Source organism: Delphinus delphis, chromosome 5 (genome assembly GCF_949987515.2).
Source record: "Delphinus delphis chromosome 5, mDelDel1.2, whole genome shotgun sequence".
NCBI lineage: Eukaryota > Metazoa > Chordata > Mammalia > Artiodactyla > Delphinidae > Delphinus > Delphinus delphis.
The window spans coordinates 111,206,969-111,336,933 of NC_082687.1; the positions used below are offsets into that span (position 1 = coordinate 111,206,969).

A 129,965-nucleotide genomic window follows, 5' to 3' on the forward strand; every position below is an offset into this window, starting at 1 on the left:
AAAGAATGGATGTAAAGATAAAGAAGATGCAAAAAATGTTTTAAAAAGACCTAGAAGAATTAAAGAACAAACAAACAGAAATGCACAATACAATAACTGAAATGAAAACTAGACTACAAGGAATCAATAGCAGAATAACTGAGGCAGAAGAACGGATAAGTGACCTGGAAGACAGAATGGTGGAATTCACTGCTGTGGAACAGAATAAAAAAGAATGAAAAGAAATGAAGACAGCCTAAGAGACCTCTGGGACAACATTAAACGCAACAACATTCACATTATAGGGGGTCTCAGAAGGAGAAGAGAGAGAAAGGACCCAAGAAAATATTTGAAGAGATTATAGTCAAAAATTTCCCTAACATGGGAAAGGAAATAGCTATGCAAGTCCAGGAAGTGCAGAGAGTCCCATACAGGATAAACCCAAGGAGAAACACGCCAAGAAACACAATAATCAAACTGGCAAAAATTAAAGACAAAGAAAAATTATTGAAAGCAGCAAGGGAAAAACGACAAATAACAAACAATGGAACTCCCATAAGGTTAACAGCTGATTTCTCAGCAGAAACTCTACAAACCAGAAAGGAGTGGCATGATATACTTAAAGTGATAAAAGGGAAAAACCTACAACCAAGATTACTCTACCTGGCAAGGATCTCATTCAGATTCGATGGAGAAATCAAAAGCTTTACACACAAGCAAAAGCTAACGGAATTCAGCAACAGCAAACCAGCTCTACAACAAATGCTAAAGGAACTTCTCTATGTGGGAAACACAAGAGAAGAAAAGGACCTACAAAAACAAAAACAAAACAATTAAGAAAATGGTCATAGGAACATACATATCGATAATTACCTTAAACGTGAATGGATTAAATGCTCCAACCAAAAGACACAGACTTGCTGAATGGATACAAAAACAAGACCCATCTATATGCTGTCTACAAGAGACCCACTTCAGACCTAGGGACACATACAGACTGAAAGTGAGGGAATGGAAAAAGATATTCCATGCAAATGGAAATCAAAAGAAAGCTGGAGTAGCAATACTCATATCAGATAAAATGGGCTTTAAAATAAAGAATCTTACAAGAGACAAGGAAGGACACTACATAATGATGAGGGGATCAATCCAAGAAGAAGATATAACAATTAAAATTTTTATGCACCCAACATAGGAGCACCTCAATACATAAGGCAACGGCTAACAGCTATAAAAGAGGAAATTGACAGTAATACAGTAATAGTGGGGGACTTTAACACCTCACTTACACCAGTGGACAGATCATCCAAAATGAAAATAAATAAGGAAACTGAAGCTTTAAATGACACAATAGACCAGGTAGATTGAATTGATAATTATAGGATGTTCCATCCAAAAACAGCAGATTACACTTTCTTCTCAAGTGCGCATGGAACATTCTCCAGGATAGATCACATCTTGGGTTACAAATCAAGCTTCAGTAAATTTAAGAAAACTGAAATCATATCAAGCATCTTTTCTGACCACAATTCTATGAGATTAGAAATTAATCACAGGGAAAACAAAAGTAAAAAACACAAACACATGGAGGCTAAACAATACATTACTAAATAACCAAGAGATCACTGAAGAAATCAAAGAGGAAATCAAAAAATACCTAGAGACAAGTGACAATGAAAACATGACGATCCATAACCTATGGGACGCAGCAAAAGCAGTTCTAAGAGGGAAGTTTATAGCTATACAATCCTACCACAAGAAAGAAGAAAAATCTCAAATAAAAAATCTAACCTTACACCTAAAGGAACTAGAGAAAGAAGAACAAACAAAATCCAAAGTTAGCAGAAGGAAAGAAATCATAAAGATGAGAGCAGAAATAAATGAAATAGAAACAAAGAAAACAATAGCAAAGATCAATAAAACTAAAACCTGGTTCTTTGAGAAGATAAACAAAATTGCTAAACCATTAGCCAGACTTATCAAGAAAAAGAGGGAGAGGACTCAAATCAATAAAATTAGAAATGAAAAAGGAGAAGCTACAACGGACACCGCAGAAATACAAAGCATCCTAAGAGACTACTACAAGCAACTCTATGCCAATAAAATGGACAACCTGGAAGAAATGGACAAATTCTTAAAAAGGTATAACCTTCCAAGACTGAACCAAGAAGAAATAGAAAATATGAACAGACCAATTACAAGTAATGAAATTGAAACTGTGATTAAAAATCTTCCAACAAACAAAAGCCCAGAATTTGATGGGTTCACAGGTGAATTCTATCAAACATTTAGAGAAGAGTTAACACCCATCCTTCTCAAACTCTTCCAAAAATTGCAGAGGAAGGAACACTCTCAAACTCATTCTATGAGGCCACATCACCCTGATACCAAAACCAGACAAAGATATTACAAAAAAAGAATATTACAGACCAATATCACTGATGAATATAGATGCAAAAATCCTCAACAAAATACTAGCAAACAGAATCCAACAGCACATTAAAAGGATCATACACCATGATCAAGTGAGATTTATCCCCGTGATGCAAGGATTCTTCATATGTGTAAATCAATCAATGTGATACACCATATTAACAAATTGAAAAATAAAAACCATATGATCATCTCAATAGATGCAGAAAAAGCTTCTGACAAAATTCAACACCCATTTATGATAAAAACTCTCCAGGGCTTCCCTGGTGGCACAGTGGTTGAGAGTCCGCCTGCTGATGCAGGGGACACAGGTTTGTGCCCCGGCCTGGGAGGATCCCACATGCCGCGGAGCGGCTGGGCCCATGAGACATGGCTGCTGAGCCTGCACGTCTGGAGCCTGTGCTCCACAACAGGAGAGACCACAGCAGTGAGAGGCCCGCGTACAGCAGAAAGAAAAGAATAAAAAACCTCTCCAGAAAGTGGGCATAGAGGGAACCTACCTCAACATAATGAAGGCCATATATGACAAACCCACAGCAAACATCATTCTCAATGTTGAAAAACTGAAAGCATTTCCTCTAAGATCAGGAACAAGACAAGGATGTCCACTCTCACCACTATTATTCAACATAGTTTTGGAAGTCCTAGCCATGGCACACAGAGAAGAAAAAGAAATAAAAGGAATACAAATTGGAAAAGAAGAAGTAAAACTGTCACTGTTTGCAGATGACGTGAGACTATACATAGAGAATCCTAAACATGCCACCAGAAAACTACTACAGCTAATCAATGAATTTGGTAAAGTTGCAGGATACAAAATTAATGCACAGAAATCTCTTACATTCCTATACACTAATGATGAAAAATCTGAAAGTGAAATTAAGGAAAAACTCCCATTTACCATTGCAACAAAAAGAATTAAATACATAGGAAAAAACCTACCTAGGGAGACAAAAGACCTGTATGTAGAAAACTATAAGACACTGATGAAAGAAATTAAAGATGACACCAACAGATGGAGTGATATACCATGTTCTTGGATGGGAAGAATCAATATTGTGAAAATGACTCTACTACACCAAGCAATCTACAGATTCAGTGTAGTCCCTATCAAATTACCAATGGCATTTTTTATGGAACTAGAACAGAAAATCTTAAAATTTGTATGGGGACACAAAAGACCCCGAATAGCCAAAGCAGTCTTGAGGAAGAAAAACGGAGCTGGAGGAATCAGACTCTCTGACTTCAGTCTATACTACAAAGCTACAGTAATCAAGACAATATGGTACTGGCACAAAAACAGAAACATAGATCAATGGAACAAGATAGAAAGCCCAGAGATAAACCCACACACCTATGGTCAACTAATCTATGACAAAGGAGGCAAGGATAGACAATGGAGAAAAGACAGTCTCTTCAATAAGTGGTGCTGGGAAAACTGGACAGCTACATGTAAAAGAATGAAATTAGAACACTCCCTAACACCATACACAAAAATAAACTCAAAATGGATTAGAGATCTAAATGTAAGACTGGACACTATAAAATTCTTAGAGGAAAACATAGGAAGAACACTCTTTGACATACATCACAGCAAGATCTTTTTTGATCCACCTCCTAGAGTAATGGAAATAAAAACAGAAATAAACAAATGGGACCTAGTGAATCTTCAAAGCTTTTGCACAGCAAAGGAAACCATAAACAAGTCCAAAAGACAACCCTCAGAATGGTAGAAAACATTTGCAAACGAATCAATGGATAAAGGATTAATCTCCAAAGTATATAAACAGTTCATGCAGCTCAAAATTAAAGAAACAAACAACCCAATCCAAACATGGGCAGAAGACCTAAATAGACATTTCTCCAAAGAAGACATACAGATGGCCAAGAAGCACATGAAAAGCTGCACAACATCACTAATTATTAGAGAAATGCAAAGCAAAACTACAATGAGGTATCACCTCACACCAGTTAGAATGGGCATCATCAGAATATCTACAAACAACAAATGCTGGAGAGGGTGTGGAGAAAAGGGAACCCTCTTGCACTGTTGGTGGGTATGTAAATTGATACAGCCACTATGGAGAACAGTATGGAGGTTCCTTAAAAAACTAAAAATAGAATTACCATATGATCCAGCAATCCCACTACTGGGCATATACCCAGAGAAAACCATAATGCAAAAAGACACATGAACCCCAATATTCGTTGCAGCACTCTTTACAATAGCCAGGTCATGGAAGCAACCTAATTGCCCATCGACAGATGAATGGATAAAGAAGATGTGGTACATATATACAATGGAATATTACTCAGCCATAAAAGGAACGAAATTGGGTCATTTGTTGAGATGTGAATGGATCTAGAGACTGTCATACAGTGTGAAGTAAGTCAGAAAGAGAAAAACAAATATCGTATATTAATACATGTATGTAGAACCTAGAAAAATGGTACAGATGAACCAGTTTGCAGGGCAGAAGTTGAGACACAGATGTAGAGAACAAATGTATGGACACCAAGGGGGGAAAGCTGTGGAGGGGTGGGGGTGGGGGTGTGATGAATTGGGCTATTGGGATTGACATGTATACACTGGTGTGCATAACATTGATGATTAATAAGAACCTGCTGTATCAAAAAATAAATTAAATAAAATTCAAAAATTAAAAAAGAAAGTAAAGGCAACCCAAATACCCCTCAAAGGATGAATGGGTAAACAAAATGTGATGCATCTATACAATGGAATATTGTTCAGCCATAAAAAGGAATGAAGTGCTGATTCATGCTACAACATCGATGAACCTCAAAAACATTATGCTAAGTGAAAGAAGCCCGACTATAAGGGCCAAGTATTATATGATTCCACTCATATGAATTATCCAGGATAGGCAAATCCCTAGAGACAAAAGCTAATTGGTTGTTGCCAGAAGCTGAGGGGGAGCAGGGGGAAGAAAGAGTGACTGCTTAATGGGTACAGGGTTTCCTTTTGGGATAACAAAAATGTTTTGGAACTAGAGATGGGTGGTGGTTGCACAACATGTGAATGTACTAAATTCTACTGAATTGTAAAAAAGAATTAAAAAAAATAAATAAATAAAAATAAAAGGGAGAAAGCATGTGTAGAGAGAGAAAAAAAGGATTGGCTTAGGAATTGGGAAACCAATTCTCTGCCTCTGTCTCCCTATTCACTGTGAGAAATAAATGTGAATTTCTTGAAGCTTATTTCTTCCACTGAAATCATCTAATTTTCAAATTATTGTCCACTAAAGCAATTAATGGGCTATTCCTAGAAGGAAACTTTGAAAAAAGTTTTATATATCTACACATATTTTGAAGTTCCTTTCACTAATCAAGCACCTATGAAACAAATGTTAATTTGACCTATTGACTTGTTTTAAAATAAGATACTATGTAACAGATCATGCATCCATGGTGACCTTCATTCCTGAATATAACTACTTTAATATGCTACAGAAAAAGTTTTCTTTAGCAGCCCAACTTCAAGTACACATTGAAACTAGGGACTTCAATACCATTTAATTTCTCTGATGAAAAGATGATGAATGTGGTGTAAAAATATGATAATAGAGTGTCTATTTCTAGTTGGAAATTTTAACAATCTATTAGTAATTAATTTTCCATGGATTTTCCATTTTTCTTTTTCCTAGAAGATACGCTTTCATTTTTTTTTCCCAAGTAAGTTTCAAAGTGTGTCTTTTTCAATACTTTTATATTCTTATAATGCATCTTCCAACAAACTGTGTCTGCCTTGGATTTGTCTAAAATAAAGGATAAAAAATCAAAAACTAACACTTTAAAAAAATTTTATTATGAGTTTACCAAAATGAAACTCCCATCAAAGAAAACTGTATCCCTCTCCCTCTCTTATTATTTTTTTCTTTTGTGAATATTAAGTAATAGACTGGCTGGTACTCCAATAGTTCTACCACAGAATAAATTTAAGTTAAATTCCTGAGGTAGGTTTCATCTGGTACTCCTATTTCTAAAGACACCACCATGTGGAAAGATGTTCTAAACTAATAAATGTAAACCTGAAGGAAAATACATAGCTGGTCTTTAGACAAAGAGTTCAGTTGTGCTTTATGAAAGTAATGCCACTAAGCAAAAAAGAGAGAGCCCTTTTTAAAGTCCTCATAAGTAACTGTGTTAAGTCTCATATCCAGAGGACTGATATTTACTGAGATTTCCAAATGACATTTAGCAACAATGCTGACTATAAGAAAAGAGACATACCTCAGCAAAATATTTAGGTTGTAAACGTTTAGGGAATTAAAGAGCTTATAAGTGGTCATTAACACAAAGGGATGCATAGCTAAAGAAATAGAAAATGAAGCAGGAACTGTTAATGTTTTTCATAGTCAGCATATAAACCAAAGAATGTGGTTTGTAATTATCATGTATGCATAGATTTGTCTTTAAAGACACTGTGGTAAAGCCAATGTCAAAGTAAGCTCAGCGTGCTGGAACAAACACTTCTGTACACCACTGACCTACTAACAAAGGTATCGACCTCAATTTGCCTTGAAACTCTTAGCCTGTGCCAAATGAGAGTCATCTTTGAAGATTAAAACTAGGCAGCATTCACCAGTCCAGCTGATGCTCAAAACTAATATTGAGCATGGTGGTTCCTCAAAATATTAAACATAGAATTATCATATGGTTTCAGTAATTCTACTTCTGGAATTGGGTTTATACCCAAAAGAATTGAAAACAAGGACGCAAACAGATATTTGTACACCAAAGTTCATGGCAGCATAATTCACAGCAACCAAAAGGTAGAAAGAACCCAAATGTCCATTAAATGGATAAACAGAAAAACGTGGTATACACATACAATGGAATATCATTCAGCCTTAAAGGGGAAGGAAATTCTGACACATGCTACAACATGGGTGAAACTTAGACATTATGCTAAGTGAAATAAGAAGCCAGTCACAAAAGGACAGATACTACATGATTTCATTTTTATGAGGTACATAGAGCAGGCAAATTCATACAAACAGAAAGTGGAATGGTAGATGCTAGGGACTGAGAGAAAGGAATGGGAGTTGTTGTTTAATGGGTACAGAGTTTCAGTTTGGGAAGATGAAAAAGTTCTGAAGATGGACAGTGGTGGTGGATGCCAACGATATGAGTGTACTGAAATGTGACTGAATAGTACACTTAAAGATTATTAAAATGGTAAATTTTATGTTATGGATATTTTACTATTGTTTTAATCTCATATAAGAAATAGCCATATAAAATTTAGAAAATACTGATAAGCAAAAAGTTCTCATAATTTTACAAGCCTCATGTAACTACTGTTAACTGTTATTGTAGGAGGAAAAAACCCTAAAACCAATGATTATGCTAAATTGACACACCTATTCACATCCCTCAAGGAAAAACAAAAAGTGGAATAGTTTAAGCAACAGTTTTAAACCAAGTTTAAATGATCTTAAAACTCATCTTTTACATATGGAAAAAAAGAAATAAAAAAGAGTTCCAGAGGGGTTAAGGAACCTCCTCAACTTCATAAAACTGAAAATATATCTTGACTCTTATCTAGTACTCATTAACAAAATATCTGTTTTATAAATATTTTATCCTACCTGGGAAAAAGCTAACTGAGTCCTAAACAAATTAAGTCTATCCATGTAGCCAATGTGTTTCACATTTAAAGCCTTGCTGAATAGATATAAATAGTCCAAGGCTGTAGCACTTTAATAATTAGCAGATAGAAAGGAGGTGGAGAGGACCATTTAGATGACAGCAGATCTTCTATTAGGTATACAAGTACCGGAAATGATGTAAATTTGAGTCAAACATTATTGTTACTGCTTTGTGTTTTCATCTCTTTTTTCCCCGTATATATAGATTACTCATTGTCATATGGTTTCTTGAAAGCCTGAAAGTTAATCTTTAATGTGGAAAGGAAAATTGGTTAACACACTGAGAGCTTGTGCCGTGGCTCTTAATACTTCACGTGCTCTCACTGCAGTAAGAGGGAAAGAATCCACTTGATCTGGAATATGGCCCCTGGAAATTGAACTTGACTTGAGTTTTAAACAAATATACACACTTTATGTGCACTGTTCAAAATTGAGGTTTATCAAGAGTATATGATTATTAACCACGTGCTAAAAAGAAGAGTTGGGAGGTCTTTAAAGTACATATATCTGCATTTATCACACAAACTCGATCCAACTTATTTTTGTCTGTGTGGATTCTTCCATTCACACTTCATATCCCAGAGAAAGGCTAAGTAATTTGTTACTTAAAAACAAAACAAAACAACAAATCTTGATGACACTTCTTGGTTAGGTCCCAACATTATTAAGGTATGAGAGGACAGCGTAGTAACTGATTCAGGAAGGGAATGTGCTCTCTTCTCAGTGACCCTTGGCCTCATTTGTGACCATGTTTCCTCCTCCCCTGAGTGCTTATCATTCCCGTGACCCGAGAGGAGAAATGATTCATCTCCTCAAAGATGAACTTTCCAGGGTGTTTATTATTTGGCATTTGGCTGACTCACACACACAGCAGAATTTTTTATTACTCTTCCTTTGATTTCTGTTTAATGCTTAGGTTCCCGAGCATGACCTTTTTCGCCTCCCATGACTTGTACATGCATTTCCTTAGGAAGAAATGCCCTTCCTCAAACACTACTCTCCTGGTGAGCACCCTCAAGTCCAGCTTAGTAAGGAACCTCCTCTGGGAAGCTTTCCAGGCACCTCCCTCCTATCTCTCATTGGATTGATCACACACAGCCCTGTGTTACAAGGGTGTCCTGACACAGACGTCTATTGTTCCATTTATTCCACTACATTGCAATGTTCTTACACTCATAAAAGAAGAAATATGGGCTAATTTTTGTCTCTGTATTACCTGCACCTAAAACAGTGTGAAGTACTAACAGATCCCAATTAATTTTTGTTAAATGTTGATTATTTGAACTCTAAAAAGTAGTCTATTACTTTACCAGAGAAGCTGAGATTTAAATCTAGGTGTGTGTCCAAAGCCAATATTTCCTCTCCAGCATGCTACTATCTGTGTATCTGTTCACTAAACCCCATTTCTTCTGCCTTCTGACCACACAGCTAGATTTCATTTCCCAGCCTTATATAAGTAGAAGTGACATATGCCCCTTCAGGGTCTGGCCCCTCAAAATAAGTTCCTGCCAATCTTCTACCACTATTTCACCTCTTGTTTGCTGGCTAGATTCAGTAGATCCAATAGAGGGATCTAAGACCCTAGAAAATGGCAGAGCCACCCGATAGAGAAAGCCTAGGATCCCAAGTCACCATGTGAAGGAGACCAGGAACATCCAAGTAGAACTATTATGTGAGCAACAAATAATTTCATCTGGCTGTAAGCTCCTAAAATTTTTGAGGCTTTTTTCAGCAGTTTGCCTATCCTGATTAATACAATTCCAGAATTGTAATTTTCATACCTTTTTTGTTTTCATTTTTTAAAGCTATATGTACACTGTGGAAATTTAAAGATATAAAAAGAATAAAGAAGAAAAATAGTTCTCATCACTCAGAGATAAACCCTGTTTTATTTTTCTTATATATCTTCCCAGTCTTCTTTCGGGGAGTGGGGGAGTGGGCCAGTGGGAGGTATAGATATAATAAAGAGAACAAAGAGATGTTATTTAAAAGATGGAAGCAGAGGTTTTCTTGAAGAGAACTTTTCATTTTGTTCCTTAATGGATTCTTTTATTGTGAAGTGATGGGCCCCAGGGCATAGTATGGAAAGCAGAAAAATGACTAAATTAGATCCCTTTGCATAATAAGTAAAAGGATTTTGAGATTCCCTGGGCCGTGCAGGAGCTTAAGAGAAGAGTGAAGGAGCCAAGAGGAGGAGAAAGGAAAGGAGGCTGGTGAGGAAGAGAAAGGTTCCATCAGGACAGGAGAAGGCTAGGACCTGGACCTGGGAGAGCAATACCAATGAGAACTTCCCAGCACCGGGAATTCCCAAAACACATTTAAGAATAAGAGTGTCTATTATTTGGTCCTAACATTGTTGCCATGGTGTGTCCTGCTGGCCCATGATGCAAACCCCTTGCCATTTATACCCCTGAGTGTTTAATAAAGTCTCATCTCTATGAATGTTTATATGAGTTGTGTTTTAAGAAAGAAAATCAAGGGAAATGGCAAGAAGTGAGACGTAATAGAAATTACAATCTCAGAGGGGGCAGGATGTCAGAGAAAGAGATGACAAGGAAAAACTTAGCACTGGGGACTTCCCTGGTGGCGCAGTGGTTAAGAAGCCACCTGACAATGCAGGGGACACAGGTTTGAACCCTGGTCCGGAAAGATACCACATGCCAGAACAACTAAGCCCGTGCGCCACAACTACTGAGCCTGTGGTCTAGAGCCTGCGAACCACAACTACTGAGCCCTCGTGCCACAACTACTGAAGCCCACGGGCCTAGAGCCCATGCTCTGCAACGAGAGAAGCCACCGCAATGAGAAGCCCACGCACCGCAACGAAGACTGCCCCCGTTCGCCACAACTAGAGAAAGCCTGAGCACAGCAACAAAGACCCAAAGCAGCCAAAATTAATTAATTAATTAATTAGCTAGTTAAAAAAAAACTTGAGACTGCTTCATCAAATAACATGTCATGTACATTTGCCCAATCTTTAATGTCTCTGAAAATATGCTTTTTAATGGCTGCCTGCCATTCCAGTGTATGAACGCACCATCACTTACTTAACCTTTCCCTATTTGGTGCATTTAGATCATTTCCAGTTTTCCACTGTTAAACATACTTCCTCACGAAACACACGCATGTATAAAACCTGGGTCCAGATTTTCTGGTTTAGCCAAGGTTTTGTTTGTTGTAATGAACAAAAAGTCACTCATACCTGCTTAAGTAGAGAAGTGCAACTTAATATAAGGATCCAGCATTACTGCACAAAACCCACAAGCTCATGTATTCAGTCTCATGAGGAACCGGTACAGGAGGTACTGCAAAATCATCAGAAATTGCCATCTCATTGCTTCTTTCAGAGGATACCCATTTTCTCTGCCTCTACTCATGTGTATGAGAGAGAGAATTTACAATTGATGTTCATATTAAATAATGTATAAAAGATACACAGTAAGTTCTAATAGCAATCTCCAATTCCTTCTAAGAAACTTCTAGATGTCATATAACTAATGTGACTAGGCTACTTTCCTTACCTGTCCTGTATCCTATACTTATGTCTCTTTTTCTCATGTGTATTCTTATTCCATGTGTTTGCAATGGGAGTCCTGTTTCTCACTTCAGGCCCAAGAGGCCCCGAAGTCTTATTCATTCACTGTTTCTCAGCTCCAGAAATGGCTACTTAATAATTCCAACCCCTCTGTCTCTCTCACTTGAGGGCTCTGTCCCTGTGGAATGATTGCTACATTCTCTCTGCAGAAGGAGCCTTCTTCAGTATGAGTGGTGGGGGCCGTGACAGTGGTCTGTGTCTCCTCCATAACCTCAGTCAACTGCTGTCTTTGTGTCCACATTGGCATCTAATGTCTGGCAGGCTCTTGACTTCACCCCTGTTCACTACTATGGTTTTCCATTTGTGGTCCATGGAGGTGTTTACCTTGTTTTTGAGTTGGCAAGGTCCTCACAGATAGCTCCTTATAAAGATTATCTATCATTGCTCTTTGAAGCAGAGAGGATGTGTTCTTAGCCTGGAAGTCCTCTTTGCTTAATTCTTCTCATCCTTGTACGTATTGACTTTCCTCAAGCACTATGACATGGGGTCTTCCCCCAGTGTCCAGAGAAGGAGGGCATGGGCTGGGCAGATACCACAAAAGATGTTTATACACATCCTTAGGATAAATTCTTAGAAGTGGGATTTTTGTTTGAAAGGTATGACACTTATAGCTTTTGATATGTACTGTAGTATCACCCTTTAGAATGGTTAAATCAAGTTATGCTTCTACTAGCAGTATGAGAGAGCAGCCAGCCCTAGGCATTCTCAGGAGCGGTAATTGAAATCGGCATTTATTCAACATTACTTCTGATGAGGTCAAAATCATGCATCACTTTTCCCTTTCATCAGGTCATACTTCAGGGAAAGCCACACTGAGATTAGTTTGGCACTTCCTGGATGGGGATCACAGAGTTCTCTTCCTGTCACTTTGCATCTTTGGACTACCTTCACATTCTTGCATAAACGCAACTGGGCACATGGGATGTATAATATTGTGTTTTATAATAAGAAATATGTATTTGACCTTTGTTTCTGGCATAGAACTCCTAAAACTCTTGGAATTTCCTAAATGATAAAAGTCATAAAAAGTGTTTTGATATTCACAACAAACCCCTTTTAACCACACCTGAATTTATGTTAATGAGGTGACTTTTGGAAAGCACCTAAGGATGGGGGCCCGTTGTCAGGAGAACCAACCATGTGATCAGAGGGTTGGAACTTTCAGCCCCACCCCCTGACCTTAAAGGGGAGAAGGGCTGGAGGTTGGATCAACTGCCAACACCAATGATTTCATCAATCGTGCCTATGTAATGAAGACTCCATAAAAACACAAGCGGACTGGGTTCAGAGAGATTCTGGGTTGGTAAGCATGTAGAGATTTGGGGAGAATGGCAAACCCACAGAGCCCCTTCCCACATACCTTGCCCTATACATCTCTTCTATCTGGCTCTCCCTGAGTTATGTCCTATTATAATAAACTGGTAATATAGTCGTAAAAGGTTTCTCTGAGTTCTGTGAGCCACTCTAGCCTATTACTAGAACTCAAGGAGTGTGTCATGGGAAGTTCAGATCTATAGCCGGTCGATCAGAAGCACAGGTGAAAACTTGAACTTGCGATTGGCATCTGAAGTGGAAGCAGCGGGCAGTCTTGTGAGACTGAGCCCTTAACCTGTGGGATTGGATGCTATCTCCAGGTAGGTGGTGTCAGAGTTGAATTAATTACTTGGTGGTGTTGGAAAAAACATATATCAAAGAATGCATAGTTATTATTACATAGAATCTGTGGACTAAGCATTAGTAGTTTAGTACAAATTTTACCAGAATATATGATGCTAGATCCAGGTCACATAACATTCTAAAGGCATATAGGCATATGCTTATAAATTTTTATTATTCATAATTTCTAGACTAAGCTTTCTAAAGGCTATGTTTACAACCATCCAAAGCAATTATGCTGGAATTTTAGGAGATTTTATTGAGTATAAGACACTGCCTCTGGCATTTCCTCCAACCTGGCTGGGTCTCCTCCTGGAGGGCATGGCCACATAACCCCACATTTGACCCTAAGAAGCTGGGAAGTTAGGCTCACTAAGCATACCCAGCTGATAACTCCTGTTTTGTTTTCGTTTGGTTTTGGTTTGTTGGTTTTTCTTTTTTTCTGAGCATGTGTTCTTTGCATTTTTCTCAATAAATCATAATTTTATACGACTTAGGGTCAAAGGGCTCCCTTCCACCGAGCCCCCATGGGACCACCATAGTGCTTTTACACACATTGTCTCACCAAATCCTCATAATAACCCTTGAATAGATATTGTTATTCTTCCCATTTCACAAATGAGAAAGCTCAGGGTGCTCACCTTATAGAAACAACCAACATAAATTATGTAGTGGGAGTTTGTTGTTTCTGCCTCAGGCTCAGGTTCCCCGTTTGTGGTATTTGCATCCGGAATTTCTTTTGCAGCAAGTTCTTGTCAGTCCGTGGAATGCAAGTGTGTAGACTCCACATTACCTTTGGGGGTGTCCACGTGACTCAGACAGGCCACTCCACTGTCTTCTGGACGCAGAGAATGGTTCAGGGATGGACACCATTAGGAAGGAGTAACTTCTTCCTCACTCTTGATAGTTCCCTTGTGTCTTAAGGACATTCAAATATTGTAACCAGCCCTCTTTTCCCCCTTTCCTCACTCCACCCAAGGAGAGGTGAAGAGACTTACCTGATTGTTACAGTTGGGAAGAGAACACTGGACATGTTCATCTCCACAACTCCAGGTATTCTCTTAAGAGCCAGGTCTGTGAAAACAAGGGGTCTGCTTTGCCTCCCAAGGGACAGGCTGAGCCCTTACAGGGGGAAAAAAGGCTGCAAGAAAGGCTTGGGCCAATTTACTATTGTCATGGCCTGGTGGCTAATCTGCAATAGTCTCGGGTTCAGTTGTTAAACCCATTTTGTTCTCACACTAAGATAAATTTTAAGGTTTTTGGAGAAGACCTATAGTTTAATAAATCAATAAGGTGCTGAGGGCTTCGCTGGTGGTGCAGTGGTTAACAATCCACCTGCCAATGCAGGGGACTTGGGTTCGATCCCTGGCCTGGAAGGATCCTACATGCTGCGGAGCAGCTGGGCCCGCACCGCAGCTGCTGAGCCTACACTCTAGAGCCCATGCTCTAACACAAGAGAAGCCACGACAATGAGAAGCCCACGCACCGCAATGAAGAGTAGCCCCCGCTTGGCTTGCCTCAGCTAGAGAAAGTCCGTGCACAGCAACGAAGACCCAACACAGCCAAAAATTAAAACAAATAAATTAATTAATTTAAAGTAAAATATGCTGCTCACAAGCATATCTTCTTTTATCTCACTTTTTTTTTTTATCAGGAGGCCTGATTAAAAGCAAATCAGGGCTTCCCTGGTGGTGCAGTGGTTGAGAGTCCGCCTGACGATGCAGCGGACACGGGTTCGTGCCCCGGTCCGGGAAGATCCCACATGCCGTGGAGCAGCTGGGCCCGTGAGCCATGGCTGCTGAGCCTTCGGGTTTGGAGCCTATGCTCCGCAACGGGAGAGGCAACAACAGTGAGAGACCCGCGTACCGCAAAAAAAAAAAAAAAAAAAAAGCAAATCAATATAGGGGGGAAAAAGGGAAGCACCTGTACCACCACCATTAACTGCAACACTGATCACTGAAGCCAAACCCTCAGCCTTGCTGCCAATAAAGCTCTGAGTGCTCCTGACCTCCTGGCATATGTCTTGTCGATTAATGCAGTTCATGGATGGATTGCCACTTCAGCTGATGTCTTGAGTTTCTGCAGCTGATAAGAGCAGTGGTTCTCAAACTTTAATGGATACAAGATACTCAGCTGTACTATTTGTTTTACTGGTTGCAGACTGTACCCCCAGAGATTCTGAGTCAATAAATCTGGGGTAGGAACCTTTCATTGATCACACACCCTAGATGATTCTGAGGCAGGAGGAGCTCCATGTACCTTGTTTTAAAAATAACTTGCTAGGGCTTCCCTGGTGGTGCAGTGGTTGAGACTCTGCCTGTTATTGCAGGGGACGCAGGTTTGAGCCCTGGTCTGGGAAGATGCCACATGCCATGGAGCAACTAGGCCCGTGAGCCACAACTACTGAGCCTGCGCGTCTGGAGCCTGTGCTCCACAGCAAGAGAGGCCCGCGCACCGTGATGAAGAGTGGCCCCTGCTCGCCACAACTGGAGAAAGCCCTCGCACAGAAACAAAGACCCAACACAGCCAAAAATAAATAAATAAATTTATTATAAAAATAACTTGCTATCTTACTATGTTGTAAATATCTGGTTCAGGCTGTGAATCTGACAATGTGATATGGGCTCTAATTGGGGAATAGTGGCACAGATGAGAGACTAATTTTGCTCAGTGAAAAGGAAAGGCAAGAGGAGGGTAAGAGAGACTCTCAAATATTTGACCTCTTACTTAAAAGATGAGAAGAAATTTTACATCTAGGAAGGGGCAAGAAGAGAAAGAAGGAGGAGGGAGGAAAGTGCATACAGAAGAATGACAAGTACGATAGCAAAATACGAGACTATCCTGTGGGCTTGTGGTTCCCAAATACAACAGCTGCACCAGAAATCTCCTAAGATATTTATCAAAATGCACATTCCCAGAGCCTCCAACAGACTGACTCAATCGAATCTCTCAGGCAAAGACCTGGGTATCTGGACTTGTAACAAAGGTCACCAGACATTCCGATAAGCAGACAGTATGGGAACTATTGGTAGACCAAGAACTGGTCCAACCTGAGACTCTAGGTCCTTAAGAGGATACAGCATCTGAGAGTTAATGTCAGGAAATATCCAGCCAGGGGATAAAAATATAGCCAAGAAGAAATTCCAAAGCCAGTAATAGGTCAGTCAGAAATTTTCCACAGAGAAAGGGATAGATTACAAAAATGGGAGTTAGGTAAATGAGCTGAACTTCAAAAACCAGAAGATGTAGACAAAGAAGGCAGTTTCTAGAAATAAAGACAAAGTGAGACTGAAAATCACCCTGTGAGAGATCAGGCAGAGGTAGACTTCCTGAACTCTACAAGGTACTGTGCAAGGAGATGGCTTAACAGCAGCCTTAATGTAACTGACCACTTCCACCTGGAGTTGAAAAGACATCCAGTTCAATTAGCTGCTGAAAAGACAAATCTGAGGAAAAATCAGGATTTTCAGAGATTAGAGATTACGGAGTTCCGAGATTATGGTTCAGTAGAAACCTGACTTTTAAAAGACAGAGTGAAGAGACACTGAATCATCAAGAGGAGAAAAGGGTAGTGTGAGCTGTCTCTCTTCATTTTATAAATTACCAGAGCCACAGGATTCAACTCCTAGTTCCCCTTAATCTCTGCATATAGAACTGTTCTTTAAACTACCAGTAGGTGGCACTGTGGTTTTGGTTTAAAAAAAAGCGTATTGCCAATGATAGTAAATTTAGTACCCTGTTTTAAAAAAAAAGAACAAGACAAACTTGTGTTAAGGAAAGACTAAAACCAAATTAAAATAACAGATCAATATCTGAAGGCTTATGTACTGTCCTTACTCAGAATTCTACACACTACGCTAGTTTTAATTTATGACAAATAAATTGCATAATTTAGCCAGAAATGGAACAGATCATCAAATCGACAAACATAAAAATCTGAAGGATGTCAAATATGGTTGTAAGTTAAGAGATATTTATTTGCAGTAAAGCAGCTAGCAAATTTCCGTGTGTATTCTGATTTTTGTGAACTTTAGGTTCTATTGCCTTCATGGGCTCTTTCCTCCAGAAAACATATAAATTATAAAATATTTTATGATTGCTTTGATATAAAGACACATATACTCCAGGCTAGATTAATCATTAAATATTTTCTTTTTTTTTTTTTTTTAACTGAACTTAAAACAGAGTTAAAATATTTTTGTGGGCCCCTAACCGTGCCATGGGCCCTATACCCTGTGTCTACTATGTCCAATGAATAAGTCCACCCTGGCTCCTTTAAGTTATCCTAAGAAATGAAACCTAGAGAATAAAACTAGAAGGAGATAATGAGGGTGAGCATGAACATAGCCTAAGTTGTCCACAGCAAAAGTGAAATTTCTTTGAAGCTTTGTGCATTAGCTTAAAGTTATATTCAAATATTGCAAGAAGTATGTTTAAAGTTACTTCCCATCAGGGAAAACTAAGGAAAACAAAACTTCTTACCTGAGTCACTGGTCAGTGGATAAGATGCAATTGCAATGAGTTGATTCTTCTCTGAGAGTTGTTACTCAGGAATTCCCTGCTGAGGGAAGCAGAATTAAGTGTACACACAAGACATTGATCAAGGGCAGTTGCCACAGGAAAGTAGAACCAATTTATGAGAAAGAATATTTTCATTCTGAGAGTTCTAGGTTTCTATTTTGTCAAGGGGGGAAGAATGAAAGCAGAAAGGAGCTGCTGTTATTTTTCTCAGGATCTAATTCTGAAAAAGAAAGTATATGAATTTGAGAGTCTACAGTTTTAAGTAAGGGTCTACACAGTATAATAATAGCAACTTTAAATAGAATCCAGGGAATTTCCTGGTGGTCCAGTGGTTAGGACTCGGTGCTCTTACTGCCAAGGGCCCAGGTTCAATCCCTGGTCAGAGAACTAAGATCCTACAAGCCGCACGCAGTGCAGAATGAATAAATAAATAAAATCCAAAATCCAAGAGTCAGAAACCCCGAGAATAGGAGGGGCTGATAACAGATTCTTGGGGAAGCAAAGAGAGCCATTCTAGGGCATTCTGAGAGACAATAAAATAAGGTGAAGCAGTGTTGGGTGTCTGGAGCCAGGGATCCCAATCAGGGATCAAGGGTCAGGAGTGTGGAGCAACTCTCCTAGGGCAGTGATAACTTTGAACACCATCCTTGAGGTGGAGATTACTTCAACTGAACCTAACTCATGATATTTTGCTAGACTTTGGGTACAAGTATTTGATGGATAATGTTTTAGTTTTTCATTTGTGCTTAATATTTTACATATTAAAATAATAATTCATCAAAAACTTTCCATATTGTCAAACAAAAAAGTCCTTCATTCAGTTTGGAATGACATGATTTGCTTCATTTGAACTCTAATTTTCTTTCAATGTTCACATTTCACAAAGATTATGGGGGAAACACTTATATAATTAATCCTCACCATGACCATTTTCAAATATTTAGAGCTACCAAAAAAGAAAAATCTTAAGACTGGAAATAGTGGATTTCTGGATTTCCTGTTGTAATAAGAAGTTAAAGTCAAATTGGGATGTACTCAAATTCCAAAACAAATACTCAATTATTCATACTTAACTTAAAGACTGTTGGCACTGAAGCACTTGTGTAGGCAAAGACTTCCCAGAACCTGCGGCATTAATGATTCAGAGAAAAAAAAAAAAAAAAAAACTTAAAGAATGATGGTCTTCTAGTCAGGAGTAATTCTCAGGGGATTTGAGTCAATGCAAGGTCTCAAAGAGAAGATGGTGAAAGAGTAGCCTGCTGTACTCTCTATTTTTCTCAAAGAGCGTGTACCGTTCCCCCCCTCCCAAGCTTTGCCCCATGAGAGGTGGAGAAGGAGGGAAATAATAGTCAGTCTACCAGTTCCTGCTCTTTCAGATGCCTGAGGAACAAGGCGACCTAATGACTTTAGCAGCAGTCCTCCAGTTCCAAAACACAAGTCTGATCGTTGGATCTGGGGAGATTGGAGTGGCTGCAGGGTTCTTAGGGAGTACTTTGCACATGAAGAACAAGCAATATAGATTGTTTATGCCAAACATTCCTGACCTGTAGCAGTTTCACTCTCACCTGCATAAGTCTAATGTAGGTCACATAGCATTAAACATTCATCTACAATTCTAGCCATTAAGCTTGCACTACATCCATCACAGAGAGTGAATTCTCTGATGACCAGCCATTAAGCGAGGTAGTACAGGGTTTAGGATCAAACCACCTGGGTTCAGATCTTGTCTCTGTTACTTATTAGTTGTACAGCCTTAGGTAAGTGGCTTAGCTTCCTTAAGCCTCCAGTTTATATCTATAAAATGGAGATGACGATAATAATACCTACATCAGAAATATCTAATGAGGATTAAATGAAATAATCCATATCAAAGTTCTTAGCTCATAGCACCTGGCAAGAATAAGAGTTCAAAGTTGGATATTAGCCACACTGCTTGTTATTCCAGGAAACGGCACTTCAGGACACGTCTGTTATGATGGCTGAGGCCATCTGTATATTACACAGAAAGAGCAGGGACAAAGGAGAGTTCCTCCATGCCCCTGCCAAAAGCAACTTGAAAGTTCAACGTTCAGTGGCAGTGAACAAGATGTAAAGGTCAACAGCCATTTCCTCTGGAACCTGGCTAGTAATCTGACGTCTGGAAATTGGCTCAATTTGTGGGTAGAAATAAACAAATTTTCTTCCCTGTGACCTTACAAACCAAACTTCATTCTAACCCTCGTTTCTTCCTAATCCCACTTCCTCAAAATTTATAAAATAATTTCCTCACATAAGCCCATGTGGTACTTTTTGGGTATATCCTAAATTGCAAGGTTATGAATCATTGTGTGAATGCTAAATATTTCTATTCCATTATAGGATTTAATAACAATGATAAAGAAATGCTCTATATTAAAAAGAAAATTAACCTCTTGATTTCAAATTCTGGCCTTTTTTTCCTTTCACAGACCACTTCTTATTCCACAGCATGTTACTATACTATTATTTATAAAGCATTCTTAGTCAATATTTATTTGATTCAAAATCATTATAAAGGCTAGAGTTGTTGCGCCCTAATTTCAGTTCTACATGTTTTCCACCATACACAATTTGTTTCAAACAAAATAGAAAGATCCCTACCCCCACAATCACTTTGCTCTTTCTTTTTTACAATAGGTCATTTCATAAGTGTTCTTTAAGGCCTCTCAGAGATGCAGAATCAAGGAGCATAAGAAATGAAGTCTGTTTCACAAGTAGTATCCAGCTCTATTCATTGAGGCTACCTGAAGAATTTTTTTTAAATCCCTTGCCTCAAGCCTGTGCTTCTATCCTTTAATTTATGCTGCACACCACCTAAATTGAAGTTGCCCAAATATCCATTTTCTAAATTATTCATTCTCTCTCACTATTAGTAGCCTGGTCACAGAAATACTGTGAAAGTTTTAGCATAATCAAGCAAACACTTTGCTCTATTCCTATTTCAAAAAAAAATATTCATTGAATACTTTCTGTTTCAAGCGTTCTGCTAGGTGTTGCTTATATAGTGATGAATAAAACAATTATAGTCTCACCTTCATGAGGCTTATCATTTAGTTGTGAAATCAGATATGAGACAAATAAACACAAAAATAAATATATAATTACAAATTATAGTGAGCCAGAAAGAAAGAAAGACAAGACAGAGGGAACATATGTGATTATAACAAGGGGGCACCCAATTTATGCTGAGGGAGTCAGAGAAGATCTCTCTAAAAACAGAATATGTTATTTGAAAGCTAAAGGATTCACAGCGTTTAGGTAGGAGAAGATTTGGCAGGGGGGGTGGGGGGGCGGTCTTCTAAGCAGAACACATGCAAAGGCCCTAGGACAACAAAGAACTTGCCACATTAAGAAACTGAGGAAGTCTAACATGGTGGAGCTTAGTGAGCAATGGGAAAAATCCTATAATATGGACTTGACCTCATATACCTCTTCTGAAATCAATTTTTTTCTTTAATCCGGAATGTCTATTCAAAAAACCATATTGCTAGATAATTTACAGTGTGGTTTCAAATTTCAAATTCTCATCAAAATTATATTACAAATAAACATGTACTCAAACCTGCCAACTTCCACACTCCCATTCACCACTCCCCTAAGGTCTGTCCCTACTAAATGATGCTTACATTTTTAAAATTATTTATCGAATGATCTAAAATTAGTGGAGTAGAAACATGAAACAATTTTTGTTTTACTCCTTTTCACCATGCACTATAAAATCTCTCTTTCCTATATTTTAACATATTAAGCAGATTTCATAGGTTGGTGGTCACATCCAGCTGTTAATGTCTAACCTTACCTAATCCAAAATTTAAAGCATCAATCTCAGTCCAATTCTGTGTTGGTTCCTTTCCCTCCTGGCACCTGCCATATTCGGCCTGAGTGATTAGGGAAGGAGAAGGATAATTCTGATCACTCATTCATCCTATCCCACGCCTGGGTTCTTTCTTCCTCCAGTGTATTGGTGAGAGCTAGGGCTTCAAAGGTTGCCACAGGCTAGATCCTGAAGAATCTTCTATGTCAAACTAAAGAACTTGGCCTTTATTTTTAAGGAGACACAGAAAACATTAAAGGAGAATTACACAAATAGATTTTCACTTTAGAATGACCCCTTCACCACACTGTAAAGAGTAGATTAGAGGAGACAAACAAGGATTTGGATTACAAAGAGAACACGGGCCTCTTGAAATCTCTCCCAAAGCTCCCTTCATACGTTTCTTCTCACAAACTTGTCTCAAAATGCCATGTGACCTCCATTGGCTTTGAAATACTTCTGAAAAATCCTTCCTCTAAACTTGGGCAAGTCTGACCAACCATTTTTAGGACTTATTAAATCCCACTATGAGGAAAAGGGCATTCTGCTTTATTAATCTTTGTTGAAGGGTAGCAAGATATTCAAATACAACTCTTTTGTCTTGGAGTTTCACCAGTGGCCCTGAAGTCTAAGCACAATGTCCAAATTAAGGAGCAAGACCTCCGAAGCAATACATCCTAAGGACTGTGAAACTGAGTCTACCAACATTGCTTAATCTCCCACCTCCATTTCTGTAAATATTGAAACTGAAAAAGCCTATAAAGGGAGGGCCTTTGGAAATTGTTCTGGGTGCTACGGAGGGGAGGAGATGGGGAAGGAGAGGAAAAAGTACTTTCCTTCACCTTAGTCCAGGTGACAGGAGCTTCTCTGAACCTCTCAAAAAACTTGGCCTACAGCCTCTGAAGATTGGGAGACCAGAGACTGGACTCTGCCTCTGCTGCAGGAAGTCCAAAGATGCAAGGCTGTAAATATTATTAGTCTGTAAATAGCAGAGAGAGCTGCGTTAACAATATTTATGGTTCCAATGACAGTAGGCAAAGGAGCTTGTCTCCTGGGACCCAGATGTGGATCCAGGGTCAGAAAGGCAGCCTGGTGTGTGAGAGGTGAGCCTGGAGAAGCCAAAGGCCCCCAGTAGGGAGACATATTGCTGGAAGCTTATGGCTAAAGGGGGACTCAAAAAGAGCCAGATATGGGAACATTACTTGTTTAAAGGGAACTGCAGTCACAGGTCCTTTAGCAGGAGGGTCCCAGGAAAAAAAGCACCCCAAGAGAAGAAGAGCCAACAACTGTCTAGCTGTCATCTTTGATACACGACTTATCTATGCCCCCTGCCCCTAACCCTGGGTATCCTGTGACTCTCTTTTAACCAGCTGGATGTGGCAGAAATGACATTGCAGGACTTTTGAGGCTAGGTTAGAGAAGGCAATGCCGCTCCCACTTTATTGCCAGATACAACTATATCAGTCAAGTAAAACTTTTCTTACCTCTTATCTTTCTTCTCCAGAGAAATGGGAAATCATACCTAGGAGTGGAAGAGGAAGTAGAATTACGAAATTATAAAGAGGTAGAGCATGCTTCCCCCATTCCTGGTCAGGCCTAAGCTGGGGGACAGGAGAACCCTAAATTAGATAAGAATCCTAAATTTTGATACTATACTTGACAACAATTTTTATTTGCTAAAATGAGACTTTCTTGTGATTGAAGGAACCAGAAAGCCCTTCTACCTACCAAATATTTCATCCAGGGCAGGAAAGAGTAAGTCCAAAAGCAGATTTGAAAGGAAAGAATAAAAATAATTCACACACTACTGAGTCCAGTTTATTTGATAAAATGTGTACACGATTTATGATATGTTTTGAAGCAGATGTAAAACAAGAGCTATGGAGTCAACAGAGAGCTGGAATTACATAGAAAGCAAAGGCCATAGGGTGACTATATCAAGGCCAGCTAAAATCCCTGGCCTGCTCAGGGTAAGGACTTTTTATGAAATAAATAAATTAGCTAGTGTAATTGTTTGGACAAGTCATAAAAACAGAAGAAAGCAAAACTGGGTTATACTTGCTCTTCTTTATTTTATACATTTCTGTTAAAACTTTTTGGTGGTTTTTTTTTTTTTTTTTTTTTGGAGGGGGTAGGTAATTCCTGGAAGCCCTGTGGATGTTGAGTAATATGGGATTAATTTTAAGAGCATAAATTATTCTATGTTGTGGGAAGACACACATGACCAGTAGATGAAGTGGCATTTCTGCAAGCAATCTGTTTTCTATTTCTTTCCAATAGCAAGACAAAAAACTTGTTTTTCCCTTATGCGGTCTTTCACAATATGTCCTATAATTTAAATTTCCTCTAAAGAGATATGTGTTCCTTTTTTCTTTTAATGATCAGAAATTTTCATGTCAAGAAAGATATGGTGCCTATATCCCCTCCTCAAAATCTGGGTGGGCATGTGACCCATTTTTAACCAATAGAATGTGGCAGAAGTGACATTGCATGACTCCCAAGACTAGGTCAGAAAAGGCAATACAGCCCCCACTTTGTTTGCTGAGATAATGACTTTGGGACCGCTGATGCTACAGAAAGGGGATTACCCTGAGACTGCCATGCTTTGAGGAAGCCAAGGCAACAAGGAGAGTCCAAGTGGAGGTGGTCCACTTGACACCCCTGTTGATGTCACAATTGACAAATAATGTCAACCACCAGGGAACTGAGAGAAGACACCCAAGTGACTCCAGCCCCCACCCCTTGAGTCATCTCTAGCCACCAAGTCTTCTCAACTGAGGTCCCAAAGTATGAGCCTCTGCTTTCAAGCCATTGAACTATGCCTCATCCACATTTCTGAACCTCAGGATCTGTGAGCATAATAAAGTTTATTTTAAGCTGCTAATTTGGGAGTAATATGTTACACAGCAGTAGTAAGTACAACAATAGAAATTTTGCAAAATATTGACTGACCTGGTCAATTTCTAGAATTCACAAGCTCCACCAGTTGCTTTATCCTATAGTTCTAACTTTCCCTTATACATCTGTCATGCATTGAGTTCTGTCCCCCAAAATTTCATATGAAGTCCCAGTCCCAGTACATCACCTTACAGAGGATGGTCCTTTACAAATTCTCAGACAGCTGTCTGTCTCCCCTGAGTATACTCTTCAACAAAAGAAGCTTCCCCAGGCTCATGCAGACATTCCTTATATGATATGATCCCTTGTCCCTTCACCACCATGATTATTCTCCTCTGAATTTACGTCCATTTATGCCAAAACAAGAAATAAATTTCCTATAATTAAAAACTGTACAGTTGGGCTTCCGTGGTGGTGCACTGGTTGAGAGTCCGCCTGCCAATGCAGGGGACACAGGTTCGTGCCCGGTCCAGGAGTGAGCCATGGCCGCTGGGCCTGCGCGTTCGGAGCCTGTGCTCCACAACGGGAGAGGCCACAACAGTGAGAGGCCCGCGTACCGCAAAAAAAAAAAAAAAAAACAACTGTACAGTAAAACCACAGACTACCTCACAAAGCAGTGAGTTTACTGTCACTGAAAGAAGAGCTTTGAAGACCCACAGATGCTGTAGAGCAATTACTAAATCAGAGAACATATTAGACTCACTGTCCTCAAGGATACCTTTTGATATTATGATTTAATAATGTATTAGATGCCTGAGATTCTGTTTATATTCTCTCGTGAACTGAGTAATAAATGAAGTACAAAAGGGGCACACAATTAAAAATTCTGATGATAGTATATTTTAGTAAGGCTTCACAAAAGAGGAAAACTGCAGAAATAGAAATGAGGACATTCTGAACGATTAGCAGCAAGCTAGTTATTTATCATAGCATCTCATTTACCTTCCCTTTGGATAAGCTAGGTCTTTAATCCTACCACCAATGCTCATGAGAACATTTTTACAAAAGCAGGTTTATGGAATTAGATCTAATTGCTTGATTCTTTTTATTTATGTTGAAATCAGAAAGCTCAGAGGAAGATTTCTTTCACACGGTTAGCCCCGTGGCATTTTCATACAAACCTATCTATAGATCAATCTCTAAAATATGGTTCCTTTTAGTAAAACATATTTGAATAAAGCTTTTACCTTTGAACAAAAAATGAAAAGGCTGAAAGGAAGTTATTGTGTGCCTGACCCAATGCACAACTAGGTTGTGAATGGTTCTAAGCCACCCAGCTTCCTGCATTCCTTAACAATGCTGCTGAGCAAGAGAACTTGTCTACAGATAGAGAATTCCTAAGATTCTGTGTGCCTACGTTCAAACTCCTATTCTGCTCATAAAGCTAAATGAGCTTCAGCTGTGACACTTGCTATAAAATAGCAAATACAGAATATCATACCCTCAGGATACCAATATTTCTGTCATGATCCCATCTTTGCTCTGGAGATAGGGGCTTTCCCAATTCACAAGCTCTTCACTCCTTGAAAATACTCCAGAAAAGAGCAGGGTAGGGGTCAGGGGAAAGAGTTGCCTAAGGAGAGTGAAGGGGCCTTGTACCTTTGTATGATTTCTCATTCATTAGCTCAAAATAAATTTAAATTTAACGTCAAAGATTTAAACAAAACAGAAACCACAAAATATCCAGGAAAAAAAAATGAGGGATTCTTTTTTAATCTTGAAATATGACCCTTATAAACATGACCCCAAACACAAAATCCATAAAAGTAAACTGTTTAACATCATAAATTTCTAAACTCTCTGAATGACAATAAATAATCAAACAAAACCAAACCACTGGCAACAGTTTCTATATGAATAGAAACTAATATAAACAAACAAAAAATGCTTAATTTCATTCATAATTTTTAAAATGGAACTCAAAGTGAGGAAATTGCATATTTTACCTATCAGGTTAGTATTCATTTTAAAAGTAAAAGCCAGTGTTGTCATGAGTGGAAACAAATAGGCCTTTTCATACACTGTTAATGAAGCAGTAAATTGTTGCAAAAATTTCGAAGGGCAATTTGGCAACATCTATCTCTGATGCTTTTCATCAGTTTTGGAAAATATTGGCCGTTATCTATTTGAATATTGCTCCTGTCCCATTATCAATCTTCTTTTAATACTCCTATTATGTATATGCTACCTAAAATAATCTTGAAGAACAGAGCTGAACAACTTACACAACCACAGATCAAAAACTATTATAAAACTATAGTAATTAAGACTGTGATAATAATGCAAGTATAGACAAACCTACTATGGTAGGCAGAATTCTAAAGATACCAACTTCCACTTCAAGATCACTATTCACTGTTATTTAATCAAACCTAATCAAAATACTGCTGTGAAGGAACTTTGCAATATTATTATGGTTACTAACCACCTGACTTGAAAATGGAGAGATTATCCTGGATTCTCCAGGTGGGCCCAATATAATCACATGAACCCACAAAAGCAAAAGAGGAAGGCAGAAGAGCCAGTCAGAGTTGCAGCAGAAGGGGTAGTAGGAGAGATTCTAAGTGTGAGAGAACTTGACTTGCTGTTTCTGGAGGGCCACACAGAAAGCATGAAAAGGAATGCACAGCCTTGAGAAGCAAAAACTAAACCCCAGCTGACGGCCAACAAGGAATTGGGGAACTCAGTCCTACAACCACAAGGAATTTAATTCCACCAACAACCTGAATGACCTAAGAAGCAGATTCACCTCCAGAGCTTCCAGATAAGAGGCCAGCCCTGCCAACACCTTGATTTCAGCCTTGTTAGACTTTAAACAGAGGACCCAGAAGAGCCACACTGTACCTAGGCTTCTGACTCACAGAGCTGTGAAACTTAAAATAGGTGCTGTTTTGAGCCACTAAATTCATGGTAACTTTCAATGACAATGTAATATATTCTCAACATGGAATACTACACAAAAAATGAGAATGAATGATCTACTACTATATCTAATGATACAGATGAATCTCAAGAGCAATGAGTGAAAGAAGCCAAATACAAAAACAGCGTATAATGTATGATTCTCTTAAGAAAAATATAAAAGCTGATAAAACTAATGTATGATGTTTAGAAGGACAATAGTCACCTGTGGGAGGATGGTGAGGGTTTGGTTAGTGACTTTGGAACACAAGGAGAGCTTCTGCAATACCAGTAATATTCTGTGTCTTGATCTGGGTTTCATGACACGGAAGTGTTCAGTTTGTGAAAATTCATCGAGTTTTACAATTACAATATGATCACTTTTCTGTATGTTTATAATACATCCATAAAATATTTAAACAATAGTGGAAGCTAGTGTTTGCAGTCCAATTGGACATTCTCAGTAACTTTACATCATAAAAATATTTTTATATATGCAAAAAAGTGGTAGAGACATGAGTAATTTATATTTTTTAAATTAAAATTGTTTAAAATTAAAATATACAAAAATAGGCACTGTACTTTTTCTTAACAGTCTTTTTACATAATGCATCACGTTTGTTTTTGTACTCTTATCTCATTTCTTTTATAAACTGTAGTGTACTAACTAAAACATTAGTCACACCTTTAGAGCACTCAAGCTAGGTTCATCATCATGGTTTTATAAGGATATGAGAAAACTGGAGATGATTTAAGTAATGAATCATAATTTATTCTTGAAAACCTGCCAAATGTTTTAGATCTTGGTTCCTATCTTCCCTTTCAGGTTGTAGTCCCTAATATCTACAAATAATCTACAATTGCTTTTTATTTGCTTTAGTTCTAGCTTTTTATATTCCTTTCCCACACTCCATCTGATTGACTATACTTGTTACATCTTCAATCTCCCTGATACAATTCGCACCACTGGGCTGGACTGTTTTCTGCATCAATGCCTCTGGATGCCTTCTATCTGATTGCAGGCCAGACTTTCCCACAACATACCCTGAAGGATCAATATCCACTCAATATTTTCCTCATCCCCATATGCAAGTCCTCACCCTTCTCTATCTCCTAGGTTCTGCCCTTTCATGAGATAAGATTCATCTGAAAGAAGACTTTTGATAAATGAGAGCACTATAAAATGAGAGCCCAGATCAAGACACAGAATATTACCAGCATGTCTCATAGGACAGTTCACTAAAAGTTTGGATGAGAATCTATTAAAATCATTTACTCATTTAATCAGTATTTATAGTATATCTACAGTTCCAGTCAGGCTTCCAGGTGCTGGTACTACCTTAGAAAATCATGAGGCCCAATTTTTGGTCCTAGCTCTGCCACTTTCTAGCTATCTGATCTTAAATGCATTATTTAATGTTTCTGAGCCTTAATTTCTTTACATCTAAAAATGTGTTAAAACATTTCTAAGATTTCATAACTATCTAAGGAAAATCAGATAAGCCTTACTTAGAAAATACGGGTTGGTGTGGGGGTGGGGAGAGGTGTGGGGCAAAGACTTCCAGTTAAGCAGAGTTAATTGACCATGTTTTTTTAAAAAATTTATTCTCTTTTCATAAACCTCACAAAAAAAAAAAGAAGAAGAATTCAAAGGAGATAAACTATGAGAAAAAAAAAAGAATGGACAACAGCAGACAGAAAATATTTTAACAAATTTAGTGGAAAAGAAGATGGAGAAGGGATAAGTAACTTAGCAGTGTGACCTAAGTGTCTGCAGAGAGGTATACCAGTAAACCAGTCAGTTTGTAGGCTAGAGGCTCAGGGCTAAGACAGTCCAATTCACATGGAAAAGGGTGGGGGTGGGAGATTGGGAGTGGGGGGAGGGGGGTGTCAAGCTGAAGCCAGAGCCCAGCTGAAGGTCTGTATGTTTGTACATTAAGCAGTTGGCAGTCTAGATCTCCTTCCCACCTCACCCATCAAGGACTAGAAATGGACTCAGAGAAGCACTGGACTCTCATGAAACCAGAGAACAGTGTGGCGGGTGGAAGGCTGAAAACAGAGGAGAGCATTAAGAGAAAATCTGAATACCAGAAGCAGAGACTTTTTTCTATCCTACTCTCTACACTACTTTTTTCCACCCTATTTTCAACAGCAGCTGGACATGCAAGCCAACTCCCTCACATTTACCCCTCCTCCCCAGTTCATACTGCGTTTAAATATATTCAAAACGTTGTTGCCGGGCATGTGACAGAGATGTAATATTTGGAAAAATTAGCAAGGAAATCTGACAAATGAAAAGATGAGAGAATTATTAACTGCAGGGAAAAGTATTATATGAGAAAGAGGAGTGATGTCATATACAATGTGGCTTACCTTTGCACAGTCATAATGTAAACACTGAGTTGATTTAACCCAAATTTATTGTGTTACTACATTGAGCAATGTAGTAGAAGGGAAGGAGAGTGGTGGGACTTGGGAGTGTGCTAGGTATGATCGTTTGATCTTCAACATACATTCTCCTTTCAATGTACCCCCTTAATCACAGAGGCTAGGAAGATAAAAATGACCACATTTCCCAATTGGTCTTGACGCTACAGTTCTGCATATAATTTAAGCTCTGTCATAAGATGCACTTGCTTGAGATTTGGAAGGCAGAAGTGAGGCAAAGCCCATTTCCTTGTAGCTGTGGTTACTGGTAAACAAGGTTGGACAGATAAGACTGTTTGCAGTGGGCAGACTTCACATTCCAATGTCTATTCAGGACTTAATGGGTGTGCCATGCACTCTGCAAGGTACACCATTGAACCCAACAGTCCTGTGTGGTCTTTGCCTCCACTCAGTTGTTGCCTGCCCACCCCGGTAACAATTTGGTAATCACCTAATTCCCTGCTCTGAATCCCTAGCCCAAACCAAACACTGAGAAAACTTAAGTCCTAAATGACAAATTGAGAAATAGCAGTATGAGCACATTATTGAGAAATCTAGAATTTCTTTTTTTAAATTTATTTACTTATTTGTTTTTGGCTGTGTTGGGTCTTTGTTGCTGTGCGTGGGCTTTCTCTAGTTGCAGCGAACGGGGGCTACTCTTCATTGGGGTGTGTGGGCTTCTCATTGACGTGGCTTCTCTTGTTGCGGAACACAGTCTCTAGGCGCCCGGGCTTCAGTAGTTGTGGTTCATGGGCTCTAGAGCACAGGCTCAGTAGTTGTGGCGCACGGGCTTAGTTGTTCCGAGGCATGTGGGATCTTCCCTTACCAGGGTTCGAACCCATGTCCCCTGCGTTGGCAGGCAGATTCTTAACCACTGCACCACCACGGAAGTCCTGAGAAATCTAGAATTTCTTACCAGGGATATCAGTTAGCAGAGTGAGAGTGAGTAGAGTAGCATTGGAGAGCAGACCTGGGGATACACAGAAGTGAATATAATTTATAGATTATACTGCAGGTATCCTAAAAGCATAAACTATGTCTGGCTTCATTCCCCTAATATCGTTGCAAGGTTAAAGGTAATACTGAAACAAGAGGGAAGGAGGCAGGGCACAGCCTTTGAAAGAATGACATAGCCCGAGGACATGACATAAACTGATTAGAGCCAAATGGATCCAAGATGGCAGACGAGTCAACTTCCACTAGACCTTGAGCCTCAGTATACATTCACTGTGACACATCATCAACTAAATGACACACCCACAGGCGCCATGACAGTTCCAAGGTCAACCATAAGGATCAAAAAGTGGGCAGTGGCCCAATTCCTGGAAATCCCCACCCCTTCCTGAAATAGTTGGAATACTCCTCCCACTCATTAGCCTATGAAATTACCCACCCCTATAAAAACTGACAATCCCATATCCTGGTGCCTTTCTCACCTTCTGAGATGGCCCACGCTCTGTCTGTGGAGTGTGTTTCTCCCAAGGCTGCTCTTGCCTTCTGAGATGGCCCACACTCTGTCAGTGCAGTGTGCTTCTCTCTAAATAAATCCACTTCTTACCTATCACTTTCTCTCTCACTGAATTCTTTCTGCGATGTGACATCAAGAACCTGAGCTTCATTAAATTCTGAAACCAGGTGTGTGATCTCACTTGGAAGACTGTGGGTTTTGGCCGGGTTCCAGTCCCAGTACATGGGTTCAAGTCCCAATCTGAGGGTGCACGGTTTCAATATTACTATAGGGCAGTTTTAAACACCTACACAGATGTCAATTCTCTTCTCCAAAAATTTTTCTTGTGTCAGGTTTATAGTATTCATACAGCCAAAGGAGGAGGTACATCCAAGTATTTCACAATATATACGTCTCACCATACATCTCTTCATTGTCCTCTGAAAACAAAAGAAATAGTATGTGTTAATACAAACAAAATGTTTTGATGCTTTCTTTTTACCCCATTAACAAGGAGTTTTACTCTCTCCCAAATCTCTAAGAATTTTCAGGAAGCTTAAGGTCCTATGATCATTTCTGGTTCTGCATCTACTGAATTACCACTTTGCATTTGCTAATTCTTCAGCCCAAATGGGTTCACACAAGGAACTCACCTTCTGTTTTTGCTTTCTCTGTCTCATCCCTTCAACCACCCAAAACAAACATTTATGTACACACTTTCACACATGCTTTTGAGAAGAGCTGACTTTGTCAAGTTCTGGGGAATATAGAAGGAATTTACCCTGGAGAAATATAAACATCTGAAAAATAAAGTTTTAAATTCTTGTTCCTAAAAAGCCCTGTGATCATTTCTACAACTGCCTCCTGCTTTTAGCTCTTCTCTTCCTGGTACCAACCCACACAGGAAAAAAAAAATTCGTATTTTCTTATGTGGAAAAACTGAAGTCACTCCAACTCTCTATTTCAAACTCATCTCAGGGCCTCCCATTACACAGCCCAGGAGTCAGTAGAAACTTAGAAATTACCGCTGTGCGTTCAGCCACAGCACATTTTCAGAACAGAGCCAAAGCTTTTCCCTATTTTTGTCCCAAGGTAAGGTGTAGAAGGTTTTTAATTCAAATGGTGCAAAGGATGACTTTCTGTTTATCAGGACAATAAAATAACAAGAGGAATGCCAAAAGGAAATCATAATGTGCCATACTTGAAAATACTATAAAAAAGATAAATAGTAAATCTCTCCTGGATGGTTTATGTTAGGTTTTGACAGTCTTTTTGCCATTGGGTGGTAAATCTTCATTCACTGCCTCCTTCAGGAGCCCACAGAATAAGATTAGGTAAAGAAAGCCCAAGTTATCCTTGAAAATAAATCCCTTCCTCTGTGTTTGTGTGTGAGTGTTTTTATTTAATCATGTCTTCATATCGTTAACATTTTTTCTGCATGGCAAACATGTCATAGGCACTATCTCTCAGTTTTCTTATTTTGATTTCTGCATAAGTAATCATTGGATTATAACGTAACTCAAAAGTATTTTCATTCAGGAAGCCAGTTTCTGAAACTGCAAAGTGGTAAATATTTTATTCTTTAGACAAGTACACTTACTGAATGTTTCTAGACCCACTTTCCTCATTAAAGATTGAAAGAATCTGAAGACTGAAAGGTTAAATACCTTGAATACTTATTTATTACTTTCATTTATTAATGAGAAATATATAAGTGAACTTGTGATTTTCAGGCTTTTAAAACACCTTGAGTCATAATTAACATATTCTAAAATTTGCCCATTCTAAGTATACAATGATTATTAGTACATTTATAGACCTGTACAATCACCATCAAAATCTAATTTAAAAACATTTCCATCACCCCCCAAAATTCCCTGGTGCCTCTTTGCAGTCACTCCCATTCCTACTCTCAGGCCCAGGCAATAACTGATTTATTTTTTGTCTCTGTAGATTTATCATTTCTTAAGATTTCTTATAAATAAAAGGATGCAACATGTAGTCTTCTGTGTTTGGCTTCTTTCACTTAACATAGTGTTTTAAGGTTCACCCATACTGTGGCATGTATCAGTAACTATTCCCATTTATTACTGAATGTACAGGTAGATATACCACATTTTGTTTATCCATTCATCACTTGATGGACTTCTGGGTTGTTTCCACTTTTTTGGCTAATATAAATAACGCTGCCATGAACAGTCATGTGCAAATTTTTGTGTGAACACATTTCCAGTTCTCTAACAGCTGGGTCATATGGTAATTCTATGTTTAACTTTTTGAAGAACCACCAAACTGTTTCCAAAGTAGCTGCACTATTTTTGCATTCCTACCAGCAATACATAAGAATTCCAATTTTTACACATCCTCACAAAAACTTGATATTGTTAATCTTTTTTATTATAGCTATTTTAGTGGGTAAGTAGTAATATCTCATTGTGGTCTTATGTTGCGTCTTCCTAATAACTAATAATGTTGAGCATCTCTTCATGAGCTTATTAGACATTTATATATCTTCTTTGTGAAATGTCTAGGCATATCTTTTCCCCATTTTTAAGTTGGGTGGTTTGTCTTCTGGTTACTGAGTAGTTGTGTTCTTTATATAGTCCAGATGCAAATACTTTACCAGATGTATTATTTGCAAATACGTTCCCCCAATCTGTGGCTTGTCTTTTTAAGACTTTCAGGTTTTGAAATGGGGGAAAAAATGTAATGGACTCAATATTATATAAGAAAGATACTTAATCTCCTAATAATTTTATTCTTTTAAATCCTCAAATGCAAATTTTAGAGCTTCTGGGTAATAATGCAGACCAAATTTGCTAACTGGAATTAAAGTTTACCCCCTAGAGGATGAACTGTAACACAAGAAAAACCTTTTATAATATGTTTTGATATAAGACTAGTAGCATACTAGCCTCAACTGGCTAACTGTCTTGTGGAGGGTAGGGGCAGGGGGGATTGGGGGGGGCAGGGGGGGCGGGGATGGGGGGGGTGCTGGGTGGGCAGAAGGAGATCCTAAATTGTATCATTGCCAATTTCCATGGTGTAAATACCTCCCCTTGGACCTTTCAAGGTACTAATGGTTTAACAACCAGCTCACAAATTCCTGAATATTCAGCTATTGACTCCAGAGAGCCAGAAAGAGCTAGCTCTAGCACACTACTGAAAATCCATGATTAGACTGACAATAAGAAGTCTTGAAGAGAAATCCCTTTAAAATTTAAAACAAACAAACAAACAACAACAACAAAAAAAACTACTGCTCTGAAGGAATTTACAGATTACCAATAAAGAAGTCACTGATCCTTTACATAAGAATGAAAGGAAGATGAGTTTTAAAAAATCTAGGTCTACAGCTTATAAAAATATATTTTATGGCTTCCCTGGTGGCGCAGTGGTTGGGAATCCGCCTGCCGATGCAGGGGACACGGGTTCATGCCCCGGTCCGGGAGGATCCCACATGCTGCGGAGCAGCTGGGCCCGTGAGCCATGGCCGCTGAGCCTGAGAAAGTTCTACAAAGGATGAAAATGAATATAGAAATATTCTCTAAAGCAGAAAATGGAGAATATTTTATAACAATGGTATCACTCCATTAATCAGGCAAACTGACTGGAGCAAACTATGGTAGCTATGGGGAATTCATTCCATATGGTTTGGGTAGTGCTGACCTTTCCCATCTTTCTACAGCTGCAAACACACAACCCTGGCCCTCCAATCAGAATATTTCACCCCCTTATCCTCCGAGATTAGTTCAGAAAAGGCAAATGAACCAATCCAGAGACCTACCTAGAACTTTCACTGGAAGGAGGTGTACAGGTATGCCCTGCTTTTGGAAGGTTTGCTTTATGCCACTTCACTTCTACTAAAGACCTACATTAGTACCTGTTTTTACTAACCAAAAGAAATCCAAAGAGGACTTCTGCTTTTACGAAAGAAGGCAAAAAGTGAAAATAGCATTCAGGGTTTGTTTTGCCGTGAGCTGTTACAAAGGAAGTTGTGCACTCTGAGCAGTGACAGTGGCACTGCCAAGCTCCCTCCCTAGGAACTGCACTCAGTATCTCCTCTAGCCGCCAAAGCTTTGAACTGTGTATGTGAGCATCTGTGCCTTATGGAGATTTATTTCGTGCATTCACTAGCAAGAGGTGTCCTAAAATAATTGCTTCTTTGCTTTACACCACTTCAGCTCATGAAACATTTCATAGGAATGCTCTACTGTTGGATAGCAAGGGAAACCTGTATTCTGTTAGCTGAGTTCACTAGGCAGGAGGACAATGAAGCCTGGAGTTGTAGTTTCTCAAATGGTGAACCATTCTTCTCCCACTATTTAGTTATCAGATTTGAAAGGGAATTTTTTTAAAATCAATTATCCCATCCCTCTTTCTACAGTGCAAAGCGTTCCCCCAGCTACTGGTCTAGAAGTGATCCAGTCAGGGCAAAGGTTAGAACTTTCAGTCAGTGGTTAAGGAAGTTAAATGCTCTCTTTTCCAGAAAGTGACCCAGTGGCCTCTAGCAGTCATGAGAAAAGTCAAGCTGAGGATAAACCAAACACAGGGAGGATGGCAAAGCCTAGAGAATTTCAGAGAAAGATCCAGAATCCTGATGAAGGCTTTCTTGAAGAAGTTGTGTGGACAAATCTTTTTTGTTTTAGTTTTTGCTTTTCAGCCAGTTTATATTCAATTTTCTATTACTTGCAACAAAAGCAACTTATCTGGTTGAACATCTTTCTGACCTGGTTTGTTTTGTTTTGTTTTGTTTTTTAACTTTTCTGTATTATTTGACTCTGCCAGTCACTTTTTGGAATTTTGTCCTCCTGGGGCTTCAATCTTTCACTCATCTTCTGCTCTTTAAAGGCAATCAGCACATCCCTGGAAACAAGCATGGAAAGACATGTACAGCACAGCACATTGTTGTTGATCCAGGGTCATCTCTCTTTTTTCACCAGCAACCTCATTTCACACAGGTCTATGTGACCCAGTTTTGGACTGTATCCTCACTCTAACATTTACTGACCTAAAACAAATAGAGTGCCAGTTATTTCTCCAGCAAAATGAGTTCATTCAGGGTCAACAAAGAATTGCATGAGCAATCACGGTGAGCTACATTTGAGTACCCTACCCCCACCCCTCAGCAAAAAGGAAAGGAAAACTATTTTAGAGAGGGGGAAGGGAAGTTGGGAGGTCTATAGTACACAAAGAGTCTATTGGAGGAATTGAGAGTTCAAAGTATAGTGGCTTTTCATTAGCTAACTCGTGACAATCTCTCATAGGTTGAGCTCTCGCCAGGCAAGAAGAGGAAGTCTTTCTTCTTCCTGTTGGTCTCCACTATCACCCTAGGGTTTGAGCGCTCCCCCTTCTGGACTCCCAACACTATTTTAACTGAAATTTCAGTTTATTAATTTTTACTTGCCCCCCTTTTGATCAAGATTTCTCTCTCTCTCTCTCTCTCTCTCTCTCTCTGAAAGCATTGCTCATTGAGAGTTAGGTTTTCCAGTTTTTAGCAGTTTTTTGTCCCTTGATGCCAGGAAGGACCTTTTCTGGGTATAGTGTCCCATGTCAGAGGAAAAGTGCATAGACTGGAAACTTCTTGAGGTTACATGTGAGTAACAATGAGGGATAGGAGGGAGAATTTTCAGGTACTTTTTATCTAAAGTTTATATGGGATCAAGATCATAGACATTGAAGATCATCTGAAACATTATGTCATCATCAATGGTTTGGCAGGCAAACTTCCAACAGACCTGGTCTAAATAGCTTGGAAAAGCTGTATCATCAGATGCCATCTGCTTTAATTCCAGAAAATCTTTACTTTCAGGTCACCAGATGATATGCAGGTCCAGTCATCATTCAGGATTTTCTTTAGGTGTGTCACATGAATCCAAGAATCTGTTCCCTGGAGTTTGACAGCACAAGGATTGGTTTAGCAGTATCTGTTAGGGGTCTTTCCAGTGAGACTGAAGAGTCCTTCTGAAGGTATCTTTTCCAATAGACAAAATCTCCAGGTTGCAAAGTGTGATGCTTAAGGTCTTCATCTCCTGAGAGCACACCATGATAAGATTGCTCTACCAAAACATGGTTATTTTTAATAGAAGCAATTAGGCCTTCGCATTATTAAAGTATCTCTCCTTTTACCTGTTGGGGGGTTAAAAGAGGCAGGAGCCAAGAGACCGTGGGGCATCCTGTGACTGTCTCAAAGGGTAAGAGTTTATAAGTTCCAAAAGGGGTGAGTCTAAGATTTAAAAGGACCAATGGCAATGCTTTTGGCTGTGGTGTTTAGAGGGCATCTACAAATTTTGCCAGTTGAGTTTTAATAATGCCGTTAGTGTATTCAACTAAACCAGAGGATTGAGGGTGGCAAGCACAGTGAAAGTGTTGTAAAACCAGACAAACAGTACAGATGTGACAAAGTACCTGACCAGTAAAATGGGTTCCTAGATCATGAAATTCAAGAGGAGTTCCCCAGGTAGGGATAATCTTTTCCAAAAGGATTTTAGCCACAGAAAAGGTAGTAGCCTGTCTGCAAAGGAAGGCTTCAGTCCAGTGTGAAAACATACAGACATGACTAAAATATATCTATATCCATGAGACAGACGCAGTTGTATGAAATCCATCTGCCAGATCTTGAATGTTCCATTAGATAGTTTGAAATTTCGGGAGCAGTACAAACATGCTTCCCTGGGTTGTACTTCAGACAAATGGGATAAGTGAGATAGGCAGTTTTTGCAGCCTTGTTAATGGTTCCCAACCAATATTGATTTATGAATGCTACCATTTTGTCAGTAGACCAATGGTTTAATGCATGTACAATGGTTAGGAGTGGGAATGACAAGAGTCTCTGATAGGACTGGGTTGTTATTTTGTCCAAACCAGAGCTCTCTCTCTCTTTTGTTTTAACTCCATATCGCCTTCTAATTGCCACCCAGTTTTTCTGCTTGCTTTTTTTTTAAAGAGGCATTGAAAAAAAATTTTTAATTGAGATATAGTTGATGTACAATATTGTATAAATTTCAAGTGTACAACATAGTGATTCACAATTTTAAAAGGTTATGTTCCATTTATAGTTATTATAAAATATTGGCTATATTCTCTGTGTTGTACAATATAGCCTTATAGCTTATTTATTTTATATATAGTAGTATGTACCTCCTAATCTCCCACCCCTATCTTGCCGTTCCCCCTTTCCTTCTCCCCACTGGTAATGACTAGTTTCTTCTCTCTGTGAGTCTGTTTTTTTTTTGTTATATTCAATAGTTAGTTTTACTTTTTAGATTCCACATATAAGTGATATCATACAGTATTTGTCTTTCTCTGACTTATTTCACTTAGCACAATACTCTCCAAGTCCATCCATGTTGTTGTAAATGGCAAAATTTCATTCTTTTTTATGTCTGAGTAGTATTCCATTTTGTGTGTGTGTGTGTGTGTGTGTGTGTGTGTGTGTGTGTACATAGAGAGAGAGAGAGAGAGATGTGTGTGTATGTGCTGTGTATACCACATCTTTATCCATGCATCTGTTGATGGACACTTAACGTTGCTTCCATATCTTGACAATTGTAAATAATGCTGCTGAACATCGGGGTTCATGCATCTTTTCAAATTAGTGTTTTCTTTGTGTGTGTGTGTGTGTGTGAGAGAGAGAGAGAGAGAGAGAGAGAGAAAGAGAGAGAGAGAGAGAGAGTGTATGCAATAAATACCCAGGAGTGGAATTGCTGGATCATATGGTAATTCTATTTTTAGTTTTTTAAGGAACCTCCATACTGTTCTCCATAGTGGCTGTACCAATTTACATTCCCACCAACAGTGCAAGAGGGTTCCCTTTTCTCCACATCCTCACCAATATTTGTTATTTGTGCTCTTTTTGATGATAGTCATTCTGACATCTGTGAGTTGATATCTCATTGTGGTTTTAATTTGCATTTCTCTGATGATTAACAATGTTGAGCATCTTTTCATGTAGCTGTTGGCCATCTGTATGTTTTCTTTGGAAACATGTTGACAAAACTCAATATTCATTTATGATAAAAACTCTCCAGAATGTGGGCATAGAGGGAACATACCTCAACATAATAAATGCCATATAATAAACACACAACTAACATCATAATCAACAGTGAAAAGCTGAAAGCATTTCCTCTCGGATTAGGAAAAAGACAAGGATGCCCACTCTCATCACTTTTTTTCAACACAGTACTGGAAGTCCTAGCTGTCAGACAAGAAAAAGAAATAAAAGGAATCCAAATTGGAAAGGAATAAGCAAAACTGTCAACTGTTTGCAGATGACATGATATTATACACAGATAATCCTAAAGATGCCACCAAAAAACTACTAGAGCTAATCAATGAATTTGGTAAAGTTACAGGATAAAAAATTAATATACAGAAATCTGTTGGATTTCTATACACTAACAATGAACTATCAGAGTGAAAATGAAGGAAACAATCTCATTTACAGTTACATCAAAAAGAATAAAATACCTAGGAATACACCTAACTAAGGAGGTAAAGAAATTGTACTCAGAAAACTATAAGACACTGATGAAAGAAACTGAAGATGATATAAACAGATGGGAAGATGTACTGTGTTCAGGGATTGGAAGAATTAATGTTGTTAAAATGACCATACTACCCAAGATGATCTACAGATTCAATGCAATCCCTATCAAAACACCAATGCCATTTTTCACAGAACTGGAACAAATAATTTTTAAATTTGTATGGAAACACAAAAGACCCCTAATAGCCAAAACAATCTTGATAAAGAAGAACAGAGCTGGAGCAATCACACTCCTTGACTTCATACTATACTACAAAGCTACACATCAAAATAGTATGGTACTGGCACAAAAAGAGACAAAGATCAATGGAATAGAATAGAGAGGCCAGAAATAAACCCACACACTTAGGGTAAATTAATCTATGACAAAGGGCGGCAAAAATACACAGTGGCGAAAAGACAGTGAGACTTATCTCTTCAATAAGTGGTGCTGGGAAAACTGAACAGCTGCATGTAAAAGAATGAAATTAGAACATTCTCTGATGCCATATACAAAAATAAAATCAAAATGGATCAAAGACCTAAATGCAAGACTGGAAACCATAAAATTCCTAGAGGAAAACATAGGCAGAACACTCTTTGCCATAAATCATGGCAATATTTTTGGATCTGTCTCGTAAAGCAAAGGAAATAAAAGCAAAAATAAACAAATGGGACCTAATTAACCTTAAAGGCTTTGGCACAGCAAAGAAAATAATCAACAAAATGAAAAGAAAACCTACTGAGTGGGAGAAAATATTTGCAAATGATATGACCAATGAGGGGTTAATATCCAAAATATATAAACAGTTCATACAACTCAACATCAAAGAAACCCCAAGCAACCCAGTTTTAAAATGGGCAGAAGACCAGAGCTTTATCTCTTTTATCAAACAATTGCTGAATTTCCAATCTTATTTTTCCCTTTCTGAGGCCAATTGTTGGGCTTCTCTAACCAGTTTTTCTAAGTTATCTTTTGGGGAAATATGCCTTTGGACCACAGCAGAAGTTTGGCTGCTGTTGGTTCCTTTATAGGCAGCATAACTTGTGGAAATGTCAGCAAGGTGATTTCCCTTAGCTTCCAGAGAATGCCTCAGAATATTAATAACAGTTAAAGTATTGCATCCAACAATTCCTGAACATAGGGGCCATTTAAAATTCTATTTCCACCGGAAGTAAGGAAGCCACATTGCTTCCACAACATTCCAAAACCATAAAATATTCCAGAAACATACCTACTATCAGTATAAATATTGGTAATTTTGCCCTTGGCTAAAGTACAAGCCTGTGTAAGAGTGTATAGTTTAGCCTGTTAAGCCACAGTAACCACAGGTAAAGATGCTGTCTCTACAATATTGAAAGAAGTTGCAATAGCATACCCAGCACAATATTTAAATGAGAACCATCAGTGAACCATGAGAAATCAGCATTACCCAAAAGAACTTCTTACAGGTCATCACAAGGAGTCAAGAGGTCATCAGTCAGTGTTAAGCTGTTAAGCAGTCATGAGGGACTTCATCACACAGAGAAGAGTATCAGGGTTAAGGTGCCAACAATTTAAAAAGTTATGTGAAGAGCAGTTAAAAAAAGGCCTTCATAGGAGTGAGCTGGCTAAGAACTGTTGCATGTGATGAGACTTCAGGAGGGCTTCTACTGCATGAGGTACAAAAATAAAGGGATCCCATAATGATTTTCTCAGTGGCCTTAACCAAAAGGGCAGTGGCAGTAATGGCTCTAAGGCAAGGGGGTTATCCCTGTGCCACAGGGGGTTATTTGCTGGCCATAATACCTTATAGTTCAATGGTAGTCCCTGTGTTTTTGAGTGAGTACCCCAAGGGCATTCCCTTCATTATCATTACAAAGAGGAAAAAGGAAATCTGGTCATTGGGATGCCAAAGGATAGGTGGGTTCATCAAACTTTGCTTTAAGGTCTTAAAGGCCATGTCATCCAGTTCTTCCCATAAAATTGGGTTGTTGTTCTTAGTAAAACAGAGATTTGGCCATAAGAGATTAAGATTTGGCCAATAGATTGGCCAATCTTACGGCCATAAGATTTGGCCTATTTCAGCAATAACTAAGTAGCCCAAGAAAACCTTGCAGTTGGCACTTAATTTGGGGTTTTGGGAAACTTAGGACACCGCGAAGTTTATCTCAGTTTAGGTGTAGCCCTTGTTCTGATATCAGATGTCCTAAATGTCAAACCCAGGTTTGGGCAAATGGCAATTTTTCCTTGGTGAACTTACGTCCCTTTAAGACTAAAAGCTTTAGCAAATGGATGCTGTCTTCTTGTGACGAGGCTTGAGAAGGAGAGCAAAGAAGAAAATCAGCCACATATTTCAACAAAGTAGAAACCCTAGGGAACTTTATATCATCCAGGTCAGCCTTCAGGATTACTGAGAAATACTCAGTAAAACCCTGAGGCATTACTGTTCCGGTGAATTTTTTTTCCCCAAGTGAGCACAAAGAGGTATTGGTTAACTTTATCAACTGGAATACTAAAGAATGCACTGCATAAGTCAGTTACAGTTAAGAATTTGCTGGGACTTCTCTGGTGGCACAGTGGTTAAGAATCTGCCTACTAATGCAGGGGACAGGGGTTCTATCCCTGGTCCGGGAAGATCCCACATGCTGTGGAGCAACTAAGCCCGTGCGCCACAACTACTGAGCCCATGTGCCACAAATACTGAAGTCCATGCGCCTAGAGCCCGTGCTCCACAAGAGAAGCCACCACAATGAGAAGCCCGTGCACCGCAGTGAAGAGTAGCCCCCCGCTCACCGCAACTAGAGAAAGCCCGCTCAGCAACAAAGACCCAATGCAGCCAAAATAAATAAATAATTTTTAAAAGCCATGCTGTCCCAAGAATTTGCTTTTGGTGGAAGTGGGTGTTAATAAGAGTGTGAGGGTTAGAAACAGCAGGGTGTGAAGGCAAACCTTCACCCTTTGCCCTTAGGTTTTCTGAGCAGTAAAACAGAAGAATTACAGGGACTAGTACAAGGGATAATGAGGCCTTCAGCTTTGCAATTTTCTATTATGGGCTTTATATATCCAAAGGCTTCTTTACTTATAGGATATTGATTATTTCTGGGGAGAGGTTCTGAGGGATCTATTTGAATCTTGATGGGAGGTGTGCCACGAATTTTGCCAGGATCAGTTGGAGATTTTGCCCATGAGGAGGGTGATAGGTGATTCAATAGGGACAAATTGATCAGTGTTTCCAAAATCAGCTATAGTACTGTAAGAGATGGAACGGATAAAAGACATCAAAGGGTCATTTAATTCCCTTGGTTGGCTGCTTTGACGACTATTGTCAAATCCTAGAATTATTTCCTCCTTTTGGGAGAAAGAAATTCTGGCATGATACTTTTCTAAGAAGTCTCGGCATCATAAATGAATGGGGTGGTGGAACTAAGGAGAAAGGGGTGTGTATTTCTCAAAGGGCCTTAATAAAAGGGAATAGGCTCAGAGACAGGAATCTTTTGAGGTTTGTTAGAGATCCCCCACTATTTGAACCCTTTTAGTACTCTGAGGCAGGGACTCTTTATAGTAGTGGGATGGAGCACCAAGAGTGTGGCTACAGTGTCAGTTAGGACTGGAAGAGATTCATCCCCAGTCCGGAGACATGTTCTTGCAAGCCAATTAAGAGAGAGGACTGGGAAGAGCCCCGGCGGTTCTTCAAGGCTCTGTCATTGAGAATTGGTAGGGCGTTGAAAAGACTGGTTCAAGGGCTGAAGGAGCTTGAAGTACTTACATTTATAGCAATCTCTTTTCCAATGTCCTGGCTCTTTGTAATAATACCAGAAACTAGGAGGACTTTGTTTTTGTTTAGGGGCCTTCATTTGCTGGAGTTGAAGAATTTTAGCGGTCTTCTTTTAGAGGACTCATCTAGGTTGTGAGAGAGCTTGTTAGCCAGATTAACTAAATCTGGAGTGGACACAGTTTTCCATTGCATTCTGGTCCTTTTTACTAGGAGGGAAAGGCCCTGGTTGAGCCCATTAATGAACAGAGTTAAAAGCTATCCAGGTGGAATGAAGGAAGGAAGACCAGAATTCTCTTTAAAAATAATTTGAAGTCTATTGTAATAATTATGAACAGTTTCATCAGATCTTTGTGTGCAAGCCTGAATTTTGCTCCAGTCAACAGGCTTTGGAGAAGTCTAGGAATTGCCCAGTGAAGTTGCCTACTGATTGCATAAGCCTGATCACATAGTAAGTTAACAGGCTGGTCTTCTGGTTATAATTCTAGAGGCTTTCAAAGTTTTTCCAGTTAGCAGTTTTCATGCAATGCTGGGCCTGGCCTTCATTAACAAGTATATGAACTAGCTGATATAAGTCAGAGAAACCAGGTTGAAGAGTTTGAATGACTATATTAAATTCCTCAGCAAATCTGTGAGGATCTTCAATTACTTTCGGAAAATCTTTGACTGTGGCTTGCAGTTCAGCTTTAGTCCAGGGCATGTAAGAAATTAAGGGTTTAGCCTCTAGATCCTCAGAAGGCTTAATTTTAAAGGGATAGGTTCTGATAGGTTGAAAGGAAAAGGTAACAGGGAGAGTTTCAGAGAAAAGGGGAGGTTTGACAAGGGAATTAGTATGGGAGAATTGAGGGTAGAGAGGAGATGTAGGTGGTATAGAATGGAAGGAGGAAGATGGCACCAGAGTTCGGGCCTGAGCACGAAGAACCAAGGGAGACGAAGAAGATGGCGCTGGAGGCAGAGCCTGAGAAAAGCAGCAGGGGATGAGGAGCATGAGGCTTCAGAAGCCACCTTACCTTTCTTTAACCGTTTGTTTGCCTCAGTTAATTTTAAAATCTTAATTTGAAGGGCTTCCCTGTGGCGCAGTGGTTGAGGGTCCGCCTGCCGATGCAGGGGACACGGGTTCGTGCCCCGGTCCGGGAAGATCCCACATGCCGCGGAGCGGCTGGGCCCGTGAGCCATGGCCGCTGAGCCTGCGCGTCCGCAGCCTATGCTCTGCAACGGGAGAGGCCACAACAGTGAGAGGCCTGCGTACCGCAAAAAAAAAAAAATCTTATTTTGCAGAGAAGTAATTTTAGGCTCCTGATAACACTTGGAAGCCTCAAAAACCAATCAAAATAAGCATTCTGTTCAGTTTTGGAAATTTTAGAGCTATAGTGTCAAATTTTGTTTTAAGAAAAGTAAGTTTGGGGGTTTCAAAAGTTCCCCATGATAGCCAACAATGTTCTAAATTGCCTTTGGTTAGGTAAGTTAGAAATTTAGTTAGAAATGCACATGAGGGAGAGTCGTGGTTTTTAAACATAAAATTGGCCAGGGTCCATGTAGGGGAGGGCACCCTCAAAATATTTAGATAATTGGGATCTCGTTTCTCAGAAGTTTTTCTCTAAAGAATAATTTTCAAACAGTCTAAACAGATCAAACAGTTCAAATAGTCTGCAGGCCTAATACAAGCCAGTCCTAAGGAACAGTCTGGTCCCAAAAAAGCCAGGCTAAAGGCTGCACAGCACAGTTCATATGAAATAGCCTAATTTCAAGGGGGTCAGGCCAAAAGCTTAACAAGCACAGTTCCAATAAAACAGCCCCTACTGCAAAGAGAATTGGGCTGAAGGCTGAAATGGCACAGTTCCAATGAAATAGCCCATGTTCCAAAAGGAATAGGCCAAAGGCTAGCCAGTTCCAGGAGGAACAGCTCCTGTTTCAAAAGGAATCAGGCTGAAGGCTAACACAGTTTTGAAACAGGAGGGAAGGGGGTCAGGGCACAACCTTGGAAAGAACGACATAGCCCAAGGACATGACATAAATTGATTAGAGCCAAATGGATCCAAGATGGCAGATGAGTCAACTTCCACTAGACCTGGAGCCTCAGTATACACTCACTGTGACACATCATCAACTAAATGACACACCCACAGGTGCCATGACAGTTCCAAGGCCAACCATAAGGATCAAAAACTGGGCAGTGGCCCAATTCCTGGAAATCCCCACCCCTTCCTGAAATAGTTGGAATACTCCTCCCACTCATTAGCCTATGAAATTACCCACCCCTATAAAAACTGACAACCCCATATCCTGGTGCCTTTCTCACCTTCTGAGATGGCCCATGCTCTGTCTGTGGAGTGTGTTTCTCCCAAGGCTGCTCTTGCCTTCTGAGATGGCCCACACTCTGTCAGTGCAGTGTGCTTCTCTCTAAATAAATCCACTTCTTACCTATCACTTTATCTCTCACTGAATTCTTTCTGCGATGTGACATCAAGAACCTGAGCTTCATTAAATCCTGAAACCAGGTGTGTGATCTCAGTTGGAAGACCGTGGGTTTTGGCTGGGTTTGAGTCCCAGCCACATGCACTCAAGTCTGTCAGGATTTAGGCTGGGTTAGAGTCCCAGCACGTGGGTTCAAGCTCCAGTCTGAGGTGCACGGTTTCAGCTTCAGTTGGAACCACCTATTGGCAAAGTGCCAAATGAGTACCTGTATACAGAATAAGGCCTTAATCAGAAAGGGTGAAGCCTTAAAATGGATTCCAAATAAAACCTGAAGAGTTTTAAAACACAAAAAAGCAGAGGCTGGAAACCAGGCTTACTCTCAAACCCCAGGGTCTTCAAGAAAAGCAGCAACAAAAATGTACTCAATGTAAGTACCATACCTGTTTGCTTACCAGCACTGAAGTCATGAAGGGTCTTCTCTGGATCCCCATATGGGCCACCAAAATGTTGACCTAAAACAAATAGACTACCAGGTATTTCTCCAACAAAAATGGGTTTAATTGGGATCAACAAGGAATTGAAATTTGGGGTCTATAACAATGGTGAGCCACATGCAAGTCTCCCCCCACCGCAACAAAGAGAGGAGAACTCTTTTAAAGAGGAGAAAAAGCAGTTGGGGGGTCTATAGTAAAAAAGACTCCATTGAGGAATTGAGAGTTCAAAGTATAGGGGCTTTTCAGTGGCTGAGTTGTGAGAGTCTCTCATTGGCTGAGCTCTTGCCAGGCAAGAATAGGAAGTCATTTTCCTTCCTGCTGAGCTCTGCTTTCCTCATAGAGTGTGAGAGCTTCCCCTTCTGGCCTCCTGACTCTATTTTAATTGAAGTTTCTGTTTATTAATTTTTACACCTTGCACACCATTGGAACACCGCATGTCGTAATTACCCACTGACTCCCTACAGAGATCTCTTGTTCCTCGTGTAAGAAACATCCTGCCTTGGAGCCCAGCCCAGGTTCCTGCGACTTGTCCAAGCTGAGCTCATAGGATACACCTGTCAAGAGAGGGAATCAGATATGTGTCAGCTCTTTCTACTGGTTCCCTTCCTGCTTTTTTGACAACTCCACTTCAATTCTTTTCAATAGCCATGCCTACTCCCTAAGCATCAGCATTTCCTCAGGTTCAAGTGCCACATAGTATTCCCAATACATATTGTTAAATAAAACTGAATCCACAGAAACTGCATAATCTGTCCATATCCATTATGACAAAATTGGGCTTGGTATTCAACTTTCTAAAGCCCAAGAGAGTGGTTTACTTTCTACAGCATATAGGGCAGTCTCGTAATTGCCTTCATGGGACAAACTCCACGAAGCACTTTATATTTGATTCTGGAGGTGACATTTTAAGCAGCATATTGATATATAAGTCATTGTAAGAGGGAAGGATCCAAAAGGCATTATCAAGTACAGAAAGTAAAGGGACTAAGAACGTTCTCTCTTGGGAAGAAAATTCTTAGGAGAGAGTAGACAGTGGTCTCAAGTATCTAAACATCTGGGCTGTATAAAGTAAACCAGATTTATTTCATGCTCCTCAGGAGGAAGACAAGGAACAATGAGCAAAAGATACAATTAGGGCTTCCCTGGTGGCGCAGTGGTTGAGAATCTGCCTGCTAGTGCAGGAGACACGGGTTCGAGCCCTGGTCTGGGAAGATCCCACATGCCACGGAGCAACTAGATCCGTGAACCACAACTATTGAGCCTGCGTGTCTGGAGCCTGTGCTCCGCAACAAGAGAGGCCGCGATAGTGAGAGGCCCGCGCACCGCGATGAAGAGTGGCCCCTGCTTGCCACAACTAGAGAAAGCCCTCGCACAGAAACGAAGACCCAACACAGCAAAAATAAATAAATAAAATTTTATATTAAAAAAAGATACAATTAATTCAATCTGGGTTAAATGCATAATATGAGAAATTTCCAATAATTAGAATTGTCCCAAAATGTTGTTACCTTGTGTGGTAGTAAGCACCCATCAGTAAAAAATTTCAAGCCAAGGTTAGATGACGCTCTATCAGGGATGTTGGAGACACAAGCCTGATTTGAATTGATCAAATGGCTCTTAAGATTCCAGATCCTTTTTAAATTCTAGAATGTGTCTCAAGTGAAATGTAATCAGTCAAATTTTAATTGGTGCTTCTCAAACTTCAGTATGTACAAGAATCACCTAGAGAGCTGGTTAAAACATATATTTGGGGCCCAATCCCCCAGAGATTCTGATTCAAGGTGGGGCCCAAGAATTTGTTTTTCTAATAAGCTCCCAAATGATGCCAGTTCTGTAGGTGCAGAGACCATGCTTTGAATAGCTCAGCACATCATAATTATTTATTAGATATTTGTGAAGAGATGAAGGAAAGTTAAAAGGCTTTGGCAAGCAAAAAGGGAAATGAAAAGTAATGTATACTTGGCATTCATATAGGAAATAAAACAGTGTAATGACTACTTCAAAGGAAAGGATCCTTCCAAAACATAGGCCACATCTACCCAACAGTATAAAAATATCTGGAGAGGAAATTAATTGGTACATGTGGCTGTGGATGTTCGTTTCTAACCATTCTAAACACTCCACCAAAGTCTTTCTTTTAAACATTTGGTTATGTAATTCTAATGAGGTGATACCATTTAAAAACCTCCTGGTAGGGTGGCGGGGGGGGAAGGGGGGGTACCCACTCAGGCCCAGGTATCTCTTCTGCACATCTCTAACACCCAGACCAGCAATAAAACCTGGGGAGCTTGTCAGTTAGGAGTAAAGGGCAGCTGTTTGAGACAAACAGTACAATTCAGTTTGTAGATGTTTTTAACCCTTGAAATGGAGATCTGAGGTGACCACCTTAAAAATACAAGCTCCCTAATGGCAAATTCAAAGGAAATACTTATCCATCCTTCAAAATTCATCTCAAATTGCACTCCCTCATTAAATCTTTCCTGATCCCATCAACAGACTGTGAGCTACAAATCCTTATCTCACATTCAGATCTCTTAAGATACTACATACTTTATTCTGACTTGCAAGCAGTATTTGTTGTATTAGTGTAGGCCAGATCACACAGTGGGTTAAACAGAGAATGCATATATAAAGAATGATCAAATTCTGATAAATGAGTGCCTAGGAACAAGTGTAAGGAAACTTCGTGGTACTCTAGGGCTGAGGGACAGTAGCCAGGGAAGAACAACATTGGAAGGGGTTCTCCTCCCCAGGATTCAGACCTCATTAAAGAAGGTACGGTTCAGGCCACTAGATATCAGAAAAGTTCACTGGTTTGTTTTAGCCAGAGCTGATTGGGGTCACTAGGAGAGCAGGAGGCATCCCTCCACAGTGCGGGCCGAGGATAGTTAACCAGCAAAGAGAAGTGGGTGTGCACACGGGATGGGAGCCCTGGGAGCAGGAAGGCCACAGGGCTTGGAAGAGGAAGTAATGGCTCAGTGAAACCTTCAAGGCTCCCAGCAATCCACACGTGGTACTGCACAGGGAATGAGGGCCCTGATATGGGCAGGAAACCTGTGAAAAACCAGCTTCTATGTCAAAGATGGGAGTGCTGTGGGAAGCTTACTGCCAGGGTAGGCTGAGGCTACAAGGTCACCTAGTGACCATACATTAAATTCAAAACCTTTCTGCTTCAAAGGACATCATCAAAGAAGTAAAAGACAGCCCACAAAATGGGAGAAAATATTTACAAATCATATATCCGATGAAGCACTTGTATCCAGAATATATAAAGAACTTTTAAAAACCAACAATTAAAAAATAATGACCCAGTATTAAAAATAGGCAAAAAAGGAACAGACATTTTTCCAAAGAACATATGCAAATGGCCAATAAGCACACAAAAAGAAGCTCAATGTCATTAGTCATTATGAAATGTGTATCAAAACCACAGTGATCTATTTACCTCACACCTACTAGGAAGGCTATAATCAAAAGGAGACTAATAAATGTTGGGGAAGATATGGAGAAATTATAACCCTCATGCATTGCTGGTGGGGATGCAAAATGGTGCTGTCACTTTGGAAGATCTGATAATTTCTCAAAATGTAAAACATAGAGTTACCATGTGATCATCAATTTCACTCCTAGGCATATACAACAAGAAAATTGAAGACATATATCCATAACAAAAACCTACACACAAATATTTTTGCATTCACGATAACCAAAAAATGGAAACAACTCAAATATCTATTAAATGATGAATGGCTAAACAAAATATACTATATCCCTGCAATGGAATACTAATACTACCATAAAAGGGAAGAAGTATTGATACATGCTACCACATGAATAAACGTTGAAAATTATTCTTAGTGAAATAAGCCACACACAAAAGGGTACGTATGATTCCATTTATATTAAATGTTCAGAATAGGAAAATGTTTAGAGATAGAGAGTAGGTTAGTGGTTTGTCAGGGGCTGTGGGAGGGGGAAGAGAATGGGAAATAACTGCTAATGGATACAGGGCTCTGTCAGGAAGTGATGAAAGCATTCTGGAATTAGATAATAGTGATGTAAGCACAATATAGTGCACAGACTAAAAACCATTGGATTGTACACTTTAGGGTGAACTTTGTGGTATGTAAATTATATCTCAATATAGCTGTTATTTATTTTGAGAACTAAGATTTTGATATTTGCCTCCATTTTCTTCTTTCCTTTCCAAATACAGAGTTACATCCAAGAAACATGTACTGAAAAATTAAAAATTCTTTCTTTTCTTGGAACAATTAAGATATATAGAGAATTGGAATGTAATAATCAGTGACTTCAATTTTCATATATTCTTATAAAATGTTTATTGTTACTGGTTGCCATGAATGTTGAAAGCTCATGAAAATAAGTGAGATAGTGGAGAGGCTATGGGGCTGAATACCCAATGGAAGAGAAGACGAGCAAGCCACCTAGTCTCTCCCTGGGCCTCCAATTTCTCAACTGTGAAATGAGAAATTTGGGCGAGATGACCTCCAGCATCTGCATGCTGTTAACATTTGCCCTAGAAAATTAGCTTTAGAATCAAATTTTCAAAGATGTTTAATATTTATGAATTAAATAAATAGTAATAAGGATTATTTCCTGACACCCGCCAAAATACTTCTTATTATATATGGGTGGAAGTATATATTATGCTTTTCTTTTTCTCCTGATGGAAACTGTGTCTCTTTATACTAAGCTAAAATATATAATTCTAACCCTCTGTGTGTGTGTGTGTGTGTGTTTGTGCGTATTATTATGCTTGAATGTTTAAGTATGCTTTGAAGGAATCTTTACCCACTTAACAACTTAGGCCTTCTAATTCTATACATACTTGTGCATACTTTGCACAGATTCTATTTTCTTCTGTGTAAAATTAAAATTCAGACAGCTAAAAAAATCATGAGCCATTTCTGCCAGCCCTCTCCTGGGACTCTGTTCCCAAGATAGGCAGTTATTTAAAATTGAGCAATTGTACTGCCTTTTTTTCTAATAGCTATCATTTCAAAAACTGAAAGCCTTTTTTTCTAACAGCTATCATTTCAAAAACTTTTTAAAAAAACAGAGGATAAAGCAAACCTTCTTCAACTGGTCAGTGTGTTCCCTTGAACACAGCAGATACTCTTCTATCCATCTATATTTGGATTTAAGTATATATTTAGACTCTTTATCCTAGGGAGCTGAGTGCTTGCACTCTAAAAGCATGTTCTCTTCTGTTCTTGGTCATGTTAAGAAATATCATTATTTTATCCTTTCCCATTTCAAGAAAAATTACGGGGGCTAATAAAAAAGAAAAAATTTGGGCTTCCCTGGTGGCGCAGTGGTTGAGGGTCCGCCTGCCAATGCAGGGGACATGGGTTCGTGCCCCGGTCCGGGAAGATGCCACATGCCGCGGAGTGTCTGGGCCCGTGAGCCATGGCCGCTGAGCCTGCGCATCCAGAGCCTGTGCTCCGCAACGGGAGAGGCCACAACAGTGAGAGGCCCGCCTACCGCAAAAAAAAAAAAAAAAAAAAAAAAAAATTTGATTAAGAGCAGGAAAAGAGGATAAGCAGTAAGAACAAAAATCACAGCTAATCAAGTTCCTTGAATCTGTTATGTCCACCCATCTGCTCTCCACAAGAGATCATTGCCTGCTCGTGAAGCCCTTCCTGATCACTAAAGTCACAATTAACCCTGCCTTTCCTCTGTGGACCCTCAGCATGTTCCTTGAGACTCCATTTGATGCTTATTTGATTTTGCTGTATATTATGTGAGTTAGTTAAATGTTTGTCTTCCCCATCAAAATTATTTTTCCTTGAGTGTTGTGTCAGAATATTCGAGTCACAGTGAATAAAAAGCCAGCCATTTCCCAATTTAAAGCTCTCCAAATTCTCCTAAAATGGGGAGGGATGTCTAAATGATACTTATATTGCTTGAACAGCTCTTTGTACAATGATTTCATAAAGTGTGTTCTCAATACAGTTCATTGAATTAAATTCACTTGTGAGATCATTCTGTTAAGTCTTATTAAATGGCCATTTCCTCAGGTTAAAAACTGGCAAGAATTCCATTTCCTGGCCCAAATGAATTTCATTTCATTTCAACGGTGGGCCCAAACCCACTGTTTGGTGTTATCTTCCTCCTTCCCTGTAAACGAGCTCTCCCATCAGGTACCTCACCTTCAAGTGATTTTTGTCAACATTTCATATGGCTCGATTTAATAATTTTCACTAAGAAGTTTTAAAGTTATAGAAGTATTTGAGTTATAAAAGCACTATTTGAAATTAATTTCCTCTTGTCTCTCACAAATTTGGTATTTAAAAAGTGAAGCAGGGCAACAACAGCCAGTAAGAATGGAACATAAGGTGGAACAATGTTTGTTAGTCTTTTGAGTTGTTGTAGAGCCTTTGAGACTCTAACAGAAAATATGGACACACTTCCCAGAAAAATGTACACACACACACACACACACACACACACACACACACACACACACACACCATTTTGCATATAATTCCAGCTATTAATAGATATTTCCATCCCTGTCAAGCTATCGTTTAATAACTTCTCTTCTAGAGGACTACACTCAGAAGATGAAGAAAGTATTGAGTAATTGTCCAGTAATTTCAACCGTTTCCCAATTTTAGATCAAGAAAAAATAGTTTATTCTGGGATCTACCCAGTCCACAAATTACCAGACGGTTGCTACTTTTTGCCTGCATAAACACTACTAAACTGGAAGAGCATATGATATATTGACCAAACTGAGACACTTTTGAGGGTGAAAGGGGCACTAATAATTACACCAGGACAATAGAACCATGGTCTATAAAAAGAAAATGTCATCATTAAATATTTGTAGAGTTTATTTTAAAAATGTATCAGACCTCTATTATCCAGGTGACCATCCTATTTCTCTTCTTTCCAAGAGGGGCTAATGTCTACCACCATAAAAGACAATGTTCAAATTTATGGTTTTTTCTTCCTTTTATATTTTAACTAGAGTAAGTCAGTTAAATTCTATAGGACTCAGCCTCCTCACTAGTAAATTAATAGGCAGAAGAGATGATCTCTTAAGTATGGCTCTACCATCCTATAAATCCAATTTTAAATAAAGTTTTTATCAGAAATGTTTCTAAGTAAAAAGGTTTTTAAGCCTTCTGCTTAGAAAAAAAAAGCATTTACAATCACAGTATATTTGTTAAAGGCAAATAAACTTGACTGAAAGTAGCTAATACCTTACAAACTTACAATCTACCATATAAATAATCAGTCTGTAATTTTGAAGTGTAATTTGTTAAAATGTCTTGTTATTGATTACCATATTAACTAACATTTACAGAGTATTTACCATGTGCCAAGCACTATGCTAAGTACATCATATATTTTCTCATATAATTATCACAATGAGGTAGGTACCTTAGTCCCACTCTAGAGACAAGGAAAACAGAAACTTGACGGAGGTTACATTGCTAGTGAATGACAGAATCAAAATTAAAACTCAGTCTGTCTACAGAGCCTCAGCTCTTCACTGACGCACTACAGCTAATGAATTCACCAAGTAATGTCCAGCTTTGAATTTAGCTGTCATTCTACTTGTAGCCCTGACATATATAAAAATGCCATATTTCCTAACTTCATAACAGATATCTCTTGCGCAATTACTTAATTGCTTATTATTACAATAAGTGATAATAGTCATGCTTTTGGTTTAGATGGGGGGGAAAGTATATTCAATATTTGTTAGTACATTTTAAAAATATCAAGTCTATTGAGACCAGTTATCTAAGGAATAGTTCATAATGGACTACGTCCTTGAATACAAAATAGCTATAGTTGTGAGGGATATTATTCCACCTGAAAGAATTTTTTAAATGACAACCCAAAAACTATACTCTTTATTTTTACATGTGGTATTTAAACCAACTTCTACAGGCAGAGTCAAGATGGCGGAGTGGGAGGATGTGGAGTTCGTGTCTCCCCACAACTACGGCACTTACCAGATGCTGGTGGGGGAACTCGACACCCCAGGGGACAGGAGGAACCCCCGAGCAACTGGGCAGGATGTGGCGGGGAGTGAGGGGAAGGAGGGGGGAGGAGGGGGGAGGAGGGGGGAGGAGAAGAGGAGGCCGGATGGGACCAGCACCCCTGAGGGGTGGCTGGGGGATGGGAGGAGTTCCCCACACCTGGAGGGACCCTCGGGGGTTCAGAGGATGGGGGGGAACGCAGCTAGTGTTTCCCCTGCCCAATCTGGCCCTGGGAAGCCTGCTGGGCTCCCCACTCCAAGGCCCCCTCTGGCTGCATTGGTCCTAGGGGCATAGGAGGGAGCGAGGAGGGGGGAAGAGGAGGAAAGGTAGACAGGGGTGGGGAACCCTCTGGGACGAGAGGATCAGAGGAAACGCAGCTATTTTCCCCTGCCCACTTGGGCCCTGGGGAGCCTGATGGGCTTCCAGGCCTGGTCCCCTGCCTTCCGGGGCAGCCTCTGGCCACCTGGGTCCTAGGGGCATAGGAGTGGGGGAGAAGAAGAGGAGAGGAGAATGGGGAGGGATCCTCTGGGATCAGAGGATGGTGGGGGGAATGTGCCTGGCATTTCTGCCACCCACTGGGGCCCAGGGAGCCTGCTGGGGTCCTGGGCCTGGTCCTCTACTCTCTGAGGCCATGCTGAACCTAAGCCCCACCCCACCCCCAGGGCCTGTTCTGGCCACATGGTCCTAAGCCTAGACCCCTCCTGCCACCTAAACCCTGCCCCTGCCTAAGCCCCATCCCCCACAGCCAAGGCCTTTTCTGGCTTTTCTTTCTTTTTTCCTCTTTTTTGCTATTGTGGTTCTGTTTTACCTTCCAGTTGTTGTTTCATCTATATTTTTATTTCTTCTAACATATCTGTTAGTTTTCTAATCTTATTTTATTTCATACTCTTTGTTATTGTTCTGCTCCCATTTTTACTTTTTTTTTTTGCAGCCAAGCTTGGCTTGCAATATCTTGGTTCATGAGCTGGGGGTCGGGCCTGAGCTCCTGTGGTGGGAGCTCCAGGTCTGAACCACTGGACTAACAAAGAATCTCAGACCCTAGGGAATGTTCATCAGAGTGAGGATTCCCAGAGGTCCTCAGCTCAGCACCAAGACCTGGCTCTACCCAACAGCCTACAAACTCCAGTGCTGGAAGCCTCAGGCCAAACAACCAGTAAGACAGGAACACAATCCCACCCATCAAAAAAAAAAAAAAAAAAAAATGAGATGACAAAACAATATGTTACAGATAAAGGACAAAGGTAAAAACCCATGACACCAAATAAATGAAGAGGAAATAGGCAACCTACCTGAAAAGGAATTCAGAGTAATGATGGTAAAGATGATCCATAATCTCAGAAATAGAATGGAGGCATGGATTGAGAAAATACAAGAAATGTTTAAAAAAGACCTAGAAAAACGAAAGAACAAACAAACAGAGATGAACAATACAATAATTGAAATGAAAAATACACTACAGGGAATCAATAACAGAATACCAGAGGCAGAAGAACCAGTAAGTGAGCTGGAAGACAGAAAAGTAGAAATAACTGCCAAGGAGCAGAATAAAGAAAAAAGAATGAAAAGAATTGAAGACAATCTCAGAGACTTCTCAGATGACAATAAGTGCACCAACATTCGAATTACAGGGGTCCCAGAAAAAGAAGAGAAAAAGAAGGGCCTGAGAAAATATTTGAAGGATTATAGCCGAAAATTCCCCTAACATGGGAAAGGAAATAGCCACCCGAGTCCAAGAAGCACAGAGAGTCCCATACAGGATGAACCTGAGGAGAAACACACCAAGACACATATTAATCAAACTAAAAAAAATTAAAGACAAAGAAAAAATATTAAAAGCAGCAAGGGAAAAGCAAAAAACAACATATAAAGGAATCCCCATAAGCTTATCAGCAGATTTTTCAGCAGAAACTTTGCAGGCCAGAAGGGAGTGACAGGATATACTTAAAGTGATGAAAGACAAAAACCTACAACCAAGATTACTCTACCCAGCAAGGATCTCATTAATATTCAACAGAGAAATCAAAAGCTTTACAGACAAGCAAAAGCTAAGAGAATTCAGCACCACCAAACAAGTTTTACAGCAAATGCTAAAGGAATTTCTCTAGCTGGGAAACACAAGAGGAGGAAAAGACTCAAAAAAAAACCCGATTAAGAAAATGGTAATAGGAACATACATATCAATAATTGCCTTAACTGTAAATGAATTAAATGCCCCAAACAAAAGACACAGACTGGCTGAATGGATACAAAAACAAGACCCATATATATGCTGTCTACAAGAGACCCACTTCAAACCTAGGGATACATACAGACTGAAAGTGAGGGGATGGAAAAAGATATTCCATGCAAATGAAAATCAAAAGAAACCTGGAGTAGCAATATTCGTATCAGATAAAATAGTCTTTGTTTTTTTACTTTTTTTATTATTATTATTATTTTTTTGCAGTACGCGGGCCTCTCACTGTTGTGGTCTCTCCCATTGCGGAGCACAGGCTCCAGACACGCAGGCTCAGCGGCCATGGCTCACGGGCCCAGCCGCTCCACGGCATGTGGGATCTTCCCGGACTGGGGCACGAACCCATGTCCCCTGCATTGGCAGGCGGACTCTCAACAGCTGCGCAACCAGGGAAGCCCGATAAAATAGTCTTTAAAATAAAGATTGTTACAAGAGACAAGGAAGGACACTACATAATGATGAAGGGATCAATACAAGAAGAAGATATAACAATTATAAATATGTATGCACCCAACATAGGAGTACCTCAATACATAAAGCAAATGCTAACAACCATAAAAGGGGAAATCGACAGTAACACAATAATAGTAGGGGACTTTAACATCCCACTTACACCAATGGACATATCATCCAAACAGAAAATAAATAAGGAAACAGAAGCTTTAAATGACACAATAGAATAGACCAGGTAGATTGAATTGATATTCATAGGCCATTCCACCTGAAAGTGGCAGAATACCCTTGCTTCTCAAGTGCACACAGATAATTCTCCAGGGTAGATCACATCTTGGGTCACAAATCAAGCCTCAGAAAATTTAAGAAAAATGAAATTACATCAAGTATCTTTTCCACCCACAACGCTATAAGATTAGAAATCAATTACAGGAAAAAAAAACTGTAAAAAACACAAATTCACTGAGGCTAAACAGTGTGCTACTAAATAACCAAGATATCACTGAAGAAATCAAAGAAGAAATTAAAAAATACTTAGAAACAAATGACAATGAAAACACGATGACCCAAAACCTATGGGATGCAGCAGAAGCAGTTCTAAGAGGGAAGTTTATAGCGATTCAATCTCACCTCAAGAAACAAGAAAAATCTCAAATAAACAATCTAACCTTACACCTAAAGCAACTAGAGAAAGAAGAACAAAGAAAATCCACAGTCAGTAGAAGGAAAGAAATCATAAAGATCAGACCAGAAATAAATAAAATAGAAACAAAAAAAACAATAGGAAAGGTCAATAAAACTAAAAGTTGGTTCTTTGAGAAGATAAACAAAATTGATAAATCTTTAGCCAGACTCATCACGATAAAAAGGGAGAGGAATGAAAAAGGAGATATCACAACTGACACCACAGAAATACAAAGGATTGTAAGAGACTACTACAAAAAACTGTATGCCAATAAAATGGATAACCTCGAAGAAATGGGCAAATTTTTGGAAAGGTACAATTTTCCAAGATTGAACCAGGAAGAATTAGAAAATATAAACAGACAAAGCACAAGTACTGAAATTGAAACTGTGATTTAAAAACTTCCGACAGGGGCTTCCCTCGTGGCGCAGTAGTTAAGAATCAGCCTACCAATGCAGGGGACACGGGTTTGAGCCCTGGTCCAGGAAGATCCCACATGCCACGGAGCAACTAAGCCCGTGCGCCACAACTACTGAGCCCACGTGCCACAACTGCTGAAGCCCACGTGCCTAGAGTCCATGCTCTGCAACAAGAGAAGCCACCACAATGAGAAGCCTGTGCACCGGAACGAAGAGTAGCCCCCGCTCGCCGCAACTAGAGAAAGCCTGCGCACAGCAACGAAGACCCAATGCAGCCAAAAATAAATAAACAAAATAAATAAATTTATTAAATAAAAACTTCCGACAAACAAAAGTACAGGACCAGATGGCTTCACAGGCAAATTCTATCAAACATTTAGACTAGAGCTAACACCTATCCTTCTCAAACTCTTTGAAAAATTGCAGAGGGAGGAACACTCCCAAATCTGTTCTATGAGGCCACGACCACGCTGATACCAAAACCAGAGAAAGATATCACAAAAAAAGAAAATTACACACCAATATCACTGATGAACACAGATGCAAAAATCCTCAACAAAATACTAGAAAACAGAATCCAACAACACATGAAAAGGATCATACACCATGATCAAGTGGGATTTATCCCAGGGATACAAGGATTCTCCAATATATGCAAATCAATCAATGTGATACACCATATTAACAAACTGAGGAATAAAGAGCATATGATCCTCTCAATAGATGCAGAAAAAGCTTTTGACAAAATTCAACATCAATTTATGATAAAAACTCTCCTGAAAATAGGCATAGAGGGAATCTACCTCAACATAATAAAGGCCATATATGACAAACCCACAGCCAACATCATTCTCAATGGTGAAAAACTGAAACCATTTCCACTAAGATCAGGAACAAGACAAGGATGTTCACTCTTACCACTCTCATTTAACATAGTTCTGGAAGTCCTAGCCACAGCAATCAGAAAGAAATAAAAGGAATACAAATGGGAAAAGAAAAAGTAAAACTGTCTCTGTTTGCAGATGACATGATACTATACATAGAGAATCCTAAAGATGCCACCAGAAAATTACTACCGCTAATCAATGAATTTGGTAAGGTTTCAGGACACAAAATTAATGCACAGAAATCTCTTGCATTCCTATACACTAACAATGAAAAATCAGAAAGAGAAATAAAGGAAACACTCCCATTTACCATCACAACAAAAAGAATAAAATACCTAGGAATAAACCTACCTAAGGAGGCAAAAGACCTGTACTCAGAAAACTGTAAAACACTGATGAAAGAAATCAAAGATGACATAAACAGATGGATAAATATACTATGTTCTTGGATTGGAAGAATCAATATTGTGAAAATGACTATACTACCCAAAACAATCTACAGATTCAATGCAATCTCTATCAAATTACCAGTGGCATTCTTCACAGAATTAGAACAAAAAAATTTACAATTTGTATGGAAACACAAAACACCCTGAATAGCCAAAGCAATCCTGAGAAAACAAAACAAAGCTGGAGGAATCAGGCTCCCCCAACTTCAAACTATACTACGAAGCTACAGTAATCAAGATAGTTTGGTATTGGCAAAAAAACAGAAATATAGATCAATGGTACAAGATAGAAAGCCCAGAGATAAACCCATGCACATATGGTCACCTAATTTATGACAAAAGAGGCAAGAACACACAATGGAGAAAAGACAGCCACTTCAATAAGTGGTGCTGGGAAAACTGGACAGCTACATGTAAAAGAATGAAATTAGAACACTGACTAACACCATACACAAAAATAAACTCAAAATGGACTAAAGACCTACATGTAAGACTGGGCACTATGAAACTCTTGGAGGGAAAAATAGGAAAAACACTCTTTTACATAAACCACACCAAGATTTTTTTTGACGCACCTCCTAGAGTAATTAATATTAAAAAAAAAGGGACCTAATTAAACTTAAAAGCTTTTGCACAGCAAAGAAACAAGATGAAAAGACAGCCCTCAGAATGGGAGAAAATATTTTCAAACAAAGCAACAGACAAAGGATTAATCTCCAAAATATACAAACAGTTCATGGAGCTCAATATCAAAAAAAAGCAAATGACCCAAGTAAAAAATGGGCGGAAGACCTAGAGATTTCACCAAAGGAGACATATAGATGGCCAAGAGGCACATGAAAAGATGCTCAACATCACTAATTATTAGAGAAATGCAAATCGAAACTACAGTGAGGTATCACCTCACACCAGTCAGAATGGCCATCATCAAAAAATCTACAGACAATAAATGCTGGAGAGGGTGTGGAGAAAAGGGAACCCTCTTGCACTGTTGGTGGGAATGTAAATTGATACAGCCACTTTGGAGAACAGTATGGAGGTTCCTTAAACAACTAAAAATAGAACTACCATATGACCCAGCAATCCCACAACTGAGCATGTACCCTGAGAAAACCATAATACAAAAGGACACATGTACACCAATGTTCATTGCAGCACTATTTACAATAGCCAGGGCATGAAATCAACCTAAATGTCCAATAACAGATGAATGGATAAAGAAGATGTGGTATATACATACAATGGAATATTACTCAGCCATAAAAAGGAATGAAATCGGGTCATTTGTAGAGATGTGGATGGACCTAGAGTCTTTCATACAGAGTGAAGTAAGCCAGGAAGAGCAAAACAAATATCATATATTAACACATATATGTGGAATGTAGAAAAATGGTACAGATGAACCTATTTGCAGGGCAGGAATAGAGACGTAGACGTAGAGAATGGACATGTGGACACAGTGGGGAAGGGGAGGGTGGGACCAATTAGGAGATCAGGATTGACATATATACACTACCATGTGTAAAATAGATAGCTAGTGGGACCATGCTATAAAGCACAGGAAGCTCACCTTAGTGCTCTGTGATGACCTAGATGGGTGGGATGCGGGGTGGGTGGGAGGGAAGTCTAAGAGGGAGGGGATATAGGTATACATATAGCTGATTCACTTCATTGTACAGCAGAAACTAACACAACATTATAAAGCAATTATACTCCAATTTAAAAAAAAAGTGCTACAGCGCTTATCTATAAAACAATGAAAGAACTGATAAAAAAATTTTTTTTAATAATAAAAACAAATAAAACTTCTATCAAGACTTTTTAACCTTAGGGACTTCCCTGGTGGTGCCTTTGTTAAGAATCTGCCTGCCAATGCAGGGGACACAGGTTCGATCCCTGGTCCGGGAAGATCCCATGCCACGGAGCAACTAAGCCCATGCACCACAACTACTGAGCCTGCACTCTAGAGCCTGCAAGCCACAACTACTGAGCCTGCGTGCTACAACTACTGAAGCCTGCGCGCCTAGAGCCCGTGCTCCGCAACAAGAGAAGCCACCACAATGAGAATCCTGCACACCACAACGAAGAGTAGCCCCCGCTCGCTGCAACTAGAGAAAAGCCCACACATGGCAACAAAGACCCAACGTAGCCTAAATAAATAAATAAAATTTATTTAAAAAAATTTTTTTAATCTTAATAAGAATTTTAATATACATATATATAACATATACATGTAAAACTGTCCATTTTTTTCAGCATTGGGAAGATACATTAGCACAGCATGTAGCTACTATTACTATCACTTTAAAAGAGACCACCTACATTACCTAAATATGTACTACCTTGGAGAAAGTCATACGCCTTTATGGATTTTTAAACCTAACTAATAATAGGTTTAAGGTTTTAACCTTGAAACCTAATATGGTAAGTTAATATGCAAGATTATAATGCAGATTTTCCTGGAGATATACAGAAAAGCCAAGCAAAATTTAATAAAGGACATTTCATTAAATAACCAAAGTGAAGCAGTTCACCAACACTTACATAAAAATTGCTGAGTACTGCGTCATTTAAATGCTCAGGACTATACAGTAACCAGTTAACAAATGTAAACAATCATATGGTTTCTAAACAATTATGGTTTCTAACCATAATTGCCCTCCTCTCCTTACATGAGTCAGCCAGTGTAGGTCTAGAACAAGGCAGAACGAAGATGTTTTTTCAGAATAGCAATCTTTGAAGACCCTAGAGATGTTCCATTAAATTGTTTTGACATTTTCTCAACTCCAAAACACTTATTCTTAGTTGTGTAAATGTTTTATAGTCCCTATTAGATTTTAAGCACCTGACAACAAGGAGGATCTGTTAAGTATGTGTTGCTAGCTAGCAAAACAACAAGAAAAATATATCAGAAGATGTAAACGTTAAGTTGGCCTATATTCTTGGTGACCCGAAAGCTATAAACTTCAGGGGGTATTTTACAAAAAACTTAAGTTTCATGCCTTTCATGCAGAATGTAACTTAAGTCCACGTAAATCATAACACAAACAAAAATTATAACCAGTTCATTCCCTCCCCCACAATTAGGGTGAGAGTAGTATAAATTTTCATTGGGAGATCATTAGATTTGCACCCAATTACATAATTAAAACTAAAAATAATAAACATGTGCATGAAATGTATCTAATGGAACACCAAAGCTGGAGATAAACAGTCTTGTAAAATACATGAAAATATAGGTCCAGAACCAAGGACAATATTGAACACAGACCTGAAATCTTACTATATCAAAGGCAAAACTTGAAGGCTGTTTTAGCACTACTGCCCAGAAACTTAAAACCAGCTGGGCACAGAGAAAGCAGAGTGAGGTTTCTTCAAAACCACCTACACAGTGGCTGTCTTCCTGCTCCCACGTCTGCCTGTGGAGACAAGCTTCCAGCTCAAGCATGAGGAGCACATGCATATGGAAAACTGTGAAGTCAGCCAAACTCCCACCCACACCAGTTCCTCTCCTCAGCAGCACCCTGACAAACCACAGAAGCCAAATGGCTCAATGTGATGGCGAGATGAAAGCAGGGCCCACTTCTCTTATAAACAGAAATGTTTAGGTACATTGCAGACACTAACCAACCCACAGAGCAGATGAATGAAGTATCAAGAGTTTTAAAAAGCAAAAGCTATAAAAAGATACACTTCATTAGAAGTGGAGACTTTAAACATGAAGGAATGGTATTTACCTAATTATAAATGGAAAAAGTAGAAAAGATATTAAGTGATCACATAAAGAAAACTAATATGAGAAATAAAATCCATTTCAAAGGAGTTAGAAAAGGAAAAAAAACTTTGAGTAATGTTATCAAAAATTAAAACCTTGTCTCTCCAGAATCACTAGTGAATGAATTATGGTGAGCAGATTTCTCAAGAGCTGGATGTTTATCCTTCAACTAACACATTTGAGAGAAGTTTAACTATCCTGAATGCAAATCTTTCTAAATCTATTATTTTATTATCTGTTATTATCTATTACTTCGACTCCTTTTTTTTTTTTGCGGTACGCGGGCCTCTCACTGTTGTGGCCTCTCCCGTTGCGGAGCACAGGCTCCGGACGCGCAGGCTCAGCGGCCATGGCTCACGGGCCCAGCCACTCCACGGCATGTGGGATCTTCCCGGCCGGGGCACGAACCCGTGTCCCCTGCCTCGGCAGGCGGACCCCCAACCACTGCGCCACCAGGGAAGCCCACTTTGACTTCCTAAATTGTTTATTCTTAAAGGCTCATGATAAGAAACATTGTGCAATGATTAACAAACTCCAGCCTGAGATCAGGTTCCAGGTTAACTCATAAGAATCACCTGAGAAAACCTCATAAAAATATGGAGAAGATATTCTGATTTACTAGGGCAGGAGTGAAGCCCAGAAATCTGTGCTTTTAAAAATCTTCCCAGGGGCTTCCCTGGTGGCGCAGTGGTTGAGAGTCTGCCTGCCGATGCAGGGGACGCGGGTTCGTGCCCCAGTCCGGGAAGATCCCACATGCTGCGGAGCGGCTGGGCCCGTGAGCCATGGCCGCTGGGCCTGCGCGTCCAGAGCCTGTGCTCCACGACGGGAGAGGCCACAGCAGTGAGAGGCCCACGTACCGCAAAAGAAAAAAAAAAATCTTCCCAGGTGATTCTGGTTCACAGCCAGTTTCACGAACCGAGAGTATGAGAGGAAGAACACTTGCCTGACCGTTAATATTCAGGTAGCTTTATTTCCAAGAACTGTGCATGCGTTCAACCACAATGATTGGACATCTGATATGTCCTAAAATTGAGCACCTAATATGGTCTTTGGTATACAAAGATGGATAAAACAAGGTCTGTCAAAGAGTTCACATTCAAACAGGGTAGCCAAATACGTAATTATAGTGTAAGTCAGTCCAATAATAGGATATAATGAAAATCCATCACTGGTTAGGGAAGACCTCCTCTACCTAAACCTGGGCTTCCTGGAGGGGATGGCATATGAACTGACTCCTAAAGGTTGAGATTTTATCCAAGTGAATTTTGAGAGAGAGTGAGGAGGAAGAGGGGGACAATGTGCCAAACCCCGCCTCCCCCCCATTATATATATAGTATAAGGAGTGGTAGAAAGCAGGGAAGGGCTGGATAGGAGTTCGAAGTTCATCTTGCAGGCAATGGGAAGCTGTTGCAATAAAGTCAGTGAATGTTACCATCAGATTTGCATTTCAGCCAGATGTCTCTGGCTGGGTAAGTGGTATATAGATTTAAGAAGGATCAGAAATAGAAGGAGAAGGATGAGTTAGGAATCCATGGAAGAATTCCAGGCAAGAGATATCAAAGGTCTGATATAAGGCAGTGAAAACTGAAATGGAAAAGGGAATATAAATTTGAGGAAAATGGAGGCAAAAAGACAAGGTGATTGCCTAGGTGGAGATGGCAGGTGGGAAGAATGGGAAAGGTGAGGGAAAGAGTAAAAAGGAGTCAAGTATGAGCCCCTCACCCCCGCTAGACTGAGGCAAGTAACTTACCCTTTCTAAATGTCATTAATAAAATGTGGAGCCTAGACAAGCTTTAAGAGAACTTCTAATTTTAAAGTCTATGAATCATTTTACAGCACTGATTATTGCATTACTCAATGATGTCCTCAAAGCCTCTAAAAGTTGACCTTACATTAAGTGGCTCCTGGATATTTTAAGTTCACATACCTGCTTTCTAGAATATTGCTAATTTACTTCTTGATGTTAACTTATCAGCTGTAATGGCAGTGGCTGACAGCATGCCTGCATATAGCAGTTCTTCCCTCTTCTAAATTTGCTATTTCAGATGTATACTGTTAAGGAAGTTTGGTAACTAAGTAATCTCCCTCTCTTCTGAACTACAAAGGACTTCGTTTGTAATTCCTTACGACACTTTCCTCATTCTACACTGCTTTACTCTTAGTTGTGTAAATGCTTTATAGCGCTTATTACGGTTAAACCACCTGAGAATAAGAAGAGTCTCAATATTCTTTGTGCCCCTTCACATAAATCATTCCATACACAACCACCTTGCATACAGAATTTAAACAATATATAGGTGTCTTTTTGCACCAAGATTGTTAGAATGTGAATAGATTGTGAATAAACAGACTCTGAGTAAGGACCCAAGCAGCATTTTTTTCTGAGTAGAGGAACTATAATGCTCAGGAGTCTTTCAGAAGGTCTTTTGTTTGGTTCTTTATTCTCAGTTGTGTTCTCGACAGATAAGGTTATTAAGAGGCAGAAATAGAAAACAGCAAGACATCATTAAAGCAAGAAAAACTGAAGATATTCAAGTACAACTTGAGAAAAGAGGTAACTATCAAAATAAATAAATATAGGCAGTCCGTACTTTTGCATATAATGGATTTCTGAAGAGCTATATGAGAGTAAGCTGTGTACATTCTCAGAAAACAAATACCGTATGCTAACACATATATATGGAATCTTAAAAAAAAATGATTCTGAAGAACCTAGGGGCAGGACAGGAATAAAGACGCAGATGTAGAGAATGGACTTCAGGACACAGGAAGGGGGAAGGGTAAGCTGGGAAGAAGTGAGAGAGTGGCATGGACTTACATATACTACCAAATGTAAAATAGATAGCTAGTGGGAAGCAGCTGCATAGCACAGGGAGATCAGCTCCGTGCTTTGTGACCACCTAGAGAGGTGGGATAGGGAGGGTGGGAGGGAGATGCAAGAGGCAGGGGATATGGGGATATATGTACATGGATAGCTGAGTCACTTTGTTATACAGCAGAAACTAACGCAACATTGTAAAGCAATTATACTCCAATAAAGATGTTAAAATAAAACAAAACTGTACATTCTCAGAAGGCTAAAGACTATAAAAAATGTAGGTACATCTAATTGGTGCAGTTTGAAAATATATGTCATGCAATTTGAAAATACATGTCTAGCAATTTGTATCAACACTTTATTTTTACCTTCCCTGATAAATGAATCTCACAGATAAACTGAACACGCTAAAGCTAGTGTACTGTCAATGCCAAAATTGTGCCATGAGGGACAAGCCGGATGATTTTTACCTTTGCCCAATTGCAACTAAGTTTATGAGGCCTATACCTCTTACATTTCAACAGAACTTTTATTTTTCTAGAACACTGCCTCATATCTATAAAAATGTTATGTCAAGATTCAACTGAATACAAACGTAAGGTAGATAGCTAGTGGGAAGCAGCCTCATAGCACAGGGAGATCAGCTCGGTGCTTTGTGACCACCTGGAGGGGTGGGATAGGGAGGGTGAGAGGAGAGGGAGACGCAAGAGGGAAGAGATATGGGAACATGTGTATATGTATGGCTGATTCGCTTTGTTATGGAGCAGAAACTAACACACCATTGTAAAGCAATTATACTCCAATAAAGATGTTAAAAAAAAAAAAGATTCAACTGAATAAATCATCACTGTTGTTCAGAAAAAGGTGACAATGGGGCCAAAACTGAGCTATTGGTCCTCTTCCTCTAATGGCTCAGAATAATCATTCTCAGCTGCTGAATATAACAGTACCCATTTTTTTTATGAGTGTCAATTAATGATGTGGAAATTAAAAGTTGGACAAAGTCTCAGAAATTATGATTTAAATACTATCTACAATTTTAATATTTAGGAAGACAAAGAATCATAGAATTTTGATTTTGTTTTTTAGTTTTTAATAGATACTGTGTCTAATGGGTTGCAGAAGTAGAAAGGAGCTGGTTAGTATGCACAGAAGGCCTACAATTTGCATCTCCAGGGTCTTCCATATCTCTATTCCCTACCTGAATTCTGTCCTACATGAACTCTGCAAAAGGGTTTAGTAATCAGGGACTTACTGCTCCCTCTCTATTCTGATTAAAGTTTGGCAAACATCTTTTTGCTCTTAGTTTACTTGCTATAAGATGGAAATTTTCCAAAGATATTTTTAATAGGAAACTAAACAAGCAGGAGGCTCCAAAATAAGCATAGAAACAGAATAAGCCTCACAGGATAAGGACTTTCAACCCAAACCTAATAAAAATTTAGATATAGCTGAATCAGCTCAAACGTTGATTATGTACCTCCTACATACCTAGCAGTTTGTAAAGCATGAAGGATAATAGTGGATCTTCCTTCTGGAAACTTATATTCCAGTTGGAGAGACAAACACATAAACAAAGGAATTACTATCAATATAATGTGGTAAATGCTAGGATAGACATACGCACATTTTACTGCTTTGCTAACAGCCTTGACGGAATACTTCATTTAAATCTGCTAAATTTTCTCTCTCCTCAGTCTTTTTTTTTTTTTAGTGAATTACCATTTTATACCCATCATATTGGCAAAACAAAATTTTTTTTAATACAGCAGGTTCTTATTAGTCATCAATTTTATACACATCAGTGTATACATGTCAATCCCAATTGCCCAATTCATCACCCCACCACCACCACCACCCCGCCACTTTCCCCCATTGGTGCCCATACGTTTGTTCTCCACATCTGTGTCTCAATTTTGCCCTGCAAACTGGTTCATCTGTACCATTTTTCTAGGTTCCACATATATGTGTTAATTTACAATATTTGTTTTTCTCTTTCTGACTTACTTCACTCTGTATGACAGTCTCTAGATCCACCCACATCTCTACAAATGACCCAATTTCATTCCTTTTTATGGCTGAGTAATATTCCATAGTATATATGTACCACATCTTCTTTATCGAGTTGTCTGTCAATGGGCATTTAGGTTGCTTCCATGACCTGGCTATTGTAAAGAGTGCTGCAATGAACATTGGGGTGAATGTGTCTTTCTGAATTGTGGTTTTCCCTGGGTATATGCCCAGTAGTGGGATTGCTGAATCATATGGCAATTTTATTTTTAGTTTTTTAAGGAACCTCCATACTGTTCTCCATAGTGGCTGTATCAATGTACATTCCCACGAAGAGTGCAAGAGGGTGTCCTTTTCTCCAAACCCTCTCCAGCATTTGTTGTTTATAGATGTTCTGATGATGCCCATTCTAACTGGTGTGAGGTGATATCTCATTGTAGTTTTGATTTGCATTCTCTAACAATTAGTGATGTTGAGGAGCTTTTCATGTGCTTATTGGCCATCTGTATGTCTTCTTTGGAGAAATGTCTATTTAGGTCTTCTGCCCGTTTTGGGATTGGGTTGTTTGTTTTTTTAATATTGAGCTGCATGAGCTGTTTATATATTTTGGAGATTAATCCTTTGTTGATTCGTTTGTAAATATTATCTCCCATTCTGAGAGTTGTCTTTTCATCTCGTTTATGGTTTCCTTTGCTACGCAAAAGCTTTGAAGTTTCATTAGTCCCATTTGTTTATTTGTTTTTATTTCCATTACTCTAGGAGGTGGATGAAAAAAGATCTTGCTGTGATTTATGTCAAAGAGTGTTCTTCCTATGTTTTCCTCTAAGACTTTTATAGTGTCCAGTCTTACATTTAGGTCTCTAATCTATTTTGAGTTTATTTTTGTGTATAGTGTTAGGGTGTGTTCTAACTTCATTCTTTTACATGTAGCTGTCCAGTTTTCTCAGTACCACTTATTGAAGAGACTGTCTTTTCTCCATTATATATCTTTGCCTCCTTTGTCATAGATCAGTTGACCATAGGTGTGTGGGTTTATCTCTGGGCTTTCTATCTTGTTCCATTGATCTATGTTTCTGTTTTTGTGCCAGTACCATATTGTCTTGATTACTGTAGCTTTGTAGTATAGTCTGAAGTCAGGGAGTCTGATTTCTCCAGCTCCGTTTTTCTCCCTCAAGACTGCTTGAGGCTATTCGGGGTCTTTTGTGTCCCCATACAAATTTTAAGATTTTCTGTTCTAGTTCCATAAAAAATGCCATTGGTAATTTGATAGGGATTGCACTGAATCTGTAGATTGCTTTGGGTGGTATAGACATTTTCACAATATTGATTCTTCCAATACAAGAACATGGTATATCTCTCCATCTGTTGGTATCACCTTTAATTTCTTTCATCATGCCTTATAGTTTTCTACATACAGGTCTTTCGTCTCCCTAGGTAGGTTTATTCCTAGGTATTTAATTATTTTTGTTGTAATGGTAAATGAGAGTGTTTCCTTAATTTCTCTTTCATATATTTCATCATTAGTGTACAGGAATGCAAGAGATTTCTGTGCATTAACTTTGTATCCTGCTACTTTACCAAATACATTGATTAGCTATAGTAGTTTTCTGGTAGCATCTTTAGGATTTTCTATGTAGAGTATCATGTCATCTGCAAAGAGTGACAGTTTTACTTCTTCTTTTCCAATTTGTATTCCTCTTATTTCTTTTTCTTCTCTGATTGCTGTGGCTAGGACTTCCAAAACTATGTTGCATAATACTGGTGAGAGTGGACATCCTTGTCTTGTTCCTGATCTTAGAGGAAATGCTTTCAGTTTTTCACCACTGAGAATGATTTTTGCTGTGGGTTTGTTGTATGACTTTATTATGTTGAGGTAGGTTCCCTCTATGCCCACTTTCTGGAGAGTTTTTATCATAAATGAGTGTTGAATTTTGTCAAAAGATTTTTCTGCATCTATTGAGATGATCATATGGTTTTTCTTCTTCAACTTGTTAATATGGTGTATCACATTGATTGATTTGCATATACTGAGGAATTCTTGCATCCCTGGGATAAATCTCACTGGACTATGGTGTATGATCCTTTTAATGTGTTGTTGGATTCTGTTTGCTAGTATTTATTGAGGATTTTTGCATCTATATTCATCAGTGATATTGGTCTGTCATTTTCTTTTTTTGTAGTATCTTTGTCTGGTTTTGGTATCAGCGTGGTGGTGGCCTCATAGAATGAGTATGGGAGTCTTCCTTCCTCTGCAATTTTTGGAAGAGTTTGAGAAGGATGGGTGTTAACTCTTCTCTAAATGTTTGATAGAATTCACATATGAAGCCATCTAATCCTGGGCTTTTGTTTGTTGGAAGATTTTTAATCACAGTCTCAATTTCAGCTTGTGATTGGTGTGTTTATATTTGCTATTTCTTCCTGGTTCAGTCTTGGAAGGCTGTGCTTTTCTAAGAATTTGTTCATTTCTTCGAGGTTGTCCATTTTATTGGCATAGAGTTGCTTGTAGTAGTCTCTTAGGATGCTTTGTATTTCTGCAGTGTCTGTTGTAATTTCTCCTTTTTCATTTCTAATTTTATTGATTTTTTTCTTGATGAGTCTGGCTAATGGTTTAGCAATTTTGTTTATCTTCTTAAAGAACTAGCTTTTAGTTTTATTGATCTTTACTATTTTTTTTGTTTGTTTGTTTCTATTTCATTTATTTCTGCTCTCATCTTTATGATTTCTTTCCTTCCTCTAACTTTGGGTTTTGTTTGTTCTTTCTCTAGTTCCTTTAGGTGTAAGGTTAGATTGTTTGTTTGAGATTTTTCTTGTTTCTTGAGGTGGGCTTTATAGGTATAAACTTCCCTCTTAGAACTGCTTTTGCTGCATCCCATCGGTTTTGGATCGTTGTGTTTTCATTGTCACTTGTCTTTAGGTATTTTTTTATTTCCTCTTTGATTTCTTCAGTGATTTCTTGGTTATTTAGTAACGTATTGTTTAGCCTCCATGTGTTTCTGTTTTTTACATGTTTCCCCCTGTAATTCATTTCTAATTTCATAGCGTTGTGGTCAGAAAAGATGCTTGATATGATTTCAATTTTCTTAAATTTACTGAGGCTTGATTTGTAACCCAAGATGTGATCTATCCTAGAGAATGTTCCATGCACACTTGAGAAGAAAGTGTAATCTGCTGTTTTTGGATGGAATGTCCTATAAATATCAATTCAATCTATCAGGTCTATTGTGTCATTTAAAGCTTGTGTTTCCTTATTAATTTTCTGTTTGGATGATCTGTCCATTGGTGTAAGTGAGGTGTTAAAGTCCCCCACTATTATGGTGTTACTGTTGATTTCCTCTTTTATAGCTGTTAGCAGTTGCCTTATGTATTGAGGTGCTCCTATGTTGGGTGCATATATATTTATAATTGTTATATCTTCTTCTTGGAATGATCCCTTGATCATTATGTAGTGTCCTTCCTTGTCTCTTGTAACATTCTTTACTTTAAAGTCTATTTGATCTGATATGAGTATTGCTACTTCAGCTTTCTTTTGATTTCCATTTGCATGGAATATCTTTTTCCATTCCCTCACTTTCAGTCTGAATGTGTCCCTAGGTCTGAAGTGGGTCTCTTGTAGACAGCATATAGATGGGTCTTGTTTTTGTATCCATTCAGCAAGTCTGTGTCTTTTGGTTGGAGCATTTAATCCATTCATGTTTAAGGTAATTATTGATATGTATGTTCCTATGACCATTTTCTTAATTGTTTTGGGTTTCTTTTTGTAGGTCCTTTTATTCTCTTGTGTTTCCCACTTAGAGAAGTTCCATTAGCATTTGTTGTAGAGCTGGTTTGGTGGTGCTGAATTCTCTTAGCTTTTGCTTGTCTGTAAAGCTTTTGATTTCTCCATCGAATCTGAATGACATCCTTGCTGGTAGAGTAATCTTGGTTGTAGGTTCTTCCCTTTCATCACTTTAAGTATATCATGCCACTCCCTTCTGGCTTGTACAGTTTCTGCTGAGAAATCAGCTGTTAACCTTACGGGAGTTCCCTTGTATGTTTTTTTTTTTTTTTTCCTTTTTAGAAATGAGCTTCATTTTCAATGCTCTTTAGTTCTAAGAGCCTGTATAATTATTTTTTCCTCCCACCAGGTTAACTGCAAGTTAGGATTTCAAAAACCACAACAAACAAATCAAACACCTATAGGATCCGGGCACTGACCACCCAAGTGTCATGTTGGCAATTAAACCAGGACTCCCTTTCAAAGAAGCTTCTATGCAAAATGCTGTATTTCCTCCAATGAGGCTTGTTTTTCAACCTTGAAATCATCCACTTGAAAAGCAGACCCCAAAACCCAAGCTTTCAGAACTGGGTCCCAATATCACCACATAAATCACTCTCATTCTAAAAACTATACAATTAATGGGCCCAAAAGTTACTTTAATAGAGGGCTTCAAGGCAAGCCAAAGTTTCTTATAAAACCCCCATCCACCCTGCCAACTGCTCTGCACCTCTGTTCCACAGGAACCCATAACACTTCACCCTTCAAGTCCTGGGGACAACCGCAGCAGCATGGAGTGGCCAAGCAGAGCCCATTGGGATAGGGAATGAATTTGGACACAGACGCAACAACAATGAACTTGTTCATTCCTCACAAATGTAGTCCAATGAGAGGCTGCATCAAACTTAAAAGCCAACTTTTCTGCTTCAGATTCCTGGATACAAAAGATTTTTAAAAATCTGTATAATTTGAACCAAAAAAATGATGGTTATTAAAAATAAACCAAGAAATACCCAGAAATGGGTTTCCTGTGAAAGTTTGGTAGAAGAGGGATTCCGATCTGATTAAACAATCTAGACACCACAGCCCCTCACATAAACACCCTTCAAACTCTTTTAAGTAGACAGCATTTCAAGGCAGAGGTCAAAATGAAAACATCTTTGAAAAGACAACAGTGACGTGGCTGGGAAACTGTGTTCATCTTGGCAAACATTTTTTCCACCCACCACAAGCTTGGACTTTCTGGGAAGGTCACTGCTTTTCTGGTCAGAAACATTCTTGAAGTCGTCAGGATGGAGGAAGAGACACTCTGTGAAGGTGTGTTTCCGGTTCTGTACCTGGAGCTCAGGAGCCAAAGAGCACAATCATGCAGAACATCATGAAGACATTCCATAGGGCAATGAAGGTTCGAAAATATCTGAGGCTCAGCAAGAACTCCTGGATGTTGTCACCTGTGCTGGGCTCCCTCGACTCCTCCTCAAAGCCTTGCATGTCCTTCTTTTTCAGCTTAAAGTTGAGCACTGCCCGGCGTTCATCAACAGCATCCCAAACAGCAGGATGTCCCCGATCATTGTTACTGCCGGAGCATCCATCAGAACAGGAAGCCCTTTGTATGTTATTTGTCATTTTTCCCTTGCTGCTTTCAAGAATTTTTCCTTGTCTTTAATTTTTGCCAGTTTGATTTCTATGTGTCTCGGCGTGTTTCTCCTTGGGTTTATCCTGTATGGGACTCTCTGTGCTTCCTGGACTTGCATAGCTATTTCCTTTCCCATGTTAGGGAAGTTTTCGACTATAATCTCTTCAAATATTTTCTCGGGTCCTTTCTCTCTCTCTTCTCCTTCTGCGACCCCTATAATGTGAATGTTGTTGTGTTTAATGTTGTCCTAGATGTCTCTTAGGCTGTCTTCATTTCTTTTCATTCTTTTTTCTTTATTCTGTTCCACAGCAGTGAATTCCACCATTCTGTCTTCCAGGTCACTTATCCATTCTTCTGCCTCAGTTATTCTGCTATTGATTCCTTCCAGTGTAGTTTTAATTTCAGTTATTGTAGTGTTCATCTCTGTTTGTTTGTACTTTAATTGTTTGTACTTTAATTCTTCTAGGTCTTTGTTAAACATTTCTTGCATCTTCTCGATCTTTGCCTCCATTCTTTGTCCAGGGTCTTGGATCATCTTCACTATCAGTATTCTGAATTATTTTTCTGGAAGGTTGCCTATCTCCATTTCATTTAGTTGTTTTTCTGGGGTTTTATCTTGTTCATTCATCTGGTACATAGCCCTCTGCTTTTTCATCTTGTCTATCTTCCTGTGAATGTGGTTTTTGTTCCAGAGGCTGCAGGATTGTAGTTCTTCTTGCTTCTGCTGTCTGCCCTCTGGTGGATGAGGCTATCTAAGATGATTGAGCACGTTTCCTGATGGAGGGACTGGTGGTGGGTGTTACTCTGGTGGGCAGAGCTCAGTAAAGCTTTAATCTGCTTGACTGCTGATGGGTGGGGCTGGGTTCCCTCCCTGTTGGTTGTTTGGCCTGAGGCAACCCAACACTGGAGCCTAGCTGGGCTCTTTGGTTGGGCTAATGGTAGACTCTGGGAGGGTTCACGCCAAGGAGTACTTCCCAGAACTTCTGCTGCCAGTGTCCTTGTCCTCACAGTGAGCCACAGCCACCACCCGCCTCTACAGGAGACCCTTCAACACTAGCAGGTAGGTCTGGTTCAGTCTCCCCTGGGGTCACTGCTCCTTCCCCTGGGCTCCTTCCCCCGCACATTACTTTGTGTGTGCCCTCCAAGAGTGGAGTCTCTGTTTCCCCCAGCCCTGTCAGAGTCCTGCAATCAATTCCCACTAGGCTTCAAAGTCTGATTCTCTAGGAATTCCTCCTCCCATTGCTGGACAACCAGGTTGGAAATCCTGGCATGGGGCTCAGAACCTTCACTCCAGTGGGTGGACTTCTGTGGTATAATTGTTCTGTGATTCACCCACTCACCAGTTATGGGATTTGATTTTACTGTGATTGCGCCCCTCCTATCTTCTCATTGTGGCTTCTCCTTTGTCTTTGGATGCGGGGTATCTTTTTTGGTGAGTTCCAGTGTCTTCCTGTGGATGATTGTTCAACACTTAGTTGTGATTCTGGTGTTCTCGCAAGAGGGACTGAGAGCACGGCCTTCTACTCCGCCACCTTGGTTCTCCTCCAGGCTCAGGGTCTTCTAATGTGGGCCCCCAATTACTCAAGTCCTTACTCTGGGTTGACCTCCATCCCTGAACAGACTGCCTTTGGAGACACAACGCAGGTCCTTGCTTGGCGTCCAAACACTGATGCTGCCCCCACACCCACAGGGAGGACAGGGTGGGAGGGCGGATGCTGCTTCTCGGAACGGGTTTCATCCTAATAATTAGGGACTGTGGCACCAAGGTGGCACCGCACCAGGAAAGTCAAGGATGCAGTAGGATGTAATCTCCGCAGACGCCCTGTGAGCTCTGGTTAAGAGTGCAAACACTCCTCTGGGTGCAAGAGGAAAAGGGACAGGCTCTGGCTGCCAGCAGCCTGGCTGGAGGGAAGCTTCCAGCTCACAGGAACGGGCAGAAAATCTCCTCAGTTTTAAATGTATTTACTAGCCAGTTGTCAAGTTCACTTCCCATCCCTGAAACTTGCCTCCTTTGTCTTTCAGACCTAGATCGGAGGGGCAAATACATGGCACTTGTGCCAGTGCTCATATCTCCCGTGCCATGGCAGTTATTCTTTCCCAAAAAGTTCTCACAAGCTATCTTATACAGTGTACCAGGCAGCCATGAAGAGTAACTGGCACATGAGATAAACCCATCTGCTACCCTTATCTAGTTTTACTTCCACTAGTACCTTGCTGGCAGATGCTATTTGAAATTTTCAGCATGGGGTCTAATTTCTTGCCCAGCCAAAAACACATATTCTTTCATTTCCGTTTCAGCGCTTTGCATTCCCTTTTGAACCAACCACAAATTTATTTCCCATGTGAGGAAACTCAAGGTCCAACGTCATTAGCAGAGCACAGATAACTATGGTTTCCCACAAGCAATGAAAAATCACAAACATCTCATGTGAGCTCTACTCACATAATAATACTAATCAATGTATTTAATATTAATACTAATTAATTAATAGGTGCCAATAATACCCATATTTCACAAATGTGAGAACTGACGATTAGAGAGAGCCAGGATTGAAATTCAGGAAAAGTGAAGACTCTGAATTGTTAGTCCCTACCCTGTACAAACTCTACTTTTCCAGATCCTTCTAAATGGTTCCAGGAATCCTCTTAGAAGTCCTTACTTTTCTTAATACATACTGTTTTAAAGACACATTAAGAATAATAGATTTATTTAGGAAAACACACACAGGAAAGCAAATACAGAAAAATATCAACAACAGGCCAATCTAGGTAAAAGCTCTGCTGGTGTTCATTGCACTATTCTTGCAATTTTTCTGAAGGTTTGAAATTTTTCAAAATGAAAAGTTAGAGACAAAAGGGTAATAGACCTAATTTTCACTGAGTAAAGGGAGTTATTTCATGACAAAGTCTTAAAATTATAGATGTCTTAGAATCATATTAGGACAATTTATATGTTCATTAAAACATTTTAAAAGATTGAGGGGTAGGGAATAGGGAAAATAATTTAAATATGAGTGATTAAAAAAAGATGCAGCATAGGAAAATTCTTTCTATCCTTTTGCTTTTGAGAGTTAACCCCTCCGAGAAGAACAACTTGACCAATTGGAATAAAAGCAAATGACAGCAGCCAAGACACTCAGGTTAGATCTAGAGGAAAAGTCATACAGAAATCATAGAAGTTTAAAGGAGGAGGAGGTTTTTCAAATTGTCCAGTTAAACTTGTTCATTTTACTGATGATGCAATTCAGTACCAGAGACTTTAAATGAACTGCCCTCATTTCTGCAGTCTGATAGTAGCAGAACTACTTCATTTCCTCTGTACCCTAGTTTAGAGCTTGTATCATTTTAACTTCTTTAGTAAGTGATAAAAAGCCAACCCAAGGGCTTCCCGGGTGGCGCAGTGGTTGAGAGTCCGCCTGCCAATGCAGGAGACACGGGTTCGTGACCCGGTCCGGGAAGATCCCACATGCCGCGGAGCGGCTGGGCCCGTGAGCCATGGCCGCTGAGCCTGCGCGTCAGGAGCCTGTGCTCCGCAACGGGAGAGGCCACAACAGTGAGAGGCCTGCGTACACAAAAAGCTCATCTCTCAGTCATGCATTCTGCGGGACAGACTTCATTCTCAGGCCCTTATAAGATGGTTCTCCTGTAGTTCCAAACTCATATCACCACACACCAATCCTGTAGACAAGACTTTGCTTTTTCTACAGTACAAACAAAAATCCCAGAATTGAGTTTCACTGGCCCTGACGGTCCTGATTTGGGCCATGTGCACATCCTCAAATCAGTCACTATAGCCATGGGAGGTAGGAAGGGTGAAATGCATTTGACTTACTCAGTAAAGGTGTTATTCTTCACTCCTGGATCCAGGAATAGAGTCATCTTCACTGAAATCACAGACAGAGTGGGAGAGAGTTGAATCAATAAAAAAAGCTGGGGTACTGTTAACATAAGAAGTAGGTACAGATAATAAATGGCAAAATCTACAAATTCTACATCTATCCATAAATAACAGCTGAAAGAATAAAGGCTAAGAGAAGACAAAAACTGCCTTTTAAAAAACATTCAAAAGACTGTCTTGAGGGAAAAAAAAAAAAAAGATTTATCAGTTCTCTTGTACTTCAGGAAAGAATTAGGACCAGTAGGCAGAGGAGACAAGGATACAGATTCAACTCAGTAGCTGTAAAGAACTTTCTAACAACTAGAGATATCCAGTAATTGAACAGGTGGCATCATGAAGTAATGAGTTTCCCATAGTTGGAAGCCTTCAAACAGAAGGAGGGTGACCGTCTGTCAGGAATGTTATAGAAGGGATCCCTATACTGGTGGGAGGTTGTTCTAAAATGCTTCTTAGATTCCTTCCAACTTAAGATTCTAAATTATTGAGAACAGCATGAATAAAAGATCCAAACCCATTCAACAACTAAATTATTCAACAAAAGGTAACAACTTTCAGCTATGAAGTTGAGGCAACCAGGCTTTGCGTGCCAGCCATCCAATTTTACAAAGAAAACAGAAACAGATCTATAAAAATGATGATTTTTAAATTACAACGTTAAAATTAATTTTACTAGGAAACACACAACCCAGAAAACATTTTAAAAATTTCTCTTCCAAATTTGATCTACATGTTCACATAATTTCACTTCTGTCAGACTTATTCCCTAAATTGAACAGAATTAAGTTCCATATTACACTTTTTATCTTCCCAGCTCCTGAGATACAGGCTAAGTGGCTCTGCTACTGTCAGGCTGCACTTTTCCACTTAACATCATATTAAATGTGTTTATCACATTGATATAAAATCTTTATCATTACTATTTCAAGGCCTTATACATTTAATTGTGTTGGAATTCCATAGTTTACTCAGACATGTCCCTACTGGAGAGCATTTAGGCTTCTTTCAACTTTTCACTATAGTTTTGCCTTGAACACCAAACAGTTTTGTTTTTTTTTTTAACCTCTTTTGAATTTTTTTCTAGGTCTGCAGTTAGTGGCCAAAGAGTATGAATATTTTTATGGTTCTGAATATGTACCACCAAAAGAATGCTATCAGTTTGCAGTGCTACTAGCAGTAGTTGAGTTTAACCATTTCTCTAAGGCTTGTCCACATTAGGTTTTGTTCAACACTTTAAAAATTGCTAACATATATTAAGTAGTACTTTATAATTGTTTACTTTTCCATTTTTTTCTCTACTAGTGAGTTTGAATAGCCTTCTCAACTCTTTTTTTTTTTTTTTTTTTCAGTGAAAACACAACTCTTAATCTACATTCCTACTATAAGGAGAGAACTCAGTAGTACATGTGGATGCAAAGAAGTCACACCACAAAAAGAGAATAAAACAGTTAAGGTAAACAGATTAGGCTCAAGATGAAGTCACTCATGCTAAACACCACATCGACAAACCAAAACTTAACTAAATTTCGAGCCTCAGAGAAGGAAGGCCTAGGTCAACTGATCAGCCCTTGCCTGCCCAGCACAAGTTACCTCACCAGGCCCCAAGACTTCCTTTGCTCCATATAAGGGGATAACCCAGCATTAACCAATCAGCCAATGCCCAGTATAACTTTCCTGTTCCTGCTCACTTTGGTCTATAAAACCCTGTTAAGTTGTACACTTCTTTGGAGTTCCTTTCTATCTGCTAGATTGGATGCTGCCTAATTCATGAATGGCTGAATAAAACCAATAAGATCTTTAAAATTTATTCAGTTGAATTTTGTTCTTTAACAAAAGAGAGAATAGAAATTAATTCCAAGAAGAAAGGTAAATTTTTCCTTCTCCCAATCAGAATGGACTCTCTGGAATGGCAAGAGAACATTGAGAAAGCATTGGTTCACCATGCTTCTGATATAGCTTCCTTAAAACAAAGGAACGATAAAGGAAGAGAGTGTTCTCCAATAAGTTCCTTTTCCTTTAAATTCACATGTTGTCCAGAAACCATAGTTTTTCCTGGGATTTTAGTTAAGATTTCAAACATCTCAAAAATTATTCTCCATACCAAAGGCTCTGCTAAACGGGAAGGAAACAGATTTTTTAAAAAAATGAGAGGCAAAAATTAAAGCACAGGAAGCATATAATAACATCATAGTATGTCAAAAATTAAACTGAAAAATGAAGTTTGGCGCAGTTTCTACAAATAACTGCATTTGTTTCTAATATTATATTACTAAATGAGTACAGATCACTCTGATTTGTTAACTTTTCTCTCTGGAAAGTTGTACACATAAGAGTGGAAGAACGTTAAAAATAAGATATTAAAGGTGTGAAAGTGAGAGAGTTCCCACAGCAACTGCACAAGACACCTTTGCACTACACAGGCCACTCCTGAGAAATGAGTCTGTTTTTTGCCACTCATTAATTCCTGGGAAAACACAAGGTAAATACACTAATAAAATCACAACTAAACTGCATACAATTTGAGACCAACACATTATAGTTGCCTAGGTAATAAGAATCTTATATTTCCCATGGGAAACGGGAAGTAATAGCTTTATATATTTACTATTCATAGTATGCAACAGAGGGAAAACAGTCCTCCCCTCTCGTAAGACACACTTGAAAGTATGTTATCTGTGATGTAACCTGAATAATGTCTTTTGTATAAAATGCTACTACTGGGTTTTTTAATAAGAGGTGATTCTCTAAATCTTCAGGAAAGACTAAAGTCTCTATAAACAAATGAATAACAGTTCAAAGAGGAAACCCAAGCACTAAATAAAATAAGAAAATGAAGAGGTTCTGACATCAGTCCTAGGCAGGAATCAGAGGATTCTGGCTACCTTTTGGTGAAAGTTCTTGGCTTTTGCCAGGGAAAGCAGACTAGAACTCAAAAGAAAATTAAATGGAAGCTACGTGAGAGGAGGGACCTAGACCTGGGCCTAATGCTTAGAGGTGTTCAATAAATATCTACTAAATAACTGAATGAATGAATACACTTCTCAAAGAATCGAGAAGCCTGACTTTCCAAAAGGCCAGACAGTATGTTCTAAAGCACTTAAGTAAGACTTGTCCCCTAAGTTGAACAAAGCTAAATTCTGTATTATTCTTTTTTTCCTGGCCAGATATATAAATTCTATGCCTTCTGAGTCCTCAAGTATAGAAGGAGTTTCTGTTCACCCTGTAACCTGATTGAAGAGTGCATAGCTGCTCGATTTACCAAGTTAACAACTACAAGCCAAAAGAGGTGAACTTCAAAATGTGCCTTAAGCTCCACAGAGTTGGCAGTAAAAAGCGGATATTCTCTGTGCCACATACATAATCCTAAAGTTTTGTTTTAAATAGATATATAAGGTCATTTTTTATAAGAAACACTACTAAGAGCCAAAGCAAAATTTCAGGAATGAAAATGTCATTAGAGGAAAGCAATGAGGTCCAACAGGGAATGCTTTTGGGTTCCCATGGTGACATTTGTTTCTGATTATATATATATATAATGTTAAATACTTTCCTCTGGGGTTTTAAAGGCTTTTAAGAAAGGAAATAAACCAAATTCATTTTCTTTCTAATTTGTGATAGCCAAAGGCATATTTTCTAGCTTCTACAATCCTGATTACCAAAACCAGGAAACAGTTCTTTAAAATAAGTCTTTACATTCCCGCCTATTTTAATTCCCTCTGGGCCTAGAGACATTTTAATAGAACATCTCAAATAATTCAGTCTTCTCCATACCTAGGCATATTTACTTTCCATTGAAAGATAGCCTGATATTTTATCTATACAATAGTCTATTATCTTTTCAAAATACAGATAAGAGATATACAAAATTTGATACATTATTTAAGTGCCCTCAACTTCCCTTTAACAAAATGGGTAGGGTAGTCTGATGTGTGTTTTTCAACACCACTAAGCAGTTAACTCAGTTCTGGCACTACCTATCTGGGGATAAGTTCACAGATCTTACAGGCCCAGGACTCAGTTCCGCAAGGCTGCCCCTCCCCCCCCCACCTCCCCCTCGCTCCAACTCCACCCACCACACACACGTCAGCTGCCAATTGCAACTCCGGGCTGTTACCTGTGCTTCTACCAGCCACCTATATATTGAAGGTTCCCACGATCCCCTCTATGGGTTCCACTAATTTGCTTAGAGCTGCTCACAGAACTCAGAGAAACGTTTACTTACTTTTAGGAGTTTATTATAAAGGATATTACAAAGAATACAGGGGCACAGTCAGATGAAAAGGTACATAGGGCGAGGTATGCAGTAAGGGGCGCAGAGCTTCCATGCCCTTTCTAAGCTGCCACTCTCCCCCCATCTCCACGTGTTCACCAACCCGGAAGTTCTCTAAAGCCCTATCCTTTGGGTTTCTATGGAGTCTTCATTACAAAGGCATGATTGACTAAACTACTGACCGTTGGTGGTCAATTCAACCTCCAGCCCCGCTCCCCTCCCAGGAGATCAGAGGGGGGACTGAAAGTTCCAATCCTCTAATCACAAGGCTGGTTCTTCTGACAACCAGGCCCCACCCTTAAGTTACCTAGGGGCTATCAAAAAGTTGCCTCATTAACATAACAAAAGACATCTTTATCCCTTTCACCACTTAGGAAACTCCAAGGTTTTAGGAGCTCTGTGCCAGGAATGGGGACAAAGGCTATATATATATATATATATGTGACTTATTATAAATTGCGATACCACAGGTAGCATGAAAAAGAATTATAAACTAAGATGTCTCCCTTACCACACACTGAGTGACATATTCTTACCCATTTATAGAAATATACACAAAGGCAGATACACCACCAAATGCTCCCAAGGCTCCAACAACCAACACACACCAGGGAAGCACTCAACAGAGAGAGACCTTCAGACCTTCAGAGAGACACAGAGAGGAAGCAAAAGGAACAAAATAGACGGAGAATGTGTATTACTTGTAAAGGATGGACAGCTACTCAGTACAGGCAGCCGGCATCACACCCAGGCACACTGCCAGTGCCAGGCAAGCACAGAGGGGCTCCGCTGGAGTGTGGAGCTCTGTGTCTGCGTGTGTTTCCCTCTCTCACACACCTACCAACACACGCTCTCCTCTCTCCCTCACAAACGCATACACCGCGTCTTTCACAGTCTCTCTCAACACAGTGCCTATCAGGCTCTCACACACACGAGCTCTCACACACACAGTCTCATGCACATACAATTTCTTATACACAATCTCTCACAGTCTTTACGTACGTAGTCTCTCATATACACACTCTCTCTCATAGTCTCCCACACACACACACACAGAGCCTCTCTCTCACAATCTCTCACACAGTCTGTAATGTACATAGTCACACACTCATATTCTCTCACAAACGCGTGCGCGCGAACACACACACACACACACACACACACACACACACACACACACACACACACACACACACACACACACACAGGCGCGCGCGCGCGCGCCCCGTTGGCCCCGCCTCTGCCCTGGCCCCTCCCTTCCCCGGGTGGGCTCCGCCCCGGCGGCCGAGGGCGGGGCGAGCCGGTGACAGGAGAGGCCGGGCCGGGCTGGTACTTGCGGCGCCCAGGCCGCCGGGGCGCGCTCCGTAGGCTCCTGTCAGCGGCGAGTGTGGCCGATCCCAGGGCGGCCCTCGGGCGGCGATCGCTGCCTCCGGCTTCGTGGCTTGGCCCCTCCGGCGGCCGTCCCGGGCGGCAGGAGTTGGCGGCGGGATGTGCTCGGCCGGGGAGCTGCTTGGCGGCGGCGGCGGCGGCGGCAGCGGCAGCGGCGGAGAGCGCGACGAGGACGGGGACGCGCTGGCGGAGCGGGCGGCGGCGGGGACCGAGCCGGATCCCGGGGCGAGCCCGCGGCGGCGCGACCGGCGGCCGCAGGAGGAGCAAGAGCAGGTGATCCAGGAGGGGCGGCGCGGTCCGGCCGGTTTCCCGAGCCCCACGCGGCGGCAGAGGGAAGTGGCCCGGAGGGCGGGCGGCGCCGGGGCTGTGCTCGGCGTGGGGCGCTGGTCGCCGCGGCGTTCTGGAAAGCGGCCCCGGAGAGCGTTTGGACGGAGCCCTCGGGGCCAGGCCGCGGGGTCGCGTGTGCGCTGCCAAGTGCCGGCCAGGAGTCGCGTGCCTGGCGGGGTCAGCGCCGCCCTTACCCACCCGTCGGGCAGAGGCTTCTCAGGCCGGAGCCCGGGGGTCTGTGGAAGTGCCCTCCATAACGGTCACTTATCTAAAAGCCTTACATGTAAACATTCTTCAACTTCGAGTTCATACCCCGGTGCTGTGTTTTAGGGGCCAGTGGCTCCCCTCTCGACTTCCATCTTGTCATTTCTGAACTCACACCTAGCGCCTCTTGTAAGGTGTGGGTGTATTTCTCTAGACATGCAATCAGTATCTGAAGACGTGTAGGAGCGAGTATTACAATAAGTGTCTTGACAGGGACTCTCCGAGAGCAAGTTTTTCACATGAACCCAAAGGGGATCTAAACTTCATTTAAAAACTGAAAAAGCTGAGTAATAATTAAGTTAAAAAAATAATGCCTAAGGCAGAAAGAAAAAAAACTGAAAAGGCAAGAAAATTGCTTTCAGTTGGTACCAAAGGGGAAAAAAGTATGAGTCCAGCCATAATAAGGGAAAAGAGAAGTTGGGTAGTTTTTGAAACTCTCAGAATTTGCTTTCACTAAGTTAAGTATGTGATAATAGGCATTATAACACATCATTTATCTTCAAGATTAGGCAAGAAGTTTAATAAAAGAAATTGAATTATATGTGGGATGAATTTTCACCAGCAAATACAGTAATTAGACCTTCAAAAATAACCAAGATAAGCTAGCCTTCAGAATCACAGTAAAGACCAAGCATTAAAATGATTATTTGCCTTTATTACAGTGTATACTGTTGAGATCAGTTGATACCTGTCTCCTCTCATTATCCTTCTGCATCTGTTCTTTTTGTCACATTTCACAAACTCCAACATCATCAGTAAATGCATTAATAGATAAAGTATAAGTTCTAGTGTCTCAGCATTGTTTAGAAAACAGAAATAATTGTGTGGCACATACAAAATATGCCTTAGCATTAGGTTTGCTCACCATGTGGAAGTGTAATTTTTCATTCTTTTGACAATGTAAGAGATGGTGACTGAAGCAAATAATTGGTAGCTAGGAGATCTTCCTGACTGCTTTCCTGGTAGTTTTACCCCATTAACTGTACCATGACTCAGTAGCTAAAGGACTGTTTCCTCTTACTTTAGTTGTTCAACTGGAAAAGTGAAGAAAACAGCAACAGGAACTCCCTGGCGGGGAGCGGGGGGCGGATGTATTTGAGCTAAAGGACCCAAAGTAATTTTCAAGTGGTTTTAAGGGAGCATGTAAAATATTTCATTTAAGCTTCTGTGGATTTTTCATCATCAGTAGCTCTGGTCTTAACAAAATTGTTTATGGTACAACGACAAGGGATGAAACGAAAAAAGAATGAAACATATAGCCTAGAAAACAGATATACTTTGCATACCTGCTTCTTTCATTGCATGTCATGTAAATTTATTTTCCTGTACTCCTTTGAAAATGTTATCATTTATTTTTATCACATGATTTATTTATGTACTCTAAGTCCACATACACAATACTTGAAAATTACACCTGAGATATGCATTTTCTCCTATATCAGCACCAAAGAAGAACTTCTTATAAAGAAGTCAAAAATGAACAAAAAATTGATACAACCCAACTCATTGGTGTAAAAAGCAAGCTTTTGTGATAAGTCATTTCTTGGTAATAAGTGTAGCTTTTTTTTCAAGTCCTGAAAATGAAATTTAAAATTTGTATGCACTGCCTTGCAATGATGGTAGAGATATAAAGATGAGGTAAATGAAATTAACAACTATAAAACATAGTCTAAGGATTTGTTTTATTTTGTTTTTCTTTAGGCAGATGGTGTGTGTTTGTTTTGTTGTTTTAAGGACACATGGACTCCAAATTACAAACAGAGTATTTTTGAAAACTTGGTTTGTAAACTTGTTGCTTAGAACTTAAAGTGAGCTTTTCCATAGAAACAGTGATATAAACAGAAACAGAACCAAAACTAATTAGCTGGAAATGAGACAGAGGCCATCTCCCTGCTGTCCTTTCTGCTTAGCACACTCACTTAATGTTCCAGAATCTGAGTAGCGTCGCGGATGTTAAGAGAGAATTGGTAGTAGTGGCAGCGGCAGCAGTAATAGCAGAGGCTCCTTTATATCTGGATCAGGGTTACAGGTGGTGTGCTCTTGAATGCAACAGCTCCAGAAGGCACCTGACTTTTGCTCCTCCAGCTCTTTCAAAGATTTTTGTCAGCCCCTAATTTGCTGTATTAAATCCCTTTCTATTTCTAGTTCCTTCACAGTTTGCCCTTAGCTGATCATTTGATGAAGGAGCTTTCTTCCTTTGGCTATTCCCCAGCCTAAAGTCTCCTCTACATATATCCTTACCTTCACTGATTTTTCTTTCTATTCCTGTCTGAAAGATTCATGCCCTTCCCTCTACCTGGAAGCCTCTTGCATCAGCTTTGACTTTACAAAACGTATCTTTGGCTCATTGTTATTATGATACCAGATCAAAATGGTATTTATTTCCTGTAATACCAAAATACCAGTATTTATATAGGTGTTTTCTTAATAACTAAGATAAGCATCATTTTTTTTTTTTTTTTTTTTACTATTTATCCTTAAGTACTACTCCATCTGAGAGAAAACTAAGGTTCCTCTGTCTTTCTGGCCTAAATCTTTCCAGGTACATGATTGACAAGGCAGCCTCTATCCTAGGAAAGGAGGACTTGATAGACTGGACCAGGTTCCCTAGATGAAAGAACTGTCAAGTCTGAAGTAGGAGTTTGGCCTCTAAGAAAGATAAGCCAGGGAGAGAGGCAAAACGCCCAAGGAACTGAAGGGACAGGGCATAGCTGTCCTACATGTGTGTTGGTAATTGTGTGCATGAGAGGTGATCCAAGTATGTTCATGACTGTGAATGCCAGGTCCCTTTAGGTAAGAGAGTCTCTGCCCTGCTGCATACCTGGAAGGTTAAATATCTCCAGTCCTTTTATTACATTTATGTATGTATGTGGCATTTTACAACCTGAATAACCTAAGATGGCCCTGCCTTAGGTGGGATAGAAAGGTCCCACCGTCCTTGGATTGACTTTAGAATCATTATTTTTAGCTTTAAGGTCTTTCTTTATGATTATAAAAGTAATGTGTACTTCGGAAAATGTAGAACTATAAAACAATCTAGGGGGCTTCCCTGGTGGTGCAGTGGTTGAGAGTCCGCCTGCCGATGCAGGAGACACGGGTTTGTGCCCCAGTCCGGGAAGATCCCACATGCCGCGGAGCGGCTAGGCCTGTGAGCCATGGCCGCTGAGCCTGCGCGTCCAGAGCCTGTACTCCGCAATGGGAGAGGCCACAACAGTGAGAGGCCCGCATACCGCAAAAAAAAGAAAAAAAAAAAAAAATCTAAAGAAGAAAACAAAAGCATTTGATATCTCACTAAGTAATACTGTGCTATAAAATATGAAACATTTGATGTTACTACATTCATATATCTCTCTGTATGTGTATATGCATATATACACACATATTTTTTAACATGTTTTAATGTAATATTTGGATTTGGTATCTTGTTTTTATCTACTTAGCATGTTGTGTCATTTTCCCATGTTATCAAAAATTCTTTGTAAAAATTATTTTTAGGGCTGCCTAATAATCATTCCCCTAATACTACATATTTAAGTTGCTTCAAACCTTCTTTTATAGATAATGCTGTAATGAAAATCTTTGCTTATAAAGTTCTACCTTTTTCTCACAGTTCCACCTTGGAATAAATTCCTAGAACTGGAAGAACTAGGTCAATAAGTCAAACTCTTTGAATCCTCTTGAAACATCCTAAAAAACTGCATTCAGAAAAGGTTGCACCATTGTGCTCTTCTGGCATTAGTATGTAAGAGTGCCAGTTGGAAACCATCCATTCCAGCAACAAACAGTATAATTTATAGTTTAATCTTTGCCAACTTAATAGGCAAAAATTATCTTATTGTTGTAAGATACTGCTGGAGAGGTTTACTAAACCATTCGTATATTTATTGAGCATTTGTATTTCTTTTTAATTGTGTTCTTTGACCATTTTTTCTTTTGGCATTATTATAAGATATTAAACTCATATTTCACAATGATTATAATTATTTTCCCTGTTTGCTGTTTACTTTATAATTTTGTTTATGATATTTTTGACTTAGAAATGCTTTAAATTTTTATTAGCCAAAGGAATTTTTTTGTTAGTTTCATACACACACATCTCACACCCTTACATGCACACACACACACCCCACACATACATACATATATCTATTATATTTGTTTAGAAAATTCTTTCTAATCCTACACTTAAACTATCCACCAATATTTTCTTTTTTTTTCTTTTTCTTTTTTTTTTGCGGTACACGGGCCTCTCACTGTTGTGGCCTCTCCCGTTGCGGAGCACAGGCTCCGGACGCGCCGGCCCAGCGGCCATGACTCACGGGCCCAGCCGCTCCACGGCATGTGGGATCCTCCCGGACCAGGGGCACGAACCCGCGTCCCCTGCATCGGCAGGCGGACTCTGAACCACTGCGCCACCAGGGAAGCCCCACCAATATTTTCTTATGTGTGTTTGTAGTTTTTCTTTTTTTTACTCTATATATTTAATCTCTTTAGAATGACTTTATGTATTGTGTGAGGTATGGAGCTGATCTTTTTTGTTTTTCCTAATCATTGAATAATCCACTTTCTCCCTGGCTTTGCAATCCTGTATAGTAGTTATAAATACTGAAGTCTATATCAAGCTTTTATGTTTCTGTTGGCATTGTGAAAGGGATTTCTTTTTCCACATCATGTTTTTGCTGCTGGTTTCTAGCTATTGGTTTTTATTTAGTTCTTTTTAAACTAGCTACCTTTCTGAATTCTTTTGTTAATTCTAATACTAATATATACTAGTATCTCTTAGACTTGATTCTTTTGCATCTTCTAGGTATATAATCATCCACTCTATAGATAAGGTTGATTTTGTTTCCTTTCAGATGGTAATGCTTCATTTCTATTTCTTGCCTTTTGCAATGCTGGAACTTTCAGATAAATGCTGGCTTATAGATATTTAAGTAAATAAATGAAGGAACCTGTATAATGGCATTTATCAAAGAATGTTCCATGAGATCATCTGTAAAAAAAAAAAAATGATACCAGAGGGAAGCCTTATACCTCCTTTTTGATCTATCATCAAAGATATGATTAGCAGTACATATTCTAGATCCAGAATACCTAGGTTTGAATCCTAACTCTGCCACTTACTAACTGTAACTTTGGGCAAGTTAATTAACCTCTTTGGCCTTCAGTTTCTTCATCTGAAGAAATAACAAGGGAATAATAGTTGTATCAACACCATAGAACTGTTATATGTATGTATGTAATATATGTAAAGTGTTAGAGCAGTACTTAGCATATAATAAGCATGTAAGGGTTAGCTTTTGGACCTAATTTTCAACTAGAACCTAAGTGAAAAGATATCTGAGAAATGTTATTTTTAAGTTTTCCAGACTCTGCAGTTAGAAAGCCACCCTAGGAGGAAGGTGGAATAGAACAGTGCTCCTCAGTTTTAATGTGTAGACAAATTATCTCTTGCAGGTTGTGATTTTGTTGTTCTGGGGTGAGGCCCAAGATTTTGCATCTCTAACAAGCTCCTAAAGTGATGCTGATGCTATGCCCAAGGACCACACTTTGAGTGGCAAGAGAATAATAAGCAAACCAATCCACAGTATTCAACAAACTTGCCCTTTGACATAGTATCAGTAATAGATATATATACATAAGGAAGTTATTTTACTATTTCCCTAGAAGGGTATATTAGAACTCTTGGTAAAGTGTAAGAAGCCAACAAGCCTTGCTTCTCCAGGCCAAGTGATTTGCCCTAGGGCTTACAATTAACTAGTACTAGAGCACACCAGAACCCAGGTCTCCAAACTCCAAAGCCGGCTTTGTTTTTGTTTCAGAAATGCAAAGAGCCCTCACCTATGATGGGAGAACAGTCTGATAAATCTGCTGCTCCCCCTTAGATTGTATAGTTCAAAAATAGATATCTGTTTATACCCACTTCCTTTCACATCTTTTAAAAGCAGTTTGCAAGCAATACTGTAGCAAGTGCTTTGAGTTTAGATGAACTCAGCCCTAAACTTAAATCTAATTTTTTTCCAATGGGCATCTAGTCACTAACTCAGGGAATAATTTTGTATATGGTAGATATCTTTTGTCCATTTTTTATCATTATTTCAAGAATGGAACTTCTAAATCAGTGGTTCTTAATTGGGGGCAGTTTTGCTCATGGGGGACATTTGGCAATGTCTGGAGACATTTTTGAATATTAAGACGAAGGGGGTACAGTACCGTCAGCATCTAATAGGATAGTCCAGGGTTACTGCTAAACATCCTATAATGTGCAGAACAGTCACCTACAGCAAAGCATTGCCTGACCCAAAATGTCAGTAGTGCTGACGTTGAGAAACTCTGCTCAAAATGTATTAGGATTATAGTGGTTTGAGTTGTCAAGAATAATTACTCTGTTGATAGATATTCCAATGGATAGGTAATAATTGTTTATTTTTTTGACACCTACATTCCAAACAGGTAGTCTCCCTACAGATCTTTTCTTGCATCTCTTCTTCTAGCAACTCCTTATATGCAACTTTCTCTATTTTGCTTTCCCTCTTTGTTGGAGAACAGAGGGAACAAAAAGTGCCCACCAAACTGAGAAGTTATCTTGAGATTGAAAAACAAGGCAGGCAGCTCCATATAATCAATGGATCAGTATATTACAGGATAACTTGCTCACAGGGTGGGATCAGGCAGATGATCTGTAAGCATTTGCAGCTGCACTCCACACTGCCAAGGGGCCACTGAGACAATTTTATAGTTAACATAGGGTATAGGGGTATGTGCTTGGAAACAGGAAATGCATTCCTAAGTCAATATTTATGAATGGGTAACTAGTCTTGTGGACCAGCAGTCCCCAACCATTTTGGCACCAGGGACCTGTTTCGAGGAAGACGGTTTTTCCACGGAGGTTGGGGGATGGTTCAGGTGGTAATGCCAGCGATGGGGAGGGATGCGGAGCGATGGGGAGTGATGGGGGGCGAAGGGGAGGGATGGGGAGCGATGGGGAGGGATGGGGAGCGATGGGGAGCGATGGGGAGCGATGGGGAGGGATGGGGAGCGATGGGGAGGGATGGGGAGCGATGGTGAGGGATGGGGAGCGATGGGGAGCGATGGGGAGGGATGGGGAGCGATGGGGAGGGATGGGGAGGGACGGGGGGCCATGGGGAGCCATGGGGAGCGGCAGATGAAGCTTCACTCGCTCATCCACAGCTCATCTCCTGCTCTGCGGCCCGGTTCCTAACAGGCCTAGGACCGGGAGTTGGGGACCCCTGTTGTGGACACAGGGAATAAGTCAGCAAAGGTTTTCATCACTGTTTGAGGATTACAGAGCAAAGAGGCCAACCTGGTCCCAACGATTATTAAACAATATCTATTAGCTACAAAGCCCTTGACAACAGAGATGTTGATTTACCTCACAATACTGTTCTGGGTGGGATCAGCGGAAGGACAAGAGGAACTGTATGGGCCCAGGATGGCATCAGTTATGCTAACGGCCATATACTCTCATATTCTTTTTCTGCTCCTCTGTCCTACTACCCATCGTTTTTTCATCTCGCCCTACTGTGTCTCATTCTCCCATTGTCTGTTATTCTTCCCCACCTCCCATCTCAGCCACTTTCTCTTTTTTTCTATACGTCTTCTCCACCCCACTGCCTCCTTCTTCTGTAGAAGCTGAGCATTATGGAGCAATGAAAAAGGTTTTGGGTAATGACAGTTCTAAGTTTGAGCCTTGTCATCCTAATAACTTAATCCCTCAGAGACTCAGTTTCCTCATTGTAATGGGTATAATGCTATCCACTTAAAGTTCTTATGAGGATTCAGTAACATTTTGTGTATGAAATGCCTAGCATACAGTAGGTCCTCAGTGAATATTAGCTCCCTATTTTTTTTTTTTTTTTTTTTTTTGCTGTACGCGGGCCTCTCACCGCTGCGGCCCCTCCCGCTGCGGAGCACAGGCTCCGGACGCGCAGGCTCAGCGGCCATGGCTCACTGGCCTAGCCGCTCCGCGGCATGTGGGATCCTCCCGGACCGGGGCACGAACGTGTGTCCCTGGATAGGCAGGCGGACTCTCAACCACTGCGCCACCAGGAAAGCCCCTAGCTCCCTATTTTGCCCTGATCTTCTCTTCCATCTTTTTTTTCTGGTTCCCTTTTTCTTCTTCTTCTTAACTAACCACATCATAGAACTATTTTTAGTACATGTAATTTTCAGATTTATAGAATAAATATTATTTATTGAACAAAGTATTAAGATTTACTCATCTAAAAATCAGGTATTTCTTTAAAAAAATTTAACCCACCAACCTAAATTATTAATATGTTGCTTTTTGTATAGATCGCCAGTTGATTTTTTTTTTCTGTTGTGGATCACTGACCCTTGATGAGAAAAATACCCACCCTCCTCTGTACAAGTTATTCTCAATTTACTATTCAAGAGAAGTGGTAAAGCAAGGTTAAAGGGTAAAACTTAAAGTAGTACCATGACATTAACCTTGCCCTAAGAGACCTAAGTAGAAACTGTATCTTTCCCAGGCCTTCTTTAAGCCCCAGCCACACTAGCTTTGGCTCCCATCGTTGTCTTCTCTGGAGTCTTGTCTTGCAGTAACAGCCACATATCTTCAAAAACCCTTAAGAGTCTCCACTAGTCATGTTTTGGTTCATTAAGTGTGTGCTGTGTTCGTGTGCATGTGCGTGTGTGTAAGGCAATTAATAAGATAATCAAAGAGTAGTTTCATCCGAGCAGAGAAACTGAATTTCTAATTAACTTAATGCAGAAGTTACTTTCTATCTGCTGATCTAATTTTTCCCGTATCCAGTGTTTTGGGTTTTTTTTTTTCCATTTAACATCATTGTCAGCTGTGCCTTATCTTGGCTAAGGAAGAGGAAACAGTTGGCTTTATTTGTTATTGCTGTTTTCTTATAGCAACAACTTGATCTTATCAGATTTCTGATCAAAGAGAAAGCATGGTGCAAATATTTTGAACTTTATGGGAAATAAAGGATAAACTAATTATTAATACTTAATATCTAAACAATATTAATACTTAATATCTAATATCTCTTAATACTTAATACCTAAATTTTTTTTAAAACAGTGTTAAGAAAATTAAATTTCCATTTGTGGTTTTTACTATATTCCATTTGATATAATTTTTTCTAACATCTGTGAAATTTTTTTTATCCCCTCTTCCAATTAATCCAATTAATTTGTCTTTTATCCTCTTGATCAAAATTTTACTGGGATGTATGCAGACCATCTACAGAGGCAGGGAATTTAAGTTTGATTTCCCATGGCTGGCAAATTTCATCAGTTTGATTGAATTCAGAATTCCTTATTCCATGGTTTTCAGAGGTAATAAAATATAACAGAAGCTATTGTCACTGTCACAAATTGAGAATTGAGAAGGAAAGTCATTTTTAAGGAAAAATGTTTGGTTTTGGCTACTTTAAATAAACAAGCGATTCCACCTGTGGTAGCAGCCAGCATACAAGGTACTCAGTAATGTCACCAGAAAACTTCATTTCTTTAAAAAATAAAAAGTAGATTTTAGAGAAAGTACAAAATGTAGAAATTTTTAATTTGCAGTTTGAATTAATCATATTCTTCACTTCATGGCCTATTATTATCTATCATTAGTTCATGCACATCAATAAATTTTAATTAATTTATATTTTCATTGCAGAACCATTCTCTTCTACTACAATAGGCAACTCTTTTAATATTTTTGGTAGGTATGCCTGAAGATGGTTCCATCTGTCTACGTTTGTAACTATGATTTAAAATATTGAATTCTATTGGTTAAAATGAAAATGAATACAAATTTTAGTATTTCTCCATTTATAATCATTTCAAAGACTTATTCAAGAACTAGCTGATGTTCTCATTGATTTGTATCCATCCCCCCAAAAGTTTTTTTCCTTTATTGGTTATATGTAGTTTAGTGGAAGATATGTGTAAATAAATGTTATAACTTTGCATTTAATTAAAAAATAACAAACAAGTTATAAATACAATACCTAGTAAAATTTTATATTTAACATATTATTTTTGTACATTTTGTAGGAAATAAAAACTGCAACTACATTTAGTATCCAATGAGGAGGAAAACATGTCCAGCCTCACTAGGAATAAAAGAAATTCAAATTAAAACTATTAGGGATAATATTTCATCTATCAAGTTGATAAAGATTAAAAAGGTGAATGGTGTGGGTTTAAAGAAACAGTGTATGAAATAAGAATACACTAAAGTTAGAAGTAAAATTGATTCAGTCTTTCTGGAGGGAAATCTGGTTTCAACCCTCATGGGTAGAGACTGCTGTTGCCCCTCACTCTAAAGGTGTACAAACTGCAGCACAGGGATGTTAAGTAACATATTGAAAGTATCACAGCTAGTAAGTTGCTGAGTTAAGATTCAAACCCATGCTTGAAGCCTGAGTTCTTAACAACCAAGCTAGTGTTGGTCCATGAAATCAATTTAGTGGATTGTGAACAGGATAGGACAGGACAGAAATTGTTAGAATGCATCACACATGGTATGAATGTCATTTCGTGGAAATTTATATGTACTGGGCCAAGAAACAAAATATTTTATTGTGGACCACAATCAAGATCACTGCACTAGCCCAGGAAGCTCAATTCTGTCTCAAGGCCTCTGCCTAGACTCTTTTCCCCAAATCTTCCCTTGGCAGATCTTCATATCATCAGCTTAACTATAACCTTTCTGAGATCTCAGCTCAGCTCTAATATATAGAAAGAACCTCCAGTCTACACCCTCTTCCTCTCTTCCATTACTCTTTTATTTTCTTCATAGCTCTCACACTATTTGAAAGTATTTTATTTATTTGTTTGCTAACATGTTTATTCTCTGCCACTTCCCACTCTCTCCTTCACAGGCTAACACTAAAACATCATCTCTATGAGAGCAGAGATTGCATAAGGCAAATGCTTCGGACATTTATTTTGTCATCTCTGAGGTAGTACAGAGTCTATAAAAATTTCAATCTAAAATGACACTGCTGGTAAAAACTCAATTGATGTTTTTGCTGAAGCAATGTGGTTTCCCAGGGGAAACTTTCATAACAAAATTTAGTTTTGAAGAGAGAAAGGACTTTGTGTGTAACAGGAACATACTCTATTGTCAGAATCAACAGAAAAGAAACGAGTGGTGTTAGTTTGTGCATTGAGCTAAAGGTCCCTGTAAAACATTTGTAAGAATTTAGGCAAGGATTGTGTTCCTTGATGTGATGTGTTTAAAAACCACCACAATATCAAGAAGGTGAAAGGCTGACAAACAGAATCTTGGAATACTAACTGGCATTAATTTATGTAATGGGTAAAAACTTGCAATTTTGTTTTTAATTTTTCTTAAACTAAACATAGGAAAGACAGTAAATGAAACCCAAAGCTAACATAGATTTAAATTCAGATCAGCCATTTCAATAATGGCAAAATGTTAAAGGATAATTTTCAAAAAGAGGTAAAATTATAGTGCTTATTAAATATAAAATGAACACATGTTAAGGAGTTTATTTAACTCGTCATTAAAGAGGGAACCAGGCAAATGTTACAACTGCTTCAAAGGAGAAATCAGTCAGAAATGTATGTGTGGAAAAGGTATGTTGAAATGAATTTACAAATGGCCACGAGACTGGCTTTTTCCATAGGCAGGGAGGAAAGACAATTGAACCTCTACTGGAACAGAATTTGTTTGCTTGTCTATAGATATGAATTATTTGCATTGCTATTGGTTATCTGTAATTTACAGACTTGTAAAATATCTCAAAAGCCATAAAGACCAAACAGTAGTATTATAAACAATACAGTTTTCCATGGAGACACCCATAATTTTTTTTTGCTTATTCTTAATTTTCTTATAGTAATAAAGAAAAAAAGTAATTTCTAAAATTTGCTACACAGAGTAGATTAATTTGTGGATAGTGAGGGTACTTGATCTCTCCCTTTACAATGTCTCATGCTGCTAGAAAAGATTAATTCTATTCTAGTCTTCTTCCATGGCAGTACTGTATACATACATTCAATGTACATGTGGAAATGTATGATTTGTATGCATGTGAAAAGCAAGGATTGAGTTATATTTGAAGTTCTTTCTGTTGAGTTATAACTAAAATTAACCTGATGGTCAGATAACTACTAAAAACAAATTTTGATAAGAACAAGATGGCTGCTCCAAGGATTCCATATTCATGTCTAGTTTTTATTCAGCACACAAATCCCAATTGCTTGTTCCTAGCATCCTAGCATACTTTCTCCACGTGTTGAATGGTTACTGGTTTCACAGACAACTTTGTCTACTAAGGAGTTTCATGGGAGTGTAGAAGCACATTTGGTTTAAGCTTTTAAATTTAAAGGAGGGCAAGAATGAAGTGATTTCTTCATAGAGAATTAACCAGTTAGTTATAACCATTTTTGATATCAATAAAAATACTCAGTGTAGAACACTTGAGAATAAATATATGAAGAAAAAATTAAATACTAAACTTCTTTCTTTATTATTCAGTATGTAAAGTTTATTTAACAGTAATATCATAAAAATGGTATAATGATTGTGCCATTTCTGGATGATAGTATTTTCCCTTTGGAGTTTAAATGACTAAGTATTTGGAAATCAGTCTTTGAGTATGCTATGTTAGGCTACTAATTTAAGACTTCAGTTGTGCTAACAACCCGGCCATATACTAAAGATATTTTCCTTATCCATTTGTGTCATATGGAACATCAATTGCTTTAACAACTGATAACAGTCATTGTATTATGGATGGTTTTCTGTATTTATTATTTGTATTCATTATTTATTATTATTTATCAGTTATTATTTGTTATTTGTTTGTTCCTTATTTTCTTGGTAGCTTTTAATTCATTCACTCAAAACATCTACTGAGCTCCTACTATTTCCTGGGCAGTGCTGTAGGCACCGGGACACAAAGAAACAAACAGAAACAGGCCAAATCTCTCCTCTCATTAATCTTGCATTGTAGTAGTGAGAGACTATGAATAAATAAACAAGTACATCAGTGGGTTATAAATGCTATGGAAAAAAAAAAATAAAGTAGGGAAGGTGGATGGGGAGTATGTGTATAGGGTAGGGGTGCTTTTTTAAATAAGATGATCATGTAAGTGCTCACTAAGGTAAATATGAGCAGAGTCTTAAGGAAGTGAGAATTACTGGTTTGCCCCCTCCTTTTGCTTTGACTCCATGGCGGGTAGAGCCAAATTTGAGGCTCAGTCGAAGTAATCATGGTAACATATCTTTCCCCAGTCTAGACTCTCAATTATCTCTCATCCATCCCCCCTTCCAGTTTTCTATATTTTATTACTATTTTATTCATTTATTCCTACTATAAGCAAATTCAAATCCCTTGTGGAAAGATGAGAGGAAAAACCAAATTAATTATGGACTTAAGTAAATTAACTAAAGACTTCATCTTTTAAAAAGTATATTTCTTGGGCTTCCCTGGTGGCGCAGTGGTTGAGAGTCCGCCTACCGATGCAGGGCACACGGGTTCGTGCCCCGGTCCAGGAAGATTCCACATGCCGCGGAGCGGCTGGGTCCGTGAGCCATGGCCGCTGAGCCGGAGCATCTGGAGCCTGTGCTCCGCAACGGAAGAGGCCACAACAGTGAGAGGCCCGCGTACCGCAAAAAAAAAAAAAAAAAAAAGGTATATTTCTTAAGGAGTATTATATAATCACACCTTATAATGAATTTGTTTAACTATTTTGCTTTCTTCTTAATACCTGGTTTAGTTCCTTTGTACTAAGGGATTTAGAGGTCTGCAGTGCAGCTTATTGGAAAGAGCTCAGAATTTATAGTCAGAAGACTCCTGTGCTCAAATTCTGGCTGGTTGTCTGATTCTGGGGAAGTCACTTGACCTCTAGAGTCTAGAAATACCCACCTTACGGTATTTTTGTGAGGAGCAAATGCTTGGAGTATGTGTGTTTAATAAGTTTATTGAACAAATGACTAGTAAGCAAATAAAATGGGGAGAGGATTCCATTTAAAAAATGGTTGGGGGGAGGGCTTCCCTGGTGGCACAGTGGTTAAGAATCTGCCTGCCAATGCAGGGGACACAGGTTCGAGCCCTGGCCTGGTAAGATCCCACATGCCACGGAGCAATGAAGCCCATGCACCACAACTACTGAGCCTGCGCTCTAGAGCCTATAAGCCACAACCACTGATGCACGCAAGCCACAACTACTGAAGCCCGCACGCCTAGAGCTGGTGTTCCGCAGTAAGAGAAGCCACCGCAATGAGAAGCCTGTGCACCACAACGAAGAGTAGCCCCCGCTCGTCACAACCAGAGAAAGCCCGAGCACAGCAACGAAGACCCAACGCAGCCAAAAATAAAAATAAATAAAATAAATAAATTTATTTTTAAAAAATGGTGAGGGGAGAATCAAAACTACAGGAATATTTTTCCTGAAGAAATTAAAAACATTTCACTAATCATTTTCTCTTGGCCTGGGTGTGATTTAAAAAGTGAGAGTCTTCAACATATAAACCATCTAAGAATTAATAAAATCATTAGAGTACATGAAAGCTCCATGAAGAGAGACTGTAGAGTAAGAAGAGAAGAAGGCCTATAGGTAAGTCCCTAAGAAGTTCCAACACAGACTCAGAGGGAGATGAGCCCGCAAAAGTCGACCAAGCAAGACAAAGGAGGTAAAGACATCTAGAATGACTAGCAGGCTTCTTGCTTGTACTTCTGGGTTGTGCCATTCACTGAGGTAAGGGACGCATGGAGGAAGACCAATTTTAAGGCAGATCATTATGAGTTGAGGGCATGTTGAGTCTGAGGTCCTCTAAGACATCTGGGAAATGTTGAACATGCAATTGAGCATACAAGTCTGGAAATCTGAAAAATTGCCTGAGCTGAGAAAGATCAGAAGGAAACTATGAATCTTTTATAAAAGTATGGGTCATTTTAATTGTTAGGGGATTTGAATATGGTGATTTGAGTACATATCTTTCCTTATATATTAAGCAGCTTAATGGCAAGGAGTATAGGTTATTTGCTTTCTGTACCTCACAGCACTTGCCTTGTTCATGGTAGGCATCCTATTATTATTTATTGAATTGAACTAAATTGCCTAAAGGATTTATTTTGCAAGCCAGACTATTCTATGAGCCAAGGGCTGTGATTATCAGAGTTGGAGTTTAGTAATCAAAGATTAGTGATACTCAGGGAGGACGTGACACACACTAAGAACCAGAGTGCGGTTTCCTGAAAGTAAGCAGCTGTCAGTCTGGCAAATCAGTCAGGTCTGTGCAGGCTTGCCACAAGTAGCACACAACACATCTTGCATAAAATGCAGGTGTAAAACATGCTGAGAGACAGGATCATAACTTCAGAACATGACTACAGACTTCATTACAGTAGGCAGAAAACTTGTCATTTTCACTATATCACTATTCACCCAAAATTTAAATAACTAATATATTCCATTATAAAATAAGGTGGCTTTATATAGATATACTGTTCGTCAAAGAATTTCTTCCATAAGAAATTTTATAAATCCACATACTTTTATTTACAAAACTAGATTCCTACAGATTCTTTAATGTCATAAATAATGAGAAGCAATTAAAATTTTTCCCCACTTAGTCCAAATGGTTGATTAATAACTCAACAGGCATTTCATTTCATAAGAATTGCACTGCAGTGGTTATTTCAGAACACAAAGAAAAATATCAGCCAAGTCACTGGATTGGACAAAAAGTGCAGTATATAAAACAAGAAGCTGTTATTGTACAGAACACAATAAACAACTCCCAAACATTGTTATGTGAGTGGCATTTTCATAGCTTTCTTAAAAATTGTCCCACTCATAAGTACTGTTAAATTTTCTTTGAGACAAAATCCCATTATGGATCTTAGTAACAAATTAATGATAAAAAGCTAACTTTAAAGGCAACTTAATTCTAACAAGGATGGATCATATTTTTGCCTAGTTCTATTAGACATACCAGCCATATTTATCTTTAATTCTTCAAATATAATACGGAAAAGATATTTAACAGCATAAGCAAGTAGAATTTTCAACTTTCATAAAGCTAAATACTTCCTTTGCAACCTTAAAACTCCTATGATAAAATTTAATTTTAAAAGAGGGCATTCACAAAGTCACAAATGTTGATGATTCTTTCAATAGATATGGTCAAGCAATTGGAACAGCAGTGACAGACCCAGTGCTTTTGAGAATCAGTCCTCACCTACTTAATGCCTCAGATTCTGACCAGTGTCTTTGATTTTGTAATATCTTTGCCTTTCTTGGTTTTGTCTTAAAAGGAAGTGTGACTTGCCTAATGCACAAATGTTCCAGTTTCAATCAGGATCTCTGTTTTGCTTCTTTTGCTTTAGGAATGAAAGTATGTTACAGTATAAAATCCATTTTTGTACTTAAATGTATGGATGTGAGAATTTGGGATTATGAATATTGGTTATACTTATAAACAAACAGCAACACCTCTAAGAAGGAGATGATAGAGTGGGAAAGATGTGGAACAATAAATATTTGGAATTGGACGGATAGTTACCGAGAGGTGACTCTCTCCACTTAAGAGTATAGAAGTAGTACCAAGAACACTGAGAGAACATGATTTTATAACGAGTCATCTCAGCACAGTTTTTACCAACAACAACACTTAGCAGCCTAGAAGAAGCAGCAGGGAAATCGGAGGCTGCTGAAAGTCAGAAAGTACGGGAGAATATGTGGCTATGAATTCGTGGTTGAAATGGTAGACTGTGGGTTCTAAACTGCAAGGAGAAAATAAAGAGCTAAATCTATAACAAATCCAGAGGCTTTTAAATTTTATAACTACTTCTTTCTTAATATCTATTTTCACAAAGTTGTTTATCACAGTATGATACTGTCTCTTGATGTTTTGCAAATGTGAGACTCCTGCCCTTTTAAAAGAAAGCAACAAGATCTTTTTCAAAACAAGTCTTTCTTTTGAGAGGTCCAGTGGACTGGTGAGATGGATTGAGAGAAACAAAATTACAGTATTTTTTTGAGGGGAAGACTTTCAGTCTAAAATCCCTCTGAAACTGATTCCCAGCTTGTTTCTATTGTGGTCCTTCATCTTTCATTTTTGTCTCTCCATAATTATATTCAATCAAAAATTATGTTATTTATAAAGGCAGCCTTTCTATGATCATTGGAGCACATTCTACTATGTTACAAGTTCATTGTTCATACCATGAAGGCAAGAAAATTTCAAAGGGAAAGAAAAGTTTATTTTATGTCCAAATAAAATATATGTTTCTCTCTTAACTGGATGTAGTTAAAAAAATGAAACCAAAAATCTGCTTCAATAGTGTTCTATGTGCTTAGTCTTTATGCCAGTTTATGTTGCTTTTCTTCTGGGGAGAAGTGGTGGAATTAAGAATTCGATGTTGGTTTGGTTTTTAGTTTTAAAGAAAGAAAAATTTTAAATCCGGTCAAACTGTATCACAATTAAACCAGTTGCTATATTGTACAGTGAGTCAAATGTAACCATCACAAAACCATTTTTAAATGACATTATTTTTACTGAATATAAATTAATCAAGACAAGTGTAACTGTTTGAACTGCTGTTAGAAACTGATATATTAAAATAAATAGAAGGAGGGACTTTCCTGGTGGTGCAGTGGTTAGGACTCCGTGCTCCCAATGCAGGGGCCCCGGGTTCAATCCCTGGCCAGGGAACTAGATTCCACATGCATGCCACAACTAAGGAGCCCGCCTGCTGCAACTAAGACCCCATGCAACCAAATAAATAAATAAATATTTTTTAAAATAAATAGAATGTGAGTGATTACAGAGTGATATTATATTTATAAGAAAGCATATAGTATAGGGTTTTAGAACATGGGTTTTAGGGCAGAATGCCTGAATATGTGTCTTCACCAGTTATTAGGTGATCTTGACTAAATTACATAATCCTTCTTCTTCAGTTTTCTTTATGTTTTGAAGGTCAAAGTACTTAAGACACCATCCAACACATAATAGATATGCAATAAGTATTAGGGCTTTTAAAATTAATATATTGTGAAATTCATTAAAAACTTCATTTTAACATTATTTATTGTATTTAAGGCTTATATATCAGAGCATCTCCACAAAGAGCCAGCCTTTGCAATGAAGAGGAATAAAAAGCAAAAAATGAGTCTTTTTAGGTAACTAAATGCTGAAGTAAAGATCGTTTTTGTTTTTGAAGTAAAGATGTTTTAACCACAGAATCAATTTGCAGTACATTAGTGCTATAAACCACTATTCTGTTATATGATAAGACAAAAGCAGTTAAACATGCCATATCATTTTTTAAAACATCATCTAAATATTTGAAAGCATTGCATTAACTTTTTTTTGCCAGCTCTCCTGATTTAATTTTTTGACTATACTGACGCTTTTTGAACTAAATGCCAAGCATTTTGCAACACATCATATTTTTGCCTTAAAATATACTTACTTTTTTATAAATGTTAACCTTTTTATTAAATTCTTAGCTTCTTGAAGTTAAGGATATAGTCTTATTTATCTAACACATTTTAGGTATCATGAAAATTTTGTTGAATTTAATTGGCTCTATAAAGCAGAAGTGTTTTTACAGTAAAATAATCTTAAATATTTTACTGAATATATATGATAGCTTAAGATAGTTTTATTTGTTCTTATATGTATTAGTATATTTATTTCTTCGTTTATTATTTTCTTTCTGGGCTGCCAGATATTTAATATGGGGAGTTAGGAAGGTGGAGATGATTTTAATGCTCACAAAGCATTCTTGATTTACTTCTGACATTTCTGCAACTCTTAGAAACTTTTCCAGAGAGTTATAAATACCGATAAAAAGTATTTTACTATGCTAAAAATTATTTTAAAATACAGACTTGGGTGTAAAATTTAATGTATTAGATGCAACTAAAGGGAAAATCAGGACTATTCTGAGACTAGAATTTCCAGTTAACTTTCCTTAGACTTAATTTTTTAAAAATGAGTTAATTACCAGCTGAAGTTCAACTTTTGAAGTTCCATTTAATCATATGGTTCTTCTACTAACCCTTTTTTGAAAAAAGTCTTTAAATATTTACTTATATTTAAAGCTTAAATGAATAAAAAACAATGGGTTTCTTTTCCTTCTTTCTCATTTCCTTTCATACCAACCATTAAAGAGGCAGTTTTCCTTCTTTGCTTAGCAGAGTCTAGCAAATATGTTAGCTGGCCACAACTACTAAAGCCTGCACGCCTAGAGCCTGTGCTCCACAACAAGAGTAGCCCCTGCTCGCCGCAACTAGAGAAAAGCCCACGCACAGCAACGAAGACCCAATGCAGCCAAAAAAAACCCTCAAATTTCACTTTGTTTAAAATAAAATAAAATAAATACTCTTCAAAGTGCTTAAGGTTCTATGGATGATTCCAGAAAACTACCTGAGTACTACCCAGGATCCCCTGGTTCATCCTTACAGGAATTATCCTTCAGTTCACCATCAGAAGTAATTAGTGTCCAGAAACAACATGGCAGGACTTCCAGAACAATGAAGTAAGGAACTCAGTAGATTTTATCCCAGAAAAACAACAATTTAACTGGTGAAAATTATTTAAAAATAAAATATCATTTAAAATCTTTGGGAATCACCCTAAGAGCATACAGCAAATGAAGGAACATTCATTAAAGAAAATCTACAAAATCTAGGTAAGAACAGTGAGTATTTGTGGCATTTGAGCCACAACCTAACCCATTACCTCCCCATCACAGTGCTGTGTTATAGAAGCTGCAACCCCAGCATGTGTAGCCAAGAAGCTGAAATTCCCCTCTCCCGCTAACTCCCAGTCTAGGGCTACAGTTTCACCTGCAAGGGTAGGCCTTCTCATCCCTTTCCTCCCTTCCCCCTCAGCTCCATGTTACAGGAAGTCTATTCCAGGCAAGCATGGCTAAAAGGACCAAGTCTCCCTCCCCCCAAGCAACCCCCACCCTAGGCACAGCAAGCTGAGAACACTGAGGCCGAATTATCCATCCCAACTCACTATAATGTAGAGATTCCACACCAAGAGAGGCAAGCCACGACCAAGAGCTGCTCCCCACCCCCAGGACCTCCTTATAGAGCCAGATTGTCACTCTAGGAAAATAGGGTCCCTGACCCCAACTCCAGTGCAGTGGTGCAGGTGTTCTGCCCAGGAGAAAAGGCAGACCACAGAAGTAAAGAGCTCTTTGGATCTGCCTGAGAAGACTGACTTCAACTGGAAGAAGGAATGGAGAACTCCATGCCTAAAGGTGTTGTTGAAAACAGTACAGATCTTGATGAAGAGCAATTAAGAGGAGGCTGGTAGCTCCATAATACATCAAAACACCAGAGCAGCCAGAGGTTTTAAAGAAAGAACCAGGGAAAGAGTCGGCCATGAAGAACCTTCTTGGGATCATAGTCACCTGTGAGGATCAGGAAGGCAAGTGTGCATGTGTTAGGCTGCACCCACTCAGGAACAATTGTAGCAGGATGTGGGGCAGACTTGAAAGCATTCCCTAAGCTGCACACAGACCCATCAACACAGGGAAGAAGCCTTACAAAGAACAAGGGGCTTAAATACAACCTGTGACCAAACACTGATTGAACAATATGCTACTCTGACCCAGGGATAACTCCTAGGAAGCAGGGCTCCAAAATATCACAATCACCTGTGACAGTCGGAAAATTGTATACATGCCCAAGGCTATACCCTCTCAGGGGTAGTAAGAGTAGGACCCTCCAAGCTACTAGTCCCTCGCTGAATGTGGGGCAAAGAAGTAAAATCTCTGAACTATGATAGCAGTTTCCAAGCTACAGATACAGCCAATGGTAAAGCATGAAAATAACTGGCTAAGGGACCGTAAGCACAACTGCTAACCAAGAAATGGCTATACTAGCCCAGGGACAACCCCTAGGTAATGAGACTAAAAGATGAAAATAAGGGGAAAAAATGTGAGTAGGAACATCAGAGGCTGCACATTGCAAAGCAATAGACTTTGCAGAATTAGTTCAGCCAAGTCACTAAACAAATAATCATGAGAATAACAACCACCGCCACCCCCAGAGTAGTGGTAGGGGATCAGTATATAGTGTTGCAAAAATATATCTAAAATGTCCAGTTACTGACGAAAAAAATGATGAAACGTGGAAAGAAACAGGAAAGTATGATCCATAAGTAGGAAAAAAATCAGACAATAGAAAATGTCTTTGATGGGGCCCAGTGATATACTTAGCAGACAAAGACTTCAAAAGAGCTCTTATAAATATATTCAAAAAACTAAAGGAAACATGCTTAAAGAGTTAAAGTATGATGACAGTGTCTCATCAAATAGAGAATATTAATTAAGAGAAATTGTTTTTCTTTTGAATTAAGTGGAAATTCTGGAGTTGAAAGTACAGTAACCCAAATGAAAATTGAGTGGGCAGAAGATAAAAATCAGTGAACTTGTAGGTAGAGCAATATAAACTATGCAATCTGAAGAACAGAGAGAAAAAAGAATGGAAAAAAATGAACAGAGCCTCAGAGAACTGTAGGACATGATTAAACACATCAGCACACAAATAATGGGACTATGAGGAGAGGAGAGAAAGGGACAGAAGAAATATTCTAAGATATATATGGCTGAAAATGTTTCAAACTTAATGAAAAGCATTAAGCTACACATACAAGAAATTTGATGAAATTCAAGGAGGATAAACAGAGTGATCCACATCTAGACACATTATGGTCAAAATGTTGAATAAGAAAGAGAAAATCTTGAAAGCAGCAAAGGAAAAACAAATCACATAAAAGGAAACCCCAGTAAGATCAATAGTTGATTTCTCATCAGAGACTTGGAGGACAGAGGCAATTGGACAACACATTCAAAGCGCTGAAAGTAAAAACCTGTCCACAGTCTTATATCCAGCAAAATTACTTTTCAAAAATAAAGGTAGCGGCTTCCCTGGTGGCGCAGTGGTTGAGAGTCCGCCTGCCGATGCAGGGGACACGGGTTCGTGCCCTAGTCCGGGAGGATCCCACATGCCGCGGAGCGGCTAGGCCCGTGGGCCATGGCTGCTGAGCCTGCGCGTCCGGAGCCTGTGCTCCACGACGGGAGAGGCCACAACAGTGAGAGGCCCACGTACCGCAAAAATAATAATAATAATAATAAACGTAAAACACATTCCCAGATAAAAACAGAATTTTTTGCCAGCACACCTGTCTTACAAGAATGATCAAAGGAAATTATAAGGATGAAAGCATCTGATATCAGACACTACTTTGAATCCACACAAAAAAACAAAAAGCACTGGTAAAGGCAATAATGTAGATAATTACAAAGGATAGTATAATCGCACCATCTTCTCTTGACTGATTTAAAAGCAGTTGCATAAAACAATATGTATATATAATTATATTGTTGGGCCTATAACATACTGAAATATAATATATTTGACAATATCAGCACAAAATACAAAGGTGGAAACAAAGTTGTATTGGAGTAAGGAAATGACACCAAATAGTGACTCACATCCACAGGAAGGAATAAAAAGAACCAGAAAGGAAGGTGTTGAGAAGACAGATTGTATACCAGACAACAAACAAGAAAGATTAGAAAACTATAAATGCCTGAGATATTTAGGATTTAAACTCAACAGAACCCACTGATAATTTGGATAATAGGAAATTAGGGAAAAGAAGGTTTTGCAGATCATTCCTGAGTTTCTTACTTGCAGAAATTAAGGATGGATTTTATTCCTGAGAATCTGTTCACTGAATGAAGACCAGTTTTGAGGAGGAAAATCATGGGTTTGGCCTTGGATGTGTCGAATATTGAAGTATATTCAAGATATCCAAGTGTAAATGTCGAGAAGGAAGTTGAATATATGGGTCTAGAGTGCAGAAGAAAGGTCTGAGCTGGCTATAATACTTAAATAACTGATTTACTGGTGGTAATTGAAACTGTAAAGTTTAGATGAGCTTATTTGGGAAGAGAATAAGGAAAGAAAAGAGATAAGGGCTGGGGACTTCCCTGGTGGCACAGTGGTTAGGAATCCACCTGCCAATGCAGGGGACACGGGTTCGAGCCTTGGTCTGGGAAGATCCCACATGCCGCAGAGCAAATAAGCCTGTGCACCACAACAACTGCTCCTGCGCTCTAGAGCCCGCGAGCCACAACTACTGAAGCCCGTGCTCCTAAAGCCCGTGCTCCTAGAGCCCGTGCTCCGCAGCAAGAGAAGCCACCGCAATGAGAAGCCCGTGCACCGCCAGGAAGAGTAGCCCCCGCTCGATGCAACTAGAGAAAGCCCGCTCACAGCAACGAAGACCCAATGCAGCCAAAAAGCAATAAGTAAATAAACAAATAAATTTATTAAAAAAAAAGAGAGAGAGAGATAAGGCCTTAAGACCAGAGGTTGAGGATCAATATTTAATAGCTAGGTTGAGGATGGTGAACCCACAAAGCAGACTGAGAAAGGCATAGCCAGAGGGATGAAAATAGAACAAGTAGAACCAGGAGAATGTAATACCATATAATTCAAAAGAAAAGAAAAAAATGGTTATTAATTCTGCTTAGGGTTTGAATAAAATTAGAACTGAAAAACTCTAATTTTTTTTTTCTTTTTTTTTTTGGCCCCGCTGCGTGGCTTGTGGGATCCTAGTTCCCCGACCAGGGATTGAACGTGGGCCCTTAGCAGTGAGAGCGTGGAGTCCTAACCACTGCACCGCCAGGGAGTGCCCCTCCCCCCTGCCACCAAAAGAAACCCTCTAATTTACTGATACGGCAGTTTACTGGTAACCTTTTCAAGAACTGTTTTGGTGGTGTAATAGGAACAGAGGCCACATTGGAGTAAGTTGAGGTCTGACTGGAAGATTGTGGGGAGCAATTCTCCATGGATCTCTTGCATTGAGAACTTTTGTTTAGGACTGTTTTTCAAGGATGTTTGTTAAATGAACAGACTTGGAAGATCAGAATATTGTCTCCTTTTGGAGCAGAGGGCAGATTGTCTGCTACCCAGTGTAATAAAAATGATGTCTCCCTCTGGGACAAACATCAGGCAGATTTGCTTATAGCCCATTGTAAAAGATGAGAGTTCCCTAAGCTCAGAGTTCTTCAGCTGAGACATAAGCCCACTGCATGCAGCATCTACCTGTGCCACTCTGTCACCCTGTGGGACTTAGGAGGTAAAGGGGACCAACATCAACATGAAACTCAGGCTGCTTCCTGTGGCATGAGGAATAAAGTCCTTTGTCTCTGACCGAGGAGGCTTGTGTCTCCTGCCAGTATCCATGAAACCAAGACAGGCTGACTTGTTAACTTGCAAGTAGGATAAAACATCAGCCCCTTCACAGTTCCTGACAAAGATGAAAATATGGAAACAAGCAGAGTGAATTGTTTCAAACAGTTTGGTTATGAAGGAGAAGAAAAGGCAAGGCAGAGCTAGTGGCATTAAGGAGGAAAAATCTAAGCATGTGTAAACACTGATGAGAAGCAGCCAACTGAAAGGGGAAGGTTGAATATATATGAGACAGAGGGATAATGGAAAAGGTATAATATAAGGTAGGAAAGGATGCGAGCCTAAGCATAGGTAAGAGAAATTGGACATAGAAAGAGGAATACGTCCTTATTTCTTTATTTGTAACAAAAGAGAATGAAGAGAAGTTGGATGTAAACTTCGGTAGTTGATACACTTAGTATCACAAAGTTAAGGAAACTCTTCTGACTGCTTCTCTTTTTCCTGAGAAATAGGAGGTCAGGTAATTTGCTGGAGGAGAGGGATAAAGAGAGGAGTAGGAGGCAGTTCAAGATTTTTAAAAGAAGAGATTTGAAACAGCCCTGTGTAGAGAGCAAAAAAAAAAACCCCAAAACAAAAAGAGTAGAGCAGAGAAATGAAGTAGGAATGTACTTGAAGATCTGTTTGGGGTTGTCATAAACTCTTGGCACCCTATGGTGTGACTTTCTCTAGCACCACAGGTACTCAGGTGCAGACATAGAAAATAGTTGTTACTCTAAGATTAGGGTTTCCCCTATTAGACAAAGGAGTTTTATTAAAGTTTTTTAAACTTTGCATCATAGAAATCAAGCTGAATGTGAAAAGTGAAGAAGAGGGCTAGTGGATTGAGAGAAGTTAGAGATGGGACTACAATCCCAGGGAAGTTGAAAAACAGTGGGAGTACAGGTATTCCCTGCTTTCGAAAATTTGCTTTCTGCCACTTCACTTTTATGAAAGACCTACATTAGTTTGTACCTGTTTTCGATAAGCAAAAGAAATCCAAAGAGGATTTTTGCTTTTAAGAAAAAAAGGTGTAAAGCAAAAATAGCATTCAGCATTTGTTTTGTAGCAAGTTAGAGAGGCAGCACACATCCCAAGTAGCTAGAGTGACAACATCAAGCTCCTTCCCCAGTAACTACACTCAGCATCTCAGCATCAGGCCACCATAGTTTTGAACTGTGTCTGTGAGCATCTGTGCTTTTTCTCATTTTGTTTTGTGTATCCATTAGCAAGACGTGCCCTAAGATAATTGCTTCTTTGCTTTACACCATTTCGGTTTACGAAAGCTTTTATAGGAACACTTTACTTTTGGATAGCAGGGGAAACCTACAGTTGAGTGAACAAGTTGAAAGGAGAAGAGGTTGCAGCAAGAAGATTTAGGAGTTGTTCATTCATTCATTTGTTTCTTCATTCATTTAATAAACCTCAGTTCACAGACTACTATGTGCTATCCAAAAATACTTTTGCTCAGTATGCACATCTTGAAATGTATACCAAAATAAATTTACCTTCCCAGTTATGATTTCCATGGGCTTGGGTTACTGAGGCTGGCTCTGCTTGATAGCTAGGGAAGGTTAACCTAAAGTGGCAAGGAGAAATCAGCATCTTAGTCTTTACTCTGTATTCGTGTTATCTGAATACAATAACCATTTATCCATGTATTCTTACGTAGTTTTTAAACACTTTTAGAAAGTTATATCTAAAAATTTCTACTTGCATAACCCCCATTATTATTTTTAATATTATTAATACATTCTTCATGTTAATTATTGCTAGTAGCAATAAGACCAAATTAATGAGGAAGTTCTTGAGCACTATAGTTAAAAACACAGGCTTCGAAATTAACTAGTAATACTTATTATAATAAATAATAATTAGATGGCATAATGAATGTAAAGTGCTTAACACAATATCTAGCAGTAGAAAACATTCAGTTAATGGTAGTTATTACTACTTTTTTTTTTTTTTTTTGGCTGCATGGCATGTGGGAACTTAGTTCCCCAACCAGGGATCGAACCCATGCCCTCTGCACTGGGAGCATGGAGTCATAACCACTGGACCACCAGGGAAGTCCCAAACCCTACTTCTGCCTCCAAGTTTCAGGCCCTTTTTTTTGCCTGCACTGTGCAGCATGTGGGACCTTAGTTCCCTGACCAGGGATTGAACCCGCATGCCCTGCATTGGAAGTGTAGAGTCTTAACCACTGGCCCGCCAGGGAAGTCCCTAATGGTAGCTATTACTACTTTTTATCATCATAATCATCATCATCTATAGTCCGAACTCTTAGTTCCAAGCAACAAAAATTCAACTTTTACTAGGTTGAATAGGAATTTACTGGCTCATGTTATTAAAAAATAGGAATTTACTGGCTCATGTTATTAAAAAAAAACAACAACAACAACAAAAAAAAAAAAACAGGTAGATGCCCTAACTGGATTCAAGTATTCAAACAACATCAACTATGTAATTTCTTGGCTTTACTTTATATTAGCTTCATTCATAGCCAGCTTTCTCCTCATTGTAATAGTGGGTTGGCCAAAAAGTTTGGTTAATGAGTATGTTGTTCAATAAAGTTCTTGGTAAAAATGAAAAATGTGTCTTTTATTTTTACTTAAAACCAAATGAACTTTTTGGCCAACCCAATAAGATGCCCTCCATTTTGCCAGCTAACCAATATCAGTGGGGGGAAAAATGTCACTTTTTCAATAGTTGCAGCAAAAGTCTCAGGTAGAGCTTTCATTGGCCTGTCTTGGGTCACATGCTCATTCCTTAACTAATCATATGCCCAAGGAAATGAAATGTTCTGATTGTTCAGGCCTGGAACTGGGGAATGGGCACACATTCAACCAAAACACATGAACCAAGAGTGGGTTGGGGAGGGTTTTCCCAAAGTTAAATCAAGGTGATACCTGCAGAAGAAAGTAGCATAAAAATCAGACAGGCAAAAACAGCAGACTTCCAATACTGCACTCGGGAAAACAGCTGAAAGTGAATCTTAAATTGTCACCCACTCAGTGAAAGCCTGTTTATAGAATGTAGCTTGTACTCTTCTTAAAGTAAATAAGAGGCTCTGCCATACTAATGTGCACAGATTGTCCCACAGGTAAGGATGTGCCGTAGAAAACATCCCACCTCAACTTCTATATAATGAAAGTGTCATAACACTTGAAGAAAAATACAACTGAATTTAATTATCACAAGAAAGGTGATCATAAGGTATTAATTGTCTCAGGCAGCATGTTACAATAGAAAGAGAATAGAAGTTAAAATCACAAGACATAAATTCTACCAAAACTGTAGTAATAATATTAGTTACCATATACTGAATGACTGTTGTATCTATTCTAAAAGCTTTTTATCTGCTTCCTCATTTTATTATCACAACCCTATGAGGTAGATATTAATATGCTCCTTTCATACCTGGGGAAACTGAGGGTCAGCGGTTAAGTAATTTGCCTTGTATAAGTGACAGAGAAAGATTTGAATCTGTCCACCTTGCTTCCAAAGCCTTTGTTTTTTGTTAATAAGCTGTGTGACTTAACCTCTTATTTCTTGTTTCTGAAGTAAGAGGCTTTGTTTAAATTATCTTTAAGGACCCTTTGCTCTTAATAATCCTATGATTATTTAAGGGTTCACCTTTAATTTCTTTTTTTAAAAATAAATTTATTTATTTATTTTTGGCTGCGTTGAGTCTTCGTTGCTGCACACGGGCTTTCTCTAGTTGCAGCGAGCAGGGGCTACTCTTCATTTCGGTGTACCAGCTTCTCATTGCGGTGGCTTCTCTTGTTGCAGAGCACAGGCTCTAGGCACGCAGGCTTCAGTGGTTGTGGCACGAGGGCTCAGTAGTTGTGGCTCGCAGGCCCTAGAGCGCAGGCTCAGTAGTTGTGGCACATGGGCTTAGTTGCTGTGTGGCCTGTGGGATCTTCCCGGACTAGGGATGGAACCCGTGTCCCCTGCCTTGGCAGGCGGATTCTTAACAACTGCACCACCAGGGAAGTCCCCACCTTTAATTTCTCATCACTAATTTTGCATATTTTTAAAGAAGGATTTTCAATCAATTATAACACCCCTATGTCATTAATTATGGACAAAAATAATATCACTATTTTGCTGAGAACACTTTTTAATGTGTATGTCATAGTCAGTACTATCATATGATCATGAAGGAAACTGTACATTTGACAAATATTCTTCCATTGGGACCTCACATACAAAGAATAAAATTTGGCAAAGACACAAAGTGACTAATGTTAGAACAGGGGGGAAATGCCATCTGCACTTTGCATTGGTTTATTTTATGTGTGAAGTGTTTGTGTGTGTGTGTTTGGTTGGTTGGTTGGATTTTTGCCTAATTGCAACTCGGCCAAGCCTATCTCCTCATTCTTGCTTGGAGTCTTTTTTTTTTTTTTCTCACATTTGAATCTGAATTCTAATCAATACTGAAAAGGCTATGAAAAATTTGCTAAACTGCTGCAAATAGCTTTACCTTGTTTAAATTTTTATATAAGATGAAAATTAAAGTTTGAGCAAGTTTTGTGCTTGATAAACTCACCTTCAAGTGTAAACTGAAAAAAGATGTAATGCAAAAAAGATACTGATGTTGATTTCACTATGTTAAGTGTACTCTTTCTATGAAAAATGAAAATGTGCTTACATAGCTTGTCTTTTTTCAGAGATCAATATTTCTCTCTGCAGCATTAGACAGCTGCTAGCTATTAATAATATAATAATAACTGGAGGGAGTATAACATAGGGATTAATGGTGTTGTCTCTGGAGTAAGAATGTCTGAGTTCATATCATAGCTCCTTCAGTTACTAAGTATAAGTCAATGGCCAGACATTTAACTCTGCTGCAAGTTAGTTGCCTTATCTGCAGATGGTGAAAATAACAGTGCCTCCCTCACAGCCTGTTGGAAAGACTAAACAAGAGAATACATGCACAACACAGTCCCTGCCATATAGTAAGCACTGAGTGTTAGCTTTTCTACTATACCGTTAACAATAGTACCACCACTACTATTACTCTGAAAATTACACACATCTGAGAGTGAGCCAAGGACTCAAGAACTCATCCGTTCATATTAGCCTCTGCTCTTAAAATGCAGTGGTTTAGGAATTGAACTGAGCATGTGAATTTTAGCTAACAGCTCCCATACCTTATAATCTAAATCTAGAACTTATTTACAAATATTTGAACAAATTCACAACTGTACTCATGGGGAAAATAAAATAATTTATGTTACATGTAAAGTTTGTTTTTATTTTTTGAGTTGTTTTTTACCTGATATGTTATTATAGAATATTTCTATTGTTTATTCAACTAATATTTATTATGAGCCTACAATGGGCCAGGCACAATGCACTATACTAAGTACTCATGTTAGTACTATATGATATGGTTTTTGCCTTGAATGACGTGACCTTTCCTAACAAAGATAGTAAGAATAGATATAAAAAGAAATAATTTTAAAATTAAATATTGTGGTGCACAGAATAACGGTTTCTCCCCACCCCCCCCAAAGATGTCCACATCTTAATCCTTAGTACCTATGAATATGATACCTTACATGGCAAAAGAGATTTTTGTAGATGTGATCAAATTTAAGGACTTTGAGATGGGGAAATGATCCTGGATTATCTAACTGGACTAGACCTAATCACATGAGTTCTTAAAAACAGAGAACCTTCCCCTGCTGTGGTCAGAGGGAAAAGTTAACTACAGAAGGATGGTCTGAGAGCTGCAACATTGCTGGCTTTGAAGACAGAGGAAGGGGACGAGGAGCCAAGCAATATGGACCTCCTCTAGCAGCTAGAAAAGGTAGAGAAATAGATCCTCTCCTAGAGCCTTCAGAAAGAAACACAATCCTGATGACATAACTTCTAACCTGCAGAACTATAAAGTGATACATTTGTGTTGTTTTAAGCCACTAAATTTGTAGTAATTTTGTATGGCACCAATAGAAAATTAATACAAATACAGTAAATTCTCTCTACCTAAGCTCTGTATGTGGAGAAATAGAATAAGGATCACTTTCCAAAGTTGTATCAGAAGAGCTAGGAAGAATTTTCCCAGAAAACCCACAAAAGTCATCATTCCAAAGTAGATCACATGGCCTTTCCAAAAGCCAGCTTCTAGTGAAGGGAAGGGGATTACTCTTAGACCCATCACCTCTGAAGCTGTAGATGGGATTTTCCTCACATAAAGAATGCAGACTGGATTAAGGTTCAAATAGGAAAGAGGAAAGAGTGAATGGATGCTTATTAATATCCACAACCAAAAAGGACTGCTAATTCCATAAAAATTGATACATTGTTTTGAGATTACTATAATAAATAATACTTTGGAAAAATGAGACCATCTTTTGTTTGGCAAAAAGTGGAGCAGGTAGAAAACCTATCAAGATATTGCTTTAATGCTTGCCAGACACATGATAAATTCTCTCCATCTATTCAACAAATATTTACTGATACAGAAAATACTGTAATGAGATTAACTGTAATGCCAGTGATTTAAGAATGCTGCCTATTTTCTTTTCCATGTTTTTAAGTGTCTTTCCTCTAGGATTATTCAAACCCCCATCCAGTTCATTGCTGGATATCTTTGATGTTTCCACAGAACTTCATTTGTGAACATATGCCGCTTTTAGGCATTCTTCTAGTGACTTTACTTTTTTCCTCTCCTTTAGATTGCCCAGATTAAGAAGTGCTTCAGTAAAGTGGCAAATTTTTAGTAATTATTTAATCTGGTTGATAGGTATTTAGGGGTTCATTGTACTATTTTCTCTAATTCTGTGTGTTTGAAATTTTTCATATTAAAAAAAGAAGCAGCAGGCTGCCACAGCACGCCTAGGCCAGTCCTTATTAGGCCTTCTACTTCCCTTCTCAGTCCCCCCAGCTGCTCCCAGGATCTGAGATGATATGATTAACTGCTGCCTCCCCACCTGGCCTCTAGGAGTTAACTAAGCATTGCAACACCTGCCTCTTCCCCTGAAAAACCCACAAGCAGTTTGTAAAAGAATTCAAAGAAATCTTCAGAAAGAACCATTTCAGATTAGGGTACTTGCTTTGTACTAAAACCACAAAAATACTGAAAAAGTCTTAAAAAGCTTCAGTAACAACAGAAAACCCCAAAGTACAATAAGTGCATAGATTAAAAGAAATTAGAGGTGGTAAAAAAGAAAAAAAAACTTTAATTAAAAAAAAGAGGCCAAAAATGATACCAGCAATGCTAGACACTGGAGTAGAAGAGAGAGTTGAGGGACCAGAAGAATTACAAACTAAATCAAGAACTGTTCAAGTTCTGTCCTAAAGAAAAGAAAGCCTTAATCTCAGGAAAGAACAAGATTTTTGTTTTTCTTTTTTAATATAGTATATTATCATGGAACACATAGAAAAGTATGAGAAGCTGAGAAACATAAAATTGATTATAGCACATCAGTGAAGGAAAAGATAACTTAGAAGTTAAAATACAAAAAATAAGGAAAGGTTAACAAATTATAATTCAAGAGGGTATTATCAGTATCAAAAGGGGTTCATATAAATCCCATTTTATGGATTAGAAAACTGAAGCTCAGGAAAATGAAGTAACTTGGTCAAGGTCATTCACTTGAAGTGTTGGGAGACTAAATCTGAACTCTCCAGATATCTCTACAACATTTGGTTTTTCTCTTTTTTTGGTGGAAATGGAAATCCGAAAGTGATTTATTAAATTATATGTACTTGTTAACTCAAAAATAATTCTGGCTTAAACTTATAATATAGACTTAACAGTGATGCCCCTTTGAGTCTCATTTTTCCACAACACCAATGACACTGTGTGCTACACAAATTACTGTTATATGGGAAAACACCACCTTAAAATCATATTGAAAATCATTTTTTCTGACTATGGCGAATAAAGTTAGATTTTTTCACTCTCTTTCCTTAAACTGTATATGTAGAACAGAAAATAAGGCATTTTTTTAAACGAAAAAATATTTTTAGTTATTTACGTACTGATTACTGAAATGGTTAAGCTTTGGTTTCTACTAAAGGAATCTAAGTTTGATTCATGTGTTTGAAGAGTGCCTCAAGTTAAGATAATTAACTATGTTTGGCATAGACAGCAAAATTAATGGCATTTAATACTTACCTGTTATTATGTGAAACCCTATACCTGAAGTCTTCTTTTTACACATGAGTAATTTTCTACCTTGCACCTACTATGAGCAAGTATATGTTCAATAAATAATTACTGATTTGAATCATCACTCCTAAAAGAAATTAGGTTTAATAAATTATAATTACAACTATGTCATCTACATGACAGTTTTTCTTTTGTGACTGCATTAGGGGCTAGTGAAGAGAGGGAAACTATACCAATTATTTTAACAAAGATAATCTAATATAAAGAATTGTTGGAAACAACCTAAGTGTCCATCATCGGATGAATGGATAAAGAAGATGTGGCACATATGTACAACGGAATATTACTCAGCCATAAAAAGAAACGAAATTGAGCTATTTGTAATGAGGTGGATGGACGTAGAGTCTGTCATACAGAGTGAAGTAAGTCAGAAAGAGAAAGACAAATGCCGTATGCTAACACATATATACGGAATTTAAGAGAAAAAAATGTCATGAAGAACCTAGGGGTAAGACAGGAATAAAGACACAGACCTACTAGAGAATGGACTTGAGGATATGGGGAGGGGGAAGGGTAAGCTGTGACAAAGCGAGAGAGTGGAATGGACATACATACAGTACCAAACGTAAAATAGATAGCTAGTGGGAAGCAGCCGCATAGCACAGGGAGATCAGCTCAGTGCTTTGTGACCGCCTAGAGGGGTGGGATAGGGAGGGTGGGAGGGAGGGAGACGCAAGAGGGAAGAGATATGGGAACATATGTATAACTGATTCACTTTGTTATAAAGCAGAAACTAACACACCATTGTAAACCAATTATACTCCAATAAAAATGTAAAAAAGAATTGTTAAGTAGGCATTGAAGAATAGAAAAGGCAAAAACATTAAGGCAGTGATATTCAAAAGATGGTAAAAAGACAGCATCATAAGCATCCCCTGGAACTTGCTAGAAGTACAAATTCTCAGACTCCAAACCCCACTCATGGCTTACTAAATCAGAAACCCTGGCAGTGGGCCAGCAGTCCATGCTTTAAAAGCCCTCCAAGGGATCGTAACTTATACTAAATTTTAAAAACCACTGCACTAAAGTAGGCTAGAGGGCCACAGACAGTAACAGCAGGAAGCAGCAACCACTCCTTCATCCCATGCAGCTGAAACTCAGACCTCCAAGAACTGATCACTGCTCACCTGGTGCTGGTGTTTCTGAGCTCAAAGGAGAGACACCATAGGCCTTGGGAACCAGATATCTGAGGAAAAGGAACCCACAAGTTTGATCTGGTGTCTCAAGAAGGCACATTGAGATTGGTTCTGCAAGTGTTGGGAAGCCACTAAATTGAGATCAGTGGCTGCTACCGGAAGGACCTACTACTGCCAGAGTGAACTATGACTAGAGACTGACAGGATCAAGAAACCCATGAGAGGCAAACAAGGAAAGAGCAAATCCCTTCCTCCTCCAGCTGTGCAGTGTCTCTCTAGTTCCTCTATTGGCAGAGCCTAACAGGGAGACAGATTGTTTCCAGAATTCCAAAGGGTGGGATTGAAGCTGAGAGATAGTAACTTAATTAACTGACATAAAGACCATAATTGTAGTAAGACTGAGAGGTAATAGAAATAGTACTTAATTTTTGGTATCTATAATTGGGTACAGATGGATATTTTCTAGGCGACTGATATCTAGGTAGATTTTTGGGCTTATATTACAAAATGATTCCTATTTGGAGACTATATGTTTCTCCTGATGAGATTAATAAGAAACATTTAGGACATCTATAGAATCTGGACAGGAAACTACGCAAGGACCTACACTGAAGTGTTCTTAGCTCCCCAGCTAAAACTGAAAGATCACAGCTGTAATAGCTGAGGATGGCTCAATAGTAGCAGCAAGCCCTGCTCCAGTCAGCTGAGGCTGGGTTCCTTAAAGTCTTAGTGTCAAAGGAATGGACTAAAAAAGAGGCTTATTTACCAGGACAGAGCAATCAGAGCCTGCCTCTGTTTTTGATGACAATCAAAAGGAACATCCCCAAGTGTTATTGAATAATTATCAGAAGTGTGCCCAGTACATACTTTGGAAGATAAAGAAGAACTGTGAGATAGTCATTATTCTTAAAGACCTTCACCTATTTCTCATTTTATGTTTATGTTTTGTTTTGTCTTGTTCTGTTTTTTTAAGGATATTGAAGAATCACAAAACCCCACTGGCGAGCCTGTTGGAGATGACTACAAAAAGATGGGAACACTTTTTGGTGAACTGAACAAAAACCTCATCAACATGGGCTTTACAAGGATGTATTTTGGAGACCAAATTGTAGAACCAGTAATAGTCATTTTCTTTTGGCTTATGCTGTGGTTCCTTGGCCTACCAGCCCTTGGACTAGTTGCTATTCTTTGCCTTGTCATTATTTATGTGCAACAGTAAAATATGGCCGAATGAACTACTGACATTTGGCAGCCATATATATAATTAGTGAAGTTATGTATTTCACCACATAAAGGCTGAAAATTTTGCCTTGTTTCAAATTGTGTGCTGTTTTGTAATTAAATTTATAAGTTGATGTTGTTATAAAATTAAACTCAACTCGATTATAACAGGGTTGAATATATATTTTGTAGCTTATTCATAACTCTTGTTTAACTACTGTGATCTGTGCCCACTTTTAAACACTCCTATTCCCATGCCAAATCTTGAATAACACCAAAAAGTGAGCAGGGAATGTTCCCCTGTTCACTCTTCTAAATGTTCTAAAACATTTTAGAAGAAAAAGGATGAAACAAGCAGCTAAAAATAAGTTGTAATTGGAGAACTGCTCCCCACCTACCCCCACCAAATAAACCCATATTATCTGGGAAATAATTTGAACTTCCATTGTCCCTGCTTAGCCCAAACCAATATAAATGATAACTTCTATATACTAACTTAATATTTTGATGAAAATCAGTAAAGCTAGCACATTTTCTAAAGATTGAAAAGAAATATATTTATTATTGCTGAGGAAACTTCCCAAGTTAAATGTAACTTTTTTAGAATGTAATATTTGGGCTTAGAATCACTTCAGTATGTCATTTGGAGTTTTAGACAGTTTTGGTGCTAATTACTTTTTGTGAATTTTTAAAGTCTCATAAGCCAGGTTCATAGTTGGCTGTACCCCATGGTAATGAATATTTTCTTGTATCTAACCAGTTGTGTATTTTTTTCCTAGAGAGGCATTTTCAGTGTATTTTTTTCAGAAATTTATATTTTTTAGTTCTTTTATAGCAATTATTCTAAGATTTTAAAAATCTATTTCCTATCTTGACATGGATATTTTTCCCCCCAAAACTGATTTGTATTATGGCTGAAATTATTTACTATTTCTTTAAAAAAAAAAATCATCTCATTTTCTTTGATATCTGTATTAGAAAGTACAGTATTACAGTATAAAACCAAATGCTTAAATTTGGAACTCAGCAGCCAATTGTATAATATTCCTCTAAGGCTAAAGCCAAGATAGTAATTGGCCAGGCATGTTATTAGTGTGTCTTAATTCAGCACTTTGGGGTTTTATATTGAAATAAGCATTTCTTTCAATATACTTAGAAAATGAAAATGGCTTACTGATATTTTGGATTTTGTTAGAGAATCTAAAATCTTTACACTTTCATCTGAAAGACTTTCTATGTAGACAAACGATAGGTAGTTAAGATAATTATCTAGACATTTAAGTTAAATAGAGGAAAAATGGAACAATGGAGCATTTTTATCTTTGGCAGGGCAATAACTAAAGTGTGTAATGTGTTTACTATTCTACTTTATAAAGTTTTTATCCAATCCTAGTTTTAAAATTTATTCTATAAGTTCTCAGTGTCTTCCATTCCGAAGCAGAAAAATGATGAAAATGTTCAATTTAGATTTCTAAAATTAGATCATCCTGAACCAACAATACCAGTCAGAGGGCACTAAAAAGTATTGTGCATTTGTATAAATACAGAACTTTTAAAGTTTGACTTAAAAAAAAGACTTTGTACCATATTATTGTGTTTTTATTGGATTTGTAATATTTTTATAGAATATTTTATAGAACCTGGCATAAGTGCGAGTTATTTGAAAAGATGTCTTTATTTGTGTCCAGTAGAATTGAGAGGTTTTTAATAGAAGTCATGAGATTTTGTATATCTGCATTCAATATTAAAAAGTGTATTCTTTTCTAATACTACTAAGAATTTTAATTTCCTTTTGGAATGTAAAAAGATATAGTATGCATAATAAAAGCTCTGGTTCCACCAGTGCCTAATATTGAAAATATTTTAAAAGTAAGTTTTAATTGTAATTATTTAGTATACGGTCAAATACTATGCATCTACACACTGCTGTTAATAGAATATATATTAAATTCTATAAAGAAATGAGATATTTTGCTGCTATTCTTTTGGCATATATTATTAGAGCAGTATACCATCAAATTATTTGCTTTTATAGGGAAAAAACAAACTTTGCTCATTTGATGGAAATAAAATATTTTCTCTTATGAAATATAATAGAATGCAAATTATACTGATATCTTGAAATGAGAAGAAACTGGTCATTTCTTTGCTTCATGATATAAGGCAGGGGTCCCCAACCCATGGGCCACAGACCGGTACAGTCGGGGGCCTGTTAGGAACAGCAGGAGGCGAGCAGCGGGCGAGCGAGCGAAGCTTCGTCTGCCGCGACGCACTACCGCCCGAACCATCGCTCACATTACCGCCTGAACCATTGCCACCCGCCTCACCCTGTCCATGGAAGAAAAGGCTTTCACAAAACCGGTCTCTGGCGCCAAAAAGGTTGGGGACCACTGGTATAAGGAATTTGTTCAAAAATGGTTCTCAGGGACTTCCCTGGTGGTCCAGTGGTTAAGACTCCGTGCTTCCACTGCAGGGGGCCCAGGTTCAATCCCACATGACGCGCAGTGAGGCCAAAAAAAAGTGAGGGGGAGGAGAAAAAATGACTCTCCATCATTTCAATCTCAGATACGAGCCAGTTTTAGAAACCAGTACTGCTATGAATAAAGAGATAAAAGTTACAAGGCTGCATTACTAGATTAGTGTATATATCACTCATACCACCAGCCCTCGATTCAAAGGGAAACGGTCAAGACCTACAAGTAAACTGACTATAGTTGAATAAATCAATTTTCATTAAGGGAAAAACTCAGTTTTGTAGAATTCAGTTGTCTCATATGTTAAGCTGTCATATACAAGGCATTCTTCCGTTCCTAGGCACCAGTCAGATCATTCTTGGTCCAGTAGTGTGCTGGAGCCAGCATTCACTGGCTTGCAAGAGCCAACTGCATACATTTTATCCCTACTCTGCCTTTAGTGACGTCAAGTTGGTGGCTTGTCATTGAGTATGGGGGCAGTATTTACACTATAAAAACTGGCAAACACAACAAATCAGGGCTCTTTTTTCCCAGCAAGCCAGTTGTTAAACATATGCCAGCACATCACTGATTAGCCACTCTAGAGGCCCCATTTCCATTTCTACTCCTACAAATATAAAGGAAGCATATTAAGGGAAATCCCCATGGACCCATCCAGAAACTGTATTTGAATCTTTTCCATGTGGGAACTATGGACCATGGGTGTCTTCTGACCACATATATCTCTGTTTAATCACATTTTGATCAGAGAAAATCTCTCCGGGCTATCACTAATCTGCAAATCCATTAAAGACTATCCAGATGATCAGGAAATAAGAAACAGTTACAGAACTGATAGAGGGCAAATTACAGCCTAAGTAAAGGTCTGTTGTAAAGTATTAACCTCAAAATAATCAAAGCTAGGTATTGAGCAATAAAGGACTGTTTGTTTGGTTTGTGATTATTTTGAGTTATTTTACAAAAGTTTATTGATTTCACTTTATTTTAAATGTTTTCATTGCAAACTAATGGCTTTACAAGGTCAAAGAAGAGAAAAAAATCAAATAAGACTTTCATACCTATTAGGACTTCTAGTACTGGACTTGACCAAGGAGAATATAAACTAATGTACAAATTACGGCTTCAGTATTATTGCTGGACTTAAGTGTATTTTGTAAGTCATATTTCTCTGCCCAACCCTTAATTTTTGGTGTTTTGATGGTTCTCTCATCTCTCTACACCTTGCCCTGGGCAGTATCACCACTCCCATGGCTTCAGTTACCATTTCATACTAACAGCTCTCCAGTCTACATCTCCAGTTCAGAGAGTTCCATACAGAATATAAGATTCATACATTCAGTTGCTTGCCCAACATTTGTACTTGCTTATCCCTTAGTACCCCAAATTTAATATGTCCAAAAAGGAACTCAACATCCTTCTCCCAAACTTTTTCTTCTTCCTATGTTTCCAGTCTCAGCAAATGACAAAATCCCCTCCTACACTGCCCGCATTGTAACCAGTCACCAAGCCCTGCTCTTTTACTTCCTAAAAATATCTTTAACCTTTCCACTTCTCTCCATTCCCAGTATCACTTAGTCCATGCCACCATCCATAGATTGCTATCTCAGAATCCTCATTGGTCTCCTGCCTTCGTTTTTCCACTTTATAATCAGAATAATCTTTCTAAAATGTGACTCTAATCTCCTTGGCCTAAATCTCTTCAATGGCTTCCTGTTACCATTATGATAAAATCCTTACTCCTTAATATGTTTTACAAGGTCCTTCATGAACTGGTTCTTACAGACCTCACCTCTCTATACTTCCACCTTCTCTTTCCAAGATTCACTATACTGATTTTGTTTTCAGTTGAGTGATGTGTTTCTCCCTCCCATGACTCTGTGCATACTTTACCTTCTTTCTTTAACTCCTCCCTACCAAACTGACCAACATATCCACGACTGTAAGGCCGCAATTTAGACATCGCGTCCCCGGGGAAAACTTCTCTGACTCTTTTAAATCCAGTTTTGGTACTTCACGTGCTTTCAGAGAACCCTGTATTTCCCCTATCAGCATTTATCATGCTATTGACATATTGTAAAAGCTTATGGTCAGCTTCTTCCATTAACCAGTAGGCTTCACACCGCAGAAAACATGTCTCTCGTGTTCATAACTGCACTGCCTAACAATGCCTGACATATAGTATGTGCTCAAAATCTTTGTCAAATGAATAAATCAGCTTCATTTATTCATGCTCTCCCCAGAGTGCATTAACAGAAGATCTAGAGTTGGTTGTACTTTAGAGGTTTTTGACTCCAAAAATGTATTTATTGTGCATAGAGTGATTGATGTATATGTTATCATTTATAAAGTTTATTCGCTTTTGATGGAAGAATATTGCTGTTATTTGCATACATATACAGTATTGCTACTATATGCTTGCCTTTTTTAGGAGAAAATGTATTTTCAGTGCTGTGCTTGGTGGAATCACTGTTTCTCCAAAATGCATAGGGTCACTCATGTTACCTGAGTAACATAGAAAAAATATTTCATATTTTTCCAGTATTTTTCAATAGACCTTTATTTACTAAACTTTAATTTTCTAAAAATCTCAGAATTGTGAGCAGGAATTCTCAAGTATGTAAGCTTGGTATTTTGGGCTCCAGAATAAATACTTTGTTATTCTTTCTAATAAATAATACTCTTTCACAACCCTGCATTCTGAGTCTCCCTTCTGACTCCTTATATTGTGTTCTACTTGTCAGTTAACTGCTGCCACATCAAGTTTGGAAATTGTCACCTGAGAGTGAAAACAGCTTATTTTCCTCATCCATATTGCTGGAGCAGAAAGCCAAGGCCTGATATGTGTATAGCTTCCCAGGCAATAGAGTAGTGGGAAAATCTAGATCAATAACAACCAAATTGTATTTCTTCTTTCTGTTGACTACTGTGTAAATTAGAATTATTGAAGGAGCTTAGCAGGAGCCTGCTAAGATTCAGAACTTGGTCATTCGTATGCTTATTAAATTTGAATTGTTATCTTTTCAGCAGCTAAAGTTTTTTGTTTTTTTTGTTTTTTTGAGGGGAGCTGAGTTCAAAGGTGGAACCATAGCATAGTTTTAACAGGTACCATCTCGGACTTTTTTTTTTTTTTTTGGAATTTTTGAATTTTCTATATTTTTTTATACAGCAGGTCTTATTAGTCATCCATTTTATACACATCAGCAGCTAAAGTTTTATCACTTAACCTTTCATCAAGTTAATCAGTTGGAAATTTCTTTGCTAGTTTTCCAAAGCACCATAGAATATAGTGACTTTTACTACAAGACTATGGACCTTTTTTGCTACGGGTTTACCCCTGTATTACAAGAGGCTAGCTGATGGTATATTTTTTAATGTGAGATTTTTTTTAAAGGGAAGAATGAAAACTCTATATACAATGTAGTTATTTATACCATAGCTGCTTTAAGACAAAATCTTAAGAATTATTTTTGTGGGGCTAGGGGAGTGGGATATGTAAAGACTCAATATTTGAGAATATGTGCCATCTACTGAATGCCCTCCTCTGGTCTGTCATGATAGCTTGTTATATATTTTCCTGGTTTTACATATGTAATATAAAAAATATTCATGTCTATTATTTAATGTATTTTCAGCTTTTTAAAAGGCACAAGAGTATATGTGTAAACGTAACATACAAATAAAGATCAAGAAGAAACAACTACACTCCTTAGATGTTGGTTTGGAAAGATTAACCTACATAAATCAATCTTGCACAAAACCATAATGATGATTTTTCATATAAGGTGAAACATTGTTTAATTGTTGGATCAGTGGCCTTCAAAGGTTTTAGTTTGTTTTGCTTTAAGTGAAATCTTACATAAATATCCAATATTTATAAATGATAAAAGCAGAGCTGCTATAATTGATTTTGCTGTAGGTCCCAGTTCCCTGGGCGGCAGACTCTGGGAAGACATCAGCATGCGAGAAATTTATTAGGGAGTGCTCTGGGATCAACACCTGTGAAGGAAGTAAAAGAAGCAGGATTGGGCAGTTCAATACAGTCACAGCAAGGCCTCAGTGACTCTACCGGGTGCTCCCAAACAGGGATGACCCTTAGGGATTGACCTATAGTTGGGACAAGGGAGCCCTCTTCAGCCAAAAGTAACCGCCAGAGAGGACTGACAGCTGGGGGTTGTCATCTAGCAGCATTCCAGCAGCCATCAGAGAACCTTTGGTTCTGAAGGAAGGGTCTGAGCAGCACAACACAGCATCCACGTAGGCTCTATTCTTTTCTCACCTCATCTTGCATGATCCCTGAGCCGCTTCCAAAAACCTCACTCTTCAGAGTACAGTATGAAGATGACTAACTTAAGTAATAAACTCATTGGTCAAGGTAGGTTAAAAAATTTTTAAATGGGTACAACCTTTATTCTGTTGTGTTGCCTGCTTCTATTATGAGATTCAGGTCTCCAGTTATGATAAAGTTTCAGTTGACTAAACACTATGCCCAGAGTTCAAAAACGGCTTGAAGTTATTACAAACAGGTGGGCAAATGATTGACAGAAAGGCCCATTACTTAAAATCAGGAGTAGGAAATCTATGAAATTTTGTATATGTAAACTGCTTACGCCAAAATTTATGCTAATAAGTCCCTCAGATAGTGCCTACAAGACATCAGGACAAACCATCAGGGCGTGTCTTGGGAGCTAGGTAGGTTCAAGCCTAGACGTAGGTAAGTGTTTTGTGCTTTCTGGCCCCTTTCCCAAGTTCCAAAGCAGTTTTAATCCTCAAACTTTTGGAGCATGTTTAAAATAAAATTTTCAATGGCAGAGCAGAACTCACTTGTAAAGAAACCATATTCCCCTTGCCCCCAACACACTACCGCAACTGATTTATGACTTGTGGAGATTTGGCCCGAATCATGGCTTTTCTATTTATTTTTAGCACAAAAGTCTCAGCAGCTGAATTTGGTAATTCAGTAGGCACTTGAACTTTCTCCAGTCTTGGCCCAGAATATTTTGGGGGCCCCTAAGAGTAATTTTACTTACTATTTTTATCCCTGGAATTTTAGGAGTGAGCAAGATCAAGCAAGACAGTGGCCCCAAGCCAGTTATATACTAAAGCTATAGCACTGTTTAGGCATGATTTCTCTCTTTGGTTATAGAAAAATTTTAGAAAAACGTACAGATAAAAAGATCAGATAAAAAGATCTCTTTATGTTAGACATGAATTTTAGACATGAATTTAAGACTTGGTTCTGCACTTACTAACTGTATAATTTGTATAAGTCACACCCACATCTCTTTAAACTCCAAGATTCTCACCTGTAAAATGGGGTAATTTTATGTAAGGCTGAATAAATTATCGCATATCTTATCATAGTGCCTTACACATAGCCAGCTTTCAATAAATGACAGTCATTAAATATAAACATTCACACATAAGAGAGGACATTCTTCATTATCCATGGATACATTCAGAGCCATAAAAGATGAGTATTTTATTGTTGCCAAAAGATAGATAAATACAAGTGAATTCTATTACAATGCTATGGTTCACAATTCTTCATGATTGAAACTTCTGTGAATTGTCTTATTAATTTCAACTATTAGTGCTTCATGAATCAAAATGGTCATAAAAATAAGGAATCAAAAAAAAGAAATAAGGACTCAAGAGCCTAAAGACTTGAATAGAAATGAACTATCCTCTGTACAACCACACCCTCCTTAACGAGATGTTGTTTTCTCGAAACACCTGCTTACCACAATACCATGCACTTTCTACTGCTCCTTTGCCTTAGTAAACTTAGGTGCAGAATCACACTCACCAATGCATACACAATTCTGCTGTGGATTTGCACAGTTTATAAAATGAAATCAATTCTGAAGATACTTTTCTAAGTTTTACTCCATTGCATAGGCCAAGAATACTATGTTATGTTTATAGAATTGCAAACGGTATCTTGCTTTGATTCCAAAGTGAAATTTCAGACTAATCTGTTGGTTTATATGTTATATTACATTTTCAATGTGCACTAGAAATGTTATCACCAAGATATATATAATTGAACACTAGTACTCTCACATAAAAAATCCGTTACATACATGGATACATTCTGTACACAGGTAGATAGTATAAGCCAGTAAAGATTATTAATATATAGTGTTTAAAAGAGTTTTATTAATTTGTTCATGAAGTCTTATCTTTTTAGTCTGTAAAAACATGCTAAAAGCATATTATGATCTTAATTTCTATTGTAGTAAATCTTCAATTACATCGCTCCACCCTGGGTTTCTCTTTCATACTTCCTTTTCTTTTAAGTATTCTCCCTACCTGAAAAGTGAAAGTTCCTCAAATCAGATGTTTATGGATATGAATGTTTTATAATAAACTATGGCATATCTTTAGTGCCATCTCCTAGCGCACTTCAAAACTGGTTCTCCCACATTTTCCTTAACTGTCAGTTTATGCTTTCAGATATTTTTATAAGATGCTCAGATAGAGCTAATGTTGGCAAAATAGAGCTCTCCTCAGGCATTTCTTCCTTTTTCAACTTGTAAGAAACATTTCTTGAGAGCTCCATGCCTAGCTACCTAATCATCACAATCTCCTTCCTCTGTAATGGAAAGATACTGTGCTTTTCCTTCCCCTGCCATATCACTGACACTCAAGTCAATGACAGGGTTTTTTCCACCACCCTGACTTGCAAAAGACCTAGGGTAACAAAGAAGACATTATTTTTGTAATGCAGAAAGGTTTAGACACAAAAAGGCCTGAACTTCCATGCCTGTTTTAAATTGCAGGTGCTTTACTGATATCATTTACTAGTGCTAGGTGCTGCTGCTTCATCTCTGCCAAAGCAAGTAAGACAAACTGCTGTGAAAACTACCTCTTTACTAGGTGAGTCACTTCTCTCCATCAGTGCCTAGTGGAAGTGGTCACATCAGGAAAAAATGATCCTAGTGAATCCTCAAAGTATTTCTAAACTCCGTACTTCACCTCTTCATTGCCATCTAGTCAAAGAGCAAGGTTGTTGCCCCACCTTCCCGACTCTTCTATTTCCTCTAATGTTGACCGAGCTTCCAGTTCTATGCAGGGCTTTGTGCCTCATAGAACCATGTTTTTCAATACAATCTAATCTTCAGAGGAGGCCTAGAGAATGGACAATAATTTTTTTTCATAGATTTGGCACATATAATCATAGCAAGACTGAAAGGAAACTTGCTGTGAGACACCATCTGTTGCCAACTTTTTTCTTTACGGAACAAGGAACATCAGTATGAACTCATATTTAGCCTAATATAGATACAGATAAATAAAGACACAAATAAGTATAGATATGAGTATATGCAATGGCTTAGTATTGAAAGAGTTCAGGACATGCCACCCCAAAATATACCACTTTGGTACATTGATTATTTTGAGCTGAAAGCACCTGAAAAGCTGCAAATGCAGAGGAGGCTTTCTCTGAACTCCCCTTATCTGCCTAAAGACAGATCCTCTAAAAGGAACTCAGTCATAAATCCTCTTGACATGAGTTTCATCAACCAGGGAACATTGACACCTATCACAGGGGAGATGACTAGTGGACACCACAGCCAGATACACTTTGTCACAAACCATCATACCTCCCATCTCCCATTCTTCTAAGAGCCCATTCAACCTTCCTAAAAATAATTTTCTAAATTGCCTACATCCCCACTCCCCTTCCCCTATTAAGATGGTATATAAGTTCTCAAATCTCACCGATTGGCGGGGTGAGGGTTAATTCGTTTTTTTTCCTGTGATGCTCCCATGCATGAAATATTAAAATTTAATGAATTTGTATACCTTGTCTGCTATTAATCTGCCTGTCGTCAGTTTATTTCAAAGACACAGCTATCCAATCCAGGAGGATAGAGGGGAAGTCTTTGCTTCCCTGCAGCACACACTCATATATTTCCAAACTGAGAGCACCTAGAAGTAAAAACACCCCACTTGTAATCAGTACACCAGCACCCAGACCTTTGTTTCTAATACCATTCTCTAATAAAAGGAACCCAGGCTTCCTGAAGAAATGGCCGATTCTAGCCTGGGCAGGGAATATACAAGATGAGCCTGGGATATCTAACAGTGCCAGAAAGTAAGGGCTAAAATCAGTCAGTCTCTCTCTTTCTCTCTCTGTGTCTCTGTGTGTGTCTCTCTCTCTATTCTCTGTGTGTGTGTCTCTCTCTATGTTTCTCTCTGTCTCTTTCTGTCTCTGTCTCTGTCTCTCAAACACACACATACACACACACACACACACACACACACACACACACACACACACACAGAGAAGGGGTATAAGAGACAACTGAAAGAGTTCCCAGTGACCAAAGCTGGAACAATTTGAACAAGAAAATATATGAAGTAGTATTGTATTGTAACACAAAGTATAATATAAATACCCATGAGTTCATCCTGATATAAATAAATAACTGTGGGAGAACAGACAAATCTCCTGTACAGAAGAATTCAGAATAATTAATATAGATACTGCCCCCTCAAGAAGATGGAGCGTAACTCCTCACCCCTTAAGTATGGGCTTTTACTTTCCAAAGATTACTGTATGAAAGGGAGATGGGGAAGTAACTTTATAGTCGAGAAGCCTGATTACCTCAGCCATGTTATCAAGCTCAGTTTCATCTGTGGTAAGTCATGTTAACAGCACGTACCCTTGATGGGATATGATAAGAATGTTACTTTACATCTGTGATCTTCCTCTCAAGAAACCATATCGCCATGCTAACCATGGGGAAAACATCTGACAAATCCAGATTGAGTATCTTTCTACAAAATATCTGACTGGTACTCCTGAAAACTGTCAGGGTCATTAAGAACAAGGAAATTCTGAGTTAATGTTCCAGACAAG

At 38.8% G+C, this 129,965-nt stretch overlaps 1 protein-coding gene, 1 long non-coding RNA gene, 1 other non-coding gene and 1 pseudogene across 3 annotated transcripts; 2 read left to right on the plus strand and 2 right to left on the minus strand.

Annotated features, from left to right (window-relative positions):
- Positions 1-17,864: 17,864 nt before the first annotated feature.
- Positions 17,865-77,783, minus strand: LOC132426122 (uncharacterized). Its single transcript, XR_009519598.1, has 4 exons — positions 77,534-77,783; positions 31,673-31,801; positions 23,173-23,210; positions 17,865-17,893 (listed from the first exon to the last, which is right to left on the minus strand). It is a non-coding gene; the product is annotated as an uncharacterized lncRNA (long non-coding RNA).
- TRNAK-CUU (transfer RNA lysine (anticodon CUU)) lies at positions 18,172-18,243 on the plus strand. The gene has a single exon. It is a non-coding gene; the product is annotated as a tRNA-Lys (tRNA).
- On the minus strand, positions 73,395-73,657 carry LOC132425565 (small integral membrane protein 7 pseudogene; annotated as a pseudogene).
- A 5,403-nt stretch (positions 77,784-83,186) lies between the features above and the next one.
- FAM241A (family with sequence similarity 241 member A) lies at positions 83,187-120,587 on the plus strand. The gene is made up of 2 exons (XM_060012905.1): positions 83,187-83,528; positions 118,375-120,587. Exons 1-2 carry the CDS (start codon positions 83,355-83,357, stop codon positions 118,618-118,620), a joined length of 420 nt encoding a protein of 139 aa, XP_059868888.1. The 5' UTR covers positions 83,187-83,354; the 3' UTR covers positions 118,621-120,587.
- The last annotated feature ends 9,378 nt before the right edge of the window (positions 120,588-129,965 follow it).

Coding starts and splice junctions, on each gene's coding strand:
- FAM241A (XM_060012905.1), top strand. CDS start 83,355: ATGTGCTCGGCCGGGGAGCTGCTTGGCGGCGGCGGCGGCGGCGGCAGC. Junction 83,529..118,374: donor CGCAGGAGGAGCAAGAGCAG/GTGATCCAGGAG, acceptor TGTTTTTTTAAG/GATATTGAAGAATCACAAAA.